The sequence below is a fragment of the Ursus americanus genome, chromosome 7 (assembly GCF_024610735.1).
Source record: "Ursus americanus isolate L20-20 chromosome 7, mUrsAme1.1.p, whole genome shotgun sequence".
NCBI classification, from domain to species: Eukaryota; Metazoa; Chordata; class Mammalia; order Carnivora; family Ursidae; genus Ursus; species Ursus americanus.
Window position 1 is genome coordinate 31104485 of NC_142133.1, and position 144179 is coordinate 31248663.

The window sequence follows — 144179 nt, forward strand, 5'->3', positions numbered from 1 at the left end:
AAAAATTCAGTCTGAAGGGTGCCTGGGTGGCTCAGTCGGTTAAGCATCTGCCTTCGGCTCAGGTCATGATCCCAGGGTTCTGGGACTGAGCCTGCTTCTCCCTCTCCCTCTGCCTGTCGCTCTCCCTGCTTGTGCTCTCTCTCTCTGTCAAATAAATACAATCTTAAAAAAAAAAAGAAAAAGAAAAAGAATCCAGTCTGAGAAGGCTACATATTGTAACATTCCAATTACGTGACATTCTGGAACAGGCAAAACTACGGAGACAGAAAAAAGATTAGGGGTTGCCAGGGGCCCCAGGGGAGAGAGGAGGGACGAACAGGTAGAACATGGGAGATTTTAGGGTGGAGCAACTATTCTGTATGATACTGTAATTGTGGACACGACATTATGCATTTGGCAAAATCCATAGAACTGTACAACACAAGAAGTGAACTCTAATATAAACTGGACTTTAGGAAATAATAATGCATTAATATTGGCTCATCAATTGTAACAACTGTAATACTCTAATACAAAATGACATAATGGGGGAAACTTTAGGAGGGCAGGGAGAGGGGGATATATGGGAACCCTGTACCTTTTTTTTTTTTTTTTTTTTTTTTGAGAAGGGCAGGGTCACAGGGAGAGAGAGAATCTCAAGCAGGCTCCACGCCCAGCGCCGACCTAGATGCCAGGCTCCATCTCACGACCCTGAAATCACTACCTGAGCCAAAATCAGGAGTTGGACGCTTAACCCACTGAGCCACCCAGGCGCCCCTAGGAACTATCTACTTTGGTGGCAGTTTTTCTATAAACCTAAAAATGCTCTAAAAAGTAAAGTCTATTAATAAAAAGTCTTCAAAAGTAATTTAAAAAAAATTTCTGTTACCTACTTCTCTCCCTTCAGGGCAGGGCAGGCCTGGGCCATCCCTCTCCCTCAGCAGTACCTGCCTTCCCCGCCCCCCCCCCCTCCGTGGGTGCTCAACCCTCCCCAGCCAAAGCCCTTCAGGGGAGGAGGGCTGCGGGAAGAGCCCAAAACTCCCTCAGCTGGGAAAGGGAAGAATCTCCCACCTGGAAGCAAGACCAGCACACACCGCGTTCTCCCAATCAGTTACCTGGCCCAGAATGATGGTCCTTGGGCCTACTCCCTCCAGGCTGGAGCCAGTGGGACCACCCCCGCCCCAGGCCATCCCTCAGCACTGCGTGTGGTGGGGTTGAGGACAGGGGGTGGACGGAGGCTGGACACGTGCCCAGGGCCAGGGTGCGGTCCCCCAGCCCGAGAGCACAAGGCCGTGGAGGGGGTGCAGGGCTGGCCTCTTCTGCTCTCTGCAGGTTACCCCAGCTTTGCCCGTGAGGGACGACAGGGTGAGGAAGTCAGGTCAGTGACCCAGGGAGAGAAAGCGCGTCCCCCAAGGGCGAGCAGAAGGCTGCCCGAACTCGGTGCTGATGAGAGCGCCTACCTCACCGCGCTGCAGTGGGGGTTAAACGAGAGACTTCACGGAAAACCTTTCGCCCGGGGCAGGCCCAAGAGGAGACTGACGAGTACCCACTGACCACAAGCACTTGGTTACTCACCCCCGTGCCGTCCTCCTGGGGGGACAAGGCTGTGGATCGCCCCAGGCCAGGCGCCATGTGCTCGGCCGTCCTGGAGGCGGGGGCCTGGCGGGGTCTAGACCGTCCGCTCCACCCGCAAGGAGTTACGGAGAGTCGGTCCCCTCCGCCAGGCGCTGGAGATGCAGCCACAGCGGCACGAACGCCAGCCCCCGGGGCCTCTACAATCCAGCGAGGGAGCCACGATCGTCCAATAAATACTAGAAAGCTATTAGGCAGCTATGTGTGCTGGAAGAATGAGCAGGCGGGATGGTGGGCGTGCTGGAGCAGAGTGAGTGGGGAGAGGGGAGATGCGGGGTCGGCGAAGGAGCCGGAGCCTCAGAGGCCATGAGGAGAACTTCGGCTTTTATTGGAGGAAAGCCCGCGGAGCCCTTGGAGCCCAGGAGTAACATAACCCAACCCTCGGCTCCTCGACGTGTGGTCGATGGAGGTGAACCCCGGAAGCCTGTTAGACATGCAGGTGCCCAGTCCCCGCTCCAGACCTGCTCCCCAGGGGATTCATGGGTACGTCTTGGGGAGCACAGTGACGATGTCTATTTCTAAAGGATCATTGTACTGCTCTGTTGCAGACAGACGATGCAGACAAGGGTGGGAACAGGGAGAGGGCGGGAGGCAGAGCCTGGAGCCCGCTCTAGGTGGAAGGCAGAGTACACAGGGTCCGCAACTGATGCGGGGGGGGGGGGACAAGGGGGGGGTCAAGAAGGACGCGGAGGATGTGGGGCTCATCAGTTGGGGGGGTGCTGGTACCATCTACTGCACTGGGGACACTGGGGATGAGCCCATAAAGGCGAATTGGATGAAAGAACAAATGAGCCGCGAGGGCTCCCTGACCTGAGCTGCCCCCGAGGTCTTCTGCCGGCCGTCAGACAAGCTCACAGGTTGTTTCTAGCTGGCAAGGGTTCTGTCCCCTGGTTTGTTATGACCCACAGGGATCAGTTTCGTGGGGTGGGAGCCCTTCTGGCCTCCGAAGTTTCTCTCTTGCCCATCCTATTCTTCCCTGGAGCCCAGCTGAGGGGGTTGGCAGGCCAGGGAGGCGAACGGCTAGGATTTGGGGACGAGAACCTACTCCTGGCCCCACATTGCCCTGAGCCAGCCCGGAGGCAGCTACAGCACCGCATGGCAGCATCCCCACAAGGACCCACAGTGTGGCCTGGGCCCGCTGGACAGTAGTGGGCTATGTCCCCACTGTGCAGAACAGAGTCCTACAGCCACACACGGAACCCCACCCTGAAACCCCCGTTACCAGCCATACCATGCCTAACTTTTCAGGACCTCAGTTTCCCCATATGGATTAGTGACAGGGTGACCAGAGAGTCCAGCGTCCAGCAGCGATCCCAAGGGCCTCACTGTGCAGACCACTTGGAACAGAATGACCCGACTCCTCCACTGTCCTTTCCCTGCCAGCGCCACTGGCTCCCGTCCTCTGCCAGGCAGACAGCCTCCTCAGAGCCCACCTCACCCCGCGCTGATGCCCCACCAGCTCAGCCAGCCCTCCCTCTGCTTAGACTCTCTCTCCATGCCCGCAGGCCGACTGTACTTAGTCCCCTCAGAGTCGTTCAGACCAACCTGGAAAACAGTCTTACTCCAACTGGCCCCACAGCCAGCTGGCTGGGTGGCCCCAGGTAGGAAGCTGGGGACTCAGGGGCAGCCCCAAGGCTCTTGATGAGCAGGTGAGGCCCACTCAGGAGACGCCCCCCCCACCCCGCAATCCCACCAGGATCACTCAGGGGCTGTACCCAGTTCCCCAGAGCCAAGGGCAGAGAGGCCTGTACCATTAGCAGACTGTGTGCAGCAAAGCTTGCTCTCAAGGACTAATGTAGGAGACAGACAGATGGAGGCAGACAGGCTGACTGAAACCAAACAGCAAAGAAGGGAGACAGAGGGAGTCAGAGATTGAGGGAGGCAGTGAAACAGAGAGAGAGTGGGAGAGAGAGATGGAGAGATGGAGAGACAGAAGACTAAGAGCCAGCCCTTGGGCAGGTGACAGCAGGAGCTCAGTGCTGGTAAGGCGTCTGGTCATCATTTTGGTTGGGGGCGGGGGGATGGGCTTGGGATTTGTCTCCAAACTGGGACAACTCAGCAAGCGCCTCACTTTCTTTTAGGTTCAATGTTTGGGATGGCAGCGTGGGTCCCAATCAGGCCTGGGCCTGACAAGTCCAACTGGGGAAGACCCCCTTCGCTGAGCTGCTTCTGCCCCCCTCAACTCTGGGGAGTGTGTGTGTGTGAGTTTGGGAAAAGAGGAGGGAGGCTCTCGGAGAGAAAGGACGGTTGGAAGCTCTGAGTGACTTCAGTTACCCCGAGGCTGTTACAAAGCTCCAGCAAACACACTGTGAGACTTCTAGCTCCCTGCCTTACTGTGGATCGTTATTCTTTCCTAACTAAGTTCTGGCCAGTTTCTGTAGGCTCTGAAATGCCAGGAGATAATAAAAGTTGGAGTCCAGAGTTTAAGACGTCCGTTCCCCCCCCCCCCCACACACACACTGCAGCTAGCAGCCTGGGGCTCCTCCGTGTACCTCAGTTTCCCTAGGTCTGCTCAGCCCCCCCCCATTGCCATCCCCTTCAGAATCATCCTGAGGATCACATAAAGGGACTGCCCGACAGCACTGAGCTGCACACAAATCACCGTCACTGGAACCCGTCCAGACCCCAGGACGCGGTCCCCGCGACGAGCGTGCGGAATGCATTGACTCGAAACAACACCATTTCAAAAGCACTCAGCCACCTGGCACTGTTTTCAGGCATTTGGCTGGGCGAGAAGTGACCCAAACTCCTTTTCTAGAGGCGGCCTGACTCTGCACATTCACCCACAAAACCGGGGACACGCACGTCCAGCGAGGATCACATCCTGAGAAGACGAGCGAGGCAGCAGTGGGCTCGGAGTGTTTGCGCCCGGGCTCCTGCAGGCCGGCCAGCAAGGCGCGGTTGGGAGCCATTTCCCCAGCTCGCCCCACCCCTCCCCCTTCCCCTCCAGCCTCGGGGCCTGTGCTCCTGCAGCCATTGCTTGTCACTGCGGAACAATAGGCCCTGCGAGCAGCTGGCAGTGCGGCCGCCCAGCCTGGCTGGGGGGGCGGGGGGAGGCCGCTGCGGGCTGTGGGGCTGGGGCAGCCGGCGGGCCGAGGGGCTTCCCGGCTCCAGGGACAATGCCGGCGTGTGCGCCTCCGGGCCGTGCAGGCACTGCGCCATCCCAGAAGCCCCGAAGGCTGGCACGGGTGCCCTCCAAGCTGCGGGCTCCTCCCACCCAGTGTTTCCGTAAAATCCCCGAGGCCTGCCCCCCCCCCCCCCCCGCACCCGGAGATGCCGGTGGAGCCCCCAGGATTCTAAGTTGCAGCCGGCGAGAGCCATGGTCCCCGGGGTGGACGTAGGCCTACCCCCTTCCTTTGCCACTGAACCAACTAAGTCTCTGAGACCAGGAGTGGCTGGCCTGAGGTCACAGAGAGCCAGGACCAGAGAACCTAGGGGGTTTTCAGCCCTGCAGAGCAGCCCTAACTCCTGGTTCCCTGCTGCCCTCAAGGGCCGTCTTCCTCTTGTCCCTCTGGGCAATGCCTCAGTGAGCCAGAGAGATCCACACCCCAGTGAAGAAGAGGAGAGGTGAAGGGCTTGTTGGAGGTCAGGCGGGTGAAAGAGATAAAGCTCAGATTGGTACGAGGTCTCTTGCCTCCCTCACCTTGCCCAGCCTCGGGGTCTTGGCCTGACCCCACCTCCCCCAGGACACCAGATGGGCCCTAGGCGAGGGTGCCCAAGCGGTTATGGTTATAAGAGTCACAATCCCAGCTCTGCCACTTTCTAGCTGTGTGAGCTTTGAGAAGTTTCTTAACCTCTCTGAGCCTGGACTCCTTGCTCTGCAAAGCTGAGGTGGTGAGATACACCTGCGAGGATGGGGGCAGAGTCCAGGAGATCCCACACGCCAGAGCTCGCGGGTGTCTGGTACATGTGAGCACTCGGCAAGTGGTACCCCTGGAGACTGGGACTCGCGAGTCAGTCACAGCTTCCTTTCCAAGAGGAGCAAAAGGAAATGAAAAGCAAAGATGAAAGAGGCAACAGGCACTCTGGGACCCCAGATTGCCACACAGGCTGGGAGCACAGTCCTCAGTAAACAAACAACTGACCACCATGACGACAAGTATGCTGTGAGGAAATGGTGGTGTCCCCACAGAACATGCCTTCAGCATCAAGACGCCTCAGCTTTGCTTTATGGCTCAACTAGCCCACCACACCGAGCGGAGCCGTGGATTTGAGCCTTGCCCACTGTTGTGTTAAAGCTACAGTTAACATTTGTGGACTTCTTTTTTTAATGTCCTAGAACTAAGCGCTTTACACGTATGGACTCATTGAATCCCCACCACTGCATGAAATAAGTTCAGTCGCTACCCTCGTCTTACAGATGAGAAAGCGGAGGCACAGAGAGATTGGAGCGTGCCCAAGGCTAAGGCTACAAACGGTGCAGCTGGAATTCAAACCCCGGCGGTCTGGTTGCAGGGCCAAACTCTGAACCCCGATGCTGTAAACCGTGTCTTGCAATAGACAATAATCCCTTTCCCTCTGTGTCAGTTTTCATTTCTGTAAAATGGGGCCTTTTCACTGCAAGCTTCGTGTCTCAGCCTCTTCCCACATCTTTAGCTCTCAGAAGGCGTCCACTCCTGTGTGACTTTGCTGACTGCTCTGCCTCCTCTGGCCCTTGCAGCCCCACCTCCAGCACCCCGTACCCCAAGACTCCTGCCCCAGAACTTGCGCCCTATTCAGTCTATGTGCGCCTTTGAGCACAGGGGCTGTGGCCTGCCTCACTATGGGGCCCCGGCTAGGATCGGACACCGTCCTAAGCATTACATGGTTTGCAAAGATCAGGGTCTGGCAAACTTCTGCGAAGGGCCAAATATTTTAGATCTTGAGAGACGTATGGTCTCGGCGCCATTGTAGTAGGACAGCAGCTACGGACAGCACACAGATGAACGAATGTGGCTGTATTCCAACAAAACTTTAGACAGGCAGTCGGCAGGATTTGGCCCAAGGGCCGTAGTTTGCCAACCTCTGGCAAAGATGAACACCACGTGGTCACAGAACAGCAGAAGGGAGGGGGGGAAACACACGGTGCAGGACTTGCCGAGAGCATTTACAGAGGTTTGCAGAGCCCTCTGGCAGAGGAAGAGGTTCGTTCAGACTCGGGGGGTTGCAGAGAAAGCTCATGGACAGGCACTTGAGCTTGGCCGCGGAAGGGTGGGTAGAATTTCTACAAGCAGTAGGGGCATGAGCAAGGGCACACAGTGTGTTGGGAACGGGGTCTCGAGAGGCTTGGGAGAGGATAGGTCTGGGACCCAGACAAGGAAGGCTGAGCTCTGGGCTTCTCCCATATGGTAGAGAACTATAGCGCTTTTTTCTTCTTTCAATTCAACAGGTATTTTAAGTGCCTACTATGTGCTAGGCACAGCTGTGGGATGAGGATAGACAATATTCGTAACCTGCAATTTCATTGCACTGTGAACACTTTGGAAAAGATTTAGGAGCTCTGACTTTATCTTGCCCTCACAAGCACGGAGAGAGTGACTGATTTGCCAAAGTTATATCTCTAATTAATAGCAGATGCTCATATTCCGGAGACAAACCACTCTGCTGGGCAGCCGATTCTTACTTCTAGCTGCCTAATGAGTATCTTCCACCACGACGTCTGGAAAGAGCTCATCTGCCTGCCCTCCTCCCCTGTAGGAGTTCGCTACGGCAGCTGGAACTGAGTGGCTTCAACAACAGAAATGTGCTGTTCTGGAGCCTGGAAGTCAGAGATCCAGGTGTGAGCAGAGTGGGTTCCTGCTGAGGGCTGGGGGGCGGGGGGCGTGGAGGGGCAGATCTGCTCCACGCCTGTCCCCTCGCTTCTCGTGGTCTGCGGGCAGTCTTCGGTGTTTGTTGGCCTGTAGACACATCGCCCTGTTCTCTGCTTCATCTCACATGGTGTTCTCCCCGTGTGTTTGTCCGTGTCAGCATCTCCGTGTCTTATAAGGCCGTGAGTCGTATTGCATTTTGCTCAGCCTAATAACCTCATTTTAACTTGACTATCTCTGTGAAGACCCCATTTCCAGATTAAGGTCACATTCTGAGGTACTGGGGGTTAGGACGTCAACAGAAATTTTGGAGCACACAATTCAACCCCTAAAACCTCCCTAACACCAACCCCCAAGTATTCAACTGCTGGCTGAATGGAACCCTCATTATACAGGCCCCTCACATCTAGCTCCCTTCCCTCACCAGCTGGTATGTTGGGCCAGTCATGCCTGGACTGGACAAGGCTGGACCCCATGACTCCCATCAAAGCTGGCCCAAGAAGGTTGCACGGGATCTCCTCCATGAACCTGTGGAAGACGATGATGAGGGCGGGCCAGACTGTGTAAGGTGGGCAGGGAGGGGAGCTGGTGGAGGACGTGGAACACACCGGTGAGCCACTGGTCCTCTGTAACGAGAGCAGCAAGGATGTTAAAGACACCGCTGCGGCAGTTACAGTAAGATAGGAAGCAGCTGCAGTAGTCGAGGCAAGTAGGGAAGAGGGCCGGGGTTGGGGAGGCTGTGGCAGGATGGAAAGGAGGCAGCCAGGGAGCATGGACGTTGGGGAACAGAGTGGCTGGGACCGGAGGGAGGCCCAAGGGAAACACGGTGAGTGTGAGATGGCCACGCGTGGCAAATACTTAACTCCAGAGCTTGGGAGAGAGGCAGGAGCTGCGAACAAGTTGTCGTCATCCTGAGTGGATTGGATCCCACTGGGAAAGAGAGAGCTGGGGAAGAGAAGTGAGAACCAGGAGGTCAAGAAGGGTCCAGGAGGCAGGGGGAGAAACGGGAGGAAAAGATGCTCCTGAGGCCAAGACAGTGCGAGTAGGTCAACGGCACCAACCCCGGTACAGGCCGAGTGTGGGCTGTTCCTTCACACAAGCTAATTGTGACACCCGAGCTGGTTGTGCTCCAGTCAGAAGCAAACTGCAAACACACCTCTCTCATCTTTTAACTGTTTATTGTATAATATAAAACTACAAAAGTAAGACTGCTCATTTCCATGTACATTTCATCTGTTCAATTGTTTAGATTACAGCCCAAACCTACATGTGAGTACAGCTATCTGGGTTCTGATGTAACGTCTGTAATATTGCATAGAAAAGGCACAGCTCTCAGGTCTGTGGGGGAAAGGTTACACCTCCTTTTTGACAAAAGCCTTCCTCAAAAACCATGCACCAAACATGTCACTATGTACATCTTTTCCAAAATCTTGTTTGCGTGTCTGGACTGCACTTCTCTTCCAAACTTGTTATCCCTAAAACATGTCCGAAATTTTTATTGGCTTTGTCTGCAATAGCATTTGATCCTGGCTAATTTTCAAGAACCATTTAGACTCATTCTTAGAAGCACTAAGAACAATCGTACACAAGCAGGACGCACACACCTCGCTGCCTTCGGCAATTACAGGAAATTAACCATTCACAACCAGAACAGGTTAAATATGCTCTTTTCAGTATTTTCAGAAAATGTATAAAGGTCTAATTTGTAACAGCAAGGTTTTGAAATTAAGACAATTCATATAGAGGGTAACAATCGCTGCACAAAGTAGAGTCTTTTTTTTTTTTTTTACATCTGTCATTTAAGAAGGCTGCCCTGTGGTATTCATAATTCATTGTTTACCACAAAGGTGGTTAATAAATTTAAGCTTTAAAAACGATCTGTAAGATGATACTTTGGCTCTTTGGAGCTTATTTATTTAAGAAATTTTCCTTGATCGACCTCAGGGCAGTTGGGATACTCCACGGGGATACAGCAATAAAAAGCTCAATTGATCAAGACACTCGAGGTGTAGCGGAGGCTCTGCTAGTTCTCACCCTTCGGTGTGAACGAGGGTGTCAGTGTGGCTGCCCCTTCTGTCATCAAGAGAAAGTGTTACTAAAAAAAGTTTAAAAATATCAACCCTTTGATGCTTGATTTTCTTAAAAATTTGGAGGTATTAAAACATTCCTTATCCATACCCTTTGCATATTTCGAATAGACCTACATTAGAGAAGAGGAGAAAACTCAATGTGGACGGTGCATACAGTGAGAAGATCCAGGGGTCTGGCTCGGACCCCCTTGGAACACAGACTGACATTCCTACAAGAGAATACATTCCTACCATACATTCTGCACATGGTACGATCCAGATGTTGTTAGAGCTCCACAGTAAAATAAATATATTTACACAGAAAAAAAAAAGGAATAAATAACTTATGAAAAAAATCACTTCAAATTCAAAGCTCTTATGATTCTGCTCTCATCTTGTCATTTCATTGCACATCACTGTCAATAATTTTCCTCTCCCAGCCCCACCCAGCACGTCTTTCTCATAAAGGCACCTCAAACCGCCTGCCTGACTCCGAGTGCCACACCACGTCCTTTAGAAAGGGGGAAGGCACGACAGCCAGGTGGCATCTGGAAGCACATCCCACACTCAGACTGGGGCTTGGAGATCGCACCCAGGCCCGCATTCTTCCCCACTGGGCCGTCGCTTTGTGAAAATAAGACAACGGTAACTTGAACACTTGATGTTTTTGTTCGTTGAAAATGGGCCCCTAATTTCCCACGTCTTCCTCAACAGACCTTGAATATCGAGCATGTACGGCAAGGGTGTCCAGCGTTAAAAAGCATTTACTTAACTGCTGTTGTTGGGGGGTTTTGTTTTGATTTTGAAGCCCAGCCTTACAAATACGAGAGAGTCAGAGAACCATGTTTGGGCAACACTTTGCTGCGCTTATTTGAACTGTTGCCCAACATATGGGATTTGTTTAAACACACGATTTGCTAATCCAACCAAAGTACAGTTGTTCTAAGTTACTGTAAATCAGTTTTTAACAATGGCAAATCAACCGCCTTACCCTGTTATTGTTCAGAATAATCAACACTATTGTGTCTGTATACGTATGTATGTGTGTGCGGCGTGCGGGGAGTTTGCCGGGGCCTCCGGTTATCAGAAGCACGGTGCCTGGGCTGACTTGTTCTCCACAGGAAAAGGAAGCTCTTAGAATGGACAGGCACAGTGACACCGGAAGCATCTACAACAGGCCTCACCTCGACTAGATAGTCCCTGGTCCTATCGAAGGAAATGCCACATCTGCGGCAGGGAGAGGTGTCCAGGTGGAGGCCGCTTGTAGGAGAACAAGAGCAACTTGATGCATTTCTCACTGCTCTACTGAGTGGACGATTAGCCTTTGAAAACACATTCAAGTGGGGGGGAAAGTAAATTCAAATATACAAAAATTTAATCATATCATACACGAATCTTTTGCTTAAATGAGCAGTTCCTTCATCACAAATGTATTTGCTTTGCCATGTGCACTATAAAAATAAAACTATCTATGGCTTGTTTAAAGTGCCATTTTATAAAGCTGTCTTTTTTTAATTGGCCAGAAAGACTCAATTTTATCCATGGCAAGAAGTGAGCAGAACTGGTGACTGAATATTGACAAATGACCAACAACAAAGACAACAACAATAACACAAATCCCATAATTTAAAAATTCTTAAATAAATATAAAAGTTATTCCTAAAGAAGCCATCTGCATTTCAACAATATAGGTTGTAACCAGCTAAAGTACCATTGGAAGAAAGAAAAAAACTGAAACGAAAAGGCCATCAACAATTTCCGCAACAAGCATGATACATTGCAAATGTTTTAAAATTAAATGTACACCACTAGGAGTAAAAAGCTACTTCTCAAGTGTCCTGGGGGTGGGGATGGGGGTGGGGTGGAGGGGAAGCAGGGGGAAGGAAGAGGAACATGCATAGAAAGTCCTATCTGTGTATTTGGGTAAAAGAGCCTTGTAAAGTGTAGCTAAAGCAGTTGATTCAAGGAAGCAACCAGATTGGAAGCTGTGACATAATGGTACCAACTCCAGGTTCAAGAGCCAACGGATGTTACACGACAGCATCCCAGGCTGGGCCGAGGTGAGCTGTGCTCACTGCGGTGATCATGAAGATGCCATTTTCAGCACTTAGCAACAGAGGGAACAAAAGCTCTAGGGAAGGGAAGCTGGAAAAGACAATTGAGCAACACAGTGGATGCCTTCTGGGGTAGTTTCTTCCTTGTGAGCCCTAGGCATTGCAAATAGGGTTTAGTTCTACGAAGAGGTCGGTTACTTTTCAGAAAATTTTGTTCTCATGTAAAATTTCAGGTCATCGTAAAAATTATGCCAAAAGGGAAAGATCTGGGTTTCTGTTTAAAAAAATAAGAACAATTAAAAGCACAAACTTGGCATAAATACAGTGAGTATTCGGTAGCCTTCCCCTCAAGAGAGGGAGCTAAAGAGAACCATCACTTCAACCCCTTCTCCCCCAGCTCCACGGCCATCTCCCGCCAACTGCTTAATGCAAGTTTGATGAGCAGACGTGGCTCTGGCTTTGGAAGTCACAGTGCTGGCGGGTGTTCATGCCAGGGGGTCGGTGCCTGTGAAATTTGGGTGTGATATCGCCTGGCCCTTTCTTAAAGCAGTGTGTGTGTGTGTGTGTGTGTGTGTGTGTGTGTGTTTGCATTTGGGGACATCAACTGCGGATTAATTTGATCCAATTTTCTCTTTGCACCAAACACATATAAAACATTACAACTCTATAAAAGTACAAGTGCAACTTGTACATGTGAAGTTTGCAGGAACTATGTGAGCAAATCCTATCAAAATAGCTATCTCATATGTATAAACAGCATTTGTTTTTAGAAAAACAATATCATAAACTGCAGAATCTGTACAAAAATATAAAATAAATTTGGGCAGCAGTTTCTAAACAGCCACATAAATGCAACACTTAGGAGGAGTAGTTAATGCCTCTAAAAAGGCTGAATTGCCAAGTCAACCTATACAGGGCGAAAATGCCAGAAAAGGTACTGAGATTATCTAAATAATATATATATATATAATTTTCTCTTTTTACCTCTTGCAATAAAACTTATAGAAAAAATAGACAAATATGCACATGCAATTTACAGCTTTTCCAACTTATTCCTTGTGCTTCGCTTGGACTGTTTATTTTTGTCATTCAGCACAGCAACATAGTCTTCCAATGTATTCTTTCCTATTCCAGGGCAGTGGGTCTCTGAGAACCACTCACAAAAGCATATTGAAAGTGGTCATACGTGGATGAAGGCACTCCAACTCTGCTCAAAGCAAAAACTAGTGTGATCCTTGTGTAAAACGATCCTTTTCTCTGAAAAAGGCAAGCAAGGGCGCATGCACAGTGCGGAGAGCTGTGGGGTGCGGGGACACTCGCAGGGTCTGGGCGGCGCGGGCACCGGTCCGGGGCTCTTAGGAGCCGACCAGCACCTCCATGATGTGGTCCAGCTCCGTGAGGTCCATTTTGAAAGGCTGACTCGGGGCCACCGGCTGACTGCTGTAGGGCGCCAGAGTCTTGAGGAGGTCGTCGGCCGACACCGGGGCCATCTTGGAGGCCGTCCCCGCCGCCGACGTGCAGGGGTCGAAGTCATACATGGACGTGTCGATGTCGGCAAACAGGATGTCGTCCAGGGTCAGGTCCGTCAGAAAGCCCGTGGACGTCGTGATTTCAAAGTTCCCGGGCAGAGAGTCCATCAGCTTCGGGTCGTCGGGCCTCGGGCCGCCCGGCGCGCCGGCGCCCCCTCTGGAGCTGTCGGGCGCGGCCGCGGCGGCCCCTGGGGAGGTAGATGTGGGACAGAGCTCCTCGATCTCGTCCAGGGCGGAGGAGAAGCTGTCCTTCTCCGGCGGCGGCGCTGGCGCCGACAGTCTGGCGGGAGCCGCGGGCGGCGCGGCCGGGGAAGTGCAAAACGTGTCGTCGTCGTCGTCCTCGAGCAGCGAGGCGGGCGTGAGGCAGGCCTCCAGGGGCGTAGTGCTTCCGAGGTCGCCGGCGAGCGCGGGCGGCGGCGGCGCGGGGGCGCTGAGGGCGGGCGGCGCCTCCCGGTAGCTGTCGCTCAGCGAGTCGGGCGGGGGCGAGGCGGCGGCGGCGAACACCGGCCTCAGGCTGCCTTCCTGTTTGAGCTCCTCCTGGATCCGCCGCAACATGTTGTTGATCAGAACGGTCTTTTGCAAGCTGGGCTCGGTGAGGGGCCTGTGGTTGTAGAGTTTCATAAGGGAAATGTTGAAGATAGTCTGGCGCTGTAAGGTGTAAGACACCTTGGATGGACCATCGGAGGGAGACATGATTTTGCCTTCCAGCCCATCTTCATGCTCATCAAACTTCCGTTTTTCTCCTTTACCCAACATATATCTGCACAGGAGGAAGGAAGGAAGTGGAATTAATCACATGAAAACTAATTTCTAGCCTAAACAAGACGCTGATTCGGAGGTCAGGAGTTGGACTGGAGTTCCTAGGCCAAGGTTGGTTAGAAGAGATGCATTAATTGGGGGAAGAGCTTTTAGAATGCGAGAGCAGTGGGAAATCTACCTTTGTATGCTGGTGGAGCAATTTTTATCACTAGGTAGTCTGGTGAATGTATTTCTTGAGAAATGTGTACGACACAGACAAGTTAAACGTTACCATGGAAACCATGATTTTGACTTTCTCCACTCGTGCGCTTGCGTTCGCTTGCCTAACATTACCATGCAGGTTCAATTTCCCTCCCCCAAACAGATTTATTTTTAACGCCCAAGAAAACACTTGCAATGCTATGACCTAACAGATAAAGGTGTCACAGATTACAGCTTGAACACATCCTGAACGATTAAAAGAACCAAGGTGGAGAAGGAGGGAGGAGGGCACGGACAATTTTGGTAGAACCATGTGTGCTTTCAAAATGCCTTTTCCTTCCTCATTATGCACAGAGCTTTTCTGCCTGTTTGGTGACATGTGGTGAAGCACTTGGCCTGTGTTAAATGACCACAGTGAAGGAGCTGCCACCGCTTTTCAGCCTAGAAGAAAGTGGAGGAATGTGGCTTTCCCAGCCCAAGTTCCAATGCCTCAATTTGATTGCATACTGTTACGTCTGAACGCAAGTGGACGAATTTAAAAGTAATTTGTTCTGATTATAAGCATTACTGTTTGAGTAACGTGAGCCATTTCATAACAAAATACCTACTGTGATTCCAGAGATATATACGTATTTCAAAAAAACAACCACCTCATATCTCAGACCTTGAGCATTTGGGAATGGCTCGAATTTTAACTCCTGCCCCACCTCGCCTGCTGCCCCCACCTCCTTGCCTGCTCTGGCCTCAGTGAAGACCCCCTCGGCTGGTTACACCTTCTGGAGAGTGGTCCTTCCTTTCAGAACTTCTACCGTCTAAACAAAACAACTGCAAGCCCACTGGTCTTCGCCCCATAGAGCTCACCTGCTAACCATTTAATCAAGAAAGTTGTTCTTCTGCCGTCCAGACCAGGAGATGTGGTTCTCATTACACCAGGCCTGTGCCTGCTCCCCGCCTCCCCTCCACCTCTGTAGCACTTCCCCATAGGCAAGAGTTAATCCCCTCCTCAGTGCCACTCACTCACTGATATCTTCATATACACAAGTAGTTTGTACTTATCCAATTTTTCTTCTAAAAGCGACTTGCCTTTTTACTGAATTGCTTCTGCTGATTTTCATGAAGCCTCATTCAGTCCTTTATATTTTACTCATTCTGCATCTATGCTGTCTTGGGCACTCTGCCAGAAAGTGGGAGAAAGTGGGTAGTCCCGCAAATGAATAAAGCCTGGTCTTCAAGGGGCTGAATATCGTCTCCTACACCTCATTATCATTTTGAGTTGAGACTCATCCTAAAGGAATAAGGCTGACCATAATAAAACTTCACAGATCTTCCCTGCCACACTTTGTTAAGGAAGGCCACGCTGCCCGGCCTCCCCCCTCACCCCCACCGCCACCACCAAGCAGACAAACACATGAGTTCCACCTGCAGTGACCGCCTTCACACGCCTCAGTCCCCAGGAGAGAAGGACAGCTGAAACCCAGCAACGTCAGAGTCAGCTTGAGGATTTGTTAATGTTCATAAAGAATGTACAGTTACTTGTATGGAACACTTTCCCTCATGGAAACATTAAGAAAATGGATGTCAATCACAAGAACCAAAGACCAGTCCCACAATGTTCTCTGAGGCAAGGAAGATATGGTGGTAATAACTCTTGTATCTACCACTTCACATGACAAAAACATTTCCTACTGTTTCATGCTAAAAAGTCTCATTTGTAAATATACTTTGCATAGAACATTTCCTATCTAAAGTATCTGTGCTCATTTAAACTTGAGTGTGAATCAGAGAGGAGGTGATTTCATTTCACATTACAAAACACTTTCTCCTTTATGCCTGAGAAGTGTTACAGGACGACTGTGTTTTGAAACAGTTATACTGTTTGTATCTGCCTAAAACTTAAGCATTTAAATATTCATTTCTAGGAAAATTTCACTTTTGCCAAAGAGCTCACCAAGTGCATTTAATTCTTACTATAAAGCTGTTAGATGGTTTATGGTATGGGTTATAATGTAATCGTACCCAATACATGTAAATCTCTGTGAGAGGACACAAATGCAGACAAGCCACCCTAAAACAGCGTTGCTCAAAGTGTGGTCTGTAGAAGGTGCCAGTCTGTGAACTGTTACTGGCCCATGATGAGTTAAACAGAGATACTGTATTATTTAGAAACATTTACAGCAAATTTGCAGAGTAATTGTAAGTCTGTAAATCTAATTTCTAAAACGACGCTTCTATTTTTGTCTTTGCACTTTAATTTCATTTCTCTAGTATTTTTATATTTTACTGAAGTATTTATCTATGAAGAAGGAAAAAACAAACAAGAAGGTTCTTCATCACAAAAAGTTTGAGAAGCACTGTCCCAAAATGTAAACCAAAAACAAATAACAAACAACTAAAAACAAACCAGCAAGCTCACTGCCACTTGGAATTTTTACTGGTTTTCTGGAGGAGAGGGAACAGCTAAGACGGTGTAGACTTTCTTTTTCTTTTAGCCATCAATATAGGGTTGTCTTTTAAAGAGTTGTTGCCAGAATAAACAATAGAACTCTCTCAATAACTTTCTCAATAAGGATTACTTCTCTAGAAATTATCACTGAATCCATAAAACTTGAATATTTACCAAGCATGCAGTACTAGGCATTTAGCAGAACTCCCACAGCTGAAGGAGATCAGTGGCGATGTTTTCGGAGAGATTTCAATGTGAGAAGCACTTAATTTCCAATTAGAATGATCCAGCTGGTCATAGCTGTATGATAATCCTGATGATTTAGGAACAGCCTGATAAGATGTTGTAATGCTGGAAGGGGAAGGAGGAAGACCCTTGTAAGCAAAATTTGTGAGCAGGATAGACAAATCGAAGCTTGGATGCTTTTCAGACGTGTAAATAAGAACCCATGATAGAGTGTCTGAAAGCAGGTTTGCCTTCATTTCTCTATAGCATTTTATGAGGCAAAACTGGCTCCACACACCCAGTGAGATTGCAAAACGCACACAATCCCGATTTGTAATCCTGATTCTATCGAAATTTTTATAGAAAGGAAAAAAATGCAACATAATAAAATCAAGTCCACATTTTCACTTAAAGACTTTAGATTTAAAACATTTTTAAAGGTTCAAGTTTTTCCAGAATTTGCTTAACACATTGTCTGAGTCAAGTCTTCCCACTGACCACGCTGGAAAGGGGCCTCCAGCTCCTGGGGGGGGGGGGGTTGAGAACTCTCACTCTCCTTGCGGGTGTTAATGACCACCTCCTGGAGCAGGGCACGGTTCAAAGAAGAAAAGACAAGCCACTCAAGAACCCAAGGGCAAAAAGCCAAATGGTGTCTCTGGGCCTGGAGCTCGGCTGGCCGGCTGGCCGAAGCCAGGCTCGGCAGCTCCTCAGAAGCCTCTTTCCTCGGGCAGGCTACGAAAATCACAATAGCTCTTTAAAGCAGGCTATTGGAGAGGCACGTGACCTTTTAAAAGGCCTCACTAGGCTGCAGCTCAAAGCGGTGGCTGGGCCTCATTAAGGGCTTCAAGGTAACACTGGAGAAGAGGGTGTTCGGCTGTTCCTGCCCCGGAGGCCCTGTGGCTGTGGAGCACTGACACCGACACCGGGAATATGCACCTGAAGTTCACCGAAAGGAGGGGCTTGTGACAAGTGTGGCTTCTAGGCCATCTGGAGACCTGACACCCCTCTTTGTCTCCTCTCTTGGCTTGGGAAGACTTCAGCTCAAAACACACGTCTTCTACCCAATTTTTCAAAGATCCAAAACAGACCCTCAACTTCAGAGCTGGTGAGAGACCCCCCCCACACATGGAGGAAGGATGTGGTTGCTTCCTCCATTTTCCACCTCTCCGGACAGGAGCCTAAAGCCTAAAACCAACCACTTCTCTTGGATATTTGGTGGTTCTTAATATAAGGTTCATGATAAAACACCCTTCTTTCCAATAAACCTGTTAGGAACGAACTCCTAGCATCCTGATTTTCTTAGCATAAATTTTAGCAAGTATTTACTACAGCAAACTGAGCTTTGAAAATAAAGAGCAAAACTCATAAGTAGCAATATGAATGAAAACTTCTCTTCCGGAGTTTTCTAGTAAGTTTAATACCGAATACAACTCTATATACCAAACCTGGCTTTCAATTGCACAACTTTCTTCAGAAAGGACCCTGCCCTCAAAAGCTGCAATCTACTTGTGCAAATGATCAAAAGTAACAAAGGGTCACTAGAACACTCCTCAGAAGAAAAAGGACAACACAGGGGCCTATATTACCTCACTATGGGGGGGGGTGTTGGCACTTCCAGATTTTTTTTTTAAGATTTATTTATTTATTTAAGAGAAAGGGGGGGTGCGGGCAGGCGGAGGGGGAGGGAGAGAGAATCTTTAAGCAGACTCCCCGCTAAGCCTAGAGCTGGATGTGGTGCTGATCCCAGGACCCTAAGATCGTGAACTGAGCTAAAATCAAGCATTGGCTGCTTACCCGACTGAGCCACCCAGGCGCCCCTACACTTCCAGATTTTGACTGACTCCCCATAGCAAGGCGTCTGAGGTTATTATGAGCTGGGGTGATCAGAAAAGATTTCTGGAGACAGGATTTGAGATTTAAATTTAAGGTGTAATTGTCACTTAATGCCTGTTTCCTAATCCAGACAGTAAGCCCCATGAGGGCATAGACTCAGTCTCATTCATCTCTGTATCCTCAGGACTGGGCGGTCCCGGACACACAGAAGATGCCCCATAAACAGTAGCTGACTAAATGAGTGGAAATGGAAAGAATGAGGAAAGACTCTGAGGGACAGCCAGAGAACTGTAAGACACAGAGATGTGTGTTGTCTTTGTCCCTGAGTGTGAACTGTGCATGGGAGGGAGGGTCTGAGAAAGAGGAGAACTGAACAGACCTCAGAGGTGACAGCTGTACGGGGTGGGACGTGGGTAAGGCAAAGTGGTGGGACTGAGGCACATCCGGTAGGCAGGGAAGCCTTAGCTCAGAAGGCTGTGAATGCCTTTCACACTCCTCAAACTTGGGTGAGTATCCGACTCATCTCAAGGGCTTGTAACAAAGAATGCTGACGCCCTAGCCCCAAGATTCTCATTCAGCAGGTCTAGTGGGGGACCCAAGAATGCCTTTCCAGGTTTCCAGGTAATGCTGGTCTGGGGACCCTATTTCCAGAACCACAACTTCCTCTTTTTCGCATCCAGCCATTTCATGTTTAAGCCTGTGGATATTTTTACCCAATTAATCTGGAGTCCAAAGGTCTTCCCTATTTGTGTCTAAGCAAGTAAGAAAAAAAAAAAAAAGAAATGAACAGAGTTTTTGCAATGGCAACTGACAACTGACATTAAAAAAAAAAAAAAAAGCTCTATGCAGAATTAAGGTGTCTTCAGCTCAGTTTTCATGGTAAAGCCCAGGTTCTCAGCCTGATACATCAGATCCCACCGGCTCAGTGGGACCCAGATTCTTCTTGCTGTGATCTTAGAGTGCAAGATAGTGACGCCTTAAGCCCAGCATCCAAAAAGGAACTGAAACAATACCTATGTGTTACCTGTGTGTTAAAAGGCTAACATTTCATAGCTTTTAAGGCATTAAGGACAAAATGCAAACTTAAAAAAAAACCCAAAAAGTTCTCTTTAACTCAATGTTTCAACTTTTTAAAAGCTATGCCTTAAAATTAAAAAAAAAAAAACCCTCTCCCCTATTTAAACTGTCAAAAATAAGTGTTAAATTTAAATTAAGAATATTAAATCTACTTTTGCAAACTACTACGTCTGTCATCCCCCCACCCCCACAACCCGTTGCTTTAACCTGCAGGCTTTCCACAGCCCTCTGTGGCCTCCCAAAGACAGGCCCACGGAAGGCAGTGCTGCTCCTGTGGGCAGCATCCCTGCTGGGTCCTGTGGGGGGCCTGAATGGGAAGCCTCCTCAGCCCACCGTGAGGGCTGACTTTCTGACTATGTGCTGGTCAAAAAAGGGTGTAAATCATTACTTCAAAACACCTCAAGGCCCAATGGGTTCAAACCTGTGCACATTTTCAAGAGCCTGTTCCAATTTCCTTTTGTACCGGTAAATAAAAACTAGAAAGCCACCGTTTTCCCTTCTCGGGAGTGTAGCAGGCTTCACGATTAAGTGACATGTTGTTTTAAAAGTCGGTTAACGAGGCAGAGCTAAGCCATGGTGTCTGCAGTCAGGAAAGGGTAGTTCCAAGGGGGCCGCGGCTTCCGGGGAGCTGGTCACCAGCCTATAGGCTTAGGATCTGTGCATGTTTCTGTATGCATGCTGTACTTTAATAAAAATGTTTTAAAAACACGAGTTAATAGCTCTCAAGAAAAAGGCTCCCAGTTCAAAGGGGAGCTGTGAGAAGCCATATCCTTAATCTCTTCAACTACATCCTCCAATGTGACCAGTGGCTGCTGAAGGGTACAGAAGTACCAATGCTGACACTAAAAATCATAAAAATGAGACATATACAGTGATGCCAACAATTCAGAACAATGGTTTGTCCTCATGGATCAACCTCATTTGAAGAAAAAAGCAGCTAAGAGAAAATGTGTGACAAGTGTCTTCGAAAAGGCTAGCAGGGGCTATTTCCTCATCTGACATCCTGTGCTGCCAAAACCCACAGCCCTTTGAGTGGAAACACACACATTCTTTCAGTTTCTTTTGGGGGTAGTGGTAGAAGGAAGGAGTGCCCCTGGCAAAATTATTGTGTGTGACAGACTTCCAAGACCCAGAGAGAGGCCGGCCAGAGAACTGGCTCTGAAACAACTTCTGAGACACGGAATATTCTCATTTCTCTTCTCACCCCAAATACTTGCCTTAAGATGCATTCTGGATCCTGTGTTTGAGGTGGTCCAAACAGAGAGCTTCTGTGCCTGAGAGAGGACACCTCCCACCAGCCACAGGGCAGAACTCTGAGAAATGGTTCTTCCGCTGTCAGATTGTCACACAGCAACCCCCAGGCAGGAAGGAAAAGCCCGATCCAACTTCAATGGGGGGAAGCCACATTTGCTTAGACAACTTTCTACACTGTTAAAATATTACACCTTAAAAAACACACAGGACTCAGAAATCTGATAATGTCTATGCTTCTAACACCCCCCCCCGTAACAACAAAACACACCCGGAGAACAAAAAGGCCACCCTGAAAAGGACGTGGTAGAGGGGGTGGGGGGTTGGGGGGGGGAGGATCACAGAAACAGCGAACAGAAACAGGCCCAGTCGTCCAAGGGCTCACTATCCACGGCTGTGCCATGCACCACGCGGCTCCTCGCAGTGGGGACAGACCCCCCCAGTGCGGGCGTGGGTGGGGGAGATCGGGAGGGTGCAGAAAGGGGGGCGTGTGTGTGGAATCAGCCCTCCCAAAGGCTGCCTTCAGACCCCAAAGTGACTGCCTCTGGCCTCAGGGAATGGCGGAAACAGGGGCAAAATTCCAATGGGGAGAAAGCCTCTCCGCTTATTTACAGACAGGGTAAGGACTCCCAGAAGCCCGGGGGAGTGTTAGTAACAGAACCCCTAAAGCTGCCTGCTTCGGGAAAGGTTTTTTTTTTTTTTTTAAACAGACCAAAACAAAACAAAACAAAAAAAGACCAAAGCTCATCCAGGATGAGGTCCCTGCAGTAACATCCATGCTAATTGGTAAGTAAGACAAAGCCTTCCCTAACAAATCAGCAATGTAATTATGAAGCCAGTCACTAGATGAAGCCAGTTAGGCGCGCTCGGGCGCTATTCTGCAGCTGTAACCCGACACCACTGTTTGCGGCGGCGCCTCCTCCCGGCTCTCCCCGCTGCGCAGGGGGCTCGGGGCCGCGGGGCACCGCACCGGCTGCTCGCCGCTCATCACGCCGCATTTCCACGGAGACCCAGGGAACAATCCGCTCTGCTTTGCTGACAGCGCCTTAAAGCCCAGAGAGAAAACCGAAATTCGGCCAGGAAGTCCACCTCTAACTAAACTAAACTAAATAAATAAAAACAAAAACACTTTTACTGTTTGGGAATGTCTCCTAAAGTCCACGTTTCAAGACACTCTAGCTTTCCCTCTCAGGATTTTTGCTTCCATGCTCCCATTAAACTGAAGACCGTTTCAGACACTGCTGGTTTGTCAAATATCATCTTTTCTCTTGGAAAAGGAAAAGGAAAAATTTAAACGTTAACAACTAACTGCATTTAGTAGGCAAACCAGACTCAAATTCTGGGAGAGAATGTTTCAAGTAACTATTTCTTTGGACTATATTATGGCCTTGTTAATAAACATCTGGAAAGAAAAATGGGCTTTGTCGAATGTAACTGTTAAGTAGGATAAAATGTTTCTAATATCCTGTCTAATTGGTTCCTCTACCAGTTGGGAATTTTAGGTTTTAAAGCTAACTAACTCTTAAGCTGGGACACCAGTCGCCTTCTTCCAAAGACAGTGGAAATGCTAACAATTATTTCATTTTACCTAAGGATTCTGGCTAAAAGCACCATACCCTTAAAGTAAAAGATCAAGCCAAAATATACGGATTCTGAACTTCAGTTTAACAAAAACATAATCAATATATGATGCCTGGATTTGCTTTTAAATCCTCTAGAAAAACAAAACTGGCCACATAGATGAAACAAAACTGACAAAATGTTGACAACTGTTGAAACTGGGTAATAAGTACAAGGGGATGCATTACACTCTTCCTCTACTTTTGAGTGTTTGGAATTTTCCATAATAAAAAGTTAAAAACGCAACACATCAATACATATGTTTAAAATGCTACGAATTCAAAAAATTGAATAAGCACAATAAATTATCTACACCCTCAGCGAGAACTATTCTATAACTTGATAGTTTAGTTTACACAGAAGAAAGCTACTAATGCTCCATGTAAACAAGCAAGCCCAGTACACGCCAACCCCTTTCAAACTCTGAAAGACAGCACATCACATCCAGCCACAAGGGGGCGCAGCAGAGCAATAAGGCGCGCCTGAAGTCTGATTACTACTGCAATTCCACCTATAGATCTCTCAAAGTATACACCCCTCCGAGACTGTTCCCAAATTCCAGTCTCCACAGGACAGTGCTAAGCAAGCCAAGAGCCTTGCTAAGACCAAACTAAATTATGTTATACTATGGTTCAGACTCTGAAAATACCGTACATAGAAAAGGCTGCTGCCTATGTATGTGACAATGATGTTTCAAAAACCATGGTTAAAACCCCTGGAGGACTCCTGAAGGGAGAATACACAACAACAACAACAAACATACAAACCCAAGTCATAAGGTGAGGACTTGGAAAAGCCAACAGTTCAAAATTGCCAGTGGAGGTCCTAAAGTGGACTCCCAACCACACAGTGAGTTCGTCTCAATGTTAGCATTAAGAATTTTACCACTATTGAAAAGCCTTCAATAATCCTATTGCTTCTTAAGAAAAGGAAAGTACTTCCACACTGAACAGATACGGCTTCAGGCAGTTATTTGGGAAAACTTCATAAAGGATATCGGGGAGGAGCCATTTAATTGTAAAATGTAACAAAGTTGACCTTAGAGAGATAATGAAACCAGTTACTGTGTAACTACCTGCTGAAATTTTTTTCTACTGAAATTACAAGTTGAGGTTCTATGTTGTTGTATGTTCCATAATAATGTCCATAAGCAATTAACTATTATCACCGATCTTTCCATTTGAAACTTTGTAAATATAAACATACTATTTATAATAATTTATTATAATCATTTAAATTATGATGCTAATTCATGCTAATTTGGTGTCAGGAACATCTTTAACATGCTGAATCTAAAGACTCATTATCAATTAAGGAAAAAAAACTCTTAGATTTTAATTTCTTTCTTTCTCTTAAGATAATGTGCCTGTAAAGGCTAGCCAGCCTTGCCCCACCCCCATTCCCGTGCATAATGAAAATATTTTTTTCTCCTGTATTTATAATTGCTTGGATGGGATTCTGGTTTCAACCCTTCTGTAGCGTCTTTTCCCCAAAGATACCTTGTTTTTCCCCTCACATTGGAGACCCATAATAAACAATGTCAGGGGGAATAAAAGGCTTAGGGTAGAAACCAAATGCTTTGCCAAAAGTAAGTGACAGTTTTCTGTATTTTTAAAAAAGAGGGCCATCAGATCTATAAAAGTCACACTAACACAGGCTAATGTAATTTGTTAGAATGAATCTGCATAAAATAACACTGTACGTTTAGTTATACAAAAGGTTGCCTTCCAGGTTTTGTTAGCCAACTACTTGCCACTGAATGAAACTAACAGAAACTAAGTATGTATACTACATCAGGAAGCGTTTTTATAGAAGTGTTTCTTACAGACAATGAGTAGTTTTTAATCTTCTTTGTGTTCAAATTCAGAATGCTTTATTACTGTGAAAAATCATTTTAAAGAAGACATGTTATAAAATATAGAACATATTTCATCTTTTAACTTCCACATGCAGTCTAGTTATTTTTTTTATTTCCTTAATGAGTAAAACTGAACATTGTACTGTATGGTCCAAATCTGGATTCTTTAAAAGAAATGTCTACAACATAACATACATGAGAGTATAAAAATTGAAGGTATAGGATAATAGAAGTAGACTTAAGAGACACATAAAAGATAGGATAATAGAAATACACGTAAGACACACAGTATTCAACTGTGTATGTTGCAGTCCCATATAAGGGACATCCATACTCAGAATCAGCATGTGTATTTTAGTTATTCCTAAGAATTAGGGAGGCTAGTGATAAGGTTTTACAAAGACAATTTAAACTTTATATCATATACTCAAATAATTCACAAAGTAGAGAAAAGAAAATGAGGATACAAACTAAACTTGAGAACAGTGAATGATACTTTGTAAATATGCCAGCCATTCATTTTTAAAAATAATTACTTTGGGTCTACTTTGAGGTAAAATATTTCTTTCTGAGGACTTCTGCATATTGATAATTAATGACCCATGGAACACAAAATCACTTAGTCAAAGACAATAAAAATATTCAGAGTACCACACTGAATGTTATAAATATTTATTTTCTAAGGAACCAACCTCTTAACACTTCAAAGCTCTTCAATGATCCCTAAGGAGAGCCGGCCTCCAGCCTACCACACTCGCTACCCCTAACATTCCATTCAGCCTGCCTATCTTCAGGAGTTTCTGAAGAAGGCAGGTGCCACTTGAAGAATCCACACTTTTAATTTGTAAACCAGTGACCATTAGACCGCTAACAATCATCATCAGGTGAAATCTATTTTATTTTACATTTCTGGATGTGGTAAAAAATATTTTTTAAAAAATCAGCCTGTTTTAAAAACTACTCTGAAGAGACCATCACCAAGTTCATGACAAGCAGAGAGGCAGCACAAAAATTTCTTCTTCAGCTGCAGACCACAGAGCTGAAATACCTCTGCTGTATCACTTCTCTGTGACAGCAGGGAACACACCGAACAGCACATGGAGGTTCTCTCCTCAAAAAAGGTCAGAAATCTGAAAAGCAAATCTGTATCACGTACTATTATAAAACGGGATAACCACTCAGGGAAGATCAGTGTAAAACAGTTGCCACGTCATTATCTCGTTCGTGTGGCTAGAATTTTATGCAAACCTGCTCTGGTGTAGAGATGACCTTGGGACTTTGAGATTCACTGAGTTTAACTCCGGCAACACTTCTAAACACCAGGGTGGGGTACTCCGGCAGCCCTGCTCGAAGCCCCAGGAGCTGCGGCGTGGCGTGGAACGATAAGCAGCCAGCCAGGAGAGGAGAGCAAGGAGCTGAAGGTTGATCTGCAGCAAGTGGCATATCCGCATGTAACTTTCTGACCATGGCACATCCAAGTAGTTCTTTTTACTTTTGTTCAACAGATTCACAGAGCCCACTACAAACATGAGTGTTCATGTTTAAGAGCCAGAATCCCTTCCCCTTCACTACTCTACATGAAACTCCTAGAACCACAAAAAATGCTTGGTTTGGGGGCTTCTTGTCAGTTACCCGCCTATGAAGGTTGTTACAGCAAAAACCTGAGAACCACTTAGTACCTCTGCAAAGTTACAGGTTTTTGCAGAGAGACAAAAAGATAGTAATGCAGACATGAATTAGTTTTAAGAACTTAGGTTTGCAGCTACCTGGAGTCACTAGAGAAACAAAGCTGCCTTTGGGCACCTAAAACTAGTCAGACCTGCTGTAGCAGTTGCACGGTGGCTCCAGCCCTGCCCTCCACTCTCCTCCCTCCAGCCCCCACCCCACGCATCCGCATAGCTCGCTCCACTCAGGGCGGCGCCGGGCCGGGCACACTCACCCCTCGTTCTGCCGTCCCTGCTCAGAGGCAGGGCCAGCACTGCACACGCAGAGTGCAAGTGTAAGGGGAAGCCAGACAGGCGAGCCGATGCCGACTCCATTCTGAACAGAGAGCGGCCATGGGTAGAGACCACGGCTTATGTGACCCCGGATTTCTAAAATACATAAATCAAAGTGTGATGTCTGTGTCAGTGAATCCTGGCAGGTATTTCCAATTAAGTTCAGATGAGGGACAGAAGACCTTGAGAGGAGACAAATGAGCCTTTCCAGCTTTGGGAGCCCTCAGACCACAAAGAGAGCAGAATTTCCAAAAGGGAGTTTGCATTGTCTATATGAAGTGCTTCGTTTAAATGATAAGCATTTGTTTTGTCCTGTTAAAAGTCATGTTTTTCGAAGATATTGTGATGTTTTTATTTTGAAATTTATTTGTGTTTCAATGAAAATTTTTAGACAGCCAAGCATGTTTTGTTTGTCTCATGATCTTCAAGAAAAAAAAAAAGAAAGAAAAAGAAAAAAAAAAAAAACACAAGGCATCTATTTATTACCCAGAATAGGAATGTCGTCTTATTGGCCTGACATATGCCATTCACAGATTCATACAAAGAATGAACTGCCACACAGTGCTCGTGGAGAAAGACACTGCTCCACACAATGAGTGATGGGCGCTCCAGGGGACAGTTCTGTTCACAGGGTTTCCCAGCATCTGCACGGAGGGTAGAAGTTTGCTTTTCATACCAATTGCACTGGCCATTGGAGACAATTTTTTTTTTAAGACACGCCAACTCTGGTTAGTAGCTGTTTCCTTCGAGAATATTAAAACTAAATTAAATATCCACATACTTTTTAAGCAGGAGTCCTAGGTTATGGGTTTCTATCATTTGTGTAAGTAATGATATTCACAGGAGACAGAAAATTATGGTTTCTGCATATGCAAGTGGCCGCAGAATTTTGTATGTTCTGTTGGTCAGCGATAATTAATGGAAAGACCTAAGAAGGGAGGTGTTACCCTTCCTGCAAGGCCACTTTTCACTTAAAACTGAAGCTTGCCCTCTGGTACCTTTGGCATATATGTGATCTTTGGACTCAGTCGTCAAAGAGACCTCTCTCTTTCTCTTTCTGTCCTTGGCCAAGAAACTACTGCAACTAGAGCCATCTCCTACAATAAATACGAACTTTCTGTAGCAACAAAGTTTTCAAACAATTCTACAAGTGAATTAAAGTTCACACTCCTAAATACCATATTTATCTCTACGTGTTTTTAATCTACATATATAGTGACAGTGATCTTGATTTTTCTGATATAAATGAAATATAAAGCTCCATGCTTTTACTAGTGTTCTTTAACAAGAAACCACAGCAAAAACAAACTCAAAAAGTTTCTGTTGTAGCTTTTACCTTTCTGAGTTAATTAAAATGTGAAGTATTTTGACAAGACGGTAGCCTTGTAGTATAATTTGATACTGATAATTTGTAGTAAGCTACTTTATTTGACCCCCCCCAAAAAACCTTTATGCATGTGTCTGTATTTTTTACCTCCCCCATACCTTTTTTATGTTTTGTGTATGTGTCTTTCTAAAGTACTGTTGTACTTTTATTCTGCCACTGGAGCATTATTTAAAATAGTGGATGCCAAAAGTACCAGTTGTTACATAAATTTGAGTGAGTTTTAAAATAGCAAAACTTTTACTTTTTTCTATATGCTCATTATTAATAATTCAGTGCATGGCAACTGGGTAAAATTTATATCTCAGTTTCTCACTAAAAAAGTTTCCAAGGGGGACAATTCAGTAAACAGGAGCCTAAAGAATTTCAAAACCTGAATGAATATCCTTCCCTTAGTTCTTAAGGGAAACAAGCCTGAGCAGCTGTTACCTAAGAAGTTGTGACACTTGCCCGACAATAACACTGTTCCTTAGGACACAGCTTTTTGTACACTTGGTTGGTATTCTAAAATGTGAGTCCTCTCTCCTACCTGTTGTTATAAAGCAAGGAACAGACTAAGTGTCAAAAAAGGAAGAAAAAAAAAAGGCTGTCTAATCCATTTTATTGGATTTCTCACCTGACAGCAAGCAACACGGCTATGTACATTTTAATGGGGGGGGACTAAAAATTATTTTCAGGGCTTCCAAACTTGATGAACGACATAAACAACTTTACATTAACATATAATTCCTCTAAGTAAATCAGTGAGGCAAGGAAAACTTTCTAACACATGTCTTTTTTTTCTACAAAAAAAACCTGATAAAATTAACATGAAAGCAGAGATCCATGAACAAGCTATTCTTGCTCAGGCCAGAAGCTGGGTCTTCTGATGGGTATTTTCACCCTCACAGCACACCCTCGCTTGCTCAAATCAGAATAGACTGCTATAAAAAGTGGGAGCAATGGGAGGAGCTCCTGGAGTGAGGCATGCCTTCTGGTTAGCTGAGCAACTATCCCCTTCACCCTCCTCAGCAAAACAATGAAGAGGCTCTCAGGTGGACTGTCCTCCAGGGGTTGAGTGGAGCCAAGAGCCCACTTCAATCTTGTCAGAGACTAGTCCCTAATTATAAAATGCTACTTTGAAAACTTAAGGCCTCAGGGATCCTATTGGCTGCTACGACTTCTAGGTTCTTTACACACATTATAGACATTTCTTAACATATATTGGGAAATCAAAAAGCATATTTCAAGAACAAAGCTTGAAAACATTTACTGTCTTCCTTAAGACTAACTGGGGCTACCCAGTTCGATTCAGACAAAAACTGCTATAGTCTGAGGCTGTATGTCTCACCCTGCTGACTGCCCTTCCCCATTCAGTGCCTGTAAAAACTTACTTTCTACCACCCAAAACATCCTGAAACTAAACAGTTTGAGAGCAAAAAGTTATTCTAAGACAAACTATACCTAATCTTTTTGTGAAATTTAAGACTAAAACCAAAACACTACTCCCATCTTAATCTATTACCACTACTTCTGCTAAAGGTAAACTAACTGATGGCCGAGAATAAAAATAAGAACTTACGATTTTCTCTAGATGCAATGGCCCTCTGACGGCACCCTCTGTCTTAATGGTACAAAGTCCAGGGCCAGGGACAGCTGGCTCCCCTCAGCCCCCTCCCTTTCAGTCATAGGCGGTTACCACCAAGATGACTTGTAGATTTCTAACTTAAAAGCCAGTGAGACGTTAAGTTTAACACACACATATATTCAAAATCAATTCACTTGTCACGGGCGAAAGGAGGGTACAGAGGGATGTTTTCAAGCTAAAAACACAGGGAAACTCACAGAAACACACTATATCAAGTTGGATGCAAACCCGGTCACGGAACCCAAAAGTGAACCAGCCTTCACTCAAGCAATCCGAGCTTTAAAAAAAAAAAAAAAAAAGTCTCCTACGTTCACAACAACACAACGGCCACAACACGCACACACATCCCAGCTGGAAAAGCGACAGCTCCAAGCTCCCTCCGCCCCATTGCTGGGCTCCGGTTAGCTCCCGACCCCCTCCTGACCCGGGTCCGTGACTGCCCGTCCCCTGCCCTTCCCCCAGCAGATCTGTCCTCGTACGCTGGGGGTCCCCGGCCCCCGGCCGGGAGGTCTAAGGGTTGCGGGGCCGGGAAGCAGTGGGAGGGAGCGCTCCTCCGGGTACCTGCACCAGGCCAGGTCCCTCTAGCCGAGGCGCCCGCGACCCTCGCGGCCGCTCGGGCCCCTCCTCCGCCCTCCAGGCTCTCCCGGCCCTGGCCAGGTCCCAACGCCGCCCCCCACCCATCGGGAGCCCGGCGCATCCGAGGATCCCCTCCAGCCTGGCGCCCGGAGAACTTACCACATGCAGCTCCACCTGGGAACTAACGCATCAGGAGGGGTTTCTGCCCACTCCTCAAGCTACTCCCTCTCCATGCGGAGTCCCCGCTCCGGGGGCCCGAGGGTGGCGCCGGGGAGCGGGCAGGAGACGAGTACCCAAGCTAAGACTCCGCAGTCCTCTGCCGGCGCGCTCGGAGCATTATACAATGGTGGAGGCGGCGGCGGCGGCGGCGGCGGCGGCAGGCAGGCAGCGGAGGAGGAAGCGGGAGGCGGGCGGAGGGGGCGCCCTGACCGAGCGAGCGGCAGCTCGTGCTCCAGCACTCGCTGTGCAGGAGTGACGTGCGGCCAGCGAGCCTCCCGCGAGCTCCGGGCCCCGGGCTCAGCAGGCCCCGCCCCTCCCCCGGCCCCGCCCCCTCCCCCGGCGGTCCCGGGAGGCGAGATAAATGCCGAGCCGGGCCCCGGCCGCCGCAGGAGCAGGAAGGGGCAGGCAGAGCACGGGAGACGTCGGGTGGCAGCGCCGCCCACGGCTCCCTCTCCGGCCGGCGCGCCCTTTATTTTCTCTTAAGGAAAGGCTTAAGGAGATGGTGAGAGGAAAAGAGACACTCCGGCCAGGGGACCACAACTAACCACCAATAATCCCCTCACACACCAGAAAATACTCATGCAAATAACCGAGCGGCTAGTGACAAAGGCGGCGGCGAGTGCAGCGCGCGCACAGCCCGCTGAGTCGCGCGACCGCAAATATGACAAGCATCTAAGCTATTCGGCAACTTGGGGCCGGTCAGCAGGGCGGGCAGGGTCCCGCGGGGGAGGGGGGACAGGAGGTGAGGGGCAAAAATTCGACCCCGAGGCACGGCGTCCACGCTGCCTGCGCGGCTTTCGAGACGGGCGTCCCTGGAGAGCGGGGGGGCAGCAGCGTCCGCAGCTGGGACACTCCCAGACGCCCCCGTCTCCGGACGCACCAGTGGCCTGCAGAGATGTCCGAACGGCTGGACGGGGGCTCCAGCTGGAGCCGGGGTCAGAAAACGCCCCTTGCGCGCGGCGGCCTCGGCCCAACACTCGAAATGGGTCACCAAGTCAACAGTACTTTCGGAGTAGGACGGAGCCGAGTTACATTCTTCGTGGCCTGCCGCGACACGGTGCAGAGCCGGCAGCCCGCCGTCCGCGCTGGCAGAGCCCACGCAGGTAGGGAAGCCAGGCTTGGAGACGCAGCGGGGTCAGAGGCCCCGTCCTCTGCCCAGAAGCTTCATGTGGATAACCTCTTCCCTCTCTTTAGGAAGGCATGGGCTTTGAACTACTTACATGTAGCAGGGAAATTTATACTAATTGGGAAAGGTGTGTATGCCTAAGTGGTGCGAATTTTAAAACACTAAGAAAAGAGAGAGAGCTCCCCTGGAAAATTAATGATTATTTTAAAAATCACATGCGCGTTCAGTGCAAAGATGCAAGGAAAAGTAATTCAGGCTCCTTAAAATTTTGGCTGCCACCCCAATCAATATCATCTCAGATATTTGGCATTTAATGGTTCACTGTACTAGTTATATTTAAAGATAATAAAGCTTTAAGACCTAACATAAAGGTGATTACAAGTCGTTAACATCAAGACAAGTTTAGACCTATTCAACTCTTCCGTAATGATTTGTTATCAATCAAATTGATGGTCTTACTGAAATTAAGCCTGGGCAAAATGCTGGTGGAGAAGACCGTGTTTCTTGTTTTATCTTGAAGGAAAATAACAAAGGTTTTTACTTGGCCCTCAGTATAATTAAAATCTTATAGATTTTTCTTCAAGTATAACCGATGCCAAAAGCTAATTATTTGTGATATCTCTGGGACGTGTCATTATAGTGGCGCTCCAAATTACATGCTCAGGGCCCTCCGCAGGTCCGGCTCAGTCTGTGCCTGGGTGGCAGAGCTGCGAAGCCAAGATATTTTTCATTTCCAGAGTTCTGCCTTTTAGAAACAACACTACTTACTAACAGTTTCCTAACCACCCACTCACTTATACTTTCAGCGCTCACTTTAAGGAAAAACCATTGAAATAGAAGCTGCAATAATCTCTTCCTGTGATATCTTTGCAGCAGAGGCCAGAGGCTCTGTTGAATCTAAAATGAATTTAAACTGTTATGCATGAATTGAAGTTAGCAGTGAGTTAGACTTGCAGAATTTTGTGACACTTCGATATTTTCCTAGCAGATGGATTACCAAGTGCCGTGCTCCTGTACAAAAGAACTAAGATCAAAGTGACAAGTTTTCTGTCTCCAGAGTGGACCTGTGATGCTGCTAAGGGATGTTGTTCAGGAAAGGTCTGACTTCTTAGGAGAGCAACCTGAGTTTTCGAGTGACAAGGTTTTCACCTTTCCATACTTTTGAAGGCAGTAACCTCTTAACAGTGTACACATTACATACGAGTTCCACTTCCCCCACTTTCAGATTCTGGTATCTTTCATCAAAGCATGAAGTGGCAGCGTCCACAGCTGCTAATGTGGTCCCACACAAGCTGGTTAACCACCCCTCCCCCAGGTGGAGCCCCCACAAGCCGGCCCAGCAACCCCTGCCTGGCCCTGGGAACCCAACTCCACAAAGATAAGGAAAAGCCCTCCCTGAGCTTTTGAAGTCAACTCCCTTCAGTATGCAATGGCATGATTTAAAAAAAAAAAAAAATCATTGCTTATTCCTAGCAAATGAACAAGAAATGTTTCGTAAAAATGTAAGTGTGGTTTTCACTCTCACTCTGTGGGACATTTAAAAGCCCATTTAAAATAATCCTACCCTCAGGATTTAGAGTTTAGAGTTTCTCCTTCTCACTTTCACATATAAGAAATTGGGCCAGGCATCCACACTTAACTATCGGGAACATATCTGTTTAGGGAGAAAACAAACATGGCTTTTGTAAGTATAGAACGGTGATGGTAATTTGCAAAAATACTCATTAGTTTAGTTTCAGAGAGGTACTTCTCAACATTGCTTTGTATTCTGGGTACTAGTTTGCACTTCACTGCTTCTCTTTGAAAGTTTCTGGGCCTTCACATGTCTTGCAAACTACTAGAAGACTTCACTAACTGAAGGCCACTTTTAGCACTTAATTAGCATGCACCCAAGAAATGACACCAGGAGGAGCTGGCTATATAAACTGAGAAACAAAGACTTTAAAATAGTTTTAAACTTCACTTTTTCTTTCTCTTTTATTATATTTTATCTCTCAGGTTCCACTTGAAATACTAGTAGTAATCATCCACGTCTGTACCTTGGAAATATTGGTCTTACGGCAATAAATAAATAAATAAATATCAGATAAAATAAACATTTCAGTTCTTGAAACACATTGTCTGCAGCCAGCTGGGCTCAATCATCTTTTCATGGAAAATACAGCCATCCTTACTGAACCTGGACTTCCCATTCACTGATAACTTAAAACCGTTTGCTTCAAAATAAAGTTCTGGAAGTCACATCACCTAACTGATTACCAAGGCGTTGATACTGGACGTGGTGATTTGGAAGACTCAACTCTCTCACGAAGATGGCACAGACAGGTTCCGTACTTTGCACCACTGGTCACTGAAAACTCCATTCTAGCAATGGAGTGTGTTAACACATCTCCTTCTGTGGACGCCTTTCCGGCTCTTCCTCCACCTACTTCTGTCAGGTTTTTTCCCCCTCTTTCTCCCTAAGGTCACGGTTCACACAAACAGAACTTTAACTCCAGGGAAGGGCTGCTTTTGCACAGCTTCCCTAATTACTACTGGCCTGCTTTGCATCGACAGCCCCTTATGTTCTTCTGAGAGAGGGCTATTCTTCTGTTAGAGATATGCCGCCTTCTCTTTTAAAAATCTGACAATATTTAAGTCCCAATTTGGGACAAAATCTTGAGGATAGTATTTGAAGAAAATGCTTTTAAAACCATTTTCCCCCCTAACATTGGTGGTTAGTCCCTGGTAACCATGACTAGAAAAGACAGCTTCTGTGGGGCATTAATGTCCTTCCTATTTCAATTGCCACTATTTTCCATTAAAATCTTCAGATAAACTGTGAGGTCCAGTTGGGAGCAGCCCTTCCTAGAGACTCCAGCTTTTGCTCTCCCCCTTTTCTCAGCGGCAAAGCGAAGGCCCTTGCTGGTAACAACTCCAGTGTTGCCTTCCTGCTGGACGCTGCTCCACTAAGGACGGGGTGTCCGCCAGCGTCTCTCCTTGTCCCAGGTCCCCTCACAGCACTACCCTCTCAGAGGCCTCTGCATGTCGGCTCTATACGACTCGAGTATAAACCTGCTTCCTTTCTTGAGGAGTTCATACTCTTCTCAAGACACTTGGCACTACCGGTATCCACAGAAAACATCAATACACGTTAGAAATCGTATGGCCTCCAGGCCTTCCTTGTCCTTGGGGACCAGCCTGCTGAGAGGATGAGACCTGGAGTAGGAGTATGAAGATCTTGTACAAATAAATCACTTAACTATGATTGATTGTTGACTTTCTAGTTTCTTAATCTGCTATGTCACAGATTTAGGGTCAGCCCCGGTTCTGGGGGAAAGAGCACAGGTTGTCGGTCAGGAGATTTCAGGTCTGGTTCCTCAGCCACAGCCAGCAGGGAGGCTGAATCAGGCCCTTGGCATCACGGGGCCTGCTGTCACGCCCTTCAGAAGGAGGTGCTCAGGCTCAAAGATGTCTGGAACCCCCTCCCAGAGCTAGGAGTCTATAAAAAAGTGATCACAATGTAGACTACCCCCATGGGGGCTTTTTAGGCTCAAATGAGATAATCTGCTCAAACTGGTAGAATATAAAACCATGTTCACATTCACACATTTCTAAAAGAAAAGAGAAGTACAAATAACAATAATATGCTCTATCCAATAGGCTATGTTCTTGGAATTATTTTCTTATCTAGAAGACAGATTTGAGCAATCTATCCATATTCTCCCGGATCTGTTACCCATTATGGTTCAAGTCACCGAGCTGGGAAATCTGTAGCCCCTTCCCCCTCCCCCAGTGCTTGGCTAGAAGCAGGATGGTTTAGAAGGCATTTTCACGTGGGTTTACATGTTCACTCTTCATAGCACCTTCCCTGTGCCGAGGCACAAGGTACTCCTTCTCACATCTTACAGAGGAGGAAACAGGCTTGGAGATGGACCTGCCAACTGAACGCCTTTATCAAGCTGACTCCCAGGCACAGAGAAGGTCTGGAGGCTGTGAGGTTTCTAACATTCACGGAAATTGTTGTGGAAGCCAGGAAAGACCAAGCTGAGGGTCTTGAGAAGAGTATGAACTCCTCAAGCAGGGAGGATGGTTTACAGGCAGGATGTCCAAAGTTGACATGCGGAGGCCACCAGGAGGGTAGCAATGTGCCAGGATCTGGACGCCACTTCAACTTTACCCTAGAGTCATGAAGTAACAACTGTACTCCTCATACAAAGAACTCCAGACCTGCCTGTCCTCGGCTTTGTCAGCATCCTAGTTTAGCCCACAGAATTAATAAACCATAAACACAACGAAAAAGAAATAAAATTTATCACACCCTTCAGACCCCTCACTTATTTCTAATATGCTTCATAAAACTGGCATTCTTGTTTATTACTTTGTCTCTAGCTTCTAGAACAGCAGCTGACACAGTAGGTATTCGTAAGTTTTCACTAAACGAATAATTTCAAGAATGCTGAAGAGTTTATAACCCCTTCATAAACTCAAGGGGTTAATCTTTCCTGCTCATGTTTTCCTCTCACTACCTTTTCACTAAACTCTGTGTGTGTGTGTGTGTGTGTGTGTGTGTGTGTGTGTGTACACATATAAATAACCATATACACGTATTTTTAAGTAGTATTTGGGAAACTTCATAATTAGAGGGATCACTGTGAGCAATATAATATTGTCTTTGTAACTGCTTTCCCGCAATTCTAAAATACACCAATTGGGTTTAACATAGTTACAAGGACTAATGGGCACTCACCTAGTACTGTTAATCGATACAGTCTCACTACTGGGGGAATAACCTTACAGATAAATTATTGCCATAATTCTACCTTTCTGTACTTCTTTATAAAGATTTTCTCGTCCTACTTTAAGAATCAAAAGTCTTGGTCAAATGATATTTAAAACCACAGCAGCATTTGATAATTATGGGGGTGGTGGTGGTGGTGGTGAAGACTTGCCTATCCAAATTTTCAAGTGATTACCTGAATGGTTCAAATGACCACTTATTACTGGCACCTTCATGCCCTCATGGTCATGGAATATAAAAATATGCCAATAATCAAATATGTTATGAATATCATCAACCAATATTAACTCCCAAGAAAACTTGGCAAAATGATGACAGGAAAAATAAATTTTTTTGAAAGTATTACCTTAATGCCAACTGTCTTTTATGTTCCAAAATCAAGCATTTATACGACTGGTTAGACTAAATTCTACTTTCTGCTATACATAGTCTCATATCTCTTGTAGAAACTACCTAGGATTGTGTGCCTTTAAGTCACCTGTGAGTAAAGAAGTCACTTAAAAGAACTATGGTAATTTGGGAAATGTAAATAATATATTTAAGCCATTTTTGAAGTCCCAGCTGTAAAAATTCTACTCTGAGAAGTTAAAAAAAATGCAAAGCTTTAATGTGTATAGATGCCCAGGAAATGCCTCTAAGTTCAGGCTGAGGTATCATTAGAAAATAAACATGTGGCCAGAGAACCCAGTTTAAATGTAAACATAGTATACAACTAAAAATGAATCAGCTTGTTTGCCACTTTGAATTTTTATGGGTTTTCTGGAAGATAGGTAACACCTAGGTAAAATGGTGTAGACTTTTCTTTTAGTCACCAATGTAGGACTATTTTTTTAAAAGACTTGTTGCCAGAATAAACGAGAATAAGCAATTTTTTCAAAATTATCCAACTGTCCAATCACACTGGTCCCTTGCTTTCAATTGAAAAAAGGTTAAATTTTTAAGTTAAAAGTTTTTAATATTTAAGATTTCAGAAATGCACGGCGTGAGGTCAAGTGGGAAGAACTAAAGCAAGCATCCCAGATAAACACTAACACCTTAGATACACTCGTGTAGCCAGTCAATTGTTTTTCTAAACATGCTTTAAATATTGAACGAAAAATTTAATCTTGCTAAGCAACACTTGTTTCAAAACGGTTTTCTTAGAGAAGTCTTGTTTGAGTTATATAAACTCCTTACATGGGCAATTATCAGAGAAACTGGCTTTTAAGGAGAAAATAATAGTGTGAATGAGCTATATGTAACTTCCCTTTTTAAAAACAGAAGTTGAATCTGTGACACCAAATTTAGAAAGGAGAGCGCGAGAATATCCTTTATATCATAGACGCCCACTGCTGTGCTGTTCTGTTACAAATCAATGTACACGCTATGAGTTTGAGTTTGCTCACACAATACGTACAGTTAATCATTCCTCAAGATGATTCTTTTAAAAGAAAACATAAATGTGAAAGAGTAGCATCACATAAAAAAACTCACTGAAAAAGGGCCAGATTCCCTGACTTTGACTGCAGTGATTCATTTAGCCTCATTATGGAGAGTCCACACTGGGGATTCAGATAACCAGCTTTTGTGGGAATAATAGGTAATTTCAACAGCATTTATACTTCCTTTTAATGTTATTTAAGAAATTAAGGCCCAAATTACAAAATGGTTGACAAAAATTGTAATGAATCAGATGTTCATTTTTAATCCATTCTCATTTGTTACCACTTAGAACTGTTAGACATCATACTTTGAGTTTTAGTGATAATAACAGCTATAAAGATAAAGACTCCAGAATTACTATTTGGCCAAAAATGAAAAGTGAGAAAATAGAAACTTTCCAAAAGTTCATCAGATGAAAAGAACAGAATTAATGGGAACGATACCATTTATGGACAAGAATACTTAATACTTTATAAATAACACTTAATACTATAAAGTATTAAGGATACTTAATACTTTATAAATATCACCTCTCAGGGTGCCTGGGTGGCTCAGGTCGTGATCTCAGAGGCCTGGGATCAAGCCCCACATCAGGTTCCCGGCTCAGTGGGGAGTCCTCTTTTCTCTCCCCTGGCCCCTTCCCCCTGTTTAAGCTCGCTCTCGCTCTCTAATAAATAAATAAAAAATCTTAAAAAAATAAATATCACTTCTCTTACTCCTCAACTCATCAATAAATTAAATACAATTCCAATTTAAATCCCAATTTTTTTTTCATGGAACTTGGTAAGCAAATTCAGAAATCATCTGGAATAGCAAAGGGTGAAATATAGCTGTGATAAGTTTAAAGAACAAAATTTCCTGTCAGGTATCAAGGCTTATTATAAATTTCTAGTAATTAAAAGAGAATGTTGTGGGGCGCCTGGGTAGCGCAGTTGTTAAAGCGTCTGCCTTCGGCTCAGGGCGTGATCCCGGCGTTCCGGGATCGAGCCCCACATCAGGCTCCTCCGCTGGGAGCCTGCTTCTTCCTCTCCCACTCCCCCTGCTGTGTTCCCTCTCTCGCTGGCTGTCTCTCTCTCTGTCACATAAATAAATAAAATCTTTAAAAAAAAAAAAAAAAAGAGAATGTTGTGTTGTAGGGATAAATAAATCAACAGAACAAAATTGACAGTATAGAAATTGACCCACACATATACGACAGAGGTGGTATTATGGATCAATGGGAAAGAACAGATTATTCAATAAATGGCTAAGGGTCACCTGGTTAACTTCATGAAAAATAAAATAAAATTAGGTACCTAGTATTTCTCCAAAAACTACATTTCAGGTGGACTAAATCTAAATATGTAAAACACAATTTTAAAACTTATAAGGAGAGACTATAGGAAAATATGTTTAGGGCTTCAGGATAGGGAATGTGAAATTATTGTTTGATTCCTAAGATTCACTCCCTACCTGCCTCTGCTGTGCTCTGTGCCTTGAAATGCTGACCCCCTAGGAACTAAGTAAGCTCTTTTGCCAACTAGTTGCCAGGTGGATTCAGTGAATGCAAGGCACCAGAAGGAGACCAGTGGGTCAGAGGGGAAAGAGGCTGGGGTATTTCCTTCCTGATCCTTCCTGCTTTGAGCGACTGTCATGGCAGTATCCATCCCTCCACACCCACAGCTTCTGTGGGTGGCCCCCTCTCCAGGGTGTCAACTCTCACGAATTCAAGCAAGACCATTTCCTCCCCTCTCCCCTTTAGACCTAAGGGTAGGAACAGCTTCCTACTGTTGTTGGTCTTCCACGCCTCAACTTTTGTCACATCTCTGTAAAAAGTCCCTTTATTAAAGTCTCATGAGTTGTATCATTTGAATGGAATTCTGCTTCCTGCTATGACTTCAACTATGCAGAAACCAGACACCCAATGCAGAAACCATAAAGAAAAAGATGGATAATTTGATTACATTAAAATTAAGTATCCATTGGGGTGCCTGGGTGGCACAGTTGTTAAGCGTCTGCCTTCGGCTCAGGGCGTGATCCCGGTGATCTGGGATCGAGCCCCACATCAGGCTCCTCCGCTGGGAGCCTGCTTCTTCCTCTCCCACTCCCCCTGCCTGTGTTCCCTCTCTCTCTGGCTGTCTCTCTCTGTCAAATAAATAAAATCTTTAAAAAATAAAATAAAATGAAATAAAATTAAGTATCTATTAAACAAAATAAAGGCAAGTTAAAGACTGTGGACTGATACATGTGATTCACATAATCAACACAAGATTAGTATTCAGAATAAAGAACTTTCCGAATCAATTTTTTAAAAGTCATGTAAACCCAATAGAAAAATGGGTTAAAGAGGAAAGTTAAATGTCCAATAAACATATGAAAAGACACTCAACCTCACCAATAATAAGAAAAATGCAAATTATAAAAAGATAGTTCACAGCTATCCGACTGACCATTCTGGAGATAATTTGGCATTATCCAGTAACATGGGAGACGCATACACCCTCCCCACAGACGTGCAGTCTTTCTTACTGGGGTTCCACGAAAAAATAAGCCCTACAGGAAATGATTCAAGTGACTATTTCATCAATTCTCCCATGGATGGTATAAAGTTAAAAACCAGTAGTGTGCTGGTCGATAGTTAACAGCTGGCTAGGTGGATGGGGAAAGAAGCCTTTACTTGCAGCATTTGCTGATTTCTGTGGTGTAAATACCCCCAGCACGGCTGATTTCAAGCCTCCCAAACGAACTCAAGAATTACAGAGTCACACAATTGCTCTCAGGAGCAGGTATCGGTCTCTAGCTCCAGCCCAACACTGGAACCATTCTAGACTTACAGGACTCAAGTTAATTCATTACATATAATGGATGCCTTAGGGTACCGGGGCTTAATTCTCTGGAGGAATTCTGGGTGAGAAGAGCTAAATCTAGAATCTAGAGAAACTCTTGCTTTTATCCCCTATGGAGACATAGAAGAATGTTTGTAGCAGCTTTGCTTGTAATAGCTAAACATTGGAAACGACTTTAATGTTCATCAAGATGAGAATAAATTGATATGCTTGAAAACTATAGTGGTTAGGAAGTACTAAAGGTACCATATAGCGACATGGTTAAATCTTGAAAACACAAATGTTGAGTAAAACAAAGCAAGCTGTTAAATATGCACAATATAGTATCATTACACAAAATCTTTTAAAACATGCAAAATACTGCTATACATGGTTTACAAATACATAGGTATGCAATTACAGAATAAAAACATTAGAGATAAAAAATATTTAGGAAAGTGGTTACCCCTGGTAAACGGAGGAAGGTAACAGAATCAGGGAGAGACACATGGGTGGCTTCTCTTTTATCCATAATGTTTAATTTCTTTTTTAAAAACATGAAGAGCAAGTAAGTATGTTGGAACACACAATTTGAATTTATTGATTTAGATTTCATCAGGTTAAAAAAATACCTTCTTTTCTTTCTTCCTTATGGTTCCCATGAAGTATAACTTCCTAAGTTGTTTCCTGCAATTTCCAATATCTATTAAAAAAGCATTGGACAGTATTCATATTTGATGTATTTATTTATCTCCCATCATTTCAGTAATAACTTACTCCTTTCATCATTTTGATATCTTGTCCTTCTTTCTCTCTTAATAACAGACTATAAAATCCAATGATAACACTATAGTAACCTAAAGTTCTTAGCAGGAAGCTCAGCTGACAGGTCAGGTATAAGAGAATAATTGGTATAGAGCCCATGTTTGGGGTGTATTTCTCACCTGCCAGGCTAACTTCTATCATGCTAGAAAGGATAAAAGCTTCCTCACAAAATATGGAAGGCTCGTTACTTCCTTAATATGCCAAATAATGCATTTAGCACTAAAAAAATGAAATCGTGTGTGTGTGTGTGTGTGTGTGTGTGTGTGTTTGTGTGTGTTTTAAAACAATGGAAACACATTTACCCCTGAAATAAATATCTTTCACTTGGTGTTAAGGTGACCACTGGCTGCTACACCGAATGCATTTTGATTCTTTCTTATTTTATGTCTCTCGATATAGGGATAGAAATAAAGCCCACATGCTCTCTCGACCTCTGGGAACATGATGTTGTCTCAGTGCATGGGTAATGTGACTTTTTTCAGAGATTGTCTTGAAATAAGCCTATGTTTTAAATACACACTTTTCTGCGTGCTAGCAGGCATTCTGAAGCTAGGTGGTTCTAAATAAAGAACTCTAGTCAACAACAGGAAATAACTCCCACAGAAAAAAGGGGCAGAATACAAACTCTCACCAACTCTTGTACACAGTTCACAACGGCCTTTTGTTCCATGCACATTAAGCCTGAAATCTTTACTTTTCAGAGCATGTCTGGGCCTTTGCAGAGCAATTAAACCTTTCTTTTCCTTTTGCTGGTGTCCTTGCCTTCTTCTCTCCGAGGAAGTTAACCTTGCAACTAACTTCTTACCATGAGGTAGCGGATCAGAAAACGGAACGGTTTCTATTCTGAAGCTTAAAGTTTTTTTTTTCGTTGTTGTTGTTTTTAATGGAGCTTCTCATGGAAAAAAAAATCAACTCCCAGTTTAAACTCATTTTTCCTTCTAAGACGTACATAAACACACACGTGCGTTCTAAAGGAATACGTTCGTCTATAGCATATGTTTCTCCGTTTCTATGGGCTTATATGATATATCGACAAGGATATATCATATCAACTCAAAAGTCTAGATTGATAGGTTATTAACTCTTTATCAATGACATTTCAGCAAATCAGTGCAACTGGAAGATAAATTTATATTCTTTTAAAAGGTTCCCCTCTTGAGTATTTTATGAAAAATTGGGAGAAAAATCCAGATCCCAGGCTAACCAAATAAAAAGACATCTGAATGATAGTTTTCAAAGTCAAAGTGACTCCTACTGGAACGGGTTGGTGGCATTCAACTGTAGGACGGCACGGGTACTCCTGACAAGAAAGTTGGGCCAAGGAAAACCTTGAATATGACTGCAAACTGCTATTTCTTCCCTCTCCTCTACCCTCAGCCTTGCCCTCTCTACTGGCTCCTTCCTGAAGTCAATAAATTATAGACTTCAACACTTTCTATCTTCAATTTTAAAACAAGAAACAATCTTCCTGAGCTTCAGTGCTTCAGGAACGCTTGTGGCTGCTCCTGTCTCTACCCTTCACAGCTTCAGACCCTCCTCCTTCCTCTTGTTTCTGCAGGAAAACACTATCCGCCACCCCCTTGCCCTCTAGGCACCAAGGCCAATGGACACTTCCCAGTTCCTCACAGAACTGAGTCTCTCTGTAGCATCTGACATTACTAACCACCTCGTTCAGGATGGTTGTTTAAACTATAGTCTGCTGGTTCTTTTTTCTCTGGACACTTAGAGTTTCCTTTGCTGGCTTCTCTTCCTCTGACCACCCCCCCACCCGCCCCATAAACCTATAGTTCTTAACTTTTTAAAAAAAGTCACCTCCTCCGGTTGTAGTTTGGGACCAGAGAGGGTTAAGGAGGTGAATGGGGGTTGGGGATGGTTGGTTAGAATCTTCAGGAAAATCTGGAGACACGTGTGTTTTGAAAAAATTTTGCCAGTTGATAATCACCATCTAAACATTTGTATTCCCTATGGTTTTCTTTTTGTTCTTTCTTCTCTTCTCAACCTATAAACTCTCCTCACCCACTCTCAGGGCATCTATATGCTAATGATTCACAAATCATTAACCACATTCTAGATCTTTCTCTTTGGGCTTCATATCTGACCTTTATGTAGAGAGAGACCACATATCCCAGTTGGTCAGGGTCATTCCTAGTTTATGCTTGTCCCGGCATAATTATTAATAGCCCCCTGTTTCAATCTCACAACGGTCCTGGTTTGAACAATAAAAGTATATAATTAGCCTCTTTCTATCCTATTGCCTATTAGACATCTCCACTGGGTATCATAAAGTCACCTCCAACTCACAGCACATCTAAAATTGTCCTAATCGTATCCTCCTTAAATGTGCACCTCCTGAATGCTTAAGGATGGTTAAGTTATCGACAGGGTACCCGTGGTGTCTAGGTTAGAAATCTAAGATTCAAAGTATCTTCCTGCTCCCTTTCCCTCACATTTAACCAGATATACAGTCCTGTCAATTTTCTCTCTTAAATATTTTTCAAATATGCCCCTCCTCTCCATTTTTCCCATCACTGCCCTAGTCAAGACCCTAACCATCTTTCATTTTGATTACTGCAGTCATCCATCTCCCTACTTCCAGTCTTGAATATTCCCCCTCTACGCCATCTACACCACCTACTGTGACTGGTAGCATGCTATGTACTAAAGGTACAAAATGAACAGGAGATGCTCCCACCAAATTCACAGGGCAGACTAACTCATCGATGCAAGGCAATGGGTGATGCGGTGATAGAGACATGCTCGGGTGACAATGGACACTTACGAGTGGCCACAGAGCCTGGCCAGTGTGAAAGACAGTGACGGTTTTAGGGTAAATGGGGACTAGTCAAGGTCACTAAAGGCAGATGAAGCAGCAGAGACGGGGAGGTGAGAAATACCATAGTATACAGGTACAGATCTGAAATGTAAATCGCAAGCAAGGAGTAGCAACATAGAAGACTAAGGAGTTTGGCTGGACATGTCTAGGAAGGCCTTGGATGCCACATCAAAGGGTCTGGACTTCACACTGTGAAGGCAGTGAGGGGTCATTAAAAGATTCTCCATGGGGGAGTGGTGTGATCTGATTTTTATTTTCAGACGTTAATTCTACATCTATACCTGAACTTGACAGAACAATCTTAAAAGAATAACCAACAAATGAAGAAAAAACAAATTTTATTGAAGATGTTAAAAAGCTGTAATAATTAATAGAGTTGGGTTCTGGCAAAAGAAAAATACAAATGGATCCGCACTGAAAAACTTGAAACAGACCTTAGTATAAAGACCTAATACAGTCAAAGACGGCCTTCTTGTTATGGTGAGAGGAAGGTGTGTACGGTAGTTTACTATATATGGGGAAAGAATGGATGTTAAATTTTTGCCTCAAACAATGTGATAAAATACTAGAGATTAACTAAAGAATAAAATATGTTTTAAAAAAACACTTGAGAACTAAACGAAATTACAGATGAATAACTGATCATAAAGGCAGACAAGACCTTCCCAAACATAAGGCAAAAGAAGAGCCATAAAGTTAAAACAGATTACACTGCAAAACTATATACCAAGAAACATCATAAGCAAAATTAAAAGAAAAAGGACAAACTAGGAAAAATATTTGTAACACAGTTAACAAAGAGTTAGTAACCTTATTACCTAACAAGTTCTCATGAATCAATTAGAAAAACACCAATACTAAATTAGAACAACACTGACACTAAATTGGAAAAATGAGCAAAGGGTACAAACTAATAATCACCAAAAGAAGAAACGCATGAAACGACAAACACAAATACAACCAGTCAAAGCAATACAAATGAAAAAGAAATAGGATTGCCACACACCAAGCTGGCTACAGATGTGTTAGCACTGATAACAATGTGAGGGCACAGGGGGCTGGGCTGTCAGAGCCACTGATGAAAGTGTAACTGGATTCAACCTTGAGAAGACAGGGTTTGGTCAGCGTTTGTATTAAGAACCTTTGAAAATACCCATATCCTGTAATGTGGTCCTTTCACTGCTAGGAATTTACTCCATAGAACGAATCAGAGCTGTGCATAAAAATTATATTCATTCAACAACTACTTATTGAATGCCCAGTGTGCCCTCGGTTCTGGGAGTTGGGAATGCGGCAGCAAACAAAACCCACAAGGATCCCTCTTCTCACAGCTCTTACTTACATGCTAGTGAGGGAAAGGAGAAAAAAACAGAATAAATTAGTATATTATATGGCATATTAGACATTAAGTGCTACAGAGAAAAATAAAACAGGAAAGGAGATCAGGGAATGAGTGCTTGGCTGTGTATTGTGTGGGGTGGGGGTGTGATTCTGAAGAGGTGGTTAAGAAAGCCTCACTGAGAAGACGACAGTAAGGAAAGACGTGAGGGAGGTGAGAACTGAAGCCAAGCACAGGAGTTGTCCCAGCAAAAGGAACAGAAAACGCAAGCACGCCTGGCCTGAGGGTTCCATGTCCGGAAAGGAGGGGAGGCGGGGAGGGGGACAGTGGAAAGAGAGGGGAATGAGGAGGGGGCAGGCTGTGGAGGGCAGCCAACGCAATGACTTTGGCTTTTACCTTGAGTCAGAAGGGAAGCGCTGACTGCAATACTCTTGACCCCTAACTATGTATTCTCTGGACAGGGGCCAGTGGTCCTTTTAAAACGAAAGTCAGGTCATGTCACTCCTCTCTCGAAACCCTACAGTGATGGTGACTGTGTTGTAACGACTGATTTGCTTAGTGTTGCTTTGAGGTTTGAATCTCTTCAAGTGTGCCCAAAATTCTAGTATTTGAGAACGTGCCACCGACATTCAACAACTGAGAAGCAGTTGTGTAACCAGTGGGTGTAATGGTTAAGAGCTTGGGCTTTACAATGAAGGCAGATCTGCCACTTAGGAGCTTTCCGCCAATGAACCCTGGGCATGTTTCTCAATCTGCGATTCTTAACTGTAAGAAAAGGGGAAATACCATCGACCCTGGGGTGTTATGAAGATTAAATTAGATAGTGCATTTGTTTTTCAAAGTGAAGTGTGCCACTGGTGGTACATGAGGTGATTTGAAAGGAGCCGGCACCAAAGGAACACTTGGAAGAGAGAGGTAACAGCGAGGCGAGAGGCGAGTGCTGTCTGAGGGGTGCAAAGTTTCCCAGGAGGAGGAGAAGGACTCAAGGTTTCTGGCTGCCTTCCATGCTGCTGGAGGTGGCCGGGCGACAGTTTTGGCTCATGGGATGTAAGGGGAAGTCAGTCTGCTGGGAGCCCCGAGGAAGAATTATACCACCCTGATTAAAAAGTGAGGGACACACAAGCTTGCAGAGAGAGCTCCCTCTCCCTTTCCTGGCTGTCTGAGCATGCGGTGCCTTCCTGCGCGCCTGACGTAAGAAGGCTAAGGACAAAAGTCCAATGCACCAAGATCGAGGTGGAGCCTGGGTCCTCGACGAGATCACTAAAGAGCTAAAGAGAACCACCGAGCTACAAATGCCCACTCTGAACGTCCACGGGAAACAATAAATGGCTTACGGGTATGTTTATGACGCTGTAGGTGAGGTCCAAGGACCACAAGCCCATGAATCACCTAGGGATGAGTTTAACCCCACATCCTTGGACCCCACCCAGCTCTGCTAAAACATTATCTCTATGGGAGAGGCTTAAGAATCTACATTTTATACTTCTCAATTGTATTGGTTTCCTTTTGCTGCTATAACAAATTACCACAGACCTAGTGGCTTAAAGTGATGCAAATTTATTCTCTTACAGTTCTGGAGGTCAGAAGTCTAAAACTGCAGTGTTGACAGGGCTGCATTCCTTCTGGAGGCTTCAAGGAAGAATCTGTCTCCTTGTCTTTTCCAGCTTATAGAGGCCACCTGCACTCCTTGGCTCATGGCCCCTTCTTCCACCTTCAAAACACATCATTCCAACCTCTGCTTCTGTCACCCCATCTCCTTCTTCTGCCCTTGACCTTCCAGCCTCCCTCTCATAAGGACCCTTGTGATTACATGGAGCCCAGCCAAACAATCCAGGATAACCTCCCCATTTCAAGAGCCTTAATTTAACCACATCTGCAAAGTCTCTTTTACCAAGTAAAGTCAGAGTGGGGGCTGGGGGGAAGATGGATGAAGGGCACTATTCTGACCACACTTCAGTCGATTACGGGACCATTACAAATCACAGGTTTAAGCCACTGTTTGTTGCCTTTCTGTAACCTGCTCATGAAAGCATCCTAGTAAATCAATTACTGGTCATAAAAACGTAACCCAGTGGTCCTTGATGGGAGCAGAGGTGGGGGGTGGAGGATGGATAAAAGGGTCGGGGAAAGCTAAGCACATTAGAATCATTTGGGATGTTTTTTCCAAAATATATATGCCTGGGTCCTGCCCCAGACCTATGGAACTGAGCTATCCAGGTACAGGCACCAGGCACGTATGGATGAACAAACCGTCCTGGGAGATTCAGCTGGAACCCCTGGCTAAAATCCACTGAATAACCTCTAACTAGGCCTTAGTTTTCTTATGTGTAAAATATGCAAATAATATATGTCCTGCCTATCTCTCATGATCATTGAAGATCAAGCAAGGTGATGTATGTGGGAGCATTTTATAATTGGTAAAGAGCTCCTGAAGTATCACTGATGATTATTAGAGGAAACTGATGCAGAATGATGGCATTGGGTGAGACAATTTATCCAGACAGACTCCAGATACTTGGAACTAAAAAAGTAAGCAAAAATAAATCTCTGAGAAAAAAAAGAAGAAATCACAAAGCCCATGTACCAAACCTCATGCATGATCATGTATTTCCTGGTTGTCTATTTAATCTTAAAGACAATTTTATTTTTTTTCCCTCCAAACCATAGATTGCAAATGGAAATTAGAAGGGAGAATGGATAATACATGATACTAGCCAAAAAGGAAAAAAAAAAAAAAGAAAAGAAAAGAAAGGTAGCTAACAATTTGAAAGAGGAGGAGGGATTAAAATGTTGATATAAGAATTCCAAAAATTTAGCAATGTGGGATTATTTAAAGTAGTGGCAAATAGCACTGTGCCACTCCCTCACTAGCCCTGCCCTAAAGGACTCTGTTCCAACAGAATACCTTAGCAATCTAAGTGACCCTGAATTATGAAGAAAAGGGAGCATTATGCTCAATGCTCTCTGTGGGAAAAATGTAGCAACAACAAGAACAATAACGGTATAGGGAAAGATTTTTATCAAATAGGTTCACATTAAACAAATTTGGGTGCTTAAAGAGAAACTTCAAACATCTATAAAACGCACGTGTATAGAATGCCTATATGCTATATAAATAAGTCACCATGTAAACTATAGCTATTGTAAATCTATACATAAGTTCTGCTGATGTGAAGAAGTCCTCATGCATCAGAAGAGCTCAATAAACCTATGTTGTTTGAGAGACCAAAACTGACACTGTCACCTTCATGAATGAAGGATGGTATTAGATCAGTCCATCTGCTGGCTGTCGAGTATACGATAATGATACCACACCTTTAGGGGCGCCTGGGTGGCTCAGTCAGTTAAGCGTCTGACTCCTGGTTTCAGGTCAGGTCATGATCTCATGGGTTGTGGGATCCAGCCCCATGTCAGGCTCCGTGCTCGGCAGGGAGTCTGCTTGAAGATTCTCTCTCTCCCACTGCCCCTTCCCCACGGGTGTGCGTGCACTCTCTCTCTCTCTAAAATAAATTAATTTAAAAAAATGATACCACACCTTTAAATCTGTATAATTACTTATTTACACATTATAAGGCACGTTGACATCATCACCTTCTTTGCTCTGCTCCCCTTAAAGCCTCAAGAGCCAGCTACTACTATACTGTTTTTCATTTGAAGAACTGAGGTTCAGAGAAAACTTTCTCGAGATGCTACAATGACCAAGCAGCAAAGCCCAGACTGGAATCCAGATCTGATTCAAAATCCAGTTTCCATTTTCAAATTTACATTATTGTAAACAGCACTTCACTTAACCATCGAATGAAGACTCTGTCAAAGCACATCTCTAGAAACAAATTGAGATGGGCACTGTAAGTGGGGTGACCTCTCTACCTACCTACCTATTTATAAAGCAGAATGAATCAGAAAAAATTTAAGATATCTTTTTAAAAATACGTATTATCTCTTTCTTTTTAACATGCCCACACTCTGGCTAAGCTTCTATAAACAGCTTTAGCTCCAGCTCCGAGTGAGATTTTATGACTGAATCTCAAACACTTAAATAAATAGAAAATGCTGAGATGGTCTAAGCTAGTAAACAAAATCATTAGCTCTAAAAACAAAAAGCTCAAAATGTACAGGTTTCCCAAGTATTTGGTTGCTATAAGAAATGCAGCCATTATTCCAATGGTGGATTTTACTCTTAATGGTATTTCTAGCGGACTACTATGTTTCCGTGCAATTTCAACCCACATACGTGGATGACACAAGCAGGGCTTAAAATGCCATGATTCATCAAGGCAGCCACAGTCATGCAGCTCAGTGATAGGCCCATCGGATGTGAAGCTGCCCTCTGCCTAACGTACATTCATGCTCACCGCGCGGGTGTGACTCCGGCAAAGCGTATTCATCCATCTCTGACCCACCCTCCCCCTTGCAGGAGAGGCAAACCGTGAAACTGAAGTAAATAAGAAGGGCTTCTATAAAGGCACCCTTAGTCAGAAATCATCTTTTCTACATTAACAACAGAAAAGTCTTCACTATGACTTAGGCCACACATACCATTACCTTTTGATTCTTCGCAGGAAAACCAAAGTACAAAATACAGAGTATTTAGAGGCCGTTTAACATATGGTTAAGCTAACTATCGTCGACATCTTGTGACATGCTTAACAACACTAACTTTGGACTCCTTTGGAGTTTCAAGTTCCAGGACCTGAGGCAGGTCTTATTGTGAGGGGTAAGTGAGATTACACACTTAAAGAAGCTAGCACAGCCCCTTGAAAATGCTAAACAAAGGTAGCTATTTTTGTTATTACTAATTACTTAAGTTCAGTACTGCTCCAGTGCTCACTGGTGTTGGAAGGAGAGCTACTTTGCTCATCCCCAGCAGGCCTAGTCATTGTTGCTGACTGTGATGAATCTTATGGATGGGTTTGGGATACGCATTAGATGGAGCTCCATGCACTGAAGGCATTAGGCCAGAGTACAGGAAAAAGACATCTTTATTGAGTAAATCTCATCATCTGACTAGTATTGAAGATGAACCTCTGTACCTGCAATTCAATATAAAACCAACCCTACTTTTTTTTTTCTTTGCCTAACATTTACTGAGTGTCCACTATGCCAGGCCCTAGTCTAAGCTTAAGAAAAGATTCTGTCACAAACAACTGAGCAAATGTCAGCTACCTGGATTAATTATTTATAATTCGCTCCTCCTTGGCCCTTTGCTTTAATTATATTCTGATGCAAAATGTGTACATAACAAATCATAATAAAGACTGAGAAATCAGCTACTTTCTACAATGGCTTTAAAATATAAATAGTAGGAGGAACCAGCACTCCCCTTCCTACTTTCATTGCTATAACTGGGCTACCATGCTTTCTTTTTCCACCTAAGAAAGTGCCAGTAATGTTTGGCAAGTGAACGCAAAGAAATGGAGAACATACACCAAAAATGTCGAAAGCTTTAAAGCTTCATTAGAAATAAATGGTACTCCTCTTTCTTTAACGTCCATTATACCTCTGAGCAGCTGAATCTCAAATCTCTTGAGTTGCTCTGAAAAATACTGGTGCTCATCTCCATTGGCCCAAACTTCTACTCCCAAGTTGGTGGGTTATGGGCTTGAATGGTATGTTGGGATTTACATTTGGTTGTAAATAAAGAAATACTAACTAACAGTGGTTGAAATAACAAAGAGTTTATTTTTTTCTCACAAAATTAGAAGCGTGGGGTTATGCAGTCCAGGACTGGAAAGATGGTTCAAAAGTAACTGTTCCACCAGCCTCATGATCCTCAGGGTCATAATATGGCTACTATCTACCAGCTATTTCATCCACATTCCAGGTAAGAATAAAGTCAAAAGTCTTGTCTTCATGAGCATTTGTCTTTTGTCCAAGAAGGGATATCCTCCCCCAGAAACCTCTACCCACATGTTATAGGCCAGAACAGAGCCAGAATATAGCCATCTCAAATACAAGAGTGTCCAGATATCAAGTATTTCAACAGCATAAAGTTACCCCACATAAAATCAGTATTCCTTTAACACCAAATGAATGGGAGAGGATTCTGGGAAGATGGGCAGAGCAGAAAGCACCAGGACTCTGTCACTCCAACTAGGCACCAAGCTGCACTAGAGAATCTGTCTGATGTAACTCTTTTGGAACTCTGGAGTCTACTGAAGGCTCACAACTTTCAGGGGAAGACTTGTATAGTAAATTCTGGTGAATTTTAGTTAATTTCAGTCAAGTTCAACTCTTAGCACATTAGCAGGTGCTCATCCCCCATCTGCAGTTGTGCTTATGCTCCTCGAGCAGCTTGCAAACAGCGTGTGGGAGCCAGGAGAGCAAAACAAGACCCCCTCCAAATACTGGGGATCTACGCCTTGATTGCTTTTTCTTAAAGTAAGCTCTACACCCAACATGGGGCTTGAACTCACAACCCCAGGGTCAAGAGACACACTTTCTACCAACTGAACCACCCAGGTGCCCCATATGCCCTGTTGTTGATTGTTGTTTCCAGTCATAGAGGTGCAAAGAGGTAGGAAGACATTTTTTTTAAAAGATTTTATTTATTTATTTGACAGAGAGAGACAGCCAGCGAGAGAGGGAACACAAGCAGGGGGAGTGGGAGAGGAAGAAGCAGGCTCTTAGTGGAGGAGCCTGATGTGGGGCTCGAACCCAGAACACTGGGATCACACCCTGAGCCAAAGGCAGATGCTTAACCACTGCACTACCCAGGTGCCCCAGGAAGACATTTTTGTTGCACCTCCCCATAGTGCTGCAAGCTCTTCCCCCTCCCCCTGAATTGACTTCCAGGTGAATTAAAGGGCCAGCACCCTTTCCCACCACCTTCATTTTTTGTCTTTTCCCCCTTTGCAGAGCCAGACATTAAATCTAGGACATTAAAAACAAAACAAAACAAAACAAAACAAAACAAATCAAAACAAAATGCCTTGCAATATACGGGAAAAATAAGAAAGTGACCCAGCATGTCCAGAGAAAAGCTCAGGAAAAAAAAAAACCCTGAGAAGACTTTAAGTCTATACCTCAGGCTGATCCTTGGCACAGAGACAGCCTACAGCAATCAAACCACCCCCCCCAAAAAAACAATAAACAAAAACAATACAAAAAACAGCAAACCCTGAGGAAGGGGGAGAGTCTGATTTCCAGAGTTGCCACACTATTAGATTTAAATGTCTAGTGTTCAACAACAAAAAAATCACAAGGCATTACACAAAACAAAACAGGAAAATATGGCCCATTCAAAGGAAAAAAATAAATCAGTAGCAAATGTCCTTGAAAAAGACCTAGTGGAGATATACTAGACAAAGACTTTATTTTTATATATTTATTTATATTTTATTATGTTATGTTAGTCATCATACAGTACATTATTAGTTTTTGATGCAGTGTTCCATAATTCATTGTTTGCGTATAAGACCCAGTGCTCCATGCAATACGTGCCCTTCTTAATACCCATTGCTGGACTAACACATCCCCTCACCCCTCTCCCCTCTAAAACCTTCATATTGTTTCCCAGAGTCCATAGTCTCTCATGGTTCATCTCCCCCTCTGATTCCCCCCTTCATTTTTCCCTTCCTTCTCCTAATGTCCTCCATGCTATTCCTTATGTTCCACATGTAAGTGAAACTATATGATAATTGTCTTTCTCTGCTTGACTTATTTCACTTAACACAATTCCCTCCAGTTTCATCCATGTAGATGCAAATGGTGGGTATACATCCTGTTTGATGGTTGAGTAATAGTCCATTGTGTATAGGGACCACATCTTCTTTATCCATTCTAGACAAAGACTTTAAAACAACTGTTTTAAAGACACTCAAAAAACTAAAGGAAAATGTGGAGAAAGTCAAGAAAATGACATGTGAACAAAATAAAAATATCAATAAAGAGACAGAAAACCTTAAAAAAAAAACAACTAAAAAGAAGTTCTGGAGCTGAAAAGCACAATAAATGAAATGAAAAGTTCACCAGAAGTATTCAAAGGTAGATCTGAGCAGACCAAAGAATCGGCTGAAGATAGGACACTGGAAATTATTGAGTCTGAGGAACAGAAAGAACAAAATTGAAGAAAAGCAAGCAGAGCTCAAGGGACTCGTGGCATAAGTGGAGCAATAAACCCATCATGGGAGTCTCAGAAGAAGAGAGAAAGGAAGGGGTAGAGAGAATATTTGAAGACATAATGGCTGAAAACTTCCCAAATTTGATGAAAGACATGAATATAAACATCTAAGAAGCTTACCAAACTCCATGTAAGATGAACTCAAAGAGATCCACACTGAGACATATTACAATAAAACTTTCAAAAGACAAAGACAGAATCTTGAAGGCAGCAAGAGAGAAGTCACTCATCACATACAAGGGATCCTCAGTAAGATTATCAGTACATTTCTCATCAGAACTTTGGAGGCCACGAGATAGCTGATATATTCAAAGTGCTAAAAGAATGAAACTGGCAACCAAGAATCTTACATCTGGCAAAACTGTCCTTCAAAAGTGAGGAGAAATTCAGACATTCCCAAATAAATAAAAGCTGAGGAAGTTCATGACAACTAGACCCATCCTGTAAGAAATGCTCCAGGGAATCCACCAAGGTTAAGTGAAAGGACTCTGGACAGAAACGCAAAGACATATGAGGAAATAAAGATCTCAAAAAAGGTAAATACATGGACAATTATAAATGCTGGTATTATTGCAAAACTGGTTTTTAACTGCACTTTTTGTTTTCTACATGATTCAGGACAAAAACAGACTTAGAGAAAAAAAATTATTAGTGGAAAAGTTAGTATTACTGTAACTTTGGTTTGTACTCTAAATCTTGTTTTTTTTCTACAATTTAAGAGACTAATGCATATCAGCAACCAAAAGGTGTTGGGATGGAGCTATAAATGAGCAGAGTTTGGGCCGCCTGGGTGGCTCAGTCAGTTAAGTGTCTGCCTTCAGTTCATGTCATGATCCCAGGGTCCTGGGACTGAGCCACACTGGGCTCCCTGCTCAGCAGGAAGCCTGCTTCTCCCTCTCCCTCTGCCTGCCACTCCCTCTCTCTCTGTCAAATAATGAATAATATCTTTTAAAAAATGAGCAGAATTTTTTGTATGTTATTGAAGTTGGGTTGGTGTAAATTCAAATCAGAATGTTACAACTTGAAGATATTAAATGTAATCCCTATGGTAACTACAAAAAAGTAGCTATAGAATATACAAAAAGAAATGAGAAGGAAATTTAAACATTCACAACAAAAATCAGCTCAGCACAAAAAAGAAGACAGTAATAGAGGACATGAGGGACAAAAAAGCTATTAAATCATATAGGAAACAAATACCACAATGGCAGATGTAAGTCCCTCCTTATCAGTAATCACTTTAAATCAGCTGCATTTCTATACATGCACAATGAACAAACTGAAAAAGAAATTACAAAAACAATTTGATTTACAAAATCATCAAAAAAAATAAAACACTTAGGAATTAACCAAGGAAGTGAAAGACTTGTACAAAGGAAACTACAAAACATTGTTAACGAAATTAAAGAGGACATAAATAAATGGAAATATATCTCATGTTCATAGATTGAAAGATTTAATATTGTGAAGATGGCAATACTATCCAAATGGCCTACAGGTGCAGTGCAATCCCTATCAAAATCCCAATGCTGTTTTTACAGAAATAGAAAAACCATCCTAAAATTCATATGGAATCTCAATGGACTCTGAATACCCAAAACAATCTAGAAAAAGAAAGACAAAATTAAAGGACTTACACTTCCTGATTTCAAAATTTACTACAAAACGACAGTAATCAAAACTGTGGTATTGGCACAAAGACAGAAATATAGATGAGTGGAAAAGAAGAGAGCGCAGATATAAACCCTCACATATATGGATGAATGATTTTTGACAAGAGTGCCAAGACCTTTCAATATGGAAAGGACAGGGTTTTCAATAAATGGTGCTGGGAAAACCAGATATCCACATGCAAAAGAATGAAGCTGGACCCCTACCTAACACCATATGCAAAAATTAGCTCAAAATGGATTAAGTGCCTAAATGTAAGACCTAAAACAATAACTCTTAAGATGAAAATATAGGACAAAAGCTTCACAACATTGAATTTGGAATTGATATAATGGATATAACACCAAAGGCACCAGTAACAAAAGAAAACATAGACCAACTGGACTTTATGAAAATTTTGTGCAACTAAAACACTGTTAAAAGGGGCACCCAGGTGGCTCAGTCCCTTAAGCATCTGCCTTCAGTTCAGGTCATGATCTCAGGGTCCTGGATTCGAGCCCCATGTCTGGCCCCTGCTCAGCAGGGAGTCTGCTTCTCCCTCTCCCTTTGCTCTCCCCCCTGCTTGTGCTCTCTCTCTCAAATAAATAAATAAAATCTTTTAAACAAATTTTAAAAAATAAAAACACTGTCAACAGAGTAAAAAGGCAACCCACAGAATGGGAGAAAATATTTGCAAATCATATACCCGATAAGGGATTAACATCCAGAATATAGAGAGAACTCCTAAAAGTCAACAACTGATTCGAAAATGGGCAAAGGATTTGAAGACATTACTCCAAAGAAGATATACGAATGCCCAACAAGCACATGAAAAGATGCTCAACATCACTAATCATTAGGGTAATCCAAATCAAAAGTACAATGAGATATCATCTCACACCCATTAGGAGGGCTATTAATAACAACAACAACAAAAACCAGAAAACAAGTGCCGACAAGGATGTGGACAAATCGGAACTCTTGTACATCATTGGCGGGAATGTAAAATGGGTGCAGCCATTGGAAAACAGTATGGCAGTTCTTCAAAAAATTAAAAAATAGAATTACCATATGATCCACCAATTTCTTCACTTCTGGGTGAAGAATCAAAAGCAGGGTCTTAGAAAGATATTTGTACACCCATGTTCACAGCAGCATTATTCACAATAGCTAAAACGTGGAAGTAACCCCAGTGCCTATCAATAGACGAATGGATAAGCGAAATGTGGTCTACACATACAATGGATATTATTCAGCCTTAAAAAGGCTGAATTTCCTGAAGGAAATCCTGCAATATGCCACAACATGGAGGAACCTCATGCATGGATGAGGACAGGAGGCTAAGTGAAAAAAGCCCATCACAGAAAGACAAACGCAATATGATTCCACTTTTATGAAGAAGTACTGAGGGTAGTCAAAATCAAAGACAGAAAGTACAGTGGTGGCAGCCAGGGGCTGGAGATAGGGGAGAACGGGGAGTTACTGTTTAATAGGCGTAGAGTTTCAGCTTTACAAGATGAAAAGAGTTCCAGGGATGGATGATGGTGATGACTGCACAACAGTGTGAATGTATTTAATACCCCTGAACCGTACACTTAAAAATCGTTGATATGTTGAATGCTATGCTATGTATTTTACCACCAAAACCAAAAACGAAAACAAAAAAACAGAATGAAGTAACGGGGGGAATAGATATAACATAGATAATTAACAAAATTCGCCAAAAATGGTAAAAGACTGGGCTTAAATTTATGATTTCATTGCAACAGAGTAAAAAGGAAAAATGAATTAAAATGTCAAATGACTATTAACAATTGAAATGGCTTTGTATTGGTCAATAATGACCACAAGGGCATCTTGACTTACTCATAAAACCCTTTTCTCTGAGGAACTCCATATGTTTTCTACATATATTAACTTTTCTCACAAGGTTGAATGAGAAATTTTCCAGAGGATATCTGCATAAGGTAAAGGAAAGAAATACAGAATATTGTGCCAAGTACTATGCTAAATGTGTTACATATGTGCCTCATTTTCTCCTCCCAGAGCCCCGGTAAGGGATTCGGAAAGGTTAGGTAAGCTTTTAAAGGCTGTTCATGAGAAGTGCAAATGGAGTCTCGTTAGGTTCACTAAAACTGAGTGTGCTCAACCGAACACTCATTAACCCAGTATTCACCCCTTATCAAAGAGGTTTGCAAGGGTAGCCCTTGTGAGAAGTACGGACAGTGAAAACAAACAAAAAGATCTCAATATTGAGGTCAACATAGTCAAGTCGTCAGAGCTAGACGGTAGAAGAAGGGAGGAGAAAAGGAGGGAAGGAAGAGGGAGAGGGGCAGAGCTTTGATCACTCCCAAAGACTTGCTTGAACTTAAGCCGCATCACCTCAAGTAATATTCCCTTTAACTCCAGTGTAAGTTCACAGATGGGTAGCTTCGACTCGAGGAAATTGAACTTTAAAGAACATGTATGCAACATATTGAAGTCTAGAATATTTTCAAACGCGGTAGGGTGTCATATAGCCACCAATTAACATTAGAATTTGCTCCTGAACGTACGGAGTTTCCAACTCAATCAGAGCTTATTTCTAAGTCTGTAATCATTCTGTAGACTCACCCCCAAAAAAGTAGTATTACAACATTATTACTAAGCAAAATACTAAAAATACTAAAACACAATGGAAGCTATTCTTTTCTGAGCACATATACGACTCCCATTGTTACTAAGAAAGCTGAGCACACACTCGTTTGGAGAAAAAAAAAAAAACCCATGTAATGCCTCAGAGCTATTATAAGTGATGCATTAGCTTCCTATGACTAAATAGGAAAAGCAGAGGCTGGTTAGATTTACAGTTTTCAAATATGTACATGTCCAATCAATTATTTATTTTGTGTTAATTTTAATTTAAGAAATTACCCTACATGAAAAGGTTGCATCACTGATAGATTAGATCATGACACTCTTTTCAGAAAAGCAAAGATAAGTTTAGTAAGTTTAAATAATACACTAAATAAAGGTTCCCTTCCTCACTGAGAAAACATGTGAGTTGAAGTCAAGTATGGGGACTTCTGGAATCAGTTTCATAATTACTTACGACCCCACAAGTAGTTAGGACAAAAATTCTTTATAGGAAAAAAATTTTTTTAATTCACAATTATGTGGTTGCATACATATTCACCACTAGCTATGCAGATCATAAGGTCTCAAAAACAAGTAAGTACACTCTCTGGGTTGTGAGACCTTAGTCTTTCTTGGAAGAACGGGTGTGCTGGGCGGAGAGGAGGGGGCCCTTAAAGCTGGAAGAGGCCTGGGAAGCTCACCCAACACTTGAATTTGAAAAAAGATAGATAAACCAACATTGGGTCCACTTACTGAGGATTATCTGCCTGGTTGCAATAGAACGGATATTATTTCTTTTACCATGGTCTGTGTGTTGAGGAGGTTGACATGATTTTTAATTGGATATTACCAAACTGAGTTGGGGACACTTTTTCTTTTTAAACTCATAAACATTTTTTTTAAACTACAACATTTTCCCCCCAATGGACAAAAAGACTTGGGCCCCCGAATGGCTTCATACGAGTTGGTTTTTAAAACCTGGAAACTGATTGGGTGATATTTAATCTCCAAGATTAAAATCACTTAGTGAATATTGTATTGTTCCACTGTTCTCGCTGTCATTTTGGCATTTGGGGCCTCGCTCTGCTGCTTCTGCTGGCGCACTTACCAGCTAATGAAACCTAGCCCAGGAGCAGCTGCCTGAATCTATGTCAAACTGCATCTGGCACCCATCTATCTTCCAGCATCTAAATTCACCTCTGAAATCATACAAAAGCAGCGCACAGCTCCCTGCAGCCACACCAACACACCAGTCTTTGTTTCACCGAGACTGTAAAGCAATTTTAGACCCTTTTTTTTTTAATTTGGCACATGTTTTAGAGTGGCAGCTTTTGAAAGAAATGACGGAAAGTTTTTGTTTTTTGTTTTTTTTTTTAAATCATGAGACTATCAAGTCTTAAAAATATCCTGTTAAAATTTGGTAGACCATCATTAGCACAGTTTTGGCTGAAATAGTGCATTTAGGGGCTTGCCAGTAGAGACACACTGGTGCCGACAGATCCCAGACAAGGAGGCGAGTCTGCTTAAAATTCTTGAGTTGTCACGGTTATTAAATATGCTGTGCCACAAAACCTTCCAGTACTCAAGGTTTTCTCCGTATCAGCTCTGCTAAATTATCAAAAATGCTGGTTTTAGCAGGAAAATATTTACATGTGAATTCAAGGAACATGACTTTCAAGTACCATTATATGAGAAAGGTTTTCTTGAGTGAGGGAATATATATTTAATACATATACATAATAAATAAATATTTAATACATAATATACCTATTTTAAAGATGAACCCTTTTCCCAAAAATAGTAATTAGTTGGATTGTTCTGTAACAACTGACTCTTCTCCTACCCTCCTGATGCTAATGACTTTAGAAGGGAATACTATTTTCTTTAACCAAGGCCTGAGCCATTAACAAGGAGTGTAACCTAAAAAAAAAGAAAAAGAAAAAGAGTGGGGGAGGGAGGAAGAAAAGAGTGTAACAAACATGTATGAAAGGATCTATAAGGAATGCCAAATCTTAGATAATGCCTCAAGCAAACTTAGTTCTTAGATCAGAAATAAGCGAAAAGTTTTTCTTTTTTTGCTCATTGATTTTATTCTAATATATATGTTAGAATTATACATATATAATCCATTTCTCTTTAGACAGTATTTACTTGCATCCTATAATTTCTTTTTATTATGCATTTACCATCCAAACTTTTTGAGGTGCACAGTTCAGTGACAGTAAGCACATTTGTACTGTTGTACAACCATCGCCACCATCCATTTCCAGAACTTTTTTTATCATCCCAAACACAAAGTCTGTCCCTTTTAAAGAATAAGTCTCCATTCCTTCCTGCCCCCCGCTGGCCTCTGATAACCTCTATTCTGCATTCTGTCTTTATGAATGTGACGTTTTAGGTACCTTACATTAGTGGGGTTGTGCAGTATCTGTTGTTTTTTGTCTGGCTTATTCCACTTAGTATGTTTTCCAGGTTCACCTATCTTATTGCATGTATTAGAATTTCATTTCTTTTTAAGGATGTATAATATTCTGTTCTATGTAGATACCACATTTTGTTTATCCAATCATCTGTAGATGGACACTTTGGTTGCTTCTACCTTTTGGCTACTCGGAGTAATACTGCTCTGAACATTGGCATACAGGTATTTGTTTGAGTTCCTGCTTTCAATTCTTTTGGGTATGCCCTAGAAATGGAATTACTGGATCATATGGTAATTCTATAGTTTTTGAGAAACCGAAAAGTAGCTTTTTAAGACAAAGCTTCTAAAACTTAAATTTGTCCTCGTAATGAGTCATAGATCAGTTTCATGACTGAAATTGTTCCTCTCTGATATGTGGAGGTTACAGTGTCCTCCACATTGCTAAACCCAAAGGTCATTCTCAGTCCTTGTCTTACTTGACCTGCACAGAGGATTGGCCAATCACTCTCTCCTCCTCCAGGAAACACCTTGTTCACTTGGCTTCCAGGATCCTACACTCACGGTCTTGGTCTTCCTCTCATTGGCCACATCTTCTCAGCCTCTCTCAGCTGGTTTCTCTCCCTCTCCCTGACCTCGATAGGGTCCCTGGGGTTCAATCTTTGGACTTCTTCACTATACTCCTTCCGTGGAGATCTCATCCAGTTTCATATAAATGCTGACAATTTGCAAACCTAAATGTCCAGTCTGTCTATCTCTCCTCTGAGCTCCAGACTGGAATAGCCCATTGCCCATTCAACATCTCCACTTAAATGTCTCAAATTCAACATGTCCTCCTTAACTTTCCCCCAAAGTTGTCCCTACCCCCGCAGTTTTCCCCATCTCAGTTAATGGCAACACCATTTGTCCAAGTCCTCGGCTCTAAAACCTTGGAGTCATCACTGATTCCTCTTTCCTTCATACCCCACATCCAATCTGGCAGGAAATCTGGCTCTGTCTTCAAAATCTAAATACAAATGAATCATTCCTCATACCTCTACTACCACCCCTGTCCAAACCACTATCACTTCTTGCCCAAAGTACTAAAACAGCTTCTGAAGTACTCTGGCTTGCTTTTATCCTGTTCCTCTACTGCCTATTCTCAACATAGAAGCGAGAATGACCCTTTTGACATGTTAAGTCAGGTCATGTCACTGTTCCACTCAAAATCCTCCAATACCTCTTCATTTCACTCAAAGTAGGACCCAAAGACTACAACATCTTAAAGGGCTCCCTATGCTCTACATTTTCATTGTCTCTCTAAATATCACCAAACTACTCTCCTTCACTCATTCTTGTGCCTCCCACCCTAGCTTCACTTCCTTGCTAGTCCTTGAACATGCTAGGACTTTTCTACCTCAGCGCTTCGCACTGGCTAATCCTCTGCCTGGAATTCTCTTTCTCCCCGTACCTGCATGGTTTTTCTCTTACTTCCTTCGAGACTGCTCAAAAGACACTGTCCTTTATTTTTAAATCCTGTTTAAAATGGCAAATTGCAACCCTCTCACTCCTGCAGTCTGCTCTATATCTTCAAATTCCGAACCCTAAACAACCCCTTAAAACTTTTTTTTCCCTAGCACTTCACATCTCCTAACATAATTGTATAACTTAGGTATTATGCTTGTCTTTTGCCCCAGTTAAACTGTAAGCTTCACAAAAGCAGGAGGCCCCTCCACCCCGGATTTTGTTTACTGTTGTATTTCTGGCATTTAGAAGAATGCCTACCTTGAGGAAGATGCGCTATAGTTTTTAAATGAAGGGGTCAGCAGAGAGACACCCTTCATTTTGGGATGGGCTTAGTATGGCTACATTCAAATGTTCAGCCTCTCTGCCTTCAGGGAAACCACAAACATTTTTGAAGCATCTTCTACGAGTCCAGCACGGTCCTAGCTGCTGGGGAAATACAGATATCCCTTCCCTCATGAAGGTCACAGTCTAATGGAGTCCTGAGAAGTTCATAATTTTTAACCTAACTTTTTTGAGATACTTCTATTTTCACATGCAGTTGTAAAAAACAATACCAAGAGATACCATGTACCTTTTACTTAGTTTCCCCCACGGGTAGCATCTTACGAAACCATAGCACAGGGTATGAGCTTTGATAGAGTCAGGATACAGAACTTTTCCATCAGCACACTGATCCCTGCCCTTTTATAGCTGTATCACGTCAACATCATTATACAGATGGACTCCTACAGTACGCAACCTTTTGGGACTATTTTCACTCAGCACAGTTCATCCAAGTTGTGGCATATACCATTAGTTCGTTTCTTTTCATTGCTGAGTAGTGCTGAACATACTAGTTAGTTTAACCACTCACTCACTGAAGAATCTGAGTTGTTTCCAGTTTGGGGCTACTATGATTAAAGCTGCTGTAAAAATTCATGTACAGGTTTGTGCACAAACCTAAGTTTTTGTTTTCCTGAGCTAACTGCACAGGTGTGCAACTGCGGGGTCGTGTGGTAGTGGCAAGCTTAGCTTTTGAGGAATCTGCCAAACTGCTTTCCAAAGGGCGTGTGACATTTTACATTCCTACCTGCAATGTGTCTGTAACCTACTTTCTCAGCAGCCTCACCAGTATTTAGTGTTGTCACTGTTTTTTATTTTAGCCATTCCAGTAGACCTATATGTATCCCCTTGTGGCATTAATTTGCATTTCCCGTGGATGTCCAGTGCCTTTTTGCCATCTGCATATCCCCTTTGGTAAAATGTCTCTTCATGTCTTTCGCCCATTTCTTAATTGGATTGTTTAGTTTGTTTCCTGTTGAGTTTTGAGAGTTCTTTATATATTCTCGATAGTAGTCCTTTGTCAGACATTTTCTCCAAGTCTACAGCTTGTCTTTTCATCTTTTTAACATAGTCTTTCATAGAGCGAACTTTATCTCTGATGGTCTAACTTGTCAATTCTCCCTTTCACAGATCATGCTTTTCATGTGTAATGCAATTTATTTTGTAATGGATCTGGGTCTTTACTGAGTAAGAGTTTGCCAGATTGAGAAATGAGGAAGAACACCCAGGACTAATGTATCAGAATGGCAACACTAGCTATGATGCCAGTTGGCTTAAAAAATATGAGAACTGCAGAACTCTCTGACAATCCTATACTTACAATAATACTCTATGTGTAACCAGAAAGTTCTATACTCTTTATAAGATGGTGAGGATGGGAAGTAATAGCTCTATGTTTATAATATGAAATATCTGGGACTTGGCTAATACACTTTCTTTAAAAACAAAGAAATTACTAACGCCAACCACTCTGAAACAATCTGTAATTCTAGATACTAGAAATGGAACTCAGAAAGGATTTTTTTATACAAATAATGTGGTGGTAATTAGATAAAGAGTATTGTAAGTAGAGGGGCCTCTCCTTTATTTGACAGGATTGTGTTTATAGAATGCTCTGCATAAATGAATTTTCTAGATAATTAATGAAGCTTACCTCTTTTGGAGTGCCAAAATGTTTTCTCTTTTCACCACAATGGAATACTCTGGAGCACTGTGACTAAATCTAAGTATTTTACTATGTGGTAATGTTGTTAAATGAGCAAAGCTTTGGGGCTACTAGACAATTGGATGCCCCTGTATCAAATTCCTCTGACCTGCCAGCTTAGTTTTAGCCTCCGCCTTCTGTATGTCCGTATTTGTTACTGGACATTCTGCTCTCAATTTTCGCAGCTGTCAAGATGCCTACTTCTCACTATACTTCCTCCTAATCTGCAGTGGTTTGGGAAGCCCTGTAACTACGCTAATAAGAATTCTGTCTAAATTAAAAGTAATAGGCTCTGAATGAGGACACGATTTTACTCACCTCTGAGTAAAATGCATTAGTGCATGGCCATGTGATATCCATTTTAATGCTGTTGAAAGCTTTGGGCAGAGGCTTCTAGCTTCCCCCAATATATTATATATTCTCCCTTTCTTCAATAACAATGTAATTTTTAGTTGAGGCCATGACTGCCCAACCAAGGACTAAATTCCCTAGCCTCTTTTGTAGTGGTGGGGGGCAGGGGGAAAGAAGTGGCCATGTGACTATGTTTTGGCAAATGGGATTTGAGCCGAAATGACAGTTTCTGTGACTTACGTGTTGTACCCATCTTTCCCCCCAGTCTGTTTTCCCTCCAGTGGCTGTTTTAGTGTGTGTTGCACCATCTTGGACAAAGGTAATGCTCCAGGGTAGTGGAGCAAAAAGATAAAAAGTGATATGATAACAGTTCCAGTGTACTGTTCCCTGGGGCTTTATCTATGACATCTTTGAGTATCAGTAATATTTTCAAGAAATGCCATAACATTCTTGATAAAAAATGAATTCTAAGTTAAAATACATATTACGTAGACCTTTCTGAGAGGAATGTTTTAGTAGGCAGCCTCTTACCTGGTCCCCATTGACTCCTGCCTCCTGATATTCAGGTCTTTGTGAAAATTCCCTTCTCTTGAGTATAGGCTAACCCGGTGACGCACTTCTAACAGACAGGTGCAGCAAATGCGAAGGGAGATGTCGCTTTCAAGATTAGATTTATAAAATGATTGTGGCCTCCATCTTATTCACCCTTTCTTGCTCAACTGCTCTGATGGAAGCCAGATGCCACATTGTGATCTGCTCTAGGCGGAGGCCCACAAATCAAGAAATTCCTTCCAACAGGGACTGGGGCCTTCGTTCCAACTGCCTGTGAGGAACTAAATCCTGTTCTCAACCGTGTGAGTGAACTTAGAAGTAGATCCTCCCTCAATCAAGCCTTCACATGAGACCACAGCCCTGCTTGGCACTGAGAGACCCCGAGGCAGAGGCACTCAACCAGGCTGCACCCAGAGTCTTTATTCACAGAAACTAAAATGATAAATGCTTATTGTCTGAAGGTAAGTTTTGGGGTAATTTGTTATACAGCAATAGATAACTAATACAGCTGTTCCAAAATATAAATATCAATGATAAGAGATTGTAATTTCAAAAAGTCATACATAAATTTCATTTCACGGTTTTGCTGCTTTTTATACATATTAGAAATTTGCAGATAGTGCTTATGTGAAAAAGAAAGTAATACATCATCTAGAGTATGAAAATAACTTCATTTACAGTTATACAATTTGGACACTAGCAAATCAGACTTTGAAAGTCACCCAATAATTAATTCTACTAAATATTTTAGGACTAATGCTTTCACATCAAAGTAATCAAGTAATCTATATTACATAGTCATAAAGATTTCTTATTCTTTTCCACCAAAATAAAATAGTATCTTGATTATAATGTAATTTAGGCTCAAACTCCAATTGTTAGATTTATAAAATGTTATAAAATCCACGAGGTACCAATAATAATAAGTAAATTTCAGTATGTTCAGATTTGGAAATGTTTATTAGTAATTTAAATATTTATGTCTTGGTAATCCCAACCCCCTAAGTAGACTCTTGTACAGAAAGCAACCAACGTTTTCCCTCCAGATTCATTTTTTTAAAAAACTCAAATATAGCAGATGTTTTTTGAACAGCAGCTTTATTGAGACAAAATTCACATACCACACGACCCATCCATACAAAGCATCTAATTCAATGGTTTTTAGTGTAGTCATGGTCATACAACCAACCGCTTATTGCACTTGGTGTGTTGGGAGGACAAGATGGAAAGAAAGTAGAAAGAAGGGACTTCGACAGAAACTACCACCCTTTCCAAAGGCTAAAGTCCCATCTCCCAAAGCTAAACCGCAGGAATTTTTTCAAAGTTTATTCTTCAGACAACTGGCTAAAATTCCTAGGTTCCTATTCAGTCTTTAGTTTAATGACACTGTCCTCCATCCCTATAGTCCTATGGTTGCTCCTGGCCACCACTCTTTCCCCTTCCCTCTAGCTGCAGATCCAAAGGCCTCCCAAAGCACATGGTACTCTCCAGTGCAGAGCTTCTGTACAGTGTGCAAAATGTCCCAAATGGGAGGCAGGTACACTGAGATGCGGATCCCTCCGTCTGCAGGGCAGCTATAGAGGGCCCAAAGCAATGGAAACTCTTTGGCCAGGGCAGAGGCACGGCTCACCCTCCTCAGTATTTTCTATATGTCCCAGCAGGAAAAAGACTGTGAAGCATTATTCTAATTTGACTTATTCGGGGAACAAACATCAACACCAACCACGTTCTATCACGCTGCTAGGTACTGGGGCAACAAATCAAAAGACAGTCCCTTGCAGTCTGGGAAGAGGGACATAGAAGTAATTCCAGTACACCGTGATATGAGCCCCAATATAACAAAGAAAGAATATAACAAAGAAAGCTCCTAGAACTGGTTTGAGAAACAAAAGAGAAGACAGAAGAAAAAACAGACAAGAAATGGCTGCCTCTAGCTAAGGGACTGCTTTCTCAGGGAACCTGGAGGGTAAGTGGCACCTTCTTCACCTTATCACCATATCCCAACACCAGCACAGTTCGTGGTTTAGTCCAGGTAGTAAATAACTTGGCTGAAGGAACAGAGTTCACAGGCCTCTTCTTATGCAATGTGACCCAATAACCAAGGGTTCCCTTTTGACACACTGTGCAGAATTACAAAACCGTTGGAATGCGTGATCTTTGTCTTTAGTCTCCTGGGATTAATTGATCCTTGGGGGGGGGGGGACTCCTATGATCTGGTATTTCTCAATTCCTCACTAAATGTAAGCATAAGAATTCATTTAATTTAATTCAACACGTAATTAATGAGTGCCCACTATGATAGAAAGCCTTTCAGTGGAAAATTTACAGATTTCACAATACTCATTTTTAAAAAATACTATCTGCCAAATAAACTTGGTAAGAAAAACTAGGTTCTAAGAAAGTTACGTCCTTTCTTTTCTTTTTCTTTTCTTCTTCTTTTTTTAGTGTAAGGGAGAAGTTCTGAGAAGAAATAAACAAGAACCGCCTCCCTGAGAGGAGACACTCAGGAATATTAAGAAAGAGGGAAAGCATAGTAAAGAACTTGAACTCAGAATAGGGAAACACTTAAAACAAACCAGGAAGAAAAGCAAACCAGGCGCAATGGTTACATCCATTTTCTATCTCCCTGGTAATTTACGAAGGCTTTAGACTTCATCCTCTGCAACAACATATCTTAGAATTCAAGTTTGCTTGGTGTTTATTTCCCATTATTTTTTAAATACAGCTGCAGACAAAGAAAAACAAACCCTCCTACTAGAGAGTAAAAAAGAAAATTACAGAAAATACAAAGTGACAGCTATAGCACGTTCTATTTATTTTGAACTATAAAAATATCACTGATGCACAGCTGTCAAATACAGCAAACTCAAGAAAATGTGGAAGGAAGATATTCATATAGGAAACAAGAGTGCAAACAATTCCCAACAATAAGGGGTGTAACTACTACTCTGTCACACTTAATCCCTGGGATCCACAGCACTTAAGGAATTCCTGGTAGCTGAATCTACACAACAGGAAGAATGACACTCCTGTCCTTCAAACCGCCTTTTCTCTGGGCCAGTCAAAAATCTTCTGACTGTGAGCATTGCACCCTATCTAATCAAACCATCACCATTCCCCCAGAAAAGGAATCCCAATCAAGTCTTCCTTGAGTCTGCCCTCGAAGTTGACTACCTCTGCATCTTTTGCCTGGGGTGAAGATTCATACTTCAGAAGGATGATTAGCAAAACCAGAAAGAAACTATTCCGGAGAGGCAGGTGGACAAGCATATTACAGAAACCATGAGATGGATAAAGGGAGTTAAAAATTAGAATTTGAAATTGAATTCTACCTATATTCCTGAAATCCTAATTTTCGTTGCTTTATCATTGTGCATCCTTCCTTTCTCCACCCCCACCCCCTACATGAAGAAACCTTTTAAAAAACACTATTAGAATGTAGCAGAACTGACTGGTTTGGTTTTAAGTACTTCTTCCTGTATCTGGGAGGTTCATAATCAGTGATGAAGAGCAAAAGGAAACTGAATGAGGGGCTGGATTATGTAATTTGATTCTAACAGAAACAGAAAACCTGTGTAATCCATGAACGGAATAATCAGAAAATGAATCATCAAGAAAGGATATAAATTTACCAAATATCCTAGTGATTGAGTTTTCCCTGATTGTATTTTTCCCTTGGGCTTGTATTCACTATTTGCTGAACACTACAAGTAAGTAGCTTATTACCCTACAATTCAGATAAAATTGAATATTTAAGATCATTTTCATTAAGGACAACATGATTCCTTACGCATTTTTACCTCACTTCATCTTTTGCTTCAGCAAAATTCTGTCACTGAGTAACGCCTACAAATCATGACACAGATTATTTACCAATGGATCTGATAACTGAAGAGATCGACTGTTAAAATTGTAGATCATCATGTGGCACATTAATGATTTGGTCTCTGTACAGTTTTATTTCTTTTGGCAGGTATTTGTTTATAATCTATGGTACCGAATAACACCTTGTAGTAAATGTATACTGTGAAAACGTGTTTCTTGCAAATGAAATCTCTGAAAGCTCAATATGTGTTTTTCAACATCTTTAACTAGATTTTCCTGGAACTTATATTATTGCTCTTGATCTCAAACTTTTTATTGACTCTTTTATATACATTTTTTGTTCAAAACTGAAGACAAAATTCAGAACTTAGAAATTGTGAAGGGTGTTTGTTTGTTTTTTTGGTGTTATTGTCTTGTTTTTTACAAACACTGTTTCTCCATAAGTATAACTAATTATCTTTCTAAGGAATCTTTCTGAAATAAATTGATCATAACTTAACTTGTATCTAAGACTTCTTTAAATGTTATTATAGCTCAATAACTAGATTTCAAAATAAGGCCATGTATTTTATTTTATTATTATTATTTTTTTTTTTACAGTTTTTTTTTTAAGATTTTATTTATTTATTTGACAGAGAGAGAGACAGCCAGCGAGAGAGGGAACACAAGCAGGGGGAGTGGGAGAGGAAGAAGCAGGCTCCCAGCGGAGGAGCCTGACGTGGGGCTCGATCCCGGAACGCCGGGATCACGCCCTGAGCCGAAGGCAGACGCTTAACGACTGAGCCACCCAGGCGCCCCAAGGCCATGTATTTTAAATAAAAGACAATTAAGCAGTCAACTTTTAAGTTTTCAAAATTTCATTTTAAAATTGTACTGGTTTGTATTTTAAGGATGCAAACAGGAATCAGATTCATGATACATTTAATCAATTTTATTATTCTTTGCAAAGAACGAATTTTTGTTTCATAGTTTTTAAAATATTCTTTTGCTCTTTTTTTCTATTTTTTTTATTGATCTCTCTTTCTTATTTTCTTCTTTCTACTTACTTTAGGTTTAATTTACTCTTCTTTTTCTGGATTATCCAGGTAGAAACTTAAGTCATTGATGTTGGATCTTTTTTCTTCTCTAGTATCAGCATTTAATATTATACATCTCCCTCAGGACTGCTTTAACAGCAATCTTACAAATTTTAATACATTGTAATTTCATTTTCTTCCAGTTCAAAATATTTTCTATTTTCCCTTATGATTTCTTTAAACCCTGTGTTATTTTTAAAGTGTAAAGTTTAATTTCCAAATATTTGGTAAATTTCCCACATACATTTCCATTGTCGATTTCTAGTTTGATTCCACTGTGGTCAGAGGACATATTCTCCATGATTTCAATCTTTAAAAATTTACTGAGACTTTTTCTGTAGCCAAAAATATGGTCTATCTTGGTGAATGTTCTAGTACACTGGAAAAGAATGTGCATTATGCTACTGTGCTGAGATCGAGACCTAAGCAGAAATCAAGAGTCAGATGCTCAACTGACTGAGCCACCCAGGCGCTCCCCCAGCAGTATTTTTTTTTTTTAAAGATTTTATTTATTTATTTGACAGAGATAGAGACAGCCAGCGAGAGAGGGAACACAAGCAGGGGGAGTGGGAGAGGAAGAAGCAGGCTCATAGCGGAGGAGCCTAATGTGGGGCTCGATCCCATAACGCCAGGATCACACCCTGAGCCGAAGGCAGGCGCTTAACCGCTGTGCCACCCAGGCGCCCCCCCCAGCAGTATTTCTTACTCTGAATGAAGTCTACTTTGTCCGATAATGATATAGCCACTACAGCTTTCTTTTGATTAGTGTTTGTACAGCTTATTTTTTCCCTATTCTTTTACTTTTAACCTATTTGTGTCTTTATAGTTTAAGTGTATAAATAATATATAATTATAGATGGCCAATTATAGTTGGGCCCTTCTTACAGATAGCATATATAGTTAAGTCTTGTTTTTAATCCAGTCTGATTCCTTTTAATTGTATTGTTTCAACCAATTACACTTAATGTAATTATTAAACTAGGCTGGCTCTAAATCTAGCATCTCATCTGTTCTTTGTTCCATTTTCCCTCTTTTCCTCCCTCATTTTGGGCTGAGCATATTTTACTATTTCATTTCGCTTCTTTATTATATTTGCAATATTCATAAACTTAACACAATATACCTTCAAATAATATACAACTTCACATATATTGTAAGAACCATTCATGGTACTACTGATGTCATTCATTTTTCTTCTACATTAAATAATAAGATCCACAATACAATCTATTTGTTTGCTTTTAAATAGTCAATTGTCCAAGAGTTTTGTTTTGTTTTGTTTTATTTTGTTTAATGTTACATGGGGAAAAGTCTTTCCTATGAGTAGTTTGTGATACTTTTCAAAAAAAAGAAAAAAAAATCCCTATCTGTAAAATTCTCTTTAAATGTCTTTTTTTCCCCCGGCTTCTTTTAAGATTTTAATCTTCATATTGGTTTTCATCAATTTGGTTATGATGTACCTTGGTGTGGTTTTGTGTTTGTTCTGCTTCAGATTCATTTAGCATCTTGAGTCTGTAGGTTTAGTTTTCAGCAAATTTGGCTATTTTTGTCCTTTATTTTGTCTCACTTTTTTCTCCCTCCATCCTTAGAACTTCAATTACATATATATCAAACCACTTATAATGTCCCACAGGTCACTGAGGCTCTGTTCATTTTTCTTTTCTTTTCTTTCTTTTTTTTTTTTTTGGCAGTCATTTTACTCCATGCTTCATATTGAATAGTTTCTGTTGCTATGTCTTCCAGTTCACTGACCCTTTTATTCTGAATTTCTAATCTGCTGTGAATCTCATCCAGTAAATTTTTCATTTCAGACATTGTATTTTTTAGTTCTAGAAGTTTCTGTTTTTAAGTCTTTTCCATTTCTGTCCTTTTTTATGATTATGTTTTAAGTCCTCAGTCATACTGATAATAATTGTCTGCTAATTCATTATTTTAGTCATTTCTAGTCCCCCTTATACTATTTTTTGTTTCCTTCTGGTGATGAATCATACTCTCTACTTCACATGTCTAGTAATTTTTTATTGGATGCTGGACATTATAAATGTTGCAATTTTTAGTGTCTGGATTTTATTGTCTTCCTTCAAAAACTGTTATTTTGTTTTGACCAGCATTCAAGTTACTTGCAGATCAACTTGATCCTTTCTAGGCTTGTTTCAAGTTCTGTTAGGATAGCAGGGTTTTTCAATCTTGGTTCTACTGATATCTTGAGCCATATAATTCTTGGTTGTAAGGGGCCTGCTCTGCGGATTACAGGTTGGTTAGCAGCATTCCTGGCCTCTACTCATTAGATATCAGTAGCACCTCCCAGTTGTGATGACACAAAATGTCTCTAGATATTGCCAAATGTCTTCCGAGGGATAAAATTGTCCTTGGGTGAGAACCATTGGTCTAGGGTAGCTTTTATTCTAGGGTGGTTCAGCCCTATTTCCAAAGTGTGACCTTTCTGGTACCTCTACTGAATGACCCCCTGGCTACTCAGAACTCAAACAGCATAATGCCATAGGTAAAGTCTGGGAATCATTAGCTTACAGGTTCTCCCAGTTCTTTGTCTGGTGTACAGAAAACAGTTAACATAGCAGGCCTGATTGCTATCTTTTGAAAGGCCTCCTGGGAACTTGGACTTCAGAAGTGTTCCCAACATACTGATAAGAGTGGCTCACTGGGCCTAAACTGTTTGTACAAACAGTACGGTTTATGCTGAACATCTGCTTTCTTTGTGAAAGCCTGGAATTTTGGTATGTGTCAGGTCGAACATGCCTACGTGACCAGCTCCTAATAAAAACCTTGGTACTAAGCCTCTAATGAGCTTCTCTGGTAGACAACATTCCACATGTGTTGCCACATATGATTTCTAGAGAAATTGTGTCTTGTGTGATTCCACTGGAAGCATACTCTTGGAAGCTCACACCTAGTTTCTTCCAGACTTCACCCCATGCACCTTTTCCCTCCATTGACTTTTGTTTTGTATCTTTTCATTGTAATAGATCTTAGCCAGGAGTATGACTATATGCCAAGTCCTGCGAGTCCTCCTAGAGAGTCATCAAACTGACGCTGATCTTGGGACCACCAACACACCCAGTTTGTGGACTTTAACCACAGACATGCATAGCTGAGTATTCAGCAACAGATTCCAGGGACCCCTATGCAGATGTCTGCATAGTTCTCCCTCTCTGGTACCTGGCCTCACAAATTGTAGTCTCTTCAGCCTCACTGAACTCTAATCTATCTCCCCTCAGCTCAGCTACAAGGTGGACAAACAGTGCTCCAGGCAGAAACCTGAGATGATCTCAGGGCTTACTCCATTTCTCTCTCTCAGAGATCATAGTCCTGCACTGCCTATTGGGCAGTTATGCATCTGCAAAGGGCCAACCATCCATTGTCACTGATACTGATTATACTCCCTATTACCCTGTTTATCAATGTTTTCTTTTATTCATTTAGCATACCTCTTGATAATTTTTTTGCTTCTTATCCACATCTCATTGAATAAGACTATCTCCTACCACTCTGTCTCACGTGCCTATCTATCTGAATCACGTTCATTTATCTGTTCCAACAGATATTTATCATGCACCTAGTATAAGGGAATCTAGTATGGTAGTTAAGAGCATGTAATCTACAGCCAGGATGCCTGGGTTCAAATTCTGTTTCCTCCTCTTAACAGATCTGTAGCCTTGGACAAAGTACTTAACCTCTCTGTTCCTCAGTTTCTCCATCAGTTAAATGGATACAACAGTATCTCCCACACAGGGTTGTCAGGAGGGCATGTGACCCTCTCAACAAACCTATATGGGAGATAATGTCAACGAAGTTCTTAGAATAGTGTCTGGCACACAGGAAGATCTACAGAGAACTTGCTGCTGCTGCTGCTGCTGCTGCTGCTGCTGCTGCTGCTGCTGCTGCTGCTGCTGTTACTACTACTACTACTACTACTAAAGCCAAGCATTATCATAGATGTTGGACAAAAGTGAGTAAGACAAAGCCCTCTTTTTAAAAAGGAGTCTCAGACTCATTAGAGGGCACACGACAAGGAACAATGTAATAATATTTCAGTAGTTCAAATAATCATTGTAAGATAACATTTACTGTGCACTAAATAGTTTAATCTGCCATTTAATCTTCATAGCAACTCCACAAATTAGAGACTTGTATGTCCATTTTACAAAGAAGGAAACTGAGTACTTGAAGGTTCACATCCAAGGTCATACAGCCACTATACTGCTGGGATTTGTACAGCATGATACAGTTAATGGATGCACCCACTGGTTGCTAGATGAGCCCACTGGAGACTGGAGTTTCTCAGGGCCACCACTGCTCCTCTTCCCCACTCAAGAGCTGAGAGGACTGGATATGGGGTGTGAAGAAGAGAGCTGGGCTTCCAGTTGAGATGACAAAAGGGTGGAGAGAGATGCCATAACAGGAGATAGAGCATTTAGGAGGGTAAACTAGAGTCTGGGGAGAGATAACAAATTTAACTGTGTATATGCTGAGTCAGGGGCCCACAAGACATTTAGAAGAATACTTTGTAATACCTTACTGGAGACCAGATGCAAGGTCTTACCCATTATCTCCTTTTCTTACCTTAATTAATTATTACCTTTAGTGTTGTTTTCAACCCCCATGTCCAAAGTCTTCTGGATGTATGAAAAAGAACACTACCCAATATGTTTGGAGAAATATGTCTATGAGTTTGGGGGGGAAACTGGAAGGGTTAGAAGGCACTGGACTTAAAATTATTAAATTTTTAGAAAAAGTGACAAATACAGCTTCTGCTGTACCCTTACAACAAGGGCACAGTCAACAAAGCAGTTTTTAAAAGTAAATAGAAGGTAGCCAAACAATTGGGTTTACAAGGTATTTGGGAAGATAGAATGCAATTGTGCAACACTGGAATTCGACCAGACCATTAGGGTCAAGGAGTTAAATGTAAAAGGTGCTTCCAATTGCCATTTAACAAGGAGTTAAAAGTAAAAGGTAAAAATGTCTGCTATCCTATGCATTAAAACAAAACTTCTAATCATACTGACTTGCAGTTCAGTTTTTCCTTAATTCTGAAAGTAATCAAGCACATTAGATAAGTAGTACAACCAAAGGACAGAAAAGATAATACCCAAAAAAGTATACATGAGAAAAAAATCTTTTAATTAGTGATTTGAAATCATTTAATATGTGTATTTACGACAGTAGTTCTGTAAAAAGAAATCATGCGGAGAATATACCAACATTTAGTTTATGTTTTCACAAGTATACGCTGACTTTCTTATAATTAAGTACACAGAGCTCAAAACAGCCAACGCTACAGAAAGCTTACACTGACTGTTAACCATTACAGAAGAGGTTGAGAGATATTTGCTAATGACTACCATAAAAGGAATGGATGACTAAGAACGGAGAGGATGTGTGACTAAAAAGTCCCACTACAGTTCTTTGAAAATTCCCTGAATAACTAGGCATGCCAAATGTGGTCTGTCATAAAATTATTTGATGCTAAACTCTGTAGTTAGACAACAAATACATGCTTTGCCCAAAGGATAAAGCCTTTGTATAAATCATTCAATTGCAGAGTGCCAAAACAACAAGAACATCAGTAAGTGAAAGTGTTTTTCAAATTGAAGTGTGGCCCCAAGTTCAAATGCTGCTAGGCTAGATGAGGCTAACTCCCCAGAGAATTCATTCAGTTCCAAGGGTGCTGGACTACACATTGGGCTACTGCTGCTCTTCCCTATACCTGAAAATGTACAGTAAGTTTCTCACAGATCCTCAAACACGAGAATAATCCAAGGCAGCACATTACAGTCTATCCTTGGTAAATCAGCCTTCTCACCCCAAAGGCTCACCACAGCTATACTCAAACCGCAGACTTCAAAAGGAAATCCCAGTACATTGGGAATGCATCCTACTTCTTTCAAATACACGCTGTCTCTGCAGACACTGACACAACTGATTTTCCAAAGGAATGCTATTCTCCCCAAATAGTAATTCCAACTTGTAATAATTAATAATAGTTACTATATAAACAATGTCATTCCGTCCTTAAACTTGTGAGGTAGATATGACATCATTTTTCAGTTGGGGATGCATGCTCATGGTCACATCTTTTAAGATCAGATTGAAACTCAAGTTTGACTCCAAAACTCATGTTTGTTTTACTACACTTCACTGTTTCTTGATATTTTTCTGTTACCAGCGCTCATGGTAGAAAATACATTGAGCACGTAATGACTCAAATGGGGAAACAGTTTTGAGTAACTACAGAAATACTTTATAACACACAACAGTGACTTTTCGTGCTGTGTAACTGAGAATATAGGTATTTTTCTGTTCAGTTTTATAATTTTGGTTTTCCTAAACATGTTTATAGCACGCTATCATATTTTAACAACACATGGGTTTTTAGTGAAATGTCCATCTCCAGCATGTATGAATCTTGCATCTTTTAGAACCTATGTTTTATGTATACAATGAAAAAGAAAAAGTTCTTTATTCCTCTACACAGCTGTCTTTCATTCAATATAACTGATTCAAAATGAAGGATGAAACTTACTTTCCTTACTGGGATTTTAATATTTCTTCTACCTAGTGACTGATGTACAAGGAAACAGAACTTATTTAATAAAAAGACATTTTAATTTTTTGAAACAATAAATTACAAAGTGGCATTCTGCTCTACTGAAAGAATGCAGAATCCAGTATTATTAAAAATGTCAAGTACCATTATTACAGAGGACATCTGTTGCTTTTGTTGCACCTATCCCTATTCTTCCATAACAGCACCCCACTTTTCTTTGAGAGCCACCCCTCTCTTTTCCCCAGCCCAGTTGATTCTACTCTCAGTACCAGGGATAGCCACATGATCTAGGCCTGGCCAATCAAAGCATTCCATCTCCCTCGCCACGGTGATCGGTTCACAGATGCGTATATGTCCCGAGACAGACCAGTGAGATCCAATGCCAAGACCTCTGCACAAACGATTGGGAAGGAAGTGCTCTCTTTCTGCGAAGGATTCCAAAAAGGTAAGACCATCGCCTTTGGCTGTTGCCACTACCCCATGGGGACAATATACCTAAGAATGAAGACACCACAGGAGAAAACAGTGAAGAAAAGTAAGAAAAGATTACATATTCCTGATGCTATTGAACTGCAGCAGCAGGTTGAGAATGGGAAGGTTGGTGTTAGAAGCCTACCCCCGTCATGTGGCCTTACTCGGCTACAGACCACCCAGCTTCTCTGGACCCTTTGTTTCTAGCCTTCCAGGCAATTCATGCTGATTCAGGAGAGCACCTGGTACCATTTATAGATTAGGTAGAAGAACAAAGTTAGTTTCTGTTTTTGCAACCAAGAACCCTAGCTAGTCCAATGGGCGAACAATTTTATGATCTTAGGCTGGAGAAGACCTGCCAAAAAAAGATAGCTGACTACATAACAATCTAAAAATAGTAATAAAGTAAGAAAAAATAAATTACAGAAAAATAAGTATGTGAATGTGCAATTCACAAAAGAATACTAGTCAATATATACAGTTTAAAATTTTCAAATTAATGAGAAGAAAAGCAATTAAGGTAAAAAAGCAAAACAGAAAGATACTAGTCTCCCAAAACAACAATCCTAGGAAGGCAAAACCACTTCTGTGTCATTTATTATTGAGACCCTAGCATACCCTGGCACATAGTAGGCACTCAGATATTTATTATACGAATGAATCAGTTTAGGAAATAAGCAACTGGATATAATGAGACAGATCTTCTCATGTACTGTTAGTAGGAGCACACAACTGTACAGACAGTGGAAAACAAATCGGCAATATTATAAAATGTTTTAATATACGTTCTACTAGACTCAGCAAACCTATAACAAATTTATCTTACTGAGAAAAATGGAAAAGTGTGCAAAGATGTAAGTGTAAGTGATATTCCCAGCAGTACATTGCTTCCAGGAGAACAAATGAAAAACAATACAAATGTCTGGCAATAATGGTAATTTAGCGAGGAGATTATTATACATCCATTCACATTGGAATACAATGCTGCTATTTAAAAAGATAATCTATATTGACATGGAAAGGATTCCCAGCCTGAAAACAACAGAAAGCAAAATGGCTTCCAGTGTATGACTTTATTTAATAAAGTTATTAATTTCTATATATCCCCTGGGGGAGGGTCTAGAAGCTTATTCATCAACATGATGTCAATGGATTCTGAGTGGAGGAATTATGGGGATTAATACTTTTATGGTTTGGATTTCTTGAACAAACATATATTATCTTTATAAACACACAAAATAATAATAAAATGACACACGTGCATATTCATGGAGAACTAGTACAATTTTCAAAGGAATTAAATTTAGTATGTAGTCAGATAAGATATGAGAGACTCTTAATCATTATGGCAATGTAAGCCTAAAATTGAGCAAACTGACTTAGCAGGGAATAAAATCCTCCCGCTACCTCACCTTCATCTAGTGGTGTAAGGCCCAAGGGAAAGACGGATGCAAGAGAAGGTACCCAGATAAAGCCGTCTGAGGAAAGAACATGTTTTATCTTATAACTGATGCTTTTCCAAATTCACACAAAAAGGAAGTGCACTGAGGAACTATGAGGGAATAAACCAAGGCCATCAGTTGCTCCGATGGTCACTGAATCAGTTCTGACCAGTCAGAAACCCTACACCTGAACACACATCCAGAATGCAACGGAATTCTCTCATCCAACACCATTAGAAGGTCTCTTATTTTGCTGCAAACTAAAGCATATTCACCCACTACTGACCCCCAAATCCCCCAACATATAATCAGTTTAAAAAGTAGTAAGTAGGGTCTCCTGGGTGGCCCAGTCAGTTAAGCGTCAGACTCTTGACTTTGGCTCAGGTCATGATCTCAGGGTTGTGGGATCAAGCCCTGTGTTGGGCTCTGGGCTCGCTGCAGAGTCTACTTGAAATTCTCTCCCTCCCCCTTTGCCTCTCCCTCACTTGCACGCACACTCTCTCTCTAAATAAATATTCAAAAAAAAAAAAAAGAAAAAGTAGTAAGTACATTGTTTGGCATGTAATATAGAAAGTGAGATTGATACAGGAAGAGGTAATATAATACAAGCTGTCAGTCTAATACAGGAAATAGCACAATCAGCACATACGAAAGTCTTGTTTCAGTGGCCTATAATATCCTGAAGTACTTAAAATCTCAAGAATTCTGCCTTTGAAACAGAAAACTCTCTGCAGGGTATCATAACTTGTACAATACATCCAAGTTAATACTGTAAACTCTCTCCATTTCTTTCTTTTTTTCTTTCCTTTCTTTCTTTCTTTTTTTTTTTTTTAAGAGAGCGTGCTGGGGGTAGGGGCCAAGGGGAGGGGGGAGAGATAGGATGAGAGACAGAATTTTAAGCAGGCTCCACATCCAGCACAGAGCCCAACGTGGGGCTTGATCTCAAAACCCTGAGATCATGACCTGGGCCGAAATCAAGAGTCAGACGCTTAACCTACTGTGCCACCCCAGCGCCCCGAACTCTCTCCATTTCCTCAAAAAATAAGATACACGGTGAATTCAAGCATGCCGAACTCCATCTCAGAATTTACATATTCAAGTGTAGGCAGTGTAGCATAATGGTTAAGACCTTGGGGGCAGACGGTATGAGTACAAGTCTTGGCTCTGCCATACACTAGCTATGAAATCTTGAGCAAAAATAAGACCTGCTTCCGAGCTTTAATGATTAAGTGAGTGAATACTAACAGCACTTAGAACAGTTCCTTACACAGAGAATGCTCAATAAATGTATTAGCTATTATATGATTACTGGGCATAAAGGATGTGCCAGTACTCCAAATGCTGTGGGATAGCCATGGAACTAACCAAGCTAAATTTAAGTTTTAAGGCATTTATAATTCAATTCATTATAGTTCCGACTTTTTTAAAAAGAGGTGAATAATTAATTCTTTGAGGTGCTTTAAAACTCTGCGTTAACTAAATGTTATTCATAAGGTTACACAGTACAATTGTTTCAAAGAGTTCAGAGGCTTAATCTAATTAAATTTCTGAGCCAAAATGTGGTAACTTTTTTTTCAAATAGACAATTTGTAAAAGTGAATATGTTTATCAGTTGCAGGTTTTATACTGGAAAAAAAAAAATCTTTGCAAACATGACACACATACTTCAAAGAACTGGTAATGAGGAGTTTACAACAGTAATTACTACAGATTTGAAAGGGACCATCACCAAATTCAGCTATATGAAAAGCCTAGTCCTAAGAAATGCTCTAATCTTAGATGTACCTTTTTCCTCCCTTCATTCTATTAAAATGAAGGTTGTTTCTTTTTTTGTTGTTTTAAGATTTTATTTATCCATTTGTGAGAGAGTGAGAGAGTGCCAGAAAGCACAAGCCAGGGAGAGGAGCAGAAGGAGAGGGAGAAACAGACTCTCTGCTGAGCCAGGAGCCTGACACAGGGCTTGATCCCAGGACCCAGAAATCAGGATCTGAGCTGAAGGCAGACGCTTAACTGACTGAGCCACCCAGGCACCCCTAAAGTTTGTTTCTTTTTATTTCTTTATCATTCCATTTTGAGCCATCCCTTAATTTCATTACCACATCATTAGACTTCATTTCACTGACCTTATTTTTAATAGGGATGCTCTTTTAAAATAGAGGTCTCTATTTTTGCAAAAGATCATGAGACCTAAAATCTGGCCAAATCATTTTATCAATTAATCTGCAAGAGTGCTTCAACACATAGTGCAGTTGGTTTTGGTGGAGACGATCTGTAAAACATACATTACTAGAAACCTACTTTACCCCAGCATGTTTAACCACTTCTCTTAGTAAAGAGGTCTTTGGTGTGATGACTAGTGATTTGTTTTGTTCTGAGATCTGAGGAAGACCCCTTTGCAGCAGGTTTGATTATTTAAAAGTCATAAATATGGCTCCCTTTTTTTGGTAGTAAAACATCTTAACTACTGTATTCTACTTTCTCAAAGATAACTTTGGGGTAAGCAAGAAAAAACACAGTAGTATGAGGGATGCCTGGGTGGCTCAGTTGGTTAAGCGTCTGCCTTCAGCTCAGGTCATGATCTCAGGGTCCTGGGATCAAGCCCCCGCCCCTTGTCAGGCTCCCTGCTCAGCCAGGAGTCTGCTTCTCCCTCTCCCTCTGCCCCTCTCCTTCATGTGTGCGCGTGCTCTCTCTCTCTCTCCCTCCCTCCTTCAAATAAACAAATAAAATATTTTAAACAGTGTGAGCTGCATTAGCATGAATTTAATTTACTCAAATTCAACTATATGCACTCAGTTAAAAAAAAAAAGGAAACTGGAAAATAACAATTTAGGTAGTAAAGGCAACTTCCCCTGTTTTACTCATTATATGCTCAGAAGGACAGGAGAGGGAAACGAATTTTGCACCTTTAATCCATTTCAGTATTTAAGTACCCCTCCTTAATGACTCGAGAGAGTATTTAATTAAGCTGAGTGTGGTCTTGGTATCAGAGACATTTTTCATATAACATTAGTTATATGCAAGTCAACTATTTTACCCGTGCTCAATAGAACAAACAGTGATTACTCCACTGCTGCTAGGGAAAACTGGCTCTCTGGGGAGATGGAATGTCAGTCCCCACTGTGCACCTTCCTCGGGGATTTACAAGAGCAATTTTTGCCTTACATGCTATCTCCAAAACTTATCTCCTGCCTTAGACGTAACACCACCGTACGCATGCGCACCATTTGCGCGACTCCAATAACAGTGAGTAACAGAGGCCAGATAATTACAGAATGCAATTCGTGCTCGTCTAGGCCATTACTGCGGCTCTACAGTCTCTCACAATCCCTCACAGCATCTGTGCAGTTTTTTCCCCACTGTCCACAAAGTCTCAAATACATCCGCACCCCACTTATAGTTAGTGGCTGACAACACCTACTTTATAAGAAGATGGGGGCCGTGGAGCATCAGGTCCCTCCATTTACTTTACTTTCGCCACACAACTCTGTGTCCTCAGCCAGCCCCTCCTCCTACAGACTGGAGTCTTGTCTCACCACGTTACTGAAACTACTCTTCGAAAGCCACTGATGACTTGGTTGCCAAGTCCAAGCACGTCTCAGTCTTCATCATTCCCTCTCTCAACCCTGCTACAAATCAGAAGTACAGTACAGAACAAATGCTGATGCCAGGGCCCCCGCTGCAGACTCCAATTTAACTGGTCTTCGGTTGGCAGAGGGCTGGGTCCTCGCTTAAAGCTCCCCAGGTGATTCTAATGTGCAGCCAGGGTCAAGAACCACAGCTTGGGGCGCCTGGGTGGCGCAGTCGGTTAAGTGTCTGACTCTGGATTTTGGCTCAAGTCATGATCTCAGGGTCATGAGATCGAGCTCGCGTAGGGCTCTATACTCATCAGGGAGTCTGCTTAAGATTCTCTCCCTCTCCCTCTCCCTCTGTCCCTCCCCCTACTCATGCTCTATAAATAAATAAATAAATAAATAAATAAATAAATACATACATACATACATACATACATACATACATAAATAAATAAATAAAATCTTAAAAAAAAAAAAAAAAGAACCACAGCTCTACACTGACTCTGTTCATCGACTCACCCCTTCTACTTGAAACTACTGGTCACCATGATATTCTACTCACTGGGTATTTCTATTTCTCCTATTGTTCCTCTTCAATATCCTTGTCTGGAGTCTCTTTCTCCAATCCATTTGCTCCACCAATTGTTCATTTTCCTTAAACCCTTAATTTAAGGTCCCTAATGATCTGAAATCTTGTATCTAATCTTGAACTCAAGCCTCGGCTCCAGACCCTGACCTCACATAGACGCTGTCCCTCTGAATTCAAACTCCACATATCTAAAGCATCATACTGTGCTAGTTGCCTCTCTCTGTTCTACACAGTAGCTATTTCAAATTTTCTGCATTTTTTCTCAAACCCCTCCTTCTACCATATCTCTCCTTGTTCACAGCAGAAAACCTTGCTCCTACTTCACAGAGAAAACAGAAGCCTTCACACTGTCTTAGCTTGACCACAACCTGACCAAGTCATCTACATGTACACTCTGTCTCTGCATCCCAACCCCTCTGGGGCTCTTGTTTACAGCCACCATAGAGACCAGGACCTGTCGATTATTTCCTTTCTGGATCCTTCCCATCAGTATCTAAGTATATTTTCAAAAAAGAAATTCAGAAGACTGTTGAACTCCACATTGTCTCTTAGGTACCACCATCTCTCTTCTCTTTGCAGTCAAAATTCTCAACAAGTGCCTATATCCACTTTTTCCCCTTCCCATTCACTGCTCAACTTACTACAAGTTTCCACACCACCACTCCATCCAACCGGTTCTTGTCATGGTCAGCAGGGCCTCTTTGTTACTAAGTCCATGGAAACCTCTCTAGAGCTTAGTTTTCCTGGTCTCTCTACAGGACTGTACACTACTGTACTATATTCTATTCTTTTTAAATGTCCTCTTCCCCTGGCTTCCAAAACACTTCACCATCGTTTCTCCCCACTTCTCTGGCCACTCAGTCTCAATATCTTTTGGAGGCTCAAGTATTTCTGAGGATGCCTTCCTCACCTGCTCACGTCCTCTCCCTGTACACCCTCATCTACTCCCAGACACCAATTGTGGGTTATCTGCTGATGCCTCATAAGTATTTCTTCATCCAGATCTTTAATGAGATTTGGATTTACATACTCAAATGCCTAACTCTACTTCTTCTCTGAGAATTCTGTCTTCTTGGTATATCAAATTCAACATGTCCAAGACGAAACTCATTCTCTTCTCAAGCCTCCCCTCAGATCTGCTGCTCTTCCTCTTTCTCAGAGAAAGGCATCATCCTCATCCATTTGTTACCTAAGCCAGAAACCTGGGCACCATTCTCATCCCTTCCTCTTTCTAAATGCACAACATTCCAGCAAGCACCAAGTTCTGCCCATTCCACTTCAACTGCTCCAGTTTAGTTTCAGCTGAGACTGCCCTGCTTTGAATTTTACTGGAACAGAATCCTAACTGGCCAGTGTAATCTCTCTACAGTGCAAATCTCATCATGTCACTCTGCTGCTTAGACTATTCAAGGTGGTGCAGTTTATATAGGAACGGGAATAGACAAACATGTTTATGGGATGGAATAGAGTTCAGAAACAAACCCAGAAAAAAAATTTTGTATGTGATAACATTTAAAGCAGCATTTAAAACCAGTGGGAGAAGATTCAATTAATGGGAGTTGGGATAATTGGCTATTTTAGTTAGGAAAAATGAAAGTTGTATCCTTACCTCATGTAATGAATGGGTATAAATTCCAGATAAATTAAAGATCTAAATGTAATAAAAGAAATCATAAAAGAACACAGAAGAAAATATATGAGAATATTTTTACTAATCTGGGGATGAATAAGGCACTTGAATAAAAGGCCCACACTCTTTATAAGGCTGTATAAGGACCCCTGCTCCCCTCCTTAACGTCGGCTCTCTACTGCCCCCACTCCTCCTCTCCAGTCATGGGAATGTCTTGCTCCAAGAGATGCACCACACACACTCTCTCACTTCAGGGGTTCTGCAACATTCTCTTTGTCCTCTCTCTCTAATTTATTGAACAGCACATTCTCTTTCCTCTGATTACAAAAGCTGTATTTATCATATCTTAAATTTGGTTCTGTCTTTTTTTTTTCTGGATTCTACTGAGTTCCATCGATCTGTTGATTTCTTCTTATGCCAATGGCATAATTTTTTTTAATGTATTAATTATGTTAGACTTAAGGTAGAACTATACCTGGTAGGATTATTCCTTTCATTCTTTTTTATTCAAATTTTGAGAAACAATAGAATCAGCTTATGAAATTCTATTAAAAATTCCATTAGGACTTTTGGTTATAATTGCATTGAATCTATAGATCACTTTGGGGAGGACTGGAATCTTCTCATCCAGGAATATGTTTCTCTATATATTCAGTTCTTCAGCAGAATTTTGTTATATGTCTTACGAATTATCATTAAATTTTTTTCCTGGGTATTACATAGTTCTAATTGCTATGGTGATTGGGGCTTTATTTCATTACATTTTCAAAGTGATCACTGATGATGTATCGGGAAGCTATTGAATTCTGCATTTTTTTTTTTTTTTTTTTGCATCTGGCTACCTTACTGTTTTTTTCTTACTAGCTCTAATGGTAGTTACTATTACTAATAGTTATTCCAGAAGAGTGAAAGAGTAGTAGGTTCCACAGGAAAGAAAAAAGACAGGTAATTGAAGCAGGGTTATATGCAAGATAATGAGGTCCATATAAGACAGGTTAAGTTTAGAGTGATAGTGTTATACTTAACTGGAAATGTCCTAAAAGTATACAAAACTGGAACAGAGAAGAGAGGTGAGGGCTGAACAAGATGTAGGAGTCATGTTCATACAGATAAGAGTTGACAACACTCCTTAAAAGCAATGTTGATGCCAGGATTAGTGAAGAAAAATGATTATTCCAAAATCTGCTGCAAAAAATAAAATGAAAAAAGACATTTTTTTTTCATTGTGTGGTAGTTTCATATTACATTTACTGAGTAAAGACCTGTAAAATGCACTTTTCCAAAAAGAATTTCAGGAGACCAAGGGTGGGGTCTCCCAACAGTGGGTCTGACTATTACATTACTACTGTGGGATTCATGTGAAAAAAAAAAAAAAAAAAAAAAAAAAAAAACCCTGATCATCAAAAGTAAAGGCAGGAAACGGGTAGAGGGAAAGGGAAATGCTGAACTACAAGGTCATGGTCAGGAAACCAATTTGGCGAGGTATGTGGAAAGCCAGCACATATAGAATCAAGTACCACATACAGTAGTGCACCGTCCAAAGGCAGCTTTGTTTTCCTACCAGGACTCAAATGGCAGGGGGAAGGCCAGCGCCTCAGATCCGTACAGGGAACCACCTTGAAATTCCCTGTCAAGCTTGTTTTCTTTGAGTCACTCTTACCACTGAGACAGACGTTCAAATGGAGCTCAGACAAAAGGCTGCCCAGGTCCTAAGAAACGCGTTAGTAATAAATGCCTGATGCCGATTGTCAGCAATGTACACAAAGTCCCCTTTTCATTCATTTCCACTGTTTTTTCAAACAACGCAATGGATGATATTTATAAATCACAATGAAAGAAAACTAAGATCTAGTATGTACAGCCAAATGGCAATTTTATGAAACAAAGGTTCTCGTGTGTGTGTGTATGTGTGTGTATGTACACTATATGTGTATGTTCATATCATGTGTGTGTATTCATTGAAAAAACAGCAGAAGAGCACTTGTCAAATTGTTAAAAGTATCACTAAATACCACAATGCAGCATAGTTTTTATTTTTTAACTTATTCTTTTCTGCATTTTTACATAGTTTTCTACAATGAATACATGTTGATTTTGTAATTTGAAAATACAATAGCAGGTGTTATTAAAAAACAGAAATCAAAGATCCAGATAAAATGTTAATATCAAAGAAAAATTATCACAACTGTAATACAGAATTTCAGATTATTCAGAAAGATAGGAATTCTGATTAAATCTCTAGATTTTCAGAATATAAGTAATAAAGGAAGATGTATACCTACATTTCTCCTTTGGAGAAAGCTAAAATAAAAGGGTCTTTTACGGAGTAAGTGCAAAATCCATAAAGTAAGTGTAGCAGCATGAAAAAGAGAATGTAACTGATACTCTCATTATGCTGTAGATTGGGAAAGAGGTCAGAGAAGATAATCACCTCCAAACCGACCCCTTTAAAACAGCAAGTCAAAACAGGGTCATACTTTTGGGAAATGACTGCAACATCTCTCTGCACCCCATGAGGTGTACAGGGTTAACCGCGGGAGGCAGCTTCTTCTTGGCACAGTCACGGGGCAAGGGCAAAATGGGTGGCAGCTAACCCTGCCTTACCCTGAGACAGCTGTTTCCTAGGCTGGACTCTTACCTTCCAGCACCCCCAACCAGGCTGCCTTCCAGGTGCCTGATCCTTCTGGAGAGTCCCTACCCAATCCTATGACCCGGACTCCCGTTCTCCCTTCCTCGGGACACAGACTTTCAAAGCTCAGAAGGAAGAGGCGGGGAAAGCAGCTAAGTGCACAAATTAGAGTCGGCTGATTTGAAGCTGGAAGACAGTCTGCCAGAAGACAGCTGCCGAAAGCCAAAAGTAGTTTACTTGCGATCAGATGTGAAAAATGGGTACATTTGTCATGCTCAGTTGAACGCACACTGGTTAAGTGTCTTCTACAGATGAGGTACTTGCAAGGGGCTGCAGGGGATATAAAGAAAAATTACTCACCTCCCTAAGGGAGCTAGTGTTGACAGAGGTGGTGGTGGGGGAAATAAAGTCAGTCAATAATAATGCAATACAACAATGAGAAGGAACACTGCAGAGTGGGTGAGAACGGGATCTGGAGTGAGAGGACCGAGTCTAAATCCATGGTTTCCTAGCTGTGTGACCCTAAGCAAGTCACTTAACTTCTCTGTGTCTTAGTTTCTTCATCTGTAGAATAATAATAGTAATGGTATCACCTCACAGGATTCATGGGAAGGGTAGTTAAAACAGAAGAGCTTAGAACAGCGCCTGGCACTGTTCTGCCCCTAATGTAGCAATGTGTTAATATTTTATATCTTGTATCTTCTATTAAAAAAGGGAGGCATTATTAGCCCTGTTTGTAGGTGAGGAGACCAAGGGTCAGAGAATTCGGTTACTCAGATTAAGATCTGGAAAGAAGAACTGAGTTATGATATGAGCCCACATCTGCCAGAATGCAAGCTTATGACTTCTATTACTACTACTATTACTAGGAAACAGAAGGAGTCAATATTTGTTTAGTTCTTACCCTGTACCAATTATTGTATGCAGAACTGTAATCATTCTCACAAGATACTATGGGACCCCATTTTACAGAGAGAAGAAAGCCTAAGTGTAGAGAGCCCTGCACCCATGCTAGAAATCATTAAGCTGGTAAGTGGCAGAGCCAGGATGTAAGTCTCTGCCGTCTTCCAGTGCCAGAGTTCGTCACCCCTGCCCAGCGGTGCTTCAGCTGGGGAGCTTTAAAAGAGAGGGATTTCAGAGGGTCCTACCCCTAGAGGTTTCTAGGGTAGGGAGCCGTGGCAGCACGCCAGTCTCCTCGCCAGTGGTTTTCATGAGCCTGCAAAAGCATGTTTTGTCGTAGGTCTTAAACGCTAAGGTGAAAAGTTTATACTCAATTCATCTAGAAATGGGGAGTCAATTAAGGTTTCTCAGTGAGGTTTTTCAGTAAGCAGTGTTTTAGGAAAATTAATCTGGGAGTAATGAATAGGATGGACTGGAGGGGAAAGAAAAGTGTGGCAGAAACCAACTGGCAAGGAGACTATTCTCAGCCACAGAGCTTATTTTAGTCTTAACATAGCTATGTATCAGACACACAGAAAGTCAGTCCTTGGAAAAAGACCCACCTAAACACGAAAGGACTTGCAACTGCAGAAAAATGTATTTTAATATATCAGATCAATATATAATAGCTTAAATAAGAATGAGGTTTTTCCTTTTTAAAATTAACAGAAGAAAAATATACAAGTGTATGCACAAACACCGACATTTCTAAAGGAGACTCTGAGACACAGTAGGTGTGTAAATATGACTGAACTGACCTAGCATATTAGGAAGAAAGGAAAAAGTAGGATTTTAAAGGGATTTATAATTTAAAAAAAAAACTAGGGAGTTAAACTTTCTGGAAATATTAAAGAAAAGAATATAATGTGTGGGATTTATTTTAGATAATAAAGGATATAGGTTATTTAGATAATAAATTCATGAACTAAAGTTATTTTTAATATACATTACAGCTGTAAATGTATTTACAAGACCCTAATTTTAAGGAAACAGTGGCTGTTGTCAATTTGAGATTAAAAAACTAAAATTGGGGCGCCTGGGTGGCTCAGTCAGTTAAGCTTCTGGCTCTTGGTTTCAGCTCAGGTCATGATCTCAGGGTTGTGGATGGAGCCCCCCCCCCCCCGCCAATCAGGCTCTGCCGCTCCGTGGGGAGTCTGCTTGAGGATTCTCTCCCTCTGCCCCTCACTCGCATACTCTCTCTAATAAATAAGTAAATCCTTAGAAAAACCTAAAATCAAAATTGTAGTAAATTAAGAAAGTTTTATAGTTTTATAGAGCATTGAGCAGATGCAGAACATTTTCAGAAAGAAACTGAGTCAAGCACCATAAAGATATTACATCTTTGACTAAATGAATCTGCTCCCGGGAATCTATTCGAGGGAAATAACTGAATAAAAGCAAGACAGCATACGTAGAGGAAACACAACGCAGTGTTTCTCTAATACCTAAAAACAAGGAACAATCTAATGACCCAGTATTAAAGAACGCTTAATAAATTATGATTTATAAATTTAATAAAACATTTACAATACTAAATAAATTTCTCTCATAAAAATGATATGGAGATAGAAGAAGATGACTGTTATATTTTAAATGCATATTGCAGAATACACCAATTGCATGGATTTGATTTTTCCCTATATATAAACATACATACATGGAATAAAGCAAATGTCAAAAGTAAAAACAGTAGGTCGACGGCTTTGATTAGGTGTCTTTCCTAAAATGAAAACTTTAAATATTGTTCTATTGTCTTTAAACTATACCCATTTTTAAATTTTTTTTTTAAGATTTTATTTATTCATTTGAGAGAGAGAGAGACAGCCAGCAAGAGAGGGAATACAAGCAGGGGGAGTGGGAGAGGAAGAAGCAGGCTCCCAGCAGAGGAGCCTGATGTGAGGCTCGAGCCCGGAACGCCAGGATCACGCCCTGAGCCGAACGCAGACGCTTAGCGACTGAGCCACCCAGGCACCCCCATTTTTAAATTTCTTTAAGGTGGAAGAAACTTCCTAAGGCAAGGCCACCTCCCACCCTAATCCCAGATGATAACTTCTCTCATGGATGGTTTTGCTTAATTAGTCTCATTTCTAAGGTAGCAGTAACAGTAGCCTTCCTTAGCATTCTTAATATTTATATTAACTGGAAATAACATAAATCGCTATCCCTTCTTATGATTCTGAGTCCAGGGCAAATCCAGGCAAATCCAGGAGAGGTGCCCCCACACCCACACGCCTTCCTGAATTTTTGGATAGCAGAGCCCAGCAGCCACACGGGTTGGCTTGCAATAAAACCCTTCCTATTTCTAAATAAAGTATTTCTCTGTGCTCAGAAGTGGAAATGCACTCAGATTCTCCCAGAGTTCATTTTATCTGGGCCATTAGATAAAGAATGCCTGACAAAGGGAGAATGAGATTCAGGGAAGTGAGAGCTGCAGATGGCTTTCCAGAGAAGTCTTTCTACTGCCAGGTTTTTGGAAATAATTTGGGGGTGGGGGAGAATCAGCAGTTATGAGCAGGTTGCAACAGGAACACCTTATCTTCAACAATTTTTCCAATGTTCTACACTCCATTTCAGGGGAAAAAGTCTCGGGGAAAAAGAGGTAGTTTTCAAAAAAATTTTCCAGCTTTTCTCTGCACCTTTGCATCTTGAGGAATAACCCAAACAGTGGTTTGAAATAGGCCAACACAGATCTTGCAGACATCGGGCAACCACAGGTCCAGTAAAAGAATTTCCTTTCCCTTGATCCAGCCGCCTCCCTCCCATTTCCCATTCTCTCCATGTCACCCCACCACCACTGTCCATACACACTGTTTCTTCACTCCTTTACACAGCCTCTTGTCTTCAGAAAAGACGTGCGTCCATGAAAACGCATCTGCTTCCAGTCGTCTGTCCTAAGTACCACCAGGAAGATTCACCTTCCTTAAGAGTGCTCTCTCCACATTACCCTCTGCTTCAAACCCGCATAAACTTGCCAGATTCCTCGGCATAAACTTCAACTCTCTCCCTAGCTGGTCCGTGTATTGTTCCTATATGTGCCTTGGGCTTTTCCGTCTCTGCGTCTTTGCTCATAACATTCCCTCTCTTCGAAATGCCTTTCCCTCTTCATCCTCACCATCCAAAACCTGACCCATCCTTTAAGATTCAAGTGAAATTGCACTTCCTCTAAAAAGCCTTCCTTGCTAGCACTTACGAATGCTTCGTCCTTCTTCTGAGCTGTCATCCTAATTTATGCCTCTATTATGGCTCCCATGGTATCTTGGAAATTTTATAGTTCTTTGTAAATAAACTTATTTCTCCACCTTAAAAGCAGTGACAATACCTCTTCTACACCCCTCCCGACTGCAGACTCAGCGAAGGACTAAGGTGTGGTGACGTTCAGGCTGTCTGTGCATATTACCATGTGCATGAGCGCGCGCACACACACGCGTGTGTAAGTAAGAAGTGCCCACTTGCTTACAACTTGAAACGGGCAGGTGTCCAGGCTAACCTTCACAAGTATACTTAACCCACACGTAGCTCAAGTGCTTCCAAACCCGAGCTGCACATCAGTTCCCGGAGCTGCTGCCGGGTCTCCCTGCTGAAGAAATTCAGATCTGAGGGACAGGGACAAGACCCAAACACGGACACTATGCTGTAAGTTCTGTGACCGAATGTGCAGCCGGAGGGCAGATACAGTATTAACAGTCCCAACCTGAGTGTGGGGTCCTGGCAACAAGTGTTGTTGAACGTGGTTCAACAGGGAGGAGGAAAAGGAAGAATTCTCCCCCTTTTCTGGGGGAGGAATCCACTCAATCCCATTTCTTAGTCTTCCTCTCCCCATTGCACAGAACCTTCTGATGTCCTAAATCCCCCGCGTTTCCCACCTTGACCTGCCCCTTTCCCTAGCATCGTTATGCTAAAAGCTCCCTCCTGTCCTACCCCTCTTGAAATGTCCGTTCCTCCAGGGAGTAGAGTTCAATTAGATATTTGCAATAAAGCACTGTCATAAAGATAATTTATCCTGTAGGGATCATTAATGAGCCTTTTAATTTTTTGCACTATATAAGAAGAGCTACTATCTACTGAGAGCTTACTACATCCTAGGCATAGGCCCATCTACAGTGGCGTATGTACACAAGTCTTAATTTAATCCTAGAGTAACCTTGGGAGGCAGTTACAATTATCCCCATTCACAGAGGACAAAACAGACTTGGCAGGTGAGGAAAGCAACCTGTCCAAAGGTTACACAGCTGGGAAGTGATTAACGCCCAGTTTCAAGTCTGAAGTGTCAGACTCCAAACTCATGCTCTTCCCCTCCTTGCTATATGTTAAAGAAGACTCTTGCTCCCCCACACTTGTTACTGTGTTCAGCGGCCCTTGACGAGGATAAAGAAGAACAACTCTGGTAGCAAGCAAGAAGCAGGAAACTGCCGCCGGCTGACCAGACTGGCTCTGTTCCTGGGGTCCACTCCCCTGGCCGCTGTTTCCATAATTTTCCCTCCTTCCTCCACTCCGACCCTCAGATTCTATGAGCACGGACAATGCCTTCCGTGGCGCCAGCATCTGGGCCTGGTTAGAAGGGGAAAACTGGGGCAAAGCAGCAGCCATTTGCGTGTAGGGTTGCTTATAATTAGACTGCCCTATTTGAAATGCATCAGTAAAAATGCAATTAGTAGATTCATTTCTTAGATTTCTGTTATATCTCACTTGTGAAAGACTTGAATTAAGACCTAAATCTTAGAAATAATACCCCGGTAGGAGTTAATGAGAAAAATATGTACTGAATGTGGGTCCTGGTTGTGAAAACAAGGCCTATAATATCCAAAACTGTTTCTATTTATCCAGGGACACTAACCCTTAACAAAGGTAAATACTACTTCAAAAAAAAAAAAAAAAAAGATTAGCCTGGACAACCTATAAAAAGAGCCTTAATTTATTTTCTAACTACCTCACTCTTGCTGCCGGAGATTCTTAGCCACTTTTGTGAAGACTTCACATGTCCATTTAAATCAGAGCTCCTTCTGCGGGCACGCCATTGCACATATCCCCCAGAGCCCAGCACTCTTTGCCTCATCTGTGGCAAGCAAGCTGGGATGATTCTGTTCTCTCAGTGCACACACTCTTGCACACACAAACCGTGTGTGAGCCTCTGCCAAGGAACAAGAGGCCAGTCCTGCTGGAAGATCAGGCGCATGTGAAAGTTCACCGGTTTTCTCTGCGGCCCGCTCTGCCGCTCCGCAGTCACCCTGACAGCTAAAACCCGGACAGGAAACACTCCTCTTGCTCAGGGCGCGGGGATTCAGGCTGAAGGCCATGCTTAGCAGCCGAGAGCGCACACCTTAACGGACTCCGTTTCTAACAGACAAAACGGAAATGATTTCGGTCTTTGTGGTTTTCTAAATGTTCTCATTCCAAGTCTCAGAACAGAAGGCAGCACAGTAGACGGTGCTGATGTACATGCAGAACACTGACCGGTGTTGCTGGTCCAGAGCAGGAGAGCCTGAGCTCGGCTTGCAGCCAGGGGGCCAAGACGCAAACATAAAAGAGTCCGCGGTTTGATGCCCCTCTTGAATTCCTTGCAATTCGACTAGCTTTGTGGGAGAAGCAAATTCTAGGAGTCATGAAACCTAGACTAGTCCTGGCTTTGCTACAGAGGGAGTTACTGATCTTTTCTGTGCCTCAGTGTTCTTACCTACGAAATACAAGTCTTAGTACCTCGGTGGGCTGAGTTCCGTGTCACGGAGGTGAAATTTGACCACTAATAATAGCACGACCATAAGTAAGATAATCCAGTAATGCCGAAAGCTCATTACTATTTCTTATTTCATTTACAATCACCAGAGTTTTATGATTTAATAACAGCAGAAGGAGTTAGAAATGGTTTTAGTCTCCACTTACTCAAGTCCTTACTCAAGTCACTTTTCACTTTGTTCCCCTTCCAGAAAATAAAGATATAGGAACAGCTCCTACAGAAAGGTTCCTAAGTCTCAAATAACTAAGCACTATATAAAGTTTTGAATTTAAAAAGTTCCCTTGTCAAAATTTTTACTGCCTTGGCCACGTCAGTAACTATGAGGAGGAAAACACACTTGAAGTATTTGAATCCCTACCTCAACTGTGATAGAACCAAAGGAACCACGGCCCCAAAAGCAGAAAAGGTTGGACAAATACATTCCGCATCCACTACAAAGAGAGGAACACTGCAGGGTGGTTCCTCCCATCTCAACGCCCTATCTTGCTAAATAGAGACTAGCAGTACCAGCAGAAGTCAGAGAACTGGACTTTCGGTAACAAACACGGATAACAGTGCATACATATAAACGGACAGACGGGCATATTATACAGCAACATCCCCGCCCAGGTCAAGAAACAGAACATCATCAGCATGCCAGAGGCACCCTCCCCACCGGGTACCCCTCCTCCATCACATACGTTCCCCCACTCCTACTAACACGCATGTCTCCTGGCGTATCCTGGTGCACAAGAGCCCAAGCCTTCTCTAGGGCAGCAGTTCTCTAGCATGGTCCAAAGAACTCCTGGAGTGTAGAGGGATCCCAGGACCCCTGGGGATCCCAGACCCCCTTCACTACTGAAAAAAATGGAAAACTGGGATGGGTTCAAGATGACATGAGCAAAGGCAGCAGTACCAAGCTGTACAAGCAATCACTGTATTCCTCACCTCCGCGCACTAAAGAAAACATGCCAGGTTCGCATTAAAATGTCCCCGGGGGAGCAGTAAAAATACTAATTTTATTCAATCTCTACCCTTGAGAACATGCTTTTAATATTCTGTGACAAAACGGGTGAGTCCACGTAAAGCACGTCTGCTGCCTACCAAGGTTCGAAGGTCGCCTGGAGAAAGGCACTTGGGCAATTGTTTGCCTTTGCGCTGACAGCGGCTGCTTTTTTCATGGGACACCATTTTTACTGAAGGAATGACAGTCAGACAAACTATGGTTATTCAGACTTGAGTATCTGGCAGACAAGTAAGCCTATCACTTCAGAAAAACAACTGACAGTTTTGGTGCCAGTGATAAAATCCGGGCTTTCAAGTGAAAATTAGAATTTTGGAAAACTTGTATCTGTCACTACGTGCTTGACAGCTTCCCCATACTTAAAACACTTTCCTGATGAGATCAGTAATGAAGTTAAAGAATGTGACATCTTAATGTTGTATAATGAAACCTGTCAACATGAAAAGATTCACGTAATTCAGTAAACCAATATTTTCCAAATAATCCCTGTTTGGTGTTACAAAATCACGCATGAGTAAAAATCCATGCAACATGCAAGATAAACAAGCTCTTTTATTAATAAATAATCACCAGTTTATGGCTATGGTTTCAGGTTTCCCACTGCCACCAACCTTTAAGAAACTACCATTTGTAGTGTTAGTTGGATATCAAAGAAGAATATCTACAACTGTTTGAAAAGGTTATTAAAAATACTCCTCCTTTTTCCAAGTACATATCTGTGCAAGGCCACGTTTTCTTCATATACTTCCACCAAAACAACATACCACAACAGATGAGTGCAAAAGTGCAGACAGAGAATCCAGCTGTCTTCTGTTAAGCTAGACATTAAATAGATTTGCAGAACTGTAAAACGATGCCACTCTTCTCACTAATTTTTTTTGTTTTGGTGAAATTTAGTTATTTTTCATTTGAATCTTATGTTAACACATAATGGGCTTGCCAGTGAATAAACAAATACTTTAAAAATTTCTCTCTTTTCTCATGTAGCAGATGATATCAATAGATAAAATCCATATAAACAAAAGTTCTTTGAAGTCCTCCATAATTTGTAAAAGTATAAAGTGAGATCAAAAGGTTTGAGGAACTGCTGCTTCAAGGTATAATCTGGGAGTGAAACTGAGGGATCACAGGATATCTTATCTTCAGCTTCACTAGATACCACCAGACTTTTTCCTAACATGGTTGTACCAATTTACGTTCCCATGACAGCTCTTTGTATTCTGAGTATGAGTCCTTTGTCTGTTGTAGGTGTTCTAAATACTTTTCCCAATCTGTTTGTCCCATCTTTATAGTGAACAGAAGTCGATCAAGCATAGTCGAACTTATCAATCTTTTCCTTTATGGTCAGTACTTTTTGTATCTTATTTATGAAATCTCTCCATATTCCTAACTCTATATTCTCCAATACATTCTTCTAAACGTTCTATTGCTTTGCATTTCACAGTGAGATTCGTGGCACTGCATGTTTATCGGTTATTTAGCCCATACACCTGTATGGGCTCAGGACGGTTTGCAGAAAGGAGCTTGACCAGTCCTCTCTGCATTGCCATGTCTCATTCAGGAGTCATTCTGTACATACTACCGCTCTAAGTTCCCATCTGAATTATCTCAATTCAACTTAAGAGATGGAAGCCTGAGGATTCAAATGTTTCAGTAGAAGATAAAAAATAAGAGACCTGCGCTTTTCAACTGGCTCTTGGGTAAGTAAATATGTCATCCATCCCTTCATAGTGTTCTGGTGGTCAGCAAAGCTGCCCTTCATGCTGCCACCATGACGTTTTCAAGAAAGTGGTTGATGTTTTAAGAGAGAATTGAAATATCTGGAGACATTTTCTAGGTCCACAGACTTCACTATTTCTCAGCAAAAGGCAAATCTAAAACAGAGTGAAGTGCAAGCATAGTGCTTGTTTCATTTACTTTAATTTACAAAGGACTGGGTGGCGGCCTGAGGATTCTTCAGTAGGAAAAGCACCATCATAGCCCCCATGGGGACTGGAAAGGGCATTCATGTCACATATTTGTCACCCTGAGACTCCAGCATCTTTCTAAAATGTAAGTTATTTCTTCAACAAGACTCAAGAAATATTCATGCCCAAGTATCTGTTTGCACATGAACTACCTGCTACTTTTAATGTCCAGCATAGTATTTCTTCAAACAACAGGTCATTATCCACTAATGAGTCATGAAATCAATTAGGTAAATTATAACCAGTATTTTTTTTTTTTTTTTTTTTTTTTTAGTGAACTACAATGCAATGTAATAGAAAATATCAGAATGCCTTAAACTGCAGTGAGGGTGAATATTGCTTCATGAATTTTTTTTTCAGTTAAACATGTGTATATGTGTGCCTCAATGTAAAATGTATTTTTTACTGTGAGTTTCTGTCAAAACACGTGAAACGCATTAGCCTGGCATGTCGTAGTGAGTACACGTGCTGGAGAATTTTCTTCCCAACAATCCTCTCTTATCCAGGGAAATACCCATCTACCCACTCACTTCTAGTTGTGTGGGTAAATACCTGTGTCCCCATGTTCCTACATGACCCCCACCTCCCTGATCCCTGCTGAGTGTTCCAGGAATGGACACGTGACTTATATTGATCTGATGAGTTTCCCGACTATGATTTTTTTAAACCTGGCCTCCAGAGAACTTTTCAGTAACAGAAGCTATAAGATAAACTGCTGGTAGCCACATTTTCAACTATGTGGGAAAATGGACTGCCAAGAGAAGGAATGAACAAACATGCAGAAAGAGGGGAAAGAAGGAGAACTCTGGCCACATTCAGGCCAACTGCAAGACTATACTTCCCACAGTTTGGTGACCCAAGCCTTTCTCAGATTCTGTAAATCAAGTCTCTGTTTTCTAAGTTACTTTGATAGGATTCTGACACCTTCAGTCAAACAGGGAGACGTGCAATGCCTGTTCTTCTCCTCAAGTCTTAGGGGCTGAAATGATGAATTGAAAATTTAAATCCCAATGAATGATGAATTAGGTTCTTGCCTTAAAATCTATGGAACTCCCCCCACTCCACCATTTATCATCTAAGAGGGAAAACTGGTACAACTCATAAAAAGCTATAAATATAAAAAGGCTGTTACTGAAATTCAACTTTGGTCTTCACAACCAAAATGAAATAAAAAACACTTTGGGATAAACATGGTAAATGGAGGTAGGACCCTCAAAGCCTCTTAAGCAAAGTTCACATATGCACCATTTATAATATTTTTTCTCTGTCTTTGGCATGATTTGAAGCCGGTAGCATTACAGTAGAAAGGTATTGCACAGACCCCAGTCAATGGGATATCTGTATGTTTTTTAAGAGCTAATCCAAAATCATTCCATCGAGTTCTTCGGCCCTGGAGACTGGAGAGAGGGCAGAATCGTCTGATTATGCCCAAGTACTGCTGAGTGTGATTCAAGGACTTGGAGGCAGAAATGTGAGAGAATGATGAGAGAGACCAGCTGAAGAGCAAAACCTGGAGCTGACAGAGGTGAGTACGATCCAAGCCAAGAGACTCGGAAATTGAACGCAGCTCTTAAATGAAAGAGAAACCTCTCCTCCTCTAAGAATATAACACAGCGTCCTCCTATATCTGCTTTACTGGAGGCTAGTTTGCCCTTGAAATTTATAATCCAGCTGCCTTTGTGTGTACCTGAACATTTCATGCAGAATACTGCACAAACTGACCCATTTACACAATGCAGTGTTGTTCAGCTACTGAGAAAGACAAGTTTAATTCTGGTGCAAGTAAGGTCTATAAAGGCATTCCATGAGTGTTTCTGTTGGCAAAGTAATCCCTTATATAATGGGACTTGTAATTATTCTGATCATTTTCTGCATTCCCTATCAATTCAGCTTGACTTGGAGATTGCCCAAATTATCAGAGGTTCAAAAAAGGTTCTCCAGGTTCTCTGCTGAACAGCCCTCATGGAGGGCTAGCAAGTGTGTGACATGCTTGCCATCAGCTCTTTGAAAATGTATGCCAAGGAATTAAAAGTTATCAGCAGAGCTTTTATAACAAGGCACAATAATATATGATGTTCTCAGTCAAAACCTGTAGGGATAATACCTACAGAAAAATCTGGTGCTAACAATCTCAATTTCACTTGCTTTCTTTTTTTTAAGATTTTTTATTTACTCATTTGAGAGAGAGAGTGAAAGCATGAGCGGGGGCGGGGGAGGGTCAGCAATAGAGAGAGAAAGAGAAGTAGACGCCTGCTGAGCAGGGAGCCCAATGTGGGGCTCCATCCTAAGCAGACGGCAGATGCTAAACTGACTAGTCAAGCCACCCAGGCGCCCCTCAATTGCTTTTAATTTACTTTTAATCCTTATACTTCAACTTCTCAGGGATGAGGAGCATTTTTCTGAAATGTTCCAAAGTGGTCACAATTGTCATTTTATCATAGAGATAGGTTATATAAGAAAGAGCTTCTTCATAAATGTTTCCAGAAGACTGAGGCCAAATCTGGGTTGTCCATGAATTTATTATCTGTGACAGTCCTCATCTTTTAAATGTTTGAACACTCAGCACGGGATGCCCCTTACCTTGGATGAAGTCTCCCCCGCTAGATCCCACACTGCTGCAGGTCTGCGTCCAGCATAGGGCTCTGCCACAGGGCAGACACTCAGGAATGTCTGAGGGAAGCTCAAGTCCAACTAGCTCCTGGGATGGGAACTGAAGCCTCTGCTTAGGGAGGCGTACATTTATTTATTCATGAAAGATGGAGGGAAGGAGAGGCAGAGGGAGAGGGAGAGAGAGAATCCCAAGCAGACTCCCTGCTGAGCACAGAACCTGCTGTGGGGCTCGATCTCACAACCTTGAGATCCTGACCTGAGCCGAAATCAAGAGTCAGATGCCCAACTGACTGAGCCTCCCAGCGGGCCAGGGAGGTGTACTTTTTTAAAAGTTAAGAGAACACTCATCTGGGTCTGGGGAACGAGCCCTATGTCTTCACCTCTGCAATTAACTGAAGTTTCACTCTCCTTATGGAAGAGCTTTCCTCTAGATTTTTTAAAAAATGTATGTTTTACTGAACGGTCCTAAGGTTCATTCTGCACTACCACTCTGATTCTAAGTAAGACTCCTCCTTTTTTATTGGAGTATTAACTTCAAAGTCGATCGAAAAGCTCCCCGATGATCTATGTGCTCTTACTCTGAGCAACATGAACTTGGTTACTGATCTGGATTTGCTGACTGTGGTTTTCTGTGCAGCTACGAGAGTGAGAGATGGGGAAGACCATGGAGCTGGGGTGCTTGTTTCTGGCTTGGTGAAGGGAATACTGGAGCGGGAGGTCAAAAGACAGAAGCTCCAGTCTCGGTTCTACTGCTCGTGCTCCTAGGTGCCTTGGTCGAGCCATCAACGTTGCGAAGTCCGCTCCTCATTTAGGGGGACAGAGCACGAGCGCACCAGGTGGCTGTGGGTGTGGAACAGGACCATGCCCGAGAGCGCTTCCGAACTGCGACGCACCTTCCACATCTACGGGGTCTCACTGCTTGTAACAAATCTGCCCAAATACTGTTTTTCAACAAACTCTGAAATGTTAAAATAAAAAAGCGAATGCTTTTATGAAGGGTTAAAATCCAACTTCTCCTTCACTTTCTGCTCATACCAGCTCCCCCGTGGAACAGAGAGCAAGATCACGGCTTAGGAGTTACAACCTAAACCCAACCTGGCTCTCCCGGGGCTCCACCGCTGACTTCCCGTATCTGACATCTGTCCCGGGCCCTTCCTACTCCTTGTTTACCATGACAAACAGCTTCTTGCAGTGACGAGAAACTCCACTGCTGTTAAATGATAAACTGAGACACTTGAGGCATGGCTTTTTGAACTGCACGCAGGGCTGGGCAGAACCCCTGCGGCCTTCCTGTAAGCCGTGGGTGCGGGCTTCCCCAGCGCAGTGGTGGGGAAGCCCGGCTGCTGCCACACTGCACGGCGCCGCTCACTGCACGCCGCAGCAGACCCAGGCGTCCAGACGTCAGTGCACGGCACAAGAGACAGGCTCGGACTGGAAGCTGCTATGGACTCCTTATTCTTTGTCGGAGAAATGGCAGTCACTCGTTTTCTTTGTAAAAGCAGGTTTTATGCACTTCATCTCGATTCCTTCACCCTGCTGGAATTTTAAAAGCTGGCAGTATCATCTTTTAAAGGCAAGACTATTTTTTTCCCCATTTGATGAGATAAAATGCAAAATCAGCAGCTCTTTTGGTTCATTTTAAGTTATACAACAAAATACATTTCTTTCACCCCACACGCACTTCTTCCCCCCGTGGATGTATGTATTTTAGTCAGCTACTGTACAGACGCTGGCTTGTTGAGGTTGCCAACCCAGTTAACTTCTGATTATCACAGCTTCATTTAAAATTCATGTTTGAGTGCCTACTGTGTTCCAAAGTGCAGTGTTAGATAGCAGCTTTTTAAAAAACTGGTGTTTGCCTTTTTAATACATAGAGTTTTAGCCATTTTTCTCTCAGGGCTAAGCTAAAATCAACATCAATTTGCATTCCCTAAACATTACACCTCAGAATCAAAGGAGCTGGCTCAGGTTGGGGCAGTCCGCAGAGAAGTTGAAGTATAAGTAATTTCTCGTGGATAATCTACACGTAATTAAACACCCTCCCCGCCTATTCTTAATGTCACACTGAAAAACCAACTCAGAGTCACAAACAGAAAACCAAGGGTTACCTACGAACCTAAAGGCCATATATGCAACTATAAATCATGGAAGATAAAATTCTTCTTCTTCACTTTTTGCAACTGCCTGAAAATACACTAGAAGTGGGCACGTGAGAAAAACAACTATTTTACGTAACACATAAATTACATTTTTACCAGTGGCTCAACTCTCCTCTCTTTCCCAATAAAAATCTGACTTCTACTAACAGAACAGTTCTTTCATGTTGGTTTTTTCTCTTCCAGTTAACAACACAAAAGAACTGTAATCATTCATTCTCTCAATTTTATGTCGCTTTCAGAGGCCAAATGAAAAACAGGATCATCTTGTTAATAAATCTTTCCAATTACGCTGGGGAGTGTAGACTTACACTAGATTTTTCAAAAGGCTCTCTCTCTGAGGCAAGGGAGTGGGTTACCTTAGTGTCAAAGAGTCCCCAAATGCATCGGGACTATATCTGATTTTAATGCACAGATGTCTTGACTGGAAAAAAAAAAAAAAACTCATAAATCATCATCTCCACACATTTTAGAAGGGAGAGGAAGTAACAGAATAGAACAGCTAACAATTACTAAAGAAGTTACTTAAAATAGTGGAAAGAGAGACAAAACCATGTTTAGAAGGCCTGAATATCAGTCATTCCACCACTTGCTCACTTTTTAATTCTCTAGACTTTTCAGTTAGCTCATTTCTAAAACAGGAATAAGTCCAGTTCTCCCGCTCATTACACAGGTTTCTTGTTAAGATTCTATGTGCAAATTCAAGGATAAATACTTTACGGACTGTTTTAAAGGACTATCCAGTATTCCCGACATTAACAAAATTTCCCTGCCTTGCATTTACTCAAGTGTGGCTGAAGGTGACCAAAGCCAGGGACAGGCCTTCAACAGTTGTGCCAACTGAGAATCTCTAAAGTGGGTCCACTATCACCGCTGCATGGGGTGACGTCAGGCTGTTGTTTACAGGAGAAGAAAGGCTGCCAATTTCCACTGAGCAGAAGACCGCAGTGGCCAGCCTCCTTCAGCTGCTTGTGAGCAAGAATGGCCTCTTTATGTGTGGCATGTGTGTACATGCAACAGTTCGTGTGGGGGCGGGGGGGACACACGAAAACTGCTTTGTATGTGTGCACCGGCACACACTCTGGATCTTATGTTTTCACTAAGACAACTAATCAAAATTGATCAAAATGCAACTTTCACTTTTGTCACTCTGAAGAAAAAAAATGCCACTCCCAGAAACTTCATCGTTCGTTTTTTTTAAAGTATTTTTAAAGCAGAACAGTCAATTCTTCTAGTTTTAACAGACTCCTCAAGTACGACAAACATTCACTAACAGAAAAAAATTATGGAAGATATATTTCAAAGCAGAAAATATATCCAGACTGCAGTAACCAAGTTTTATAGGAACGGCCTCCTTTTCAGAGGGGCTGGAGTTGCTTCCTCCTATAAGTTCAGGAAGTACTCACTCAAGGATTAACGTACGCCAACTGAACCCACTTCGGGGAGATATTTTGTTAAGTTTATTACTATAAAGGGAAAAAAAAAGTCTGGCTTATTAACATATGCCCATTCATGAAATTTCCTGGCAGAAAGCAACCTTATATTAAATCAAATTTAGAAAGGCAAAAGAAAATAGGGACTGCATTCATTATATTCTTTCTTCAACTATCCATCACCTTCTGGGATAGCAGTCAAATCAGGAATAATATGGCAACGGATCGTGTTTATAACTGGCACTGAAACTTAACTTCAGACAATAAATCTAGTGTACATCTTAACATTTGAACACTGAAGAAGAGACATGGGAAATCTTTTTGGTACCTGAAAATGTATTTTCTTTGGTCCTGCTGTAAGTATAGCCGAAAAGAAGAGAAGCTACGGCTCAGTAACAAGTGAAGCTGAGGACGAATTCTGAGCTCTGTTTTTGGCTCTGCTACTGATTATCGTACAAGGCTAGGTCAAATACTTAGCCAAGGCGAGCCTTCGTCTCAGTCTCGGAGAAATGGGGATGATAATAGCAAATATTTGTTTCCAATGTCTAGGAAAACATTAGAGAAAAGAAGTTAACTGGCGAAAGTCTTGTGTAACATTACAATACACTACAGGAACTAGAAAATAATAGAAACACGGTCTGGGAATCCAGCCTGATATTGGCCAACTCCTCTGAGAGCTGGGGAGGAAAACGTGCTAAACAAGTAGGAAGTGTTATTAACACTTCTTTCATTTTATAGTTAGACATATCAGTAGCGTGAAAAATACGGCACCAGTTCAACTTTTTCGGGGTCAGTTCCAGCAAGTAACATTGGCCACGTATTCTTAAACACACCGAGAAACCTGAAAGGCCATCCCTGGGCTCATCCTTACCATGGAATGATTAAAAAAAAAAAAAAAAAAAAAAGGATGCCAGAAGACCCTGTAGAAAACTATGGAAGCAGGCTTAGATTATCCTTGAAAATGGCTGTCGTCAGCTTCATTCCCTCATGTGGTGAAGGATACCCAAACACACAAGCCAATGATGATGCAAAACAGTGACAAAATGGTGGCACACGGGAACATTAATAGTCTGACAGTCGCAGATGTTTTACAATTACAAGGATTTTATTGGCTGAACAGAGCAGTGATTACAGCAGAGCCTCACACATCCTGAACCAGTACAAAGTTCATGAGCTTTATTTTTAAACGAAATAAAACTGCATATAAAGTAATGTGGTCCACCGATAAGGCAACCAGCAAGAGGAATACTAAGGGAAACCAAAGGGATAGTCATCCTCATACTTCATGCTTTCCCCCAACCCACTAACTTAAAACTCTAAAATCAACTATTTGGGATTTATTTTTGTTGTCTGGCCGTGTCAGATTGACAGGATCACTATAAAGCATACTGAGAAAATGAGGGCGTATGAAGAGGAGGCAGCTACAACTAGATTGACCAAGTGCCCGAGTTTCTACCTGACACGTCGTGCTGTAACGGCTACAGTCCGGTATACCGAAACACCTTCACTGTGTGGTACGCGATTTAGAAAAGTCGTAACACACGTGCTTGTCATACATGTGCTTCATAAACCGCCTCGCTGGGAGCACAAAGGGTTCCAAGGACTCAATACACTAACGCTCACAGGTGACTACTGAATCATTTCAACTTCAAAGACACACCTAATAAAAGAAAACGCAGTTCCATCTCAGTAACTGACTGAACAGGACAGAACTTCTCTTTGAATTTCTCGGTAGTCATAAACATGTCTCTTTTCTTCTCGTCACATAATGGTGCACGGAATTTGCACTAATACCTGCATCCGATATTCAAAAGTTAAAGAATAAATACTCCAAAGTGCGTCTCATTTTACGTGCCTCAGGTAAGAAGTCGGGGTACTGCTAGCTGGAATGTCAACCACTTGGACCAAAAACCAAATGGAAAGCTTTCAAAAAGCCTAATTCTCACACCAACTATGCCTACAAGTGTACAAATGGCTAATAGAAGATGAAGCAGAATAAGCAAACAAAAGCTTCCACTTTATTTTAGGAAATGGCAAATCCATTTTTAAAAAAAACACCTTCTAATTCATCAATTATTCAAAAATAAAAGTCACAGTTTCTGCAAAGGAAGTGAAACCTAGGTCGCAGAACAGCTGCCAGAGGCCATATGAGGTGATTAGTAGATCACACAGACCAACGAAAAGTAGTGGCAATGAGCACCCCTCCTCCATCACCCCAACGCTGATTCTTTGCCCACCTCCCCGTCTAGTCATCACATGGGAGCAAAACATAAAGGAAGAAAAAAGAGTGCTCAAATGCCTTTATGTCTCTGTTGGTGATCCTAAATTAGCCCAAACAGAAAATGCTTCAGTTGTCATCATATTGCTCTTATGGTGCATAAGTACTGCAAAGAAAAAACCAAAAACTCATGACCCATGTCCGTTTAGTGCACTCACCACTTGGTAGTCACTGTGTTAGTGAGAACATGTGACAGGAGCCGCAGTGTAACGTGACCATCCCAAGAAGACAGGAGCATCCCTGTACTACCAGGTTTTCATGCTCAGTTGGGACAGAGACAGGCCGCACCACCAGTAGAGTCCATGACTTGGTTCACAATCAATCTAAATGTATGGCTAATTACAGACAAATTTTCTGACAATCAAGTTTTTCAACCATAACACAATGCCAATACTCTCAATGACCCTTCGCTTTTGCTAGCTACAAATTTTTTAAAAATCACTTCTCAAAACTCAAGGTGACGACCAGTAAGTACCCCCAAATACTTCATGACTCGGTCCTATAGCATATAGTTAAAGATGTATGAATTGAACGGCACAATGCTCAATATGGCAAAAGGGTCTCAGAGCCCTAAAATTTTCCACAGCACTAGTCTTCCAGAAATAATAACAAAAATGATTCGCCAAGTATAATCTCTTTTCCAAATAATTTTTAAAAGCCACTGTGAAAATATCATTCTTAGCTGGTCAAAAATTTTTCATTGATCATGCTGTGATTTTTCAATCAGAACAAGAACTCCACATGAAAAGTGGAAACAATAAATGTCCTGGGACAAAAGCAGTTTGCCCTAAGAATCTGTTCCATACAACTTTAGACCCCGCACATAAGAAGCTCCAAGACAGAATACAGAAATGATAGAATCAAGAAAGAAACAAAGACAAAGCTCTGGCAATTACTCTATTATTAAAGTCCTGGGTAAAAAAAGGCAATTAATGCACTGCTCTCCAACCCACTATCACTTAGATTTTTGTTCCATTCTCTCAAGAAGCACAGTTGAAACATTTCTCAGTAGGGAGTTATAAAAGTTGAGTCAATCCCAACTGCTTAGCCTTGATAGGTTTTTACGTGCCTGATTGAGTGTCTGAAGACAGGAATACATGCCGATCCAACTACTAATCCCGGCAATTAGTATGGCCAACTGTATAGCTATGAACAAATGTTTCCTACGTGTGACTCTTCACATCATGGCAAAGCCAGCCTTATTCTAGTTAGGAAATTAAATTTTAGTTTGAGCTTTTGGATCTCGATCTTTGCTTTCTTTTCATTTCTTTTTTTAACACTGGGTAGTGGAAATAAAAATAAAATCTAGTATTAGATGGGAAACAACAGCCATTTCACTTTTCATTTTAGCCTCTGAGCTACTGGTAGCAAACCTTAACTAAACAGTAAAAGCATTTGTTACACAGCACAGGGAATCCTGTCCACAAAACTTTCCGGCAAGGTACTAAAATTAAAAATCTGCCCAAATAAAAGCAGGTTTCATAAATTATAATCACATGTCACCCTTTTTTAAAGTAACCAATAGCAGTTTGAGGAAATGCAATCGAAATTTCAAACTTTTTTTCCCAAAAATCTAGCACTTTTAACTAAAGTTCTAGCCACAGTGTCCCTTATCTGGCTTCTTCAATATAATTATAATTTATTTCAGAGTTCTGCATTGATTGTGCTGCTTCACAATTAAACATTTATAGAAACTTCATTTGAGATGTATAAAAAACATCAACATACACTTAAATAGTTCCTTTAAAAAATATCCCTCTGGGGTGCCTGGGTGGCATAGTCAGTTGGGCGTCCGACTCTTGGTTTTCACTCAGGTTGTGTTCTAGGGTCGTGGGATTGAGTCCCGCGTTGGGCACACGCTCAGCTCGGAGTCTGCTTAGAGTTCTCTCTCCCTCTCCCTCTGCCCCTCCCGTCCTCACACACCTGCTCTCCTTCCCTCTCTCTCTGAAATAAATAAATATAACAATCAATCAATCAGTCAAAATAGAAAATATCCCTCTGGCTGAAATGATGCATGCCAGCAGGTTTGACTTATGAATGGAACCACTCAAAATCTGACCATTTTCAGTATTCACAGAGCCTACTAGACCGATAGATACCTCATGAACAAAATTAAAGACGAAGTAAAAAAACTGTAACAGAAAAAAGATGAGCCAAGGTTCAGCATCTTCCAGGTCAGGAGATACACTGGGCTTGTCACCATTTTTCTATTTTCTCACCATGGAGATTAGCAGGAATTCAATATTCTACTTGAGGGGTCAAGAAGGAGCAATAGCTTCCCTTTAAGAGTGACCCCATCATTTAGGAAGAAAATTCAAAAACAAGGTAATGATCTTCCCATGTGATTGGGTTGTAATAATTTTGCAGAACTTCACAGGTGTTTCAGAAGTGCTTTAGAAATTCCATAGGGAGAAAAATATGACAATCCTTCTCTACATATTTTGAAAAGGGCATGCCTGAACAAAGACCCTCCAGTGTTCACACATATTGGAAAACACAATTTTGGAAGATGACTTTCTCACAGTGGGTGAAAGAAGGTTCAAGACCAAACAGTCAAAAAAAAAAAGATTTGCTGATAAACAAGACACAATTCTCTTTAGAAAGTAGGTTCTGAAGAAGTCAGAGTAGCTAAACTACAATAAGCCTAGATTTTCCCAAAGTATCAAAGATCTGGTCTATCCTGGACAAATAAGATACTATATTTCAAATACGGCATTTTATTTTGCTGACTTTTTCACAGGTCATGGTGCATTTATTTTAATAAAAGGGGAAAATCTATCTCAACTGTGCTGTTTTTATGGATAGTGACATTAAAGAGATTTTTGCTCACATTTGATCTGGATCCTGATAAATACATACCCACCACTGACAGCTTCCTTTCCATGGCTCTGCAGTAATATAATGTGAAGTTGAAATATATAAGAAAAAATAAGATGGGCCAAAGTAGGTTAATGGAGGGTATCTGACCAATCCGCAAAGTTCGCATAAAATGTTTTGCCTTACGTACTGAGGTGAGAGGACACACAAGAGACCAGTTAAGGGAGTCACTTATTATGTGCTTACTAGTATGTAGTGTGGCAGTGTGAAAGGAAGACAAAATTTTTTATAAGATGTAAAGGAGAAAAATAAAATAGGAATTAGCTTTATTAAACACAGCTTTGTGTTTGTTGCTTTACCTACTTCGTGTCAGTTGATTATCACAGAAATAGACATCATTGTTCCTATTTTACAACAAAGAAAACTGAGGCTTGGAGGAGTAATGAACACTGTTAGTGGTATACCCAACTTCCATTCCTCCCTTCTTCTCCCTATGAAAAGCCCAACCAAAGCCACTGGTCCAGAAGTGGCCAGAGACGTCCAATCACACAGAAGGACAGACGGTCCACACCTGTGGGGAGGTTTCTGACTTCCCCTGAATACCATAATATATGGATGTGAACCAGCTTGAGGAAGGAGCCCGAAACAGAAGTTGGAGCCCGTAAGGAGTCTGGCACAGCAGAAAGATGCTAAGAACCTAAACGACAGAACTGGCCAACCCCGGAGCTTGTCCTACCTCAGGATTTCTTGTGAAATAATAAATATCCTGATCACTCCAGTGAGCATCCTGGATGCTGTTTCTGACAGCATCCTAACTGATATAAGAATTTTATTTCTCCAAGGTCCCCTGCAGTAAGTAGCAGAGCAAGCGTTTGAACCAACATTGTTCTGGCTTGAAACTGGGCTTTTTCCCCTAAACCACACTGTGGCATGAACTTTGATAAGTGTTTTTTCTCATGACATGACTGTGCGATGTGAGAGCTAGGAAGGATCTTACCTCACCATACATTAGGAAAATGCATTTACCTCATCAAAGCGTTTTAAGCAAACACAGAGGAGAAACATATCACTAGCAAGAATTCCCAGAACTTCATATTCTGAAGAACTTCTCATTTCATATGCATTTAATTTTTAGTAGAATATGAATTCATATGCCTTTAATAAATGGAACGGAGCTCTTAGAGAGCATTCTAAGTTATTATTAATTTTCTTAGGTGTGATAATGGTGTTGTGGTTATGTAGGAGAATGTCTTTATTCCCAGGAGATGCATACTGAAGCATTTAATGGTAAAGAGTCATGATGGCTGAAACCTATTTTCACATGGTATGATGAAGTATATATGTAGAGAAAAAAAGAGAGAGTGAGCCATAAAGCAAATAGAGCAAAAGGTTAATAATTACTGAGTCTAGGTAGAGCGAATATGGGTGTTTGTTGAATTATTCTTCCAAGTTCTCTACATGTTTGAAAGTTTTACAGTAGGAAGTTTGAGTGTGGGGGAATATGGTGCGGGAAATAGCATGGATGCACACTGGAATAGTCTGGGGACTTAAAAAAATACCTGAATGAGGGCCTCACCCTGGGATTGAGGCCTTGACATGGGTAATCCTAATGTGTATCGTTGGTACGGTAGAAAGAGCCTGAAAAGTCACAACTCTGATAGTCCCAATCTTGTAAAGACAACTCTGAAAATTTTTCTGGACTCTTTTTTATTCATGAAAAATTGCCAGTGTTCTAAATTTAAGCATTAATCCAACAGTAAAGAAATTTCCCTGAAACATACATTGGGTGACATAAGGAATATTCAATTAATAGTAAACCATAACTTTAACAAAACATATATTAACCCTTGGGGCATGAAGAATGGAGCAGACTTAGTTCTTTCTAAACAAATCTACTCATTGAGTCTATGGTTTCACATGCCAAAATTTACTTTATAAAAATGAAAAAAAAAAGGAACAATATTTAAGAGGAAGCATTAAGCCATTTAACCTCTTTTAAGAAAAAGAAGGTCTTACCAAAATCATGTTCTTTACTCCATGCCAAAGATGAGTCATAATCTGTTAAACTATAAAGAAAGGAGGATTTCTTGAAAAATACGCAACTCCAATTCTCTAAATTCGAATGTGTGCAGTTTACTTAAAGATACTCCAGTGAGCCTTACATATGGAAAAAAGCTCTCTAAGGTCCCATATGTAAATTTCAGCTGGCGCATAGGCCTCCTTAGTTCTATTTGTCTTTCTTAAAATATATGTGTCTGGGGTATGGGATAGAGGTGAATAAATGGTAGATAAAATAAAAGAGAGAAATAAAAAACAAATGACAAACTTTTGAAAATATAATTTGTATAATAGGGATTTTATCTTGAAAATATACTTTATGACTTAAGTGGCTTTTTTTAAAGTTTTACTGATACACAATAAATGCAGAGATTTAAAATGTATAATTTGGTAAGTTGTGACATATATATATATATATATTCCTGAAACCATCATAGCAAGCAAGATAATGAACATAACTATCCTAGGCAGCCTTTCCATTCAAATAGATGTGCGATGGTTTTTGCCCAGATATAGTTTTCAGGAAAAGAAATTCTTTTTTTTTCTTTAAAGATTTGATTTATTTTTATTTGTCAGAGCGAGCACAAGCAGGGGTAGTGGCAGGCAGAGGTAGAAGTACCTCCCCACTGAGCATGGAGCCCCATGTGGGGCTCAATCCCAGGATACTGGGATCATGACCCGAGCCGAAGGCAGATGCTTAACGGACTGCGACACCCAGGTGTACCCAGGAAAAGAAATTCTTGATGGAAACTGTTATTCAAAATAACAACAACAACAACAATAAAGAAATCGATACACAAGTGTCCAAATACTTTCATCAACAGATAAAATATACATTGATGCTTTGGGTTTTTTTCCCTCTAATTTAAATCTAAGAGACAAGCATATGATGTATTATTCTATCTTAGATTTAGGTCCAAATAAACAAACAAATGTACTCTAAAAACAAAGAGATTCTTAATATTTTCAAATATCCAGGGAAATGAAAACAAAAGCCATAGGCACACAGCATTATGTTTGAGAATTTAAATACACACACATACCAAGAATTCTGGCTAATTCTGAAGCAAAACAACTTAGATTACATCTACATATTACAGCAATACATACAGACTTCCTAAACTTGGCATATTAGGCCCAGAGCATGCCTCTCTCACAGCAGGGCTGCTCCAGGCAAAACTAAGGAAGAAAGAGTGCATCTCCAGTAACCGCCGGAAGCCTCAGTCTACCATTCTTTCCTCCTCTCTCAAGTGTTTCTTCTGCTTTTCAGGAAACTCCCCTTGTTTACAGGGCCCTCATTAATACGTCGGTCTTTCCAAACCTATGGAAGAATTTTTGGCCTCAAGAACCTAAACTGTATCCATGGTGTCTATATATATTCCGTTCTCAGGCACAGTTTCTGCTTCCCAGGGGCACTGCTAGGGAATGAAAGAAATGGCTCGGATGTGGGCTCTGTTCCCTCTCCTTCCCCTTCCTTGCTGAGGAGTTGCAGTAGCTAGAAAGGAGACTGCACTGCCCTTAGGGGCCTAACGCACAAAGAAAGCCTGCTAACCATCTTTCCCCAACCAAACAGGAAAGATAGAGTCCCATGAAGGCCAGCCAGGGCCTTCAGGACGCAAGTCCATTGGACCTAGGACTCAGCTACTATTGTGGCCCACAGGAGACTTCCCACAACCTAAATCCTATATTGCCTAACACAAGAGAAAATGTTCATGTGGGGATCTTTTGTCTTCCCAAACGGACTGTGAACACCTTTATGAACAGGTGCTATGTCTTATTAGTCTCTGATACCCCCAAGCACTTGGGACATGTATCAAATATTTGTGAATAAAAACTTAAAAATAAAAATCATTCTATTATATCATATCATATTAATGTTATTTGTATTACAAAAACACTTAGATATATCTACTTTAATATCTGAGGTGGAAATGTATACTAAGGGTTTTATTTGTTTAAGAAATTACATGGTTTTGACAATCATGGAAACAAAAAATTAGTTCTTTACGTACACTAGACAGAGCAAACTTAAGATTTTCTTGTTAATTGTGCAATATAGCTGAGATGACTACATTTCCATTGTGCAATTTTCAGTGTTACACATTTTTTTCAGGCTCTGTCACAAAGAAAACAAAGCAAAGGGAGAAAACAACTTTGAAAGTGTAAAGAAGGGGCGCCTGGGTGGCTCAGTCAGTTAACCATCTGCCTTCGGCTCAGGTCATGATCTCGGGGGTCCTGGGACTGAGCCTTGCATAGGGCTCCCTGCTCAGCAGGGAGTCCGCTTCTTCCTCTCCCTCTGCCCCTCCCCCCTGCTCATGTGGCCCCTCTTCCTCACCCCAACCCCCTCTCTCAAATAAATAAAAAAATAAATCTTCTAAATAAATAAATAAAAGTATAAAGAAAACCAAAGAGAAATTTCAAACCCTAACCACTGGCAGGTTTCCCAGGGTTTATAAATGAGGATGATTTCAGGATTTCTAGTGGAAACATCCAGCAACATTATAGGTGTTTAATATTTCAACTCAAACTCAAATGATAATTGTTCATTCAAATGGAGTTTTATTTCAGGAGTTAGGATTCCTTTTACACCAAGTCGAAGGACATAAAATCCATACGAAGAAATCTTACTTTCTTTTCAGATTATTACACAATGTTCAGTTATGACTACTCCATATAGTAAGTAACAAGCTCTATACCCACCACAATGGTTTGGAATGTAATTTCTACAAGGACAGGAATAGTTGTCTTTTTTCTCCACTGTTGTAAGATGTGTGCCTAGTAAAAATAGCTGGTACATAGTAAGTGTTCAGCAAATATCTGTTGAATGAACTGAACAAATGAATGAATGGAAGCCAGGAATGGGATAAGGTGTGCCAAAAAAAAAAAAAAAAAAAAAGATCAAATTTTTCTATGAGGCATAGGTTTCACAAAGTAGAATTTCTGAGAAAAAAATCTCTTATTTACTCAACTCTAAAATATCTAATCTTATATTTGAATTGTTTAAATTAAAAACTAACAACAGACTGTTTGTTATCTAAATCAAAAGGAGGAGTCATTTTGTTTAATCAAATGGAAAGGTTTTCTACCACTGATGTCTGAATAATGTCAGATATTTAGGGAAACTATTAAACATTCTCTCCAAATCAATGGATTTGGGTCCTTAGCAAACTTTCTACTCAAAGGATTTTCATGTAAATCTTTTTTGTTTAAAAATCCATGTTCATTTTCATACCCTTTGATTTTCTGGGTGAAAAGAACCCTTAAAATACAAAACAAAAGTTAACTCAAAGGGATACATTTCATTTGAGTTGAAGACAATAAAGCTGATGGTTTCTTCACCAGGAACCATTAATCATTCAACAATGGTGAACCCTGGAAAACCTCACAGTGGACATGGTCTGATGTTCTGTCTGGCTTTAAAGAGTTAACAACAAAACAAAACAAAGGAGCTGCTCTTCCCGTCTAATGATGTGCTCAGGCCAGCCACCCCCAAGGTGGTCAGGTGGTGATGGTCACTGCTGAGACGGCTCAGGAGCTCGCTGGCACACTGGACATGGAGCAAAAGGAGGACAACAAAGCTGGGATGTGTGAGATGTCTCAAGGTAATGTGGACAGAAAAAATGCTGTGAGTATCCCCCAATAAAAGAGATTAACAGAAAAAGCAGTAAATAATAAATGTGTCACAGTTTCCCCCTTTCACCACCTCACATAAGCTAAAACGTGGTTGTAGGTTTACAAAAAGGCCCCCGAAGTTGTGTGTAGATAAGATGATCAGAGAGCTCATCTGCTGAGGTAAGACAAAGCAAATTTTCTCTCCAGAAAATTTTATACTTTGCCTCAGTCTCACAAAAGCAGACTGAACTAAATGCAAACCCCTACTCCATAGCTTTTACAGAGGCAAAGGCGAAAGAGAGCTTAAGAAAAAACCTGTTGTGATTGAGGGAAAAGAAACCAATGCAAAAAGAAGACGGGAGCAAATAAGAAAGATGCTGCATTAAAACAAAGACAAACTCACGGAACCACCAAGAAAATTGAAAACAACGGTAGGACAAAGGGAAGAGGGCTGTGACAAACAGATCAAATTTAAAATAAGGATGGACTGGTTTGATCGTTTCATTTAATATGTTAAAAGTAAACATTAAGTACTACAGGGTTATACATACCACCACACAAAATTATAAACATCAATGTAGACTTTGAGTTCCAAAGTGGAGAAGAAATCTGATCATTCCAAGTTTCTATCAGTTGGAAACTGAACAGTAAGGACTAAAGGACAATATAGTTTAAAAGTTGCTTTCTGCTTAGCAACCTTGCATTTGAGGATCATTGTTCCCTATACTTAATATTCAATGGAATAAATAATATTTCTCATATGTCCCACTTGTCTTAATAGGTCTTACTCTGAGTACACCAGAATTTCATTTCCACTTAAAAAAGTAAGTAACATCATGAGGTTGTGACAACTCTTCTCTAATAACCAGAGAGAGGAAAAGCTACTTACATAATGTGCTAGCTCTGGGCTTTTAATGACGGCTAACTCACTTTTAGGGACAAAAGAAACAAACAAACAAAAAAACCTAGTTGCTTAACCTAGAGCCTTTCCACATGTGTCTTCACTCATCTTCCTAAATAAAAGATTAGCTGGAATAAATGAAATCCTCCAAGCCACTATACATACTCTGAAATGTGCACATTTCACTGCATCTGAGGTACAAAATAAATGAGCATAAGGAGAGGTCCTACAGCCAAGTAATCCTTTTGAAATTTAAAAGTAAATAATGTGATTAATTTTTCTCTTTGAATATACCTCTAATGGAATCGGATATATCTGAGCATTTTCCTGCAATGCCTGAGCAGGTTTTACAAGCTTCAACTTCATAAAATGAGTTATCTCCTCGATACATACTTTGTTCTTCAACAACATCTGCTGTAACTCAGGATACACCACAATTCAGTGTTAACATTAAAATCCCATTCAATTAAACCAAAGTTCCTTGTCTCTTGAAAAGGTACCTCATATATTCTTGTGAACACACCAGTAAGAAGTCTCTTCAAATACAAAGTTAAAAGGAAAAATGCCCTTCAGACAAAAGATCTAAAAGGCTACAATTTTTAAATAATGATAAACAAACATCCATTTCTAAATGCTAATGTTTATTTTGTATTCGCTTGCATTTTGTCCTTCTCCAATGCTTTTAAAAAGCACTTACAACCCCTACAACGTCCTCTCAGAGTGAGGGCAGCACAACTGCCTTCCCTCTTCCTACTGAAAGAGTAAGAACATGGAGAGTAGTGGAAGTGAAGTGTACCGCCCAAGGTCACATGCCAGTCAGTACCACTGCTCAGTCTAGAAGTCCATGGACCTCAGTTCTAAGTTTGTCAATAGATAATGCGTAGCTAACTTTCCTCTCCTTTTGATCACTAGCAGACTACACAGTCATCCGTTTTCTTAATGTTAGGAGACAAGGATAGAAATCAGAAGTCCTAAAAGTTATTTCTATCCCTCTCGCCTCTTCTTTCCACAGGGTTCTTCATCAGAAACATTGCTTTTTTAAAAGCTGGAGACATCATACACATCTGTAAAATGCTAATAAATACTCCAATGCCTTCACAAAAGTGTCAAGGAAAAGAGACAGGAGCTACAGAAACAATGTCATGCTAAAATGTGTCAAGCAAAAAATAAGCAACTTTCCATCTCACAGACCAGACACTTAAGTGTAGTTTCTAAGTCCATAAGTTAATGTATTTAAATCTCATTTGAGATTGGCTGCTTTAACAGCACATGGACAAAAAAAGGCAAGTCAACAAAATTGATTGTTTTAGCCAATAAAAATGCAATATATTCAACTAAATTGGGTAACTGATGATTTAGTTAAACAAAGGATTATGTATACACAATTATCCGCAGTGTAGTAGACAGCTCACGTATTTGAAAAGTTTTAACAGTGTTATGAAACACTGTACACTCCTGAGTAGATCAGTATTTAGGTTTCTTTGCTGAGGATATCTCTTTCATGAAAGCGGTTTCTTGCATTTTATAATTTCAGAGGGCACAGTAATTAAACTGCATTTTATTGACAAGTAAAACAGAATGATTCTATAAAAGAAGCAGCTGGTAGGCCCCATCAATTTTGCTTATTTAAAAAAATATATTCCCCAATTGTGTAATGCCTATTAAGTGTGTAGTGAAGTTAAAAGTTTAAGTGTTTTACTTACTAATTACATATACCTCCTTTATGATTCCTATTACGCTATTTACTACAGCTATTTCAAAAGTTAATTATTTATTAAGACTGCTCAAGAAAAAGAGTTTCACTCTTGAATGGAAACAGAAATAAAGATTTGGTCCTGAAGGAAATGATGCTGCTTTATTTTCAGTGTGAGTTTCATATATTCTCTTTATTATTATTAATTCTGAAGCCAATAACAACATCATATCATCATTTGGGACATTCAAAATAGAATTTGTATAATTCATATTAATTATGATAACATCCAGATTAGTGACAGAAAGTTTGGGAGACATAAAATCTTACAATAAAAAAATGGACATGTCAGATAACAAAGAAAGATATTCAATAAGCATTTTTGGACTATTTTAAGTTTAATTTTCAAAATGAAAAATATGTTCTTAATAAAACATAAGTTATACTGTAATACCCCTCATTTACTCTCTACTTAGCAAAAATAATAATTGAGAATGTAAAAATTCAATTCAGCAATACTAATAATAATATTCTCCAAACCATCACTTATAATGTCATTCGACTACTCATAAACAACTTGAGAATAAAGTACTTAATTTATTATACAGCATTCATTAAGCGTTTTTATGTACCCAACACTCTGCTAGGCACCAGAGATTAAATTACAAATGAAACACTACTCTTACTCTCAAAGAGCTTTCTGTTTAGTAGAGGAGAAAAATCACAGATAACAGCAAAATGTGTGTAGGTACCATTATAATAGAGGTATATACATTCTGTTATGCAAATTTAAATGAAAGAGGGACCTACTCAACTCATCTAGTAACTAACTTTCATAAAGACTCATATAAACTCCAGTTTAAAAGCATAAATCCAACAAAACATCATGCATAATAAGAATTCTGCTTATTTCATTGACAGCAACAAATCTTTATCTTTATCAAAAATTTACTTCTAAAAAATAGAGCCATCCATGTTTCAAGACATACAAGGAACAACAGAGAACTAAATTTGAAAAGACATACCAAACACTAGTCAAGAACTTTGCATATTATATTAACTCATTCTAACCTCACAACAACCCTATGAAGCAAATGCTGCTATTATTCCCATTTTACAGATGAGGAATCTTAAGTTAACTTGACCAAGGTCACAAAGATAACAAGAGGAAATTCTGAGACTTGAACCTAAGGAGCCTGGTTCTGAAGGCCACACTTATAATCACTATACCAGACATCCTCTCTGCAGATGATGATGATGGGATAGCTAATACCCAATGCTCTGTGACATGCACTCTCTTATTTACCTTTATAGCAACTCTGAGGAAAAGTTATCCTTTCCATTTGCAGGAGAAAACCAGCACAGGCCAGGTTTGAAACTTGCCGGAGGTTAGACAGCCATCAAGGGTTGGCGGCAAGATTCAAACTCAGGCAGCGGGGCTCCACTGCGCTATAAGGCCTCTCAATGATTCAGTCTTAGACTCATGAAAAAGGCCGCAAGAAAAAATTTATTAAACAATTCCAGAAGGCTTTGTATAAGTCTTCCTGAAACACTTTGCAAGGTTTTGGGGCTTATGACAAGCATTTCCTTACGACAGCATTTACATTTGAGTCAACATTACTACTTTGGGTTGATCATAAACACATTTCTGCTCTTTAAAAAGAAATCTTTCTGTAGAAACTTGGCAGATTTCAGTACAGGAACAGTCTATTCTTTAAAATTAAATTTAGTAACAACTTATTCTGGTTAGTCTGAAAGAGAAGGAGAGAATGAACTACTGAGAAGCCTTTCCTGTACTTTAATATTTCAAAACATGTTTGGTTTGGCCTAATTTGAATCTTGTGGACAACTAGACCAGAACTTGATTCAAAAAGAGTACTACCATTTTTAAATAGGCTGAATTCTCACAAGTGACCTCAGCAGCCGATTCAGAGTAACTATTTCTCATAATTTTTACTTTTATCTCAAATTAAATATTAAAGATGCATAAGGCAAATATTAAAGATGCATATATTCTCATAAAGCATATACGGGCAGCAGGTACGTGTACCTTTGAGTCACCCACAACCAAGGAGCCAAATTAAATTTTACAAAATTCTGTAGCATGACATTGCTTAAGAGCCATGAAGTATACAAAAAATGGATATCGAAAGAAAAAAAATCCGTATTTATCCTTAACACATCCCACTGTGCACAGGGACTGAGAAATAAAAAATTCTGTGTGGTAATGCCTTGCTTGAATAGAGGCGAGATAAAGATGAAGTGTCAAGCTGGATTTCCATCTTACCTTGCTTTCCTCCAACAGGTTCAAAGACTTCATAGTCCTTAATACTGAATTCATTTTTTTTCCAAAAGGGAACCATAAAACTATTTTAAAATAAAAATACTAAGCCATGCCACTAGGCAACCTGTCTTCCCATGCTCTATCCCAACACATTCAAATTAGAAATATCTTTCGCTTTGCCTTTATTAAATAAAAGTTTAACTTTGATTTGGAGTAAAATGAACCCATTAGACGTTCTACACTTTCTGCAGGTCATAGAGTCCATTATATCCCATCGCTGACTATTACCGCTCACTAAGCATCCTAAAGACAGAAAACATGCCATTTCCGCTCATTTTATAAGCGTTATAATGCCCCGATGGTGGAAGTCTGGCAATACCTAGAAATACAGCAAAGCTGGTGAATAAGGAGTCGAGGGGCGGAGGGAAGAAGGAGCGAAGGAGGGAGGCAGTCGCCACCTCAAATCCACGCCGGACCAGGAACCTCCAGCCCACAACGTGATCGCTGCCCTCCCCAGAGTGGACCGGCTACATTTTTCCAGATCCCCCCAAAACCCAAGACAGTACTCACCCTTCTGCGAAGAAGTCGGCACCGGGTCCAGCTCCAAGACGGGTCGGGGTGGCAGCGAGGGAGGGGACGTCTGGGCTGTGGGCGGGGGGTGTCGGTGCGTCACTCGAGTGCAGGACGGTGAGTTCGAGGGGTGGGAGCGGAGAGGAGCAGGGCAATCAAGTCACCGCCGAAAAAGGAGGAGGGTAAACGGGGGTGGGGGCGGAGAGCCCCTTCCCTAAAATAAACCCGCCGGCCCCTGCGACCCCCTGCCCCAGGGAGGGAAAATAAATCAGGGGGAATAATAGACTGACAAATAAATCTCTAAAACGACGAGGAGCGAGGAACAGACTTTAATTTAAAGGGGGGGAATTGAGCGAGGGCTGGAGGGGAGATAGAGAGAAGTGGCTCTGGATCTATCCCATGCCTTTGCAGTCCCCAAGCAGAGGAGGCTGGCAGAGGGGAAGTTGCAGCGGCTCCTGAGGAGAGGGAGGAGGAGGAGGAGGAGGTTACACCGTAACAAGTACAGACAGACAGCCATGGATCAGAGGGGCGCTGAGAGCAGGGGCGGCCGCGGCAGGGCGAGCGGCGGCGGCGGCAGCACCCCCTGCTCGGCTCGCTCAAGACATTTAATTGGATTGATGGGTTGTGCAGTGACTCACAGACTTTACAGAGTCGTACAGCAGTCCCCGCCCAGCTGGACAGGGGAGATGCAGCGGGGACCGGCGGGGAAAGGGGGCCGAGGAACAGCCGGGAGGGGAGGAGGCGACTGAGAGGGCGAGGCGTTGGGGGGGCGGGGAGCGGAGCGGAGAGAGTGGCGAATGGCGAATCCCGCCGCTCCGACGGGCGTGGGCGTCGGCCAATCACGGCGCGGCTCCATAGGCGGCTGGCTTCGCCCCTGGCCCAATGAGTCTTCTAAGGACACTGCCGCGAACGGGGCGGGGGAAGTAGAGTGGGGGGTGGGGAGTGGTGGGTGGACGTTGAAGTGGGGGGTGGAGGGAAAGATGAGGCGCCGGAGACCGGCGGAGTCACTCTGCCCTCCTAGCGCCAGAAGTGCGCCTTCCGCCAATCCGAAGGCTGCGTGGGGGTGATGGACGCAAGCATGTGACCAATGAGGAGGAGAAGGTGCCGCCCCGAGCCAGAGGGGAAGGAGTGGGCGGGCCAACGCCTTACCCTCCCTCCCGCCCGGTCCGGGTCAGTCACGCAAATAACAGTGTGAGGGCTGGGGCCGCGCGGTGGAAGGGGGGGTGGCGGAGGGGCCGCGCTGCTGGCCGCGTGACAGCTATAGGGACTGGCTGTGCTGCCGACTCCGCACCGGAGGAGGAGGCGGCGGCGGAGGCTGGCTCCTTACTCAGCTTGCAGGCTGCTGCTGCTGCTCTGTCTCTGCCTCGCGCTGCTGGGGAGCCCCTGCGGCCAAACCCCACTCGCGAGGGGCAACCAAATTTGGAGTGAATCGGATCAAAACTTTGCCCCATATCCCTGCAGTGCCCACTCTGAGAGACAACTCCTTGTGAGGTCCTGCGGGGCTGTGCTCTGGGATCTGAGGAAGCTGGAAGCCAGAGACCGGAGGCTTGGCAATGGCATTAGCCTCTTTGCTTGCCTGTTTTCTGGGGAAGTCAGGGTAGGGTGTGGACAGGTTGAAACAGCTCCCGAATACATACCATTTCTTTATTGAGCTTCTGGAAAAGGCACTTCTTAACCTGGCAGGAACGAAGCTGTATAGGCTTAGCTTTTTAAATGTGTGTCTATGCCTTACCTTCCCTCCCGCACTACTCTTTCTCCCACTTCTCTGCCCACCGTCCTCGCCTGGTACCCTGATGGCAATGCTAGGGAGCGCTCACTGCTAGATCTTCTCGCTGCTAATTCCCAGGAACTATGGCTTTTTCCCCCATTCCTTGCCTACTGTCCAGTAATCATTTTACAGACCTTAACACTTTCTAAGCACTTTTACTTGGAAGCAACTTTAATTACCAGTAAACCTGAATAGAGATGCTCATAAAAGCAAAGACACTGGCGAAAATCCACTTTCTTTCCCACAAGGTGCATTTCTGCGCACTATTTGAAATTTACAATTGCTTCCTACCAAAAAACCAAGGAAAGGCAAATTATTGCATGCCTACAAAAAGATTTTCAAATCCACTTAGAATACCAGACATCTGTTTTTCACAGACAAGTCAACCAGAGAGACCTAAGAGTTGATTAAGGGGTCTTGAAGTGAGCAAGATAATTTTTGTTCATAATTATGAGATTAAAACCTACAGTGGTCTGAAATTCAGAGAACAGATAATAAGCAAACACAAAGGCTTACTCTAGCCATATTGAGACTTTCCTTGATTATTGTCGTTTCAGGGTACTGATCCTTCCCCCTGAGCCCTAACTGTGATACTCAGCCTGATACCTCTTACCTCTTTGATTTTAGCCCTACTCCATGACTTCAGCCTATAGTCTGTCTTTTTTTTTTTTTAAGATTTTATTTATTTATTTATTTGTCAGAGAGAGAGAGAGCAAGCAGGGGGAATGGCAGGCAGAGGCAGAGGGAGAAACAGGCTCCCTGCTGAGCAAGGAGCCCCGATGTGGGACTCAAGCCCAGGACCCTGGGATCATGACCTGAGCCAAAGGCACACGCTTATTCTTATTCGACTGAGCCACCCAGGCGTCCCATCAGCCTGTAGTCTTGAGTCCTGGTTAATGTGTTATCTTACATACTGTATTAATAACACAGAAGATTTTGAGTCTAGACATACACTAGGATCTTTCAGAGGATCTCCAAATACCCAGGTTTAGCATCCTGCGGCGGAAGTTGCCCCCTTACCCCCTTATTGGCATGCCTTCAGTCTCTACCATGTGTCATTTTCTAATTCTGTGCTCTCTCAATTCCAGTATTTCTTAAATGGTTGTCCAAGGCCCACCCAGATTCCTGGGTCTGCATTCAGATCTATTGAATCATCATTTCTGTAGGTGGGACCTGGGCATCTGCTTTTTTAACAAATACCCCAGGTGACTTGAATAAATATTAAAATATCAAAATAAGCATTTGATTTGAGAACCCCTATTTATTCTTTCCTTTTGAAAATTTGAGCACCCGTATTTGTTTCTTTTTTATTTTCCTTTCTCACACATACCTATTTCCTTTCTCCTATATATTTCCAGGCTCTTATTTTTACGATCACTTCCCTTTCTATGTTTCTTGTACACAAGTCTGTATTATACACTGGCAGGGCGATTCCTGAAAAAGAGGGCGAAGCTGGCAAATCGTCTTTCATAAATATCATAGTCATACCTTATAACCATGACACTTAAAAGTATAGAGAAGTCAGATAATTTTATAAGCTTAAAAAAATCACCATAGTCGATGTTATATATGAACCTATGATATGTGTGAGACTTACTAGTTTATAGTTTCAAAGTGCACAGAGATAGAATTTTTCATATGTAGGGGTCACATTTCAAAATCCAAATTTCACCATACAAAAAATACATTTATATTGTTACCATAATTTTTCTTCTAACCAGTGGAGTGAAACTAACGATGTACTAAGAAGTGTGATGATTTAAAAAAAAAAAAAAGTACTATATGAGATTTTTGTTGTCTCGGACCTAACTGAGAGTCTCAAAAGTACACACATGCAACATTTAAATAGGAACCTGGGGAAAAGTCTAGGAAGACTTTAAGTGTGTTTGTCATAGATAAGCAGGATTTAGTTCATTTTTATCTAGTTTTCCTTCTGCTTTCTTATTTTACTTTCTAATCTGTTATGATTTAGAGTTACATGGATAATTTTTAAAATCTAAAATAAAAAGTGTATGAGCAATATGTGATTATAAGCTATTTCCCTTTTACTGCTATTTAGATATTTATATGATTGTAGCTGATCTCAATTGGATTATAAGCTAGTTATAAATTAGTTTGAATATATACTACCCACACGGATCAGGAAGCTAAAGCACATTCTTTATTGAGAATAGAGAATTCAACCCAGGACTCAGAATCCCCGCAGATAGAAACAAGACAAGCATGAGCTCACAATCCAAATTACAAAACAAATGAAAAAAAGGCAGCACGAGCAAAAGGAAGCAGAAACAGAAAAAAAGGAAACTAGCAGAATTAGATTCTAAATCTGAAAAAAGACAGTTTAAGAAAAATATAGGCCCATTTCACCTATGAGTGTAAGTGCAAAAATTCTAAATAGAGTATTAGCTATCCAAATCCAACATGCCTACTCCAAGCGAACTAAGAAAAACCTTGAGCCTCGTTTTCCTATCTTTAGTTGAGACATCTCTCTAGCTTCTTACCTAGCTATCTATCATGAAAATATAATAAATCAAGTAGGGTTTATTCCAGAAACTCAAGCATGATTTAATAGCAGAAAACTTATCAGTAATTCATCTCAAAAAGACTGAGAGAGAAAAAGCATTTGAGAAAGTGCGTCACTTATTACCAATAAGAACTTCTAGAAAATTAAGAATAAGAAGAAATTTACTTAACTTTATGAAGGACCAAAACATTCAACAAACTATTAATTAATAGATTTACTTAAAACACGTTGCGTTTAAGTGTGGGATCAAGCCAAACATGTCCCTACTGTTTAACATGATGCTGAAAGTCCTGGCTAACAGGATAAGATTTGTAAAAGGAAGGGGAAATTAAACAGAAGAATCCAAAGGAAAGAGATAAAGCTGGGATTGTTTGGAGTAACCTGATCAACGATATAAAATACCCAATAGAAACAAGCTATTAGAAATAATCAGAGAAATCGGCGAGGGGACAGAGATGCTTTTCTCCCTTTCTTCCATTGTACTACACTTTTTTTTTTTTAGCATAACACATGGCCAGCCAGAACGAAGACATCATTCGCCACCATCCCTGATAGGCAAGTAGTGCCATGTCCCGGTAATAGATGAAAAGCGGCATTGGACGTAAACCCTAGAAGGGAGAAGGTACGCCTCGTCCTTTTTTCTACCACCTGAGATGAAGCCGTTATGGCTAGAGCTTCAGCTGTCATCTTAGACCATGAGCTGATCCTGGGTATGGAAGCCACACACAGTGGAGCAACAAGACAGAAGTTATCTGGTATACCAGCCCTAGCCTTAAAATATCTACCTCAAGTCTTCTCGAACTTCCTGAGTAAACCTCTAATTCATGCCACTGTTATTTTAGCTTATGTGCGTACACGCATATGTATGTTGTGATGTTACTTATAGCCAAACCCCATCCTAACTGATACAGCAAGATCCCCAAATACAAAATCAATTCATGAAAACCAAAAGTATTCCTACACACTAGTATTAACAAACTAGAAAGGAAGATACTATTTACAATAGCAGCAAAACTATAAAGTCTCTAGCAGTTAACCTAAGAAAGAATGCAAAAACCTTTATGGAAAAAGATGTTAAATTTGTTCATAGACCTCAAAGAAGACCCTAATAGGGTTATGTATAATGTTTGTGGATAGGATAATGACGTTGTTAAGATATCAATAATCTCGGAATTTATTCATAAACTCAGTGCAAACCATTCAAACTTGTAGCAGGATTTGAGGAATTTAAACATTTTAAAACACATATGGAAAACTAAATTCCATATAATCTGGTCATTTTTTAAAAAGAAAATCAGAGGGGAAATTTACCCTCCCATATAGTAAGACATATTCTAAGTGATAGTAACAGACATGTAGAATAGTGGAACAGAATAAAATACTCGGAAACAAACCATTTACCTATAAGAACTTGGTATGTGATAAGGGTGACGTCACAAATCTATAAGGAAATCACGTGGAGATAGTCAACCATTGCTGCAATGATAACACTGCATAACAGACAACCACAGAAAACCAGTGGCTTATAGCAGCTGTTGCTTTTTCTCCTTCTTGGGTCTGTGTGTGAACGGAGATTTGCTGATCTCATCTGGATCCATCAAGCCTTGGTTGGGCTCCACTGAATTCACTGGGCTTAGCTCCAGGACACAGGTTATGTTCAGGTCTTCAACACATGTCTCATTCTGGCAACTACAGAAGCTCAAGAGGTGAAGCCAAGTCACTCAAACACATAGAATACCTCTGCTCCCATCGCACATTCTAACATTCCATTGGCCAAGTAAGTCACACGGCCAAGTCCAACATCAGTAGTAGAAGGTGCTACAAAATCACATGGCAAAGGGCATACCTGTATAATTCAATAGCAGGGAAGACATGAAGGATCGAGAACAATAATCCAATCTAACACAGAGGTTTTGTTTCATAGATAATTACGGGAAAATTACTTCACCATGGAGAAAAATAAAGTCGCACCCGTATCTCATACTCTATGTAAAGGTGAGCTCTTGATGAATTAACAAAGCCTAAAAAGGAAAGGGAAGCCTGTTAGGCCAATAGAGATTAAAAGCAGAATAGCTTTGGAGCCTAGACTTAAGATAGGAAAAGTCTTCTTAAATAAGACTCTACAGGCATAAACTATAAAACCAAAAGAACGATGAACTTAATTGCATCAAAATTAAAGTTTTCTATTCAACAACAACATCATAGACAATTTAAGAGAGAGTTGATAGATTGAGGGGTATTTCCAAAGGCTAAAACCAACAAAAGATTAATATCTAGAATATACTAGGAATTCTTGCAAATCATGGCGGGGGGGAACCACAGTAGCAAAATAACCAAAGGATATGAAGAGGCAAATTTACAGAAGGGAGCCTTGAGAAAATAAAAAGCAGATGAAGAGACAGACAACCTGGCTGATGATCAGATAGATGCTTAGTAAGACAAGATACTTCTTTACATCCATGAAATAGACAAACGTGTGAGAGTTGGATAACACAAAGTGCTGGCTAGGATGGGAGGGAGCATGAATCCTTGTACACTGCTGTTGGGAGTTAAGCCCCGGTAGGCCGTTTTGGAGTTAACTGGCAATCCGTCATCAAATGTAGCAGATGTTTTCCTGATGGCCCAGCAGTTCCGCTCCTGGGGATACACACCACTAAGAAAGAAACTCTTGTGCGGGTCCGTAAGTGGGCACAACTGGAGATGTTCATCACAGCAGCACTTGAGCTAGTGGTGGATTGTAGGCAAACTTAGGTACAGAACGCCTGTCCTAGAGGTAAGTAAAATGGAGCAGATGCTATGGAATAACATGAAGTAATGTCCTAAATGTACATTTTATAGCATGGATAAATCTTTAAAACGTTTTACAAGTGAGAAAGGTAAGAAACAACAAGATCCTGTAAGCCATGGTCCTCTGGATGTTTTTCGTTTCTGCTCTTAGCTGGGGCACTTGGAGGGAAGGATAAGGAAGGTGCTGTGACAGCTCGCTTCTGACTCACATATGCCCTTCCAGTTTTCACGTGAAGCCGTGGCAGGTTTTCATACAGCCCCCCATCTACACCCCAGGTAGACTCCTGTAGGTTTCCACAGCGTCTCCCGCCATGGCATTCCCTATCACCTCCCCGCTTCCCCACACATATTTAATATACATGCATCTGGTGGTAAGTTTCCTTCTCCAGCCAGATGGGAAGTGAGCAATAGCTCTTGAAGAGTGAGCCCCAGTCAGAGATACAGAACCCTGTACAGCCTTGTTGCCACTCTACCACTCACATCTGCCGACTTCCCCATTTCCAAGTGAGAAACACCCAAACATTTGTGGATTTTTAAAAAGCTTTATTTCAAGACTGACCTAAAAATGTGTTTGCTTGTGTATTTTTATATACCTCCTGGTGTGCCGCAGCACTAATAATAACCGTAAGGATGAAACAATAGCGGTGATTGTAATATTAGCTTTGTGTCAATAAGCCGTAGACACAAAGGCCTTTTAAAGTTGATGGGGAGGGAGGAGATGAAAAAAGATAATGAGCTGTAGAGATCTAGGTTAGAGATCAGAAATAGCGCCCTGAAATCAGGGTGGATAAACAAGGGAAGAAGTTACCAGAAGGTCTGGGGATAGATGGGGCGTTTTCTGAAAGATTTTGGGGTTTTCTAACCTAAACACGGGGGGGGGGGGTGGATGCGACGGCTCTTGAAGTTTCTCCGTGCCCTCTCAGGTCGTGAATCTCCTCGGGCAGGCATGTTGGGAAGCACAATTGTTTCCCGCAAAGGTATACTGAGAATAGCCCCTGCTTGGATTATACTGCCTTAAAAGCCTGTCTCTGCCCAAAGCTTTCCTAATGGCTCATTACTAGCATATGAAATTCTGACCCGTAGTAATGGCTATGAATTCATGGCCCTCAAAACCCCATATGCAGGAGCTTGCCTGATCCCAGGTGGGGAGCTCCGCAGAGCAGCCCTGTGAGGCCCCGCGGACCATACCCCTTCCAGGTGATCTAAGCCGCAGCGGCAGGCTTCTCTCCGGCTAGCTTTGGATCTCTGGTTTTTGCAGAAGCCAGAATGTGATCCTGCAGGGATGACCGTTCTCAGGATCGCGTATCTTACGTTTACCATTCGGGGGCTGTGACACTCAGTATTGGGGCATCAGTGTTAGCTGACTTCTATTACATGAATCTAACCCTAGAAGGTCTAACGATGTATCCATCTGTGGGTTTTCTAACTCCTAGAAGCTGTGTAATCCAATCACTCCATATTTGTTCAACAATTACTTACTGAGTTGTAGGGAGTCTTAGGAGATGTATTTAGAAAAGCAGATGGAGCCCAGATTATAGAACCTTAAATGCCTGGTTAAGAGTGTCAATTTATAGGATAAGGCAATAGGGAGCCTTTGAAGGTGTTTGAGAACTGGCATAGCTTGATGAAAAGAGTGTTTTAAATTTAATTGAGCAAACACTGAGGAAAAGAACAAACAGTTATCAAATACCTATTAGAGGAAAGCACTATGGAAGCTCGGGGGAGAGAGAGAAAGTCCGTGCCTTCAAGAAATTTATAGTTGCTAGGTGTCGTTCGGTTTTTGTTTTTTATAGAGAGGGTACTATTCTGAGATTTTAACCAGTGTGCTTTCCCTGCGTTTCCTATACCCCAGTCCCTTCCCTCAGGGTACGGATATTGCGCAACAGAGACTCAGAAAGAAAGAAGAGTGAGCTCTTGACTTCCAGGTCTTGAAATGGGCTTTAAGAACTCACAGCAGAGACAATAGTTTTAGAAAAAAACACCTGAGTTTTCATAAGCCTCAAGGCAACATAAACCTTGGGCTTGGAAATACAATTTGTGGAGCCAAGAAAAAAGTGCTGTTAAAGATACTAGAATAAAAAGGTTTTCTCTTTCTTCCACGGTCTCTCTCTCAACTTGTCACATTTTTTAAAACATGTATTTAATGGTATTCTAAGTAAATGAAAAATTTAAAAACTAAATTATTAGCTGAATTTTACTGTTCATTTTTCTATCGTGAAATACCAATTCTAAACGCAAATATAAGAGCATTTAACTTAGAAGCAGAATCACTGAAATTATCCAGTTCAGGTGTTGCAGCTCGTCCGTGCATATGTACATTATTCTTGCCAGGACAATGGACACACCTCACAAAACTAATTCAACTATTTTTATTTCACTTGCTGATATGTGCACGTTCTACCAGCACTCTCCTTCAACTTACAGGTGTGTAAAGGAAAGACTGAAAGGAAAAGCAACCACGGGGCGCCCGATATTTCTCTTTCCTTCTCTGCCTTTGTTTTCAGCCTACATGGTTGCCTACTAGAGACAGTATCAAAAGTAAGAAAGGATATGATAAGGTTCTTTGCTTGTTCATGTTTTTAGAATGCCATTGCCCTTTCTTCTGCCTTCAAAACAAGTCCTGGTTTGACTAGAAAGCCCAACCTCTCTGGGCTGTCAGCGCCCCCACTTTCTCAATCAAAGATGAGACACACTTGCATCTTGCTGAACTCCTGAGCATGTGGGACAACCCGAGTTCTGTGCTCATGGGGGGGCAAGAACAGCAGACATCCGTGAGCCCTCTGCTCATGCCCCCTTGTCCCATGGCACTTCAAAACATAGGTTCAGAAATAAAATCTAGATTTTGACACAACAGAGAGCCCTTCCGAGTGTGGGGCCCCGTGTGGCTGCACCGATGACACATCCATGATACTGGCCCCGTCTGGAAGGATGGATGAAGGGCCAGGCTGTCCTGCCTCAGCTGAGAGAACAATGCTCTGGAGTGTGGGGAGGGGGATGAGACAGAAAGCAGAGCTGTAAATAGGAATATGTCTCTGAGAAAGGGGGTCTGTACTCTGCTCTTGGGCCCCACACTCCTCGCTTTCCACCAGTCACACCCCAGAAACCACTGGGAGGTGGAAAACTGAAAGGACCTGAACCTCACTTTCAATGTTTCATTTTATTCACTGAAAATGTGAAAAATACAGAAAATCACCAAGAGGAAAATTAAACTATCTATAATCCTACTGTCCAGAGAGAACCACCATTAACATATTGGTCCAAATGTGATTTATAATACATATTTGTACAAAATTTGTCAATGTAACAAACATTTCTCACTGAATATGCTGCTAGGAAACAGTTTTACATGTAACTTCGCATTTATAAAAAATTTTTTAAAGATTTATTGATTTATTTTATAGAGAGAGAGGGCAGGGGGAGGGGCAGAGGAAAAGGGCAAGATAGAGAATCCTAACCAGACTCCTCGGTGAGCGCAGAGCCTGATGCAGGGCTTGATCCCTGGACCCATGAGACCGTGACCTGAGCAGAAACCAAGAGTTGGGAGCTCAACTGACTGAGCCACACAGGTGTCCCGGTAACTTAACATTTAAGGGAGAATATTTGGTGGTGGTTTGCCCAGCGAATTCTAGAGGGAAGAATCGGTCAACCGAGAGGCTGGACAGAAGATAAATGGGAACGTCCCAGAGGGGATCTGGGTTGGAGGTCTGCAATGAGGAGAGAGAGGAAAGGGCTAGATGAGATTCACAAATAGAATGCTGAGTGAAAAAAGCAAGTCACCAAAGAGTCCATCTATTTACAGGTCAAAGGCGGATAACTGTAAACGCTATGTTTTTCTGGAATACGTACATAACCGTTACAACTAGAAAGCAAAACAAAATTCAGAAAGGTGGTTGCTGAGAGAAGCCAGGGAGATGAATATGTTCAGAAATGGACACACAGGGGCTTCTAAGGGGCTGGCGATATTCTATTTCTTCCGCAGGACATGTGAGTGTCCAATGAATTACTTGTTTTAAAACTGCACTTTTCATATATTCTTTTGTATTCATGTTATCATATATTCTAATATATCTTAGGCCAGTTCCATAAGATACAATTTGCCACAACCTCACTCTTCTGTGTCCTGCGGCTTTTCCCAGACAGGTCACACATACCAGGACTCTTACCCCAAAATACTCTCACCCTCCCCAACCTCTTCATACCCATACAATTTGATCTTGTTCTGAAATAGGTGACTGGAGAACATTCATCTGGAAGTGGCATTTCTGAGCAGCAATGTAAGCGTACGCCAGAATACGGACACACAGACGCTTGGCTATACGCAGGTCTAATCACGCACGGCCGGGAACTGGAAAAGCTCTCTTGCTCGGACAGCGTCGGCCCTGCAGCGTGAGCAGCAGGTGATTATCATGTTTTCCAGCGTCCGGGGCAGCCACCCCAAACTCAATGGAGGATGTTGAGGGGGAGCAGTAGCTGCCGAGTGTCTCACAGGGTCTTCTGCGGGGTGGGACAACACTGTCAAACAGTTGCGTGGTGAGCGCTCCTTTTCTGCGTCCCAGCAGGGTAGACACGCTGCGTGAGATTCTTTCAGCAGGTTCGCAGATGGTTTTTATTCTAATATTATATAAATAATGTATTTTATCTAATATTGTATATTAGATAATACACACACACACATATATATACCACTGACACCTAAAAGCCATGATTATTGCTTAGAGCAAAGCTAAGGTAGAGAGCAGAGTTAGCTTGAATGAATGTTTTTAAAAACCCTCTAGAAATAATATTACAGCTGGTGCCTAGAGATAGTTCAAATCATGAAAGTGGTTTCTTTGGTGGGACTTGAAAGTGGGAAGCATTGCACGGGGCCCTTGCAGTTCTTAAGAAAGTGACATATGGTCTGTGGGCAGCTTTATCCTATGACCCCAAACAAAACTTGTGACCCAGGAGACTATTGTAAACTTCTCCCCATTCCAATAATAATTCTATTTTGAGCCCTTTGTAAGTGCGTGACTCTGGCAAAGTGCTCTGCGTACATTAGTTTGCATACACAAAAATGTGTGATATTTTTGTTTGTGTGAAGACACATTTCCTCCTCCTCCTGGTAGTCATCGTCATCCTCATCACAGAGCTTTGGTGCTGGGCCCTCTGAAGGAAACCACCCTGGCAACACCAATCCTACCCCATTCCCGTTGTTACACCGAAGAGTAACAACATAAACTTACATGAACTTAAGTAAGAAATACCTACAATATCACTTTACAATATGTAAGGGTATCAAATCAACACATTGTACACCCTAAATGCACTCGATGTTGGATGTCAATTATATCTCACCACAGCTGGAAAGAAAAAAAACGCCTACAATGAAACTGAAAATAGAAATAATTTGGCTGATCTGGTATCACCTCAAAGGCAACTCCCCCCCCCCCACCCCCGGTCTCCCCAAGGCCTCTGTTTCTTCTCTTTTGTAATGAAGGCACATGGACTCCGCGCACATTACCTCACTAGAATATTGTGAAATCTAACCAATTGATCTTTCTTATAGAAAATCATGGGAGGAAGTATGAATTCTGTTAAATAAGACTTTGTTTTAAGTCATAGCCTGGTGCAAAATAAAATGGGTGAATTATAAATCTCTTTAAGTAATTATTTTATAATAGATGCTAAATAGACCTTTAACCCTGCCATTGCTCCCATTCATAACACGCCCTAAGAATAGAGGGAAAAAATCAACAACAGAGCGTTTTCTTTAAAAATGCTGGTAATAGAGTTCTAGCAACCTCTGGGAGAAGCGTTTCAATGATGATTCATAGCTCAGGTAGAGCTAGGTTAAAAGAGTCCTGAGGATAAAAGCTTAGCTTAGCTTTTTTCGGTTTTGCTTCCACACAGTAAACTTCTCTAAAATGACAATAATCTCAAATATAGAACTGCTACAAATTAGAGAGAGATCTATCATATGTGGTTAAATTTATAAAGAAATTTAAAGGTATTTTTAGTTAAAAAAAAAGTAATCAATGGTGCATACTCACCAAACAAAATTCAAAGATGCAAAAGGATAGATAACAGGAAATGTTTCTCTCCCATTTTAGCCTCCCTCTTCCCTCCCGAGAGGCAAACATTGTTACCAGTTTCATTAATATTTCCATATATATTTGAAATGTATATATACACATTTGATACATATAAAAGTTAATAGGTGCATTTATATTTGTTTTTGAACTATAAATGATGGTATTTTATATTGTTTCTGCAACTTTCTTTCTTCCCTAACAGCACCTCTTGGAGGTACTTCCCAATTGGTACAAAAAGGGATTGCTTTAATCTTCTTCAAGGCTCTGTAATAGTTCATTATATAGATATACCATTACTGCAGGACATTTCTATGTTTCTAACCTTTTGTTAGCACCAACGCTGCAACGATCACATGTATGTACTGCCTCTGTAGCATAAACTCCCAAGAGTGAAATTGATGGGTCCAAGGGCATGAGCATTTTAAAATGTGATGGTTACTGCCAAACTGTCTTTCACAAGGAGCGTTTTGCAGTGCACTCTAACAGTTGCTATCGAAATCATTCTTTAACTTCATCAAATACTTACGCAGTATTAGGATACAGTATCCTCCACAGCAAAATCATGCTATAAAACTGTTATTGCAGACACTCCTCACTTTATAGACTAGGTGTTAGCAAGAATGGCATATTGACTATTATTTGGCTTTCCAGTTTGCTGTCTTAGAATTACCTGCATGGTAACCCATCTGTGGTTTAGCTATGCTTTTAAAAACAGGCCTACACAGGGCTCCGAAAATTTGGGGGGCAGTGAAAATACTTTGTATGATATTATGAAGATGAATATATGTCATTATAAGTTTGTTAAAACCCACAGAATGTACAACACGAGGAGTGAACATGAAGGTAAACTAGGGACTTTCAGAGATTATGATGTGTCAAGGTAGGCTCAGTGAACATGAAGGTAAACTAGGGACTTTCAGAGATTATGATGTGTCAAGGTAGGCTCATTCTTGGTAACAAACTTACCATTCTGGAGAGTGATGTTGATCATGGGGGAGGCTATGCATGTGTGGGGGTTGACGGCATACAGAAAATCTCTGTATATCCCTCTCAATTTGCTGTAAACCTAAAGTTGCTCTAAAAATTTTTCTTTAAAAAGGGCTATATGTACATATGTCTTTTTCCTTAATAAACCTAAAAGGCAGTATTTCGTTGGTCGACCCAGAAGTTTAGAAAGTGAAACTGAACAGAAACTGAGATGAAAGATAATCCTCAGGCTTCCTCTTCAGTTGACTGCAGCACAAACAACCAAATTATGAGAAATAAATTACAGTTTGAAAAAATTCCCTGTTTTAATTACTGCAAATGTGAATGTGACTAGGTAAGAATTATTTTAATCACCCATAATTATATAGATAGCATACATCTAAAAGCATAAAGTCAGTATCCGAAAGCCACAATTTCAAAAAAACCCCAAAAACCCTAAGACAAACTTTGCTTTTGTTTGAAATGTGCAATATTTTCCTTTTATATGTTTCCTCTCCCAAATAAATTCGACGGCTTGAATAGTTGGCATTTAGCAAATACAGAAAACCAGACAGAAACATCTTTTCCCTGAATTCATTGGGTTTGTGTCTTAACCCGTTTGAGCAAATTTTCGGCGCATATTTCATGAACCCACAAGAGACAAATTTATTTGACATGTTTAGGAGACATGTAAAATGAAGTCGTGTAAGTTTTAAAGCTTCAGAAAATTGGGAATTCCCTATGCCAGTGAGAGTTCACTACACCTGCAATTAGGACTTGCAGCAATAAAGGAACACGCAAAATAGAATTCTTCCTTATCACTGTGTATTAGGATCTCCTATTCTAGGTAGGATTTTTCGTTCCCTCCTTCACGATAGAGGGAAGGAGAGAGAGGGCGAGCTGGGTCTGCGGTCGGAGGAGTATCTATAAATAGAAGGTGAAGTGTTCTAATACCGGGAGGGTGCGTCATAGCGTCCCTCCCCCGAGCTGAGAGCGCCCGGGCGGCCGCGGGAGCCTCTGCGCTGCACCGGGACGCCCGCCCCGGCTTCCAGCTCCTGGCCCGCGCCCGCGGCCCCCGGGGAGCGGGAGAGCTCCGGGAAGGGCAGGGGAATGGGCCAGGGGAGGCGCCAGGCGGCCTCCGCACTCGCTCAGCCGCAGGTCGCGGAGACCCACTCCCGGGCGCACCGTCCTCAGCGGAGAGCCGGGGCGCCGAGCACCGGGGCGCCCCAGCCCGGGTGCCAGGCGCGCGCCGCCGCCGCCGTTCTCCTCCGGCTGCTCCCCCCACCCCGTCCCGCCCCGTCCCACCCCTCCTCCCTGCGGGCGAAGGCAGAACAATAACCCGAGCGCGCCGGGGAAGCGGAGACTCCCGGGCCGATGGCCAATGCGAGGGGAGTTCCGAGGGGGCAGTCCCCGCTCACGGCGCGCTCCCGTGGGGTCCCGGCCCGGCGGGATCGCGGCCGCTGGCTGGCCCCCGGGCACAGGAGGCCACGTGGACGACGATTTAGGTCTGTTGAAATCTAAACTCTAAAGTGTCTGTTCAAGGCCGCGGAGAATTTCCTCTAGTCTAGATGGAACATCAGCAGTTGGTGAAAACACACCCAGAGCGCGTGTGTGTTTGGGTCCTTTTCTATTTCGGATTTGAATCTCTAAAGTCACTTGTGGAATTTCCATAGGCCTGTCTTTTTGTAAACAGATTGTTCTGGGATTCCCCACCCTGTCTCGCGCCTTACTCTGCCTGTTCGTCCAGCTTGACCCGGTCTAGATCTTGAGATCGCAATCTCTCTCTCTCTCTCTCTTTCTCTCTCTGTCTCCATCTCCTTCTCTCCATTCCTCCTTCTCTTCCACTCACACAAGCAACGTGGTCACCTTTACACTAATTTCAGTGTGTGTGTGTGTGTGTGTGTGTGTCCATGCCCCACGGTACTTTCTCCCTTCTGGTTGGCGCCTCCGTTGGGTTCCCCTGTCCTTTCCTGTGTTGATTTTATTTCCATCTCTCATAAATTGCTCCCTCCAATTTCTACTTTCTTTTGTTTTTCTTTCACAGGTAATGCATTTGCATGTGTGGGTTTTTTTTTTTTTTTCTTTCTTCCCATTGCCTTAAGTTCTGTCCCCTTAAGGACTGAAGGGTTCCTGGAAAAAACCAGGAAGGTTTCATGGCATTTTATATCAGGGAAGTGTGTTATACAGTTCCACTTTCAGAAAGTCTGGGCTAGCTGGGATTTTTATACTTATATATAGGTCAAGCCATCTTAGCTGGAGAAATCACAAACTGTAATGTCTTGGGTGCTGGGCTGCTTGCTTATAATAAAAAGGCATGCAGGAAAAGGAGGAAAAAAAGTATGTTCAATTTGTCTCTGAATGTGGATTTTACACTCTCCCCCCAACACATACACACTTAATATAAAGTCTGTTTTTGTTTTCTTCTTTTTAGAAAGAGAGAGAGCAGGGGGAGGGGCAGAGGGAGAGGAAAAAAGAGAATCCCAAGCAGACTCCACACTGAGCAAGGAGCCCAACGCCAGCCTCAGGACCTGAGCAGAAATCAAGAATCCCACGCTCACCTGACTGAGCCACCCAGGCGCCGGCATATACATTCCCTATAAGGCAAAAATTTTGATCATACAGTATTTGAAGGTCAGGACCCTGGCATCTTTCGTTCACCCGTAAAGAACCATCTCCTTGGCCATCCTTTCGTACTTGTTCTCATCTGTGAAATGTCTGGCCACCTGGGTCCTTCCTCTGAGTCTTGTGTGGAGTATGAAATACAAGCATTTATCAGCAATGCAAATCAGAAATAGCTCCTGCACAGGGGACCTGAAGAGAAAAGCCAGGCAAAAGAATGGCTGAAGTTTTGACAAAAGGCGTATCTTTTGTGGCTGAAATATTAGGAGGCGAGAATGGATGTCAGTGGGGAGGTGAGGGAGGAGTAGGGGTTGTGCAATAATGCATTTCCAGGAAGCAGTTGGCTTTGCCAGGGCTGGCCCTTGGGTTGGGCAGGGCCTGGGCACAGCACAAATCACGTTTCTCTGCAGGTGGAAGCTAACTGGCAAATTGGGCTTTTTCAGCACCAGCTGTGGGTGAGGGGCTTCTCCTCGGCCCCGCCGCCACTTCCGCCGCCTTTCTCAGTTATCAAACCCATGTTTCTCCAGCCAGGACCTAAACTGAAGGTGGGTCAAGCGCAAACTATAGGTTATGAGCCATCCTAGTCACAGAAGCCACCCTCAAGCCCTTCAAAAAACTATAAGGATTTAGGAGCCCCAAGGTCAGGCCGAGCCACCAGGGTTAAGACTGAAATATTAGGGGTGCCTGGGTGGCTCAGTTGGTTGAGCATCTGTCTTCGACCTTGCCTATCTCAGGGTCCTGGGATCGAGCCCCGTGTCAGGAGCCTCTCCCTCTCCCTCTGCCTGCCGCTCCCCCTGCTTGTGTGCTCTCTCTCTCTCTCTGTCAAATAAATAAATAAATAAAATATTTTTTTTAAAAAGACTCAAAAATGATAATGTCATCATTTATTGAAATTTATTTTATGCTAGGCACTCTCCTGTGAGTTTTAACATTGTATCTCATTTCATTTTCACAATATTGTGAGGTGGATATTACTACCCTCATCTTACATTTAAGAAAACAGCAGGATAGTGGCTAGCTGCCCAATGTCACCAGGCTGGTGAATGGTAGACTAGGACTCAAATCCTAGTCCAGCCCCAAAGCCCAAACTCGAATCTTCTCTCAACCAGGGGAGGAAATTAAAGGCTGTCCCCAACTATGAGGAAATGGGGACTCATCCTGAGGTGGGGGAGGGTTGCAGTATTCCTCCTTGTGTGTCACTAGGGGCCAGGTCGGTGCTTATGGGGGGGTGCCAAAGTCTGCACAGGGTCACCATGACAATCACCTGTGCCCCTTTGGACCTTGATTCTGGTTTTTCTAAGGAAAACCTGTCGACCTAAAAGAGCAAGACTTCCTTGAGCGAAGAAAAGTCCTCCTCCCTAAACCATGCCATGAAGTCTGGGGACCACACTTCCATCCCCTGTGGGCAGAAGAGTCCGTTCTTTGCAGCAGCAGGACGGCAAATCCCTAACCAGGAACGGCCACAGCAGCGGCCTCTGTCAGCTGTGGTGAGGTGGGCCCCGGGCAAGCCACAACAGCTCAGGCAGCAGTGTTTTACCAGACAAAGGTCTGGAGACGCAGGCTGCCAGGGGAAGGGGCCTTGAGCTGAGACGGGTTGGCAGTGGCTCCAGAGGTGAGCCAGCTCTAGGCCAGCAGGCATCCGAAGGGTCCCAGCCACTAATAGGGCTTAGTGGAGGCAGCCCCAGGCTGGAGGTGTTTATCTAGGAGGGAGTAAATTGCAGTGTTTAAGAGCAAGGGCTTTGGAGCCTGATTGCTGGGTTCAAATCCTGCCTCCCTCCCTACCCAACACTGACTTTAGACAAGCCAATTAACCTTCTGTGCCTCGATTTTCTTATCTGAAAAATGGGTATAATAATGCTGCTAATGGCTCTTTCCTAGGGCTGTTAGGAGGGTTAGACGAGAGAATGTATACAAAGCACTTAGAACAGTCCCTGGTACATTGCAAGTCTCTCAGTGTAAGCTTTGTAAGATAATTATCCACTTGACATAGGGTGAGCCATCTAGGACTGACAGGGGCAGAAGACAACAGGGGGTTTCCTGCTTCAGGTGCACATTCCCCCAGTAAGAAAATAAAGCAAAACCAGACAACAGAAAGACTGCTGGAGTTAGAACTCCAGCAAAAAACTGGAAAGAAGTTTCAGCATAGCACAGACCCTTAAACCTGCTCCCCTCCACCCCACCCTCAGGGTTCCTGCTGAAAGAGCTTGAAATAAGGATTCCGCAAAATGAGCAGCAGTGTGGGGGAGTGAGCCAAACATTTGACTAGGTGCCAGATGACTTGAGTACGAGTTGTAACCTTGAGTAAGTCACTGAATTGCTCTGAGCCTAAATTACCACATCTGTAAAATGAGTCAGTGGACTTTTTTTTTTTGAAGGGGGGCAGTCTGCCCATCATCTTCCTGACTTCTTCTGGGAACTGTTTGTTTCCCACACCCCAACTGTTGTGACCTCCGTTTTCTTACATGACTCCACCTCCCTGGCCATAGTTGATTGGTCCAGAAGGGGGCACCTCACCCAAGATAGGCCAATCAGAGTGCTTCCTTGAGATTTTTGGTTTTGTTGTTGAACTGGAACTGGGAAAAGAGAGTCAGCGCTTCTGGATAGAGTGTATAGAGTGGGGCTCAGGACAACTTGGCAGTTCTGTTTCCACCATGTGAAGTCTAAGAAGCTAAAACATGCAGTGAAAAGAAAAAATCAGAGAGCATTCTGGTGACATTTGGGCAAGGTGTCTCTGGGACCACCCCTGCCTTGCCCACAGTTAAATGAGACACTCAGATTGATTCCAATTAATTCTCCCTTTTGCTTAACCTGCTTCAAGTTTGTTTTCTGTCATTTGCACGCCCCCCCAAATCCCTGATTGATACAGACTAATTTATTTCTAGGATTCCTTCTTTTTTTTTTTTTTTTTAAGATTTTATTTATTTATTTGAGAGAGTGAGCAAGAGAACACAAGCAGGGGGAGAGCAGAGGGAGAAGCAGGCTCTCTGCTGAGCCAGGAGCCCGACACTGGGCTCGATCCCAGGATCCCAGGATCCCAGGATCATGACCTGAGCCAAAGGCAGACACTTAACTGACGGAGCCACCCAGGTGCCCTAGGATCCCTTTAACTCTAAATGTCTATGCTTTTATATAAACAATAGATGAATGGTGTTCAAATAGGGCTATGTGTCTGAACCTTGGATAGCTGTGTGAAATATCAAAGATTAGAAAAGAAGAAAGAAACCTCATTTAACTCACTTAAAAGTGTAGAATAAGTTCAACAGTCTTAATACCCTTTTATTATATCTAAATGAAAGAAATAAATAGGTCAAGAGCTGGTGTTTTGGTGAACTGTGAGGAAATCAGCCATTAAATTATAAAAATTGATTTCAAAACTGTTGACGTAGTGACCTGATTTTGAAATTGAATCCATTTTTCCTATGCCTAGTGTAACACAAGAGGGAGAATAGTAACTTTGGCTTCGTGAAGACCAAGAATTTAGAAAGACTTGATCACAATGTGGCAATTTTGGCCTCAATTCCCTAGTTTGTCTATGGTACCTAGTTAGTAATGAGTGATTGAAATCTTTTCTTTCTTTTGGCTTAAACAGCTAACGTAAATAGCTATGTAAATCTCTCGTTTCTGACTTCAATTCTAATCCATCCACCTGTCTGTGTAACATTAAAAATAACTTATATTTTAGCTTTCAATAAATAAGATTTTTTTTTATTTTGGCTTCTCCAGCATTAATGGATTTCAGTGTATAAAATTTTGCAATTTTTCCCACAGTAAGATAACTCAGGAATATCGGTGACCATAAATCTTTCTAATTCTAATGATCTTTTCTCTGTATTAAACTTGAGATGTACGCATATGTGTCTATTTTTATATCTGTAACTGTTCTTCTTATTCTCCCCCAGTTAATTCTTGTAATTCATGGTATGAAGGATGGTGTTTTCATATCATGTTGAAATCCACAGAAAATGATGAGATCTCATTTTTTGCTATTATTGTCATTTACATCTCCTCCCCAGAAGAAGATCCTAAATCAGAGCTTACGTGTATAACGCGGTACATGTACAGCAGTAAAACTACTTCGAGTTACAGAGACTCCCTGAACTCACTTTTTTTGGTTGAAGACCTTACAAGACGTAAAATCATAGCTAAGCAAGAGAAGTGACAAGAGGGTAGGGGAGGCTGGAGCTTGTATAAACCACTACTAAGATGTTAATACATTTGATTAACAAAACCAAGGTGATGGGGGATGGATCTGGAGTACCAGTGGTGCCCAATGCCTGGCTCTGACTCCCCAGATCGTCATCCAGAGCCTAGCAGGACCCTAGTTGTCAAGATCACCTCTCCTGAAAGGTAAGAGCCGTGTATCTGGAACGATTTTCACTTTATTCCCACTTGATATCCCCTGTGTACTCCTTCCCGTCAGGGAGTAACCAGCCACAGACGGAACTCTGCAATGTGGTGTGTGGTCTAACCCATAATACACGACAACCCCGTCACCCTCTTCTTTGTCCCTAGCCCTTCCCTACTTTAAACTACTGGCCAGGCCCCTCCTCGCCCTGCCCTCATGGGCACTGTGTCTTGACCACAGCATATCCTGCCTCCATTGACTATTTCTTTCCTTATGTCTTGGTGCCATCTCATTAAAATTAGAGGTTCCACGGAGGATTGGTTTCCTAGGAGACAGCGAGTGGGCGGAGTCTGCTCAGGGAGCACTCCTGGACACTTGGCCCATCTTGGCCTCTAATCTTCTTCCACTCTGATTACTGTGTGTGGCCACCGGTGCCCATCAGTCGTGCCTGATCTTGGTACAGTTCCTGCTCTGGCCCTGGCCAATTCGGCTTATTTTCGGTTCCCCTTTTCCACCCTTTCCTGTTTATACAACTAGAGAAAAATGCCCAGTTCCACCTGAGAGAAATACGTTCAATAGAAGACGTGAAGCCACGGTACATATCTGCAGAGTTCCATACCTTCACTTCTTAGATACATGTGTCCTAGAGGAACCAGAACCCCCACAGGCACCAGTGGTGGGTCTCTTGCATTTGGTTCAAGCCGAGTGTCAGAAGCCCGACAGACAATAGACCAGCACAGGATGGGCAAGTGATGGACTGCAGACTCCGCACAGGGGGATGAGTTCAGACTAATGTGCAAAATGTACTTTTGGTTCAATGTGGCAGACAGTTACCACAACAACATTAGTCAACAAATATTGCAACTCCGTGTAGAGCTTCGTACAACTTGCTGGAAATGTGTTAAATACTAAAGAAGTTACATTCAACGCTAGCATATGGATAGATGTATGGTCACGGAGGTAGACCTCTGTGGGAACTGTAGATCATTTTATAGTTACGGGGAGACACGGCTTTGTCACCACTGTTCACTTCTTTAGTCCCTCTTTGAATCTTTTATTCTCTTCCAGTGCACACTCAAATTTTCAGGAATTTGAGGAGCGCCTGGCTGGCTTGGTCCATAGAGCATGTGACTCTTGATCTTGGTGTTGTAAGTTCGAGCCCCATGTTGGGTGTAGAGAGTTCTTAAAAAGAAATCTTAAATAAATAAATAAATAAATAAATAAATAAATAAATAAATAAACAAACGTGGCTCAAAGCGGTGGTCTTGTCATGTCGAGAGACAATAGGAAGGTCTACTGCTTGGATTCCTACTTTTTCAGGAATTTGAAAACTCCAGGAATTTGAAATTTTCAGGAAATTTCAAATTTTCAGAAATTTGAAAATGTGTCATGAGTATAAAAAGAGACACTGAATGATTAGAACATCCATGATTAATTGTTCCATATGGACTAAGAACCCGTAAAACCAAGAGAACTAGCATTGTTGGGTGAAGAGGAGCAGGAGAAAGAAGAGACTCTAGCATGTGTTTGGTGACACCCCTGCAGATCTATTTTCTGCAATGAGACATGCAGACAAAGCCCCAGACCCCTCAGGAGAGGCCCCCTTACCTATGATGAGAGGAAGGACTGCATCTGAGAAATTACTTGCTCATTCATTCATTTATTCATTCATTAAAAAAATTGAACCAATAAATGTTTACCGGGAACATAGGGTATGCCACATAATGTGTCCTGGGCCATGGAGACACAATGATAGGAGAAATACTGTCTCTGCCTTCGCCGAGTATGTTATTCAGTCCAGGAGAAGGACAAAAATGAAGTAAACAGAGAAAACAGTGACAGGAGCTGATGTGTTATGAAGGAAACCAACAAGGGCATCAATTAGAATGTTGTGTGTTTGAGAGCCATCTGGGAAGGCCTCGCCAAGGACAGGACAACCTTCTAATTTTTCTTTCTCTCATCAGCTCTTCGCAGCCTGCAAAACAGCCTCTGAAGTTACATGGAGACTTCGGGGAGAGAAGCCCTCCGCGTTGCCCTGTATGAAGTAAGCTCTTTCTATTTTCCAAATGAATAAAGAATGGGATGGAATCGCCACTCATAACTTAATGAGGAGACCTCACGGTCTCTCAGAGATGAGAGAAGGACAGTCTACTGCTTAAGAGAACTGGGAGCAGGCAGTGTCAAAGAGAAAAAGGAGAGGATTTCGAAGACGATCACGAATGAATTGAAAACTTACATCCACACAAAATCTTGCACTGGAATGTTTATAGCAGTTTCATTCATAATTGCCCAAATTGGAGGCAACAAAGATACCCGTCAGTAGACCAATGAATAAAAAATTGTGGTACATCTGGACGGTGGAATATTATCCGGCACTGAAAAGAAATGAACGATAGGGAGGAAACTTAGATGCATATTACTAAGTGAAAGAAACCAACCTGAAAAGGCAGGTATGATAGTGTATGACTCCAGCTCTATGACATTCTGGAAAAGGCAAGACTATGGACACATTAACATGATCAGTGGTTGCCAGGGGTGGTGGGGAGGGAGGGGTGAATAGGTGGAGCACAGAGGATTTTAGGGCAGTGAAACTACTCTGCGTGATACTGTTACAGTGGATACATGTCAGTATACATTCGTCAAAATCCGTAGAATGTAGAACACCAAGAATAAACCCGAAGGTAAACTATGGACTTCGGGTGATTATCGTGTGTCAATATAGGTTCATAGATTGTGACCAAGGTATCACTCTGGTGCAGGCTTTTGATACAGGGGAGGCAGGATGTATGAGGAGGCAGGGCATACATGGAAAACCTCATTTTGCTGTGAATCTAAAAATGTTTTAAAAAATCATCTATTTCCTAAAAATTCGAATGGAAACGTTTACATCAGTCATTGTGAGTCCAGCTCATGTGAGTCCACTCCTGAGAGATGGAGCCCCCACAGTGTGCCAGGTCTGTCCATCTCCCTGGACTGAAAGGGAAGGACCCAGGTTGTTCTCCCTGCCTCCAGTGTTGTTCTTTTCTTTTCCACTGAAGAGTGGTTTCTCATCAGTTAAGGCCTGGGCATACTGAAACGTCCTTCCCTCTGTCTCCCTCCTTGGCTTGCGAAAGGACTCACTCTGTACTCCTCTAGCGATTGGCAGAGAGACGCCCTCCTCACTGGTGGCCGCGTCACCTGGCTTGGCAGGTCATGGCTTCAGCGTGTCTCTCACCGGACTGTGGGTTCCTCGAGGGCAGGGATCATGTTTCGATCTCCCCAGCATCTCGCACATCAAAGCTGTCTAGAGAAGGGACAATATCCGACCTGTGTTTTAAAGCAGTTATGCCGGCAGTGATGTGGAGGAAGGCTTGAGGAGTGAGAGGCGAGGGGCACGGAGACCCCCCCAAACTGCTTAGCGGTGCTTCCACTGAACAACAGTGAGGTTCGTTGAGAAGTCAGCAAAAGGGCAAGGGGGAAGTGTAGGTAAAATCATTACACTTTAGTGGTGGGTTAGATGGTGGGGGAGAGACGAAGGAGGACTGGAAAACTGGGAACTTCTAGAGACTTCTAACTGGTCTTTTGGTATCAGGCCTTGCTCTCCTAAGAGCTATGTAGACTGTTCTCAGCACAGTGGCTGGTGAGTTGATTAAAAATTAGAATCATTTTCCTCTTCCACTCAAAACCTTTCATTCTCCTCGCTGTGGTGTCCCGGAGAAACACCGTTCTTCCAGTGCTCTGTGAGGTCCTGCCTGCTTGGCCTCATCCCCCTTCCTCTCTGGACTCAGTTCCCACTACCCTCTCCTCTGCTTCCTCCTGTTCCAGGCTCTTCGTGCTTGCTGTTCCCTCAGCCTGCAGTCTCTTCCCCTCGTTCATGCCCTCACTCCCTTCAGACCTGTGCTCAGCTGTCACCTCTTCCCTGAGGACTTCCAGGTCCCCCTATTTAAAACTGCAAAGCCTTTCCTCAATTCCCATGCTCCTTCCCCTCATTACACGACTCTTTTCCCTCTTGCTATCTAACATACTATATATTTTTGTTCCTCCTCCATCTGCCCAATTCAACTATAAGCGCCATAAGGACAGGAATTTTTGTCTGTTTTGTTCATAGTCCTAGCCCCGGGGCCTAGAGCAGGCCTTATCCAGCATGTAGTTGAATAAATGCTCAGTAAACACTGGTTGGTTCGTGGAGTGGTTTTTCATGACTGATCTCCTGAACAGGCCGTAAGGACCCCTTCTGTCCCCAGCAGCACCCAGCAGGTGGTGGCTATGTGGCGGAAGACCGAGTGGACCCTGGGGGGTGGGACCTTTCCAGCATTCTGGACCTGACCCCTCCCCCCACTAGGGCTCCTTAGATCTCATTTGCTCACAACTTCCTGACCTGCTTACCCCCGACAGGAACAGGGTCTGCATGGGCAACAAGTTGGTGTCCTGTGAAGAATAAGCCCGTAGAACACAGTTCAGCTGCGCAGGCAGCACTGAAGACCAGAGTCACTGACGAGGCCAAGATCAGGTTAGATTTCCCCCTCGGTAAATGAAGCAGATAAAGTCTACCTTGCAAAGTCGTTGTAAGAATCAGGTTTAAGGAATGGCATGGCATCATGGTAGTGCTTGTACATAGTATGAGCCCAACGAATGAGGGCCAACAGGTGGTGGAGTGGGCTCAGCACTCCCACCCACCATCCAGGGCAATGAAGATGGAACCCATGATGAAGCCCAAGGCCACAGGACAGCCTTACCTGCTGCAGGTTCTGAGGTCACAGTTATTTCTCCAGGCTG

General features: G+C 42.2%; 1 protein-coding gene across 5 annotated transcripts; it reads right to left on the reverse strand.

Moving 5' to 3' along the window:
• Positions 1–8558: 8558 nt before the first annotated feature.
• On the reverse strand, positions 8559–119068 carry SERTAD2 (SERTA domain containing 2). 5 transcript variants are annotated; one of them, XM_045788110.2, is made up of 2 exons: positions 118345–119068; positions 8559–13809 (listed from the first exon to the last, which is right to left on the reverse strand). In XM_045788110.2, exon 2 carries the CDS (start codon positions 13803–13805, stop codon positions 12876–12878), a length of 930 nt encoding a protein of 309 aa, XP_045644066.1. In that variant the 5' UTR covers positions 13806–13809; positions 118345–119068; the 3' UTR covers positions 8559–12875. The 5 variants fall into 5 exon arrangements, with proteins under 5 accessions (XP_045644066.1, XP_087719586.1, XP_045644065.1 ...); XM_087863460.1 differs by lacking the exon at positions 118345–119068 and adding an exon at positions 117778–118334; XM_045788109.2 differs by lacking the exon at positions 118345–119068 and adding an exon at positions 30060–30397.
• Between the last annotated feature and the right edge of the window lie 25111 nt (positions 119069–144179).

What these genes read in the sequence shown, in the direction of transcription:
- SERTAD2 (XM_045788110.2), bottom strand. Translation starts at nt 13,805, where the DNA reads ATGTTGGGTAAAGGAGAAAAACGGAAGTTTGATGAGCATGAAGATGGG.